General features: G+C 41.3%; 6 protein-coding genes and 1 long non-coding RNA gene across 16 annotated transcripts; 6 read left to right on the top strand and 1 right to left on the bottom strand.

The window, feature by feature from the left end:
• Positions 1-3,673: 3,673 nt before the first annotated feature.
• LOC118214908 (protogenin A-like) lies at positions 3,674-45,718 on the top strand. The gene is made up of 19 exons (XM_035395204.1): positions 3,674-3,777; positions 5,482-5,784; positions 19,396-19,540; positions 19,914-20,047; positions 20,359-20,655; positions 20,975-21,134; positions 21,570-21,817; positions 24,988-25,152; positions 26,537-26,842; positions 29,346-29,534; positions 36,198-36,293; positions 36,580-36,766; positions 37,253-37,380; positions 38,328-38,498; positions 39,577-39,759; positions 40,251-40,374; positions 40,576-40,702; positions 40,988-41,101; positions 41,415-45,718. Exons 1-19 carry the CDS (start codon positions 3,711-3,713, stop codon positions 41,802-41,804), a joined length of 3,534 nt encoding a protein of 1,177 aa, XP_035251095.1. The 5' UTR covers positions 3,674-3,710; the 3' UTR covers positions 41,805-45,718.
• A 2,513-nt stretch (positions 45,719-48,231) lies between these two features.
• On the top strand, positions 48,232-51,563 carry dnaaf4 (dynein axonemal assembly factor 4). The gene is made up of 9 exons (XM_035394863.1): positions 48,232-48,437; positions 48,543-48,690; positions 49,023-49,156; positions 49,280-49,499; positions 49,651-49,787; positions 50,002-50,111; positions 50,212-50,365; positions 50,567-50,672; positions 51,371-51,563. The coding sequence occupies exons 1-9, from the start codon at positions 48,315-48,317 to the stop codon at positions 51,508-51,510; spliced, it is 1,272 nt and encodes a 423-aa protein (XP_035250754.1). The 5' UTR covers positions 48,232-48,314; the 3' UTR covers positions 51,511-51,563.
• Positions 51,523-53,444, bottom strand: LOC118214709 (uncharacterized protein C15orf65). Its single transcript, XM_035394866.1, has 2 exons — positions 53,336-53,444; positions 51,523-52,282 (listed from the first exon to the last, which is right to left on the bottom strand). Exon 2 carries the CDS (start codon positions 52,252-52,254, stop codon positions 51,922-51,924), a length of 333 nt encoding a protein of 110 aa, XP_035250757.1. The 5' UTR covers positions 52,255-52,282; positions 53,336-53,444; the 3' UTR covers positions 51,523-51,921.
• Positions 53,445-53,577: 133 nt separating this feature from the next.
• On the top strand, positions 53,578-66,484 carry LOC118214706 (cell cycle progression protein 1-like). 9 transcript variants are annotated; one of them, XR_004762673.1, is made up of 13 exons: positions 53,578-53,710; positions 54,414-54,484; positions 55,667-55,808; positions 56,875-56,963; positions 57,118-57,286; positions 57,795-57,890; positions 59,161-59,463; positions 60,231-60,242; positions 61,741-61,862; positions 62,513-62,638; positions 62,916-64,279; positions 65,218-65,489; positions 65,521-66,484. XR_004762673.1 is itself a non-coding variant. In XM_035394855.1 (12 exons), the coding sequence occupies exons 2-12, from the start codon at positions 54,425-54,427 to the stop codon at positions 65,405-65,407; spliced, it is 2,670 nt and encodes an 889-aa protein (XP_035250746.1). In that variant the 5' UTR covers positions 53,578-53,710; positions 54,414-54,424; the 3' UTR covers positions 65,408-66,484. The 9 variants fall into 9 exon arrangements, 8 of the variants coding, with proteins under 8 accessions (XP_035250746.1, XP_035250745.1, XP_035250753.1 ...); XM_035394855.1 differs by having other exon boundaries at positions 57,798-57,890; positions 65,218-66,484; XM_035394854.1 differs by having other exon boundaries at positions 65,218-66,484.
• A 1,099-nt stretch (positions 66,485-67,583) lies between these two features.
• On the top strand, positions 67,584-81,901 carry LOC118214708 (ras-related protein Rab-27A). Of its 2 annotated transcripts, none has more exons than XM_035394864.1 (6): positions 67,584-67,823; positions 75,444-75,616; positions 77,236-77,321; positions 77,484-77,587; positions 77,756-77,879; positions 79,574-81,901. In XM_035394864.1, exons 2-6 carry the CDS (start codon positions 75,464-75,466, stop codon positions 79,776-79,778), a joined length of 672 nt encoding a protein of 223 aa, XP_035250755.1. In that variant the 5' UTR covers positions 67,584-67,823; positions 75,444-75,463; the 3' UTR covers positions 79,779-81,901. The 2 variants fall into 2 exon arrangements, with proteins under 2 accessions (XP_035250755.1, XP_035250756.1); XM_035394865.1 differs by lacking the exon at positions 67,584-67,823 and adding an exon at positions 72,365-72,782.
• A 1,305-nt stretch (positions 81,902-83,206) lies between these two features.
• Positions 83,207-87,245, top strand: rsl24d1 (ribosomal L24 domain containing 1). Its single transcript, XM_035394943.1, has 6 exons — positions 83,207-83,604; positions 84,187-84,300; positions 84,396-84,468; positions 84,766-84,829; positions 85,802-85,887; positions 86,867-87,245. The coding sequence occupies exons 1-6, from the start codon at positions 83,524-83,526 to the stop codon at positions 86,935-86,937; spliced, it is 489 nt and encodes a 162-aa protein (XP_035250834.1). The 5' UTR covers positions 83,207-83,523; the 3' UTR covers positions 86,938-87,245.
• Positions 87,246-105,389: 18,144 nt separating this feature from the next.
• Positions 105,390-107,240, top strand: LOC118214963. The gene is made up of 3 exons (XR_004762733.1): positions 105,390-105,460; positions 106,876-106,969; positions 107,168-107,240. It is a non-coding gene; the product is annotated as an uncharacterized LOC118214963 (long non-coding RNA).
• The last annotated feature ends 921 nt before the right edge of the window (positions 107,241-108,161 follow it).

The raw sequence follows: 108,161 nt of genomic DNA, 5'->3' as shown, positions 1-108,161 counted from the left end.
CAATGCTCTATTAACATCTTTTTAAAAAGTCATTACTAATATTTCATTTGTTAATTGTTATAATCAGTGATGCATTATTTTTGTCTTTAAAATAGATCAGTGAACTTTTCCAAGAATTAATTCAAGTGCTGCCTTCTAAAGTGTGTTATTAGAACTTCCCTGATGTAAAGGATCTCATATTTCCACTGTGAATGCACCCTTTTACTTTCATTCAGTGACTTTCACTTTTTAGGTGGGGTGGAGTATGGGAGCAGGACAGCCTAACTCTGTCAGAGATGCTCTGTGTCAAAAAGCTATTGATTGTATCCACCAGGCAACGGCTCCCTCCCTCCTCAACTCTCTCCAAATATCCAACCCCCCACCCAGATTCACACTCTGTGGGGGCAGGGACCGCCCTCTCTTGTGGTTTAGGTCATAGGTCACGCTCAGGGCCAAGCAGTTCTTTGGACACTGCAAGGGTCATTGGGGATGGGCTTCTCTTAGAGCAGGAGACCACTGTCCTTGTCCAATTGGACTACAGCCTTGAGGTGCCGGATCTACTTTCCCCAGGCCCCAGGAATATTCAGAACATGATAATGACTTTTACACTATTGATTAGGGCTTGGAGCTTGACCTCTGTTTGTGTGGACCCCCACCACACACCCTCAAACCCTATATCTTCCACCCCAAAAACCGGTCAGTATTGGCAGCTTGTACGACCAAATCCCAAATAGATGCTATTGGAGCTGCCATTTCCTAAATGGTTAGCATATGTGGTCATCTGGACTGAGATACTATGTAACAGCAGGTTAAGAATGGCAGCTTAAAAAATTAAAATGTGCATACATTCACATTTAATGTAATTTGATATATTATGTCCATGTAGATGTTTTTTCTCAGAATGTATCTCAGATAAATTTTTAAATGATCTTGATTGTAATGGCAGTCATTTAATTCAGTGTACTCATAACCTTTGAAAATTATGTATAGTTCATGGGAGTATGAGCCAAGGTTATCAGTTTCAGTCTGCTCACAGCATAGTCACTGCTTCTCATCCCTCTCAGACACGTCCATCAGAATCACCGCATCTATAACGTTTCAATAGATTTTGTAATCGAAAAGAAGAGGACCATACTGGGGAAAAAGCACAAAAAGTTTGGAAAACCTTATCTGGGGCTGGAGTATTTTCATACAAATTATTATTAAAGCAATATCATGTTCCCAGCCAATAGTTGCCAAGAAGAAGAGCATTCTTTTCATGCTGACAATTCAATGGTGAGACAGGTTAACTGTATGTTGTATGAAGGGTGGGAGAACATTCATATCTGGCTCCTGGTCATGTGTGAATTGACAATTTTACATTTTTTAGTGATATTCATGTGTATCTTTGCATGAAACACATGTTTTGTGAAGCTCAGCACTGGAGCAGGCAGTACAGCTGGGCCTATTGTCCGGTAGTTGAATGAGGATCTGTGGAGGGGAGGGGGGGAAGGGGTCACCCTCCAAAAAGAATTGAGCAGTGGATCAATATCGCCATTTATTTGGCAGCTGTTCTGCTACCATCAATATTTTCTCATAATTACCAAACCCAGTTTTGGAGGTGCTGTCTCACACTCCTGAAGCATTGTGCTTGTGTAAGCAGGGCCTTCTGTTGGCCCAGCAACCATAAATGGCATCCAGTATGTGTCACCCTATCCCTAAACTCAGACTATGCTTTCACTGTGCATATAGACTCTGCAGAAAACCACTTAAGCCAGTCATTTAGAAGTGTCTATTATTTATATTTTTTCAAATTTTTAAAATGTTGTTTCTGTCTCCAGAGTGTTTTAAAATAGACACACAATTACAAGTTTTGAGCTTAAAAAAATTATAATTGAATTGTAATATGTAAGATACATAATTGCAGTTTTTAAATGTGTCCTTGATGTACTGTGCTGCTGTATTGTTGCTGCTTGTCAGGATGAGAGTCAGGTCATTAAAGACGATTAAGCTTTGTAATGAAATGTGCTGTGGCACTGGATTCCCTTTCTCACATCTTCATACGGACTCTTGGATTTGGACCCAAAACCTCATGGGCATGGGATCTATGTTCATCCGAAGTCATTCGGTATAATGAAGGATTTCATCCATTCACCTGTACTATGAATAAGAACGTCTGCAAAATAAATGTAATGTAATGTATGCATTTACCATTTTAAAAAGACACTTTCCCACCTACCCCATCAATTCCTGGTGCCCTTATCATGTGAGATGCTGCACAACTACTTTTCTTAACTATCCATGCCTCATTGAGGCAGTTGAGGCTATTCAAAATACAGCATCAATGTTTTACCCGTGATTTTAACACTGCAAGTTCCCTGTAGATTAAGACCTAAACTATAACCAGTAAACCCACTCTGCTCTCCAGGGTTTTCAGTGTAACTTACTGTCCCACCCAGTGGCACCCCAGGTGCAGAACGGAACAGCACTCTACGTGTTTAAAACATAGCGATCTCATGCACTCTTACATCTTGAAGCTAATAGCCACAATAATTGATCCATAGGCAACACAGTTTCTTTGGCAATAAAATGCCAGAATATTGATCAGTTCCTAGCCAGTTTGAAATGAAAATAATGATTCCCCATGCCTTAATATATGGAGTCACAGGATGACCAAATATAAATGAAAGGAGGAAGTGTGTATGTATACACCCTAACATGTGCCGCTAAAATAAATAGAAATTAAGAACATAAACACTTGAAATTTCTCCATGCTGTCCCACTGTTAATTAATCTTCTAATTTCATTTTAATGGATCCTCTTAAGTTTTGGTGTACCATTTGCATGAATGAAGAATACTAAACACTGCTAGAGAATCAGTGCTGAGGTGTGCTGATTTTCATTTATACAGCCAGATGGGGACATAACTGATAGCTGTTGTAACTGCAGTTGATGGTTGACATTGGAATGAGGTGGAACTATAGTGGTCTTGTGTGTTGGTCAGTTTACCAGATCCCCATCCCATCCCAACATACACAGATATGTGCAATGAATTCATTGTATAGAATTTACATTCATGCAAATTAGTCGCTGTAATATTATCACACAAGATCATTGATTTAAAAATGCAAAAAAAGACATATATTGTTTATGCCATTATTGTATTGTAATCCCTTTACTTGATGTAATAATCATTTAAGGTACATGTTTTATATATTTCTATCTCCAGTTTCTTCTCATTCAGTTGACCACTAAAAGACAATACAATTAATATAACAATGTACCACAGCAGTAACTATAGCGCACGTTGCATTACATTGCAATCATTTAGTAAATGCTAATATCCCAAGCGACTTACAATACACGATTATAGGAGTGACATGTATTTCAAATGTTAATTCTGGTGTTAACTCCGGTGATTTGGAGAGCTGGAGGAAGAAGTCTTCCTTCCTAACATTGATCAGGGTGAAAGCCCGCTTCAGGTGCTGATCCTGGATCGGTTCATCTGGCGCTCTTCTTCAAGGCAATCAGTTTGCCCAGAGAGCCGAAGCGCAATCGGGGTCAGTTTATGGATGAACATCAACGCCCAGCTCAGCCGTGGAACACACATTGGGGGAGGGATTGTCCCTTTACGCCAAGAGAAAAGTAGTCCCTGATGCGGAGTAGAGGCGCTCTCACTTGAAACCTGAATTTGCACTTTGCAACGAGAGGCAGTAGTCACCAGAAATAGCATGCGAGAACAATTTTAATAAATGGCGTATTTTAATAGGAAAAAATATCAGCGTTTGCTGTTTTTTGCAGTATCACTTCAAATTTCAGGTAAGTGTTTTTATTATAGGCTACTTATTTTTTAAAAATAGATTTTGAGCACTTTTTAAAAATGTTACGTTTCTGAGGCGTGCATCCCTGGTCGTCATAATGTGTCCTTAAACTGTGTTTATGTGAAAGTTTCTGAATCGCGGATAACTTTGCAAGTTTCTAACAGAAATGACAGGGTGTGGAATCGCATATTGTGCATTTCGGAAATAAACGTACGATGTGAAATTGAAGTGACAATTTGATTGTGCGCAAGTGGACGCTGGACGTTGTATCATTGCCCAGTGTCATGGGAGGGCACGGTAATGGCCGCGCTGACCACTGCTCAGGACATGTATTGTCCGATCTATGATCGTTCCAAATTATGTGAATGGTAACCTATACATTTATCAGTTTCTACCTGGAAACGCGTGGTCCGCTTTATGGATGTCGTGTTGGAATAAAGCAGCTAAGTTCTGGCAACATTTCTACTACACGTGGATAGGTGAATGTTGTGTTTGCTTGAGAAGCATTAACCAATCTACCCTAAGACGTGATTGCATTTCTTCTCATTTCAATTGGCAGTCTCAATGAAATTTAACAATAGGCCTGCAATATATTTTGGTGCGATTTATGGTTCGTATTCTTTATATATTTTTAAAGTTAAATTAGTCTGAAACCGATTGAATGATAGCTATCTGCACCTACCTAGATATGCATTAATAGTAGGCTATTCTTTTAAAGGATAGTTAATGTTGGCTCTGATATTTCCAAAAAATATAATACGCTAAATGACTAACTGCGTTATGATCACTCTAAATAAGATACAATAAGATGTAATTATTCTTTATATTGCATTTTACGGTTATGCATATTCTTTGTATTGCTTTAACAGTGTGGTATTTTTTTTTTAAATCCATGGAGCCATAGAAAAGCGACTGACAGCACGTGGCTATATAGTGCTGTTTATTTATTTATTTTCCAGTGTCGGGACAGTTTTTGAAATAAACTTCTCAAGGCAGTGAGTTAGGCGATCTGTCGGTTTCGAGGTGGTCAATACAGATAGTCTACATAAGTGGCCTTCAACCCTGGTCCTGGAGAGCTACAGGGTCTGCTGGGTTTCATAGTGACTCTGCACTTCATGAATCAATCAGAGCAGTTTATTACACAGTTAAGTCAACTCACCTGGTGTTTTGGGTCTCAACTGGGTTCTGATTTTAAGGTGAAAACAAAAACCAGCAGACCCTGTAGCTCTCCAGGACCAGGGTTGGAGACCACTGGTCTACATAGTACATACGTGCCTGAGCACTTCGGCAAAGGGTGGATGCGCAGTAACCCACCGGCAATTAATCGAGATAAATAAATGACCGGTCAGTTAATCATGAGTTAGCGTGACCGCTCAGTTAATCGTGCTCTTTATCATCCCAGCGTGCGTCTAAAAACGTGCGAATGCATTCAACCAGAATTAACTGTTGAAATGCCTTTTTGTATGTTTTTTCAAAGTCAGTATGCTACAAATCCATTGCTTTCCATTCCAGTAATGACTATTATATAAGCATTTGACTGTTCAGTTAAGAACATATTTGTGATCTTACACCTGAAAGGGTTAAATAGCACTAAGGCAGGCCACAGTGCTCTTCAGTTATGTAAGTGCCACCCCTCCTTACCACCTCCCTCCTCTCAGCTGCCCCTGGTATGAAACTGACTGCTCCTCTCTCCTCCTGGCAGGTGTGTTATGTTTTAGTGAGTTGTTTTTCATCAAGGAGCCCCATGACGTGACTGTGGTGCGGAAGGACCCGGTTATTTTGGACTGCCAAGCACATGGAGAGGCACCCATTGATGTTAGGTGGCTAAAAAACGGAGTAAGAGTCTCTGAGAATGAACGGGTCTACCTGCTCTCCAATGGCTCCCTGTACATCTCAGAGGTAGAGGGCAGAAAAGGAGACAAATCGGACGAAGGCTTCTACCAGTGCCTCGCGCAGAACAAGTATGGAGCCATTTTGAGCCAGAAAGCTCGTCTAACTATCGCAAGTAAGTATTGCCTCGAAGCCATACCTCACTGCCTGCAGGAATTTTAAAAGCCCCAGAGGAAAATAAGTGTGTTTGTCCAGTGGAAAGACTTCAGTGCATCAGTCCATCAGGTCATCACTGTTGATGTGTATGGTTATGGTGACCTCAGCACTGGTAGCACTAGGTGTTTGATGGGGAATGACGGTATACCACATGCACCAGAGCAAGGGTTTATGTCGGTGAAATTAAATGACCTTGTTTCAAAGGACCCACAGCTGTCTTTCACTTCACTGGCTTTAATTTGACAGTTGCTACACAGGCTTGAAGCTGGTGCATTACAATAGCAACTATGGTGATTTGATATGACATAATATTCTGGCTGTATTAGTCATCATTTTTAGCAAGGCATCATGACAAGCATTCTGTCAGTGAAGGAACTGTCAGGCTACAACCATGGAGACCTCTCATTGTCTCTTTAATATAATCAGATTGAAGCTGAACTGAAGTTTCATTTAATGTCATTTTGACAACAGAGATTAACAGAATGGGAATTTTGGGGAAGCGATAGGCTAGATGACAGACATTTCTGTGCTCCAAAATAAAGGGGGAAAGAGATTTCCAAAACCACTAGCAGGGTGCTGTCATATCCTTTCAGCTTTTGGGACATCTAATCTTGGGGCAGGCTGACTTATCCTTTTCCTTCAGAAGTGTAATGCACAATGTTGCATTTTGGGAATCCTAATTCTCTAATCTGTCTAATAGCCGGGAAGCTGAAGGGGGAGGGCGGGGGCCGGGGGGGTGGGGGGGAGAGAGCGAGATAAACCAATCAAAGCCAGAGATAGAGGCCTAAAACTCAGAAGTTTTTCTTGTGTTCGAAAATGTGTTCATTCATGTGCAAATGAAGAAAGCTGCAGGTTTTAGAGGGTTAAGAGTTGTCCAGGACGCGGGTTACCCTAGCGCTAAAGAGCAGATGACCCCCATTCACTGGCCAGGGCTTTCATGTCATTGCTCCCCCAAAGTACGTGGTCACTAGGAATTGTTCTTCTGGAATGCTTCTTTTTTTGGGGGGGGGGGGGGCGTGTGGGTGAGGGGGCATATACGTGAACAGGCTTTTTTGCTTTCTAAAAGGGAGGAGAAGCTTTGTGAGAGCTGGCCATTAGGAGACCGTCCTCTGCCCGTGTCACCACCCCTCAGGCTATCCTTCCTCCTGGTGCTGACGTGCACAATAGACTTTGGCTGCTTGTCTCTTTCCAGCCTTCCCGTTCAGAGGGGAAACCTGATATTTTAAGCGGAACCTAGTTCTGAAACAGGCAAGCCCTGTGCTATCACACATTATTCTCATCAATAGTTTTGCCTTTTGTGTCAATAAAAAGAGCAACATGCAGAAATGATCGACCAGACCTGAAAAATAGTACTTCTGGCTCTGTTACAGTGATAGCAGATTTTGTTGGCCTTGGACTGCCGTGAATTAATTAAACCCCTTGGACCTTTATGAGAAGAACCCAGTCTAATACTTTGTGAAAATATAAACAAGAGAAAGTTTTTTGGTGTGACCAGCCAGGCATTTGTTTTCCTTCTACAGCCGTTAGGCTATACTTGATATATGCTTGAAGTAGGCCTATGTCCATTGGAAATATTTCAAATACCTCTTGCCTGCTTTTTCCAGAACTGTGTAAAAAACACATGCTGAGTGATCTTTTCAAAAGAAACTTCCTGTCACCTGCACGTTCTTCAGTGTCCATTGAGAGATATCAACAAATAATTAAGATATAGTGTCAGTGTTTTTTCTAGAGAAACTGCTTTGCTGACATCTGTTTATGTACGCAATGTATTTTTTAGATTTACATCTTGCGGAAAGTGAGGCAGATTTAACCCAGTGTGCTGCTGACAGGAAGTTGGTTGTTTATTTCCTTTCCTTGAAAGGTGGAAATTGGATTCTCAAGCAGGGGGCTTGCTGCAGCTCTGCCCACTGGCTGTAGCACAACTGAGCTGAGAGCAGGCCTTGCTGTTAAAGAAAAACAAAAATCTGCTTGCCCCCGTGCAAGTGCCTGACCTCCGACATCCTGTTTCACTGATCATCTCAGTCACTCAGGAGTTACGCTGTCCCTCTGACACAGTTTGCTGTATGAAATTATATTGTGCCCTCTGTATTGAGTTCATCATAGATATCGCTGGTCTTTGGGAGGTTCCTTTTGGGTGTAATAACACTCATGTTCCAGATGCATTCTAATTTGAGCTGAACAATGCACTGGCAAGTAGATGTTGGAAGACAACAGTGGATATAAAGGGGTCTGTGGTCAACAAGTCAGCTCATTTCAAGCCAATCTGGTCTTTCACTTTACTTGTGAACCTAGAAGATTCCAAATTCAATTTCTTTTTCTTAGAAAACAAAATAGTCTACTGCATACGGATTTGCTTTGCTGCTGGTGGTGAGAAAAAGTGCTCTTGGAAGCAATTGGGATAAATATGCTAACAATGCTGTTTGTTTGCAGAGGATACCACACAGCCTTGCAAATGTAGTGGTAGTAGAGCCCAGAGGTTAATGAGGCTTAGGTTACATTGCTGAAGGGGGGGCGCAATGCTTAAAGCTGCAGAAACCATTGCAAAAGAAAAAAAAATCAACTGCATGTTCAGTGTTTGTACTTCAGCACGGCATGTACATTAAATGATTTTTATAGGGCCCTGTGTGTGCTTGTGCGTTTATTAATTGAAGGCAGTGTGCTGTTTTATGTTGTGAACTTAAGAGGTGGTAAAATAAGCCAGTGGAGTTTACAGGCTTGTTTTAAAGGACACTTAGCCCTGATGGACGATCTATCTTAGAGCTCATAAAATTTGCAGGTACCTGAGAAATGCATCATGGTAGAATACAAAGGTAGAAGACATACACATACACACTCTCTCCTAATTAGAACTGTTATGTATTTGAACATATTCTTACCTCTGCACTATTTGAGTCTGAGTTGCCTTGCTTAACTTTAGTGTATGGTCAGCCACTGAAGCAGAATCAGGGTGTACTCCTGTCCCCTACCCCCCCACTACTATTAGGAATTAATGAAAAGCTATTCTCTCTGGCCTCCTTTGTCCAACCCCCTGACCTCCCCTCCTGAAGTAAAGGAGCTCTTTCTGAGAGCACTTGTTTGTCCAGAGATCAGTGGACAGAACAGCTGGGCCTATTCACTTTTGGAAGGGCAGTTATTGTTCTGGGGAAAAGTCACCTCCGAATTTAGTCCATAGCTTTCTGTAAAAGAAAAAACATTGTGAGTGATAATGTACGACTAATGTATGAACTGACCCTGGCATTTTATGTTAAAATTTGAACTTATGTGTCAGAAATGGCTTCAGTAATTTTTTTTTGTTGTAAAGCTAACATAGATCTGTGAGGTAAGGTCAATGTGACCTTTACTGCTGCTAGTGTGAGATAATGTAATTGAAATGCTTCTTTTTAAAGTTTTTTCATTGCATGTTTTAAATGTCACCTGTAGGCCTTCTATTTGCAGTGGAAAGAACAGCCTGCAGTGATTGGTGTGAAAATAATTCACAGTGGCTCAGGGGCCTTTTAATGTTCTGAATAGGCAGATTCATAGTCCAACATGTGGGGGGCCTTTTGCACCCTGGGCTTTGATTCTCTGTCACCTCTGGCCCTCATAGAGACCTGTCTCTGTATCGGTCTGCGTTCATGCTTTCTACACTTCTTTTTTAATGTGGATAATTACTTATGGAAAAAATGTATACACATGGCAGCCATGTGATGAGCAGTTATGCTCACCATCAATTATATTATTTATATATTCTACCCTGTAATGAATATGAACTGTTCATTCAAAGGTTCTGTAAAAAGGAAAAAAGCAACCAGAAGGAATAATCAATATATCTAACAAATTCATTGGTAAGTTTCAGTACTCTTCAGTACATTACATTTTTGGCCTAGAAAAACAAGTAGGCTATTATCCAACAGTGAGGGAGAGTGATCTGGCCTTTAAAAGAAAGGTAGAGAGAATTTATTTCTCCAGCTCCCAGGATGTGTTCTTTGATGACCCAGGGTGGAGAAAGGGGCTTAAACTTGTCCAAAAAGGCAGAATCTTGCCCAAAAAGGGACGATGTAGGTGCAGGTTTTTGTTCAAGCCCAGCATAAATAGAGCATACTCTATTTATCCAGGTCATGATTGAAGACCTGATTAGTTCGTTGAATCGATGTTGTAGTGCTGGGCTAAAACAAACACCTGAACTCACATTGGGCACCCCTGTTCTAAACTGTCATGACGTGTGAAAAACAGAATGAAACATTGCTGTATGCAGAGAGACTCAGCTGTACGGAATTTTAGGTTAACTCTTGGGCAGTGCTTAGACAATTTGCACTGATAATCTGTGATATTGAACTGCTCTAACCTCATGTATTGAACTTGTGGGTTACTGCATACTTAATTGGAGGCCATACTTGCCTGTAAACAATTTTGCCAGGTGAAATGCTTTGCTGATGTTAATTGTGGTCTTTAAATCTATACCCTCGTAGAGAAATGAGCACTTTGTAAATGGTTCCTGACATATTCAATGTGATTCAGCAGCCTGGTGAGTGACTCTGGCTGTGTTTGCTTGGGTGTATTAGGAATATGTAACATCTGTCTCACTGCAGTATAATATGGTTCCTAAACACATGAGGGAAGACCATTGCCTGCTGAAGTGTGTTGAAAGAAAACAAATTGTGCCCCAATATGGAGCATGATCATTTAATTTCCTCTTCCTTTGGATGCAGAAGGCTTCCTGCTTTTCCTGTGCTTCTGCATCCCAGAGGTCAGAAGTTTCTGCAGATTGTAGGTACCGAAGCAGGAGGAGACACTTAAGGGTTCCTGTTCCTTTCAATTCCTGTCAATTTGTTAAGTAACTCTTTTTCTAGTCCGGTGACCCTCTTGATAATCCCCATATTAAATTCCAATAATTAATATTGCATTACACTGTATGTATTCTCATTTGGGACACTGAAGAGATTTGATATATTTCACATTGTGTATTCAAAATTAGTTGGATTTTAGCGCATAACTAGATTAAATCTAAAAGCTGAATGGAAAGTGTGATAACAGTATCAACATTTAGGTTAAAAGTATTCTCATTTATTCTTATATTTTTGTCTCATTTGATTAAAGAACCAAAGAACCTGCACAAATTAGAGACATGAAATAAATAATGAAAGGACTGTCCATTGGAAGCAAAGGGATAATTATGCAGAGACTTCAAAGCTCATGAAGCAAGGAAGAGGTTGGGTGGTGGCTTGCCAGAGACCCCCTCTCTGCCCCACTGCCCTATGGGCTGAAAGGGCAGGGGATTGTGGGTTGAATGGCCGAGCCACTGGTCAACAGGCTGTCATGGAGGTATTATGTGGCCCAAGTCCCAGCAGCCAGCTCTCCACTGATTGATATGTGGAGCTTTTCAACACTTTCAACACCTCCCCCTCTTTCATTTGTCCATCGGTGTCTTCCCTTCCAGGACCTATCATTTATTAAGCTCAAAAGAAAAGCATCACATGGGGGCGGTGAGAGGGAGACAGAGAGCGCAAGTGTGTGTGTGGTGTTGTGTGTGTGTGGGGGGGGGGGGGGGTGTCATCGCACACCGTGAAAAGCCTTGTCTTCCTATCTTAAATTAAAATTAAGGTTGTCTTTTGAGAACCCCCCCCCCCCCCCCTTTCTCATTAAGTCATACGGGGTGAAACCTAAGATATGTCCCCTTTCAATGCACAGAGACAAAGACCAGAAATGGGATAGATTTGTCAACAACCTTCTTCTGTTACCAGATGGAGAGAAGGCCACCAGGGAAGGGCCTGACAAGTGCTATTCGTGTTACATAGTTTGAGATGCCTTGAGTGTGTGCACTCGCTCTGTAAACACAGAATGGACTGATAAACTGCATCAATCCTCTCACCGTGGCTCCAATGTGAAGTGGACTGGATCTTGCTCTGTCTCTCCCTCCCTCCCTCCCTCTCTCCCTTTCTCTTTCCCTCTCAGTTTATGTGGGACGAACCAAACCAGAACTTACTGGTGCTCCATCCTAACATGGTACTGTCTGAAGGAGTGTAATTTTCATCTGTGTTAGCTTGTTTTAGAGTAAATTTGTCCTTTATCACAGCCAGCCAGTTTGCAACTGAAATAGCAGTGAGGTTCAGTTGCCAGGGTTTGCGTGACTGTTGCAGTGGTGACATCGTGGTGAAAGCCAGCTTTTGGTCATTTAGATTTAAGGCTTACAGCGGTCTTGCATTGCTATGAAAGTTGAGAGGAGCCCTTCAACACGGGATCTGAACATTTTGACACCGAGGATGGCTGGAATGTGTTGGGGGCGAGGGTATTTGGTAGTGCTCAGTGGGCCATGGGGTGACCATCTGCAGGTTTGGGTGTCAGTGTCTCCAGTTTGCTGTCCAGCAGATCATCCCAGGCCCAGCTGCCAGGGCCCGGGATTATCAGAGCAGCTTGTCCATCTTGTTTCAATCAGGGCAAAGCAGAAGCCGCGCAAGTCAACAAAAACGCCGCAGCGGTATCTCTCTCCTCTGTCACTTCCTGCTTTTTAGCACCACTGGGAGCAGGAGAGGGGGGTGGTGTAGGGGCGCGGTGGGGGCTGGACCGAATTAGCTGTGCTGAGCAAACAGCCATTGTGCTGCCGCTGGACGCTCCCGTTACTCTTGTGCCCCAAGCTATCACTCCTGCAGTTCCTCTGGAATGCACACCGGTGACTGACTCTGTAAGATCACAACAGGGAAAGGCCACCAAAAAAGTATCTAACTGAACATTTGATCAGTCAGCTGATCAACAGTTGCTTATCTTTTTTTTTTTCCTTTGATTTTTCTTTTTCTTTTTTGGGTTGTTTTGGGTCCCTAACCTTGTATGCCTAAAAAAAAAACTCATTTTAATGCATCCTTCTTCCTGCCTGGCCACTTGGGTTGCTGATGCTTCCTGCCATGACTTATCCCGATGATGGGAATTCCCCCAAAAGTTTCTCTCCTTTCACTATAAAAAAAGTCCTTGGGGAGTTGGTCAAATACAGAGTTTCCCAGAAACCCAGGTTTCTGACGTGACCTGGGGGGTTGGGGAGCTAAGATGGCCCCTGACGTCTCTAAGGGAACCTTTGTCTCTTTTTGACCTGGGCACTGACCCTCAGTATCTGCCCCGCTAGTTCTGTTCTGTTCAATATGCTCTCATGACAAAGGGGGGAAATCAGTGACCAGTGCACTCAACACTTCTTATTTTGGTCTAAATGTATCTGTGTGTGTGTGTGTGTGTGTGTGTGTGTGTGAGAGAGAGAGAGAGAGAGAGAGAGAATGTGTACATGTTATTTAAATTCTATTTTTTCCTTTAAACTTTGTTTTTCAAGTTTTAAGTGTAAACTATAAACATAGTTTATAAACACAGAATTCTCACACCGGAGAAGATTTTTTTGGGTTGAACTATATCAGCCCTGCACGGAGAAATATGATCCTGCCAGCACCAAAGAGCATAGCTTCATCAATACCCTTTAATTGATCTGATCGCTCCCTTTAATTTAGGGAGGGTGCATTTGTTCGGATATTGAATTTACTCTAGTGATGGAACTGGGTGATACATGCATGACTGAAGTGACTGAAGACCCAAATTGGGTGTTGCTGAAGTGAATTATTTACAGAGTTATTGGGGGCATTCATGATGGCTCTTGTTTGATATTTCTTATGGAAAGAGGCAGATAGAAAGAGAAGGACAGCGCTAAGCTTTATGACTGCGGAATCCCCTCTGAGATGTGTGGCTCCTCCCCCTGCGTGATTGATCACCGGTTTGCAGTGCCAGCAGGCAAGCAGCACCGGGGTTAGCTGGCCTCTCCGGACCCTGCCTATCTAAGCAGTGCACTGGCCAGGATTTGTGGAGGGCAGAGGTTAAAGGTCAGGGCAGCAGAGAGGGCAGATGGCCAGATCCTCTTTATGCGTTTGTTGGGAATCTTCTCTTTCTCAGGTCTTTCCTCATTAGGAACTAGCCCAGCTACACAAATAGTACTTCACGGAACCGGACGGCACGGTGTTCTGTCTGTTTTAAATAACGCCACGAAAGTTGACAAAGAGGGTAACTGATATACGAAGTTAAGTGTTAGGATTTTGTAACTAATGCAGAGTGTTGACTGACAATGTAACTGGAGCCCTGAAAGCTTTAAAAGACAACCCATGCTTCATTTTCCTCTGGGGCAATGCGCTGAAAGCTATCTCCAAATTATCACTGATTAAACACTCTCAGTGGTATATCATAGTACACATGGATAGTAGGCTTATCCTCTAGTATAGTTTTCAGTTCAACTGATCTCTCTGGTCACCTGCTCCAACATCTCTTTAATAAGCCTTAAGGTGCTCTGGTCATTCTTAACTTTGTTAAACAGGAGGTCAATTAGGTGTTCAGTGCAGCTTTTGCCAGAGCACTGACCACAGCTCGCTGCTATAGATTTCAGCACGTGGATTAGCCGTTTTGCAGCGACTGACAGAGACTATGTCATCTCTTATCCTTTGACCTTTCCCAGCATTTAGAGACACATCTCTGCCAGGCCCTTGGGCCTTTGAGTTAATTGGATGCCTCCTTGATTTTGTGGTTATGTTGTGCAACAGTAAGGAATGCGCTTTGATGTTGATTGAAAGTTCCACATTCATTCAGTGCAGGAGAGGAGTGCTGCACACACCCGGCCAGCGATTCCTCAGCCCGTGATTCGCTCAGTATGATAAGCTTTGGTGCCTGATTGGTCCCTGTGCTGATCTTTCACAGAATCTGCTCACGGAGGCCTGCTCCAATTTATGTGATTGTGTGCTGTGCCTTACTCCACTACCTCACATCAAAGTGCTGCTGTGGAGGTTGCTCGCTACAGGTTTGGCCCAAGATGCCGGTCAGCCCACAGCTAATTCAGTTAAATAAGCACTGAGAGACAGCTGTAGGCTCTGTGAAAGGGTCCACATTCTTTATAGTGCAAGACATTTTTTTTTTTGGGGAAGGGGGGGTTCACTGTCACAGATCATGAGCTCAGTTAAAAAAGGAGGGGACATTGAATCCAAAATATTGCACTTAAGGAAAAACCCAATTAAAAAAACAATTTAAAAAATCAGTAGTTCAATATAATATGCAGTTATGAAGTTGAATATGAAGTTTATTTTATCATGTAACTGGTGCTTTTGTAAAGCTGTTTGGTTAAAGAAGGGAAGTGACTGTTGGAAATTGAAGCCCCAGGGAAGGTGCTTCAGGAGCGCAGGGAGTCTATCACTCTTAAGAGACTGATTTATAAATACCCGGCACATCCAGCTAAACACTCGCCCTGGGTTCTGTTTCCTAATAGAGCCACCCTCTGTGTTTTCCACACAAGAGAATGTGAAGACTCAGAGTGGCTGTCTAAGCGCTGTGTGCTAACCATGACTCACTGAAATCCTCTCAGGAAGCAGATTTTCTTCTTCCCTGTGCTCTAGCACCTGGCATCTTTAGCTGTGTTAAGGAGGTGTGACACTCCCTGTGCAGTTTTTTAGATTAGATTCTGGTGTGATATCTTTAAATGATTGTTTTTACTTTGAAAAAGCAAATATCACAAGCGACGCAGATGTCAGTTCAAAGTTTTTTTTTTTTTGTTTCCGGCGAAGATGGCTTCAGCAGTTTTGTGAGGCTGTTGGCTTTTCGATAATATTTAGCCCCCACAAAAATCCAAAACCATTATCTATTGAAGATAGCTAAATCAGAAATGCAAAAGTGAAATGTTCTGCAAATCATTTTTCAGAATTACACAACAGTCAACAACAGCTGTATTGAGAAATAAAATAATAGCCAGTAAAAAGCTTGAAGAAAAATGTGTTTAATAGCACTGCAACCAAAAGGCTTTGTGTGGTATTTTTGGGTTTGGTGATCTGATTCAGATTTGGAACTTGACTGTATTCAGAGAATCTGCAATTATCTGTAGTTTTTATCTCTACTCTTTAGAGTGCCTCCCTATTTCATGCACTTTTGTCTTTGCTTTGATGCCAGTTGTGGCAGCTGTATAATCACACAGGCTGTAGGTACGCCTAGAACGGATTTGCTTCAATTGAAATCTGAGCTGACTGTAATCTTCTTTAGGTTCTTCCTGTATTTTCTTTAATTAAGTCCATTTTTATCTTCTGACAAGTAGATTTCCCTGTGTGATATTTCCCATAGGAAGCAAAGGACCAGATTTGCATTTTTGTACTGAATCTGTGTCCAGAGTTATAGCCTAATAGCTGAAAAGGATTTTGTTTGTTTAGCTTTCTATATGCAAGAATTTTTATTCATCTCCACATCATATAGGCTATCTATGTGAATTTCTTTGAACCAAAGAAGCAGAATGATTGATATAGAAAATGCAGGGGACTTTGCTTGTTGATCATGTGGTTGGTTTGTCCGTCAGATGTATTATTTATAATGCTGTTGTGATTTGCTCCTATATGGTGTCTACTCAGAAGTCTGGATTTTTGGCTGCAGTGGTATTGGTCTTGATTTGTGTGTAATCATTAGGTAGACTGTATCAGGGCTCTGACCTGAGCAGATCCCCCCCATCATGGACCTCTTTAAAACATAAAAGCTGATTTACCTACAGGTCTGTTCTAGGAGCAGTATTGCCATTGATTTCTTTTAACAAATTATTGACCTGAGGCTTTCGGGAGAGATGGGGAGGGGAGGGGTGGGGTGTGGTTAGGTAGTGGGCTGTCCAGGAGGAAGAGGAGGAGGAGGAGTGACTTTAATGGTATGGGTGTGACTAATCAATGACAATGTGGGGCTGTTCTTTTTCTGGACTGATTATCACAGTCCAATAATCATCCAAAAATATACAATTCTATTGGTCAGCATTAAAGAGGAAGCCTTGTATTTTGTTAAAATGCACGAGAACACATCTTGTCGATGGATCTGCAGATGGCTGGCTCTGGGAAGAGGAGGAGGAGGAGGAGGAGGAAGAGCAATAGATATTTCACATGTGCTGCAGGCTGCCCGCGGGAGTCGGGCATGAGAACTGTGCAGCACCTCACTTTTACAGGCTTCTCTTTCACTGCAGTGCGGGCATCAGCCGGCGACCAGTCAGAGGCAGGGAAATGCAATCCCGCATCGGTCCATGTTGCTCTTCGTAGCCCCATGGAGGAGTACTCCAGCTGGGCAAATTTGTCAGGCGACTTTTCCAGAAAACTCTAGGGCCGGTGCTCTTAGGATTGGTTAATGACAAAGTGGATTAGGGTACAGATTAAAGGAATTTAAGGCCATCATATAGTTTATCAACTGGGTGGTTGGCTTGTGTTTGAAGTGATTCTGCTTGAATGTTTTATGTGTGAAAGTGCATACGTGTGTGTGTGCATGTGCGTGTGCATGTGCGTGTTTGTTTGGGGCGGAGTTACTTGGGAGATTTACTGACAGCTCTGCAAATGATACACAAAAGGAATGTTTCTCACTCTTCTGTTTACTGGCTGTTTCAAGCTGCCACTTGTGTATAAAACTACAAACTCATTTTGTTTCCTACTGACACACACTCTCACTCTCACTCCCCCCCCCCCCCAGTATTACCTTACATGCTCAAAGAAGATTCATTAGTGATTTTGAAACGCAATCGATGGCTTGCCGTCTTTCAGATAACCACCAGTCCTCTGACTCAATGATCATTTCTCAGGCTATTTTCCCAGGTAGTGAACTCTCTGTGACGAGCCTGAGATGAGGCAACACACAGATCTATAAAACTGTCAGTCTCTTTTTTTGGGTTAAAGAACACTGCACACTGTTAACCTTTTGCATTATTTTAATTCATACATTAATATGCAGTAATGTCACTCGATGAGAGAGAAGTGGATTAAAACCAAATACTGTCCTTAACTGCAGAGGAGTGTCTCTTTTTATGCTTAAGTGCACAGGTTATATTCTAATGCTGTTTGTAGTGTCATCTTACTCCAGATGGAGCTGTACTGGCTTTATGTATGCACATTTGCATTCACTATGCAAAAAGACCCAAAGTGAAAATCACTGCAATAATGATGTACACTACACACAGTCCCCTGATTGCCTCTGCAGTCAATTGTCCATGCAGTTGTGGCAGCACATGTCTTGTGTTTGCACATTACTGTAGTGCATTCTGAGGACTTTTGTAAGCCATCTGTTTGTGTGGACTCACCCCCTGGGGTGAATCTGCAGCAGGAGTACAAATCAACCATTCTTTGCTTTCAATGCACCAATGGATATCAACCAATTAAAACCTAATGCTATTTACACTGTGATTATTAAATCGGTGTTCCAAGTTTCATATTTTGCCAAATGGATGGCCAGGGCCCTTTGAATGGGGGAAAAACACTTTAGCTCTTTTATTTAGCCGAACAAGTCAGTCCATCTAGTTACTTAATATTGCCCAGAACTCAACATAAGACAAACTGACACAAACAGTTTTTTATCTAATCTTATGCTATCTGTTCCTCAAATTAACTGATGTTTTCAGAGAGCAGTCATTTCAGAGTCTTCATCTAAAATGGCTGAAATCGTGACATTCACCCTTAATGAACATACAGAACCACAAACTAACTGATACATGTCACTCCAGTGTACTCTAGATAACTTATCAGAATGATTCTTTGGGATCAGATAATTGGCAAGTGGTGTGACTGATCTGCTGAGTTTAGGATGTTTACCTTTTCTGTCCTAAGAAATGTCCATGTTACGTACATGAATGGCACATAGTCCTGTACTGGTTTGCATCTGAAAAGGGACAGAGAGTACTACTTTTTTTTTTTAGTGGAAAGTACCTACAGAGTACCTACAGCACAACTTCCCTGCTGTCCTACTGATCTATCATATCGCGGACTTAATGTATAAATCCTTGAGATGAGGATGTTTGGTGTTGATACTGATGCAGTTGTGAATTAATTCTTTTTCTGTGTAAAGAAAGCGCTGGGTATTGATCGGTCTCCTCTGGTGGCTCCATGGATTAGCTGATCTCCGTAAGGGCTGCTGATCTCTCTGTTGTTCCTTCACAGAGGAAGGTTTTCGGCAGGGTGCCGTGGCTTCAGACAATAAAACCTTTGGAAAATTAGGGATGGCCTGGGTGCTGTAACTGCCTGTGCTGTAAATAAGACCACAGGCTTGGGGACTGGGTGCTTTATAAAGAGCTTCTGCCATTGTCTCAGTCTTGTTTCCTGATAGAGCAATTGATTTCCACTGCTTTCATGGCACAACTGATAACATGCATTTGTCTGTATCCACTGAGTATGCTGGAGGTAGAGTGAGGTGGGGGGATGGTGGTTATTGTAGTTGCTGAGGCTGGTATTGATTTTCAAGTTACGGTTTTTATTTAATCTTTTTGGCTCTTTATTTAATTTCCATGGATTGGCAGACTGTAACACCTCCAAAAGCCCTGGCAGATTAAGTTAGACTCTTATCCACTAAGCCTGGCATCAAAAGAGTTATTGCACTGCTTTCCTCAAGCACCATTTAATTTTTTTGTGTTCCTCTCAAGTGGAAATAGTCGTCAAGTGTCTCGTTGACCATTATTGCTGTCGGTTTTCTTCTTCTTTGATCACATGCAGTTGTGTGAGGTGAAAATGGCTGGAGCTTATCCCAGTGAGAGGGTGGGTGTGAGTCCTGTCACAGCTCAGGAGTGCAGCTTTCTGAACGCCCTCTTTCTGTGCGCCAGGTATTTCCCCCTTTGTGCTCCAGCCCACATCAGCGGCGGCGACAGAGGGGTCCGTGGCCAGATTCGCCTGCCACATCACGGCGAACCCCCCCGCAATCATCACTTGGGAGTTCAACCGAACCATGCTGCCTCTGGCTACTGAAAGGTACCCACATCCATTCGTCGGGCACATAGCCTTTACAGGACAGTGACGGATATTCTTTGTGATATCAACTTCTGAGTACCTTCGCATTACCAGACATTCATATGTTACCATCTCACCCTATCACAAACATCAGAAAACTGCTGAAAATGAAAAAAAGACACAGGCGCAGACATTTAACTAAGAAGTGGTATAGGTTCTCTTTCTTATTATATGTTCTTTATTAGTTAAGGCAATTAAACACAAGCAAGGTGTACTTCATAATGTGCTGACTCTGAAGTTGACCCCCGGTTCTTGTGTAGCCCTACATATGCCCAAAGCTGTTTCTTTGTGCTGTGCCCTGTGGTCGGTAGTCCTGACTATTTTGCTCCTGTAGAATCACGGTGTTGCCCAATGGAGTGCTGCAGATCCACGGTGTGGAACCGGGGGATGCGGGAAACTACCGCTGCGTCGCCACCAACATCGCCAGCCGCCGCCGGAGTGCCGAGGCCGTGCTCACCGTCAACCCAGGTGCGCGCGAGAAAAATGGTGTCCTCATAGGTGCAATGCAATCTGGGATATGTGAGATACTGTAGAAAGTGACTTTTATCACTGGAGAATGTCAGTTTCTAATGAAGTTGCGTGCGAGAAAAATGGAAACCTCATGGGAGCAATGCAGTCGAGGATATATGAAATAGAAAGTGACTTTTATTACTGTGGAATGTCAGTATCTAATGAGGTGATCATCAGAACAGAGTGCGGTCATTCATGTGATGGTATGTACAGTATAACCAGATGGAAGATGAGTGGGTCCGTGTGATAATTCCGTTTTTTCTCTGCAGCACCGGGCCCCAGGCTTCCACAGAGGCCAAAAATAATCGCCGGGCCCCAGAACGTCACCACGGCCCTACACCAGAGCACCATCCTGGAGTGCATGGCCACCGGGGTCCCCAGGCCGCTGGTGTCCTGGAGCCGGGCGGACCACAAGTCCATCGACGTCTTCAACACCAAGGTGCTGGGGAACGGGAACCTGGTCATCTCGGACGTGAAGCTGCAGCATGCTGGCGTGTACATGTGCCGAGCCACTACACCCGGGACCCGCAACTACACCATCGCCTCGGCAAACCTCACTGTGCTGGGTACTTCCGATACTTTCAATGGATATTTTTGCACCCTCTTACAGATTCATTAACCCTTTGAGGAGTAGGTTATAAAAAAAAATTATTTTTAAACTTTTAAGCCCGTGTTCTAGAGCTCCATTGCTTTCAATTGCCAGTAGTGATGGTTACATCAGCATTAGAATGGTCAGTTAAAAACATTCTAATCATCATATTTGTGGTCTTACACCTTAGAGGTTTAAGGAAAAAACTGAATGAACACATCATCGACATCTACAACTACAACTTTGTAGCAACGTTGTGTCACAGTCTTAACCTGTGCAAATGTGCCTGCCTTTAGCCCCTCCCTCCCTGGTGGAGTGGCCCGAGAGTCTGACCCGTCCGCGGGCGGGAACGGCTCGCTTTGTGTGCCAAGCCGAGGGTGTGCCCTCACCCCACATCACCTGGCTGAAGAACGGGCAGAAGGTGCACTCCAACGGCCGGATCAAGATGTACAGCAGGTATCGGCCGCCAGACTCGCTCTCTCTGTGCTTCAGCCCGCCTCTGGGATAGTCTCAGTTTTGTGCGCTTGTAAACAGTTGATTAAACTAAAGTCTTGGCCTGTATCCTCAGTAACAAATTTGATACATTATCTGTGTGAGGTTTCTTATAATGTGAAACACCTCTTTTCAGTAGCTTCCTGCTCTAAATGTGTTAAAATCACTCTACTGACTGGATGTGAGCAGTGCCACAGTTCGGAAAGAACTGACCAGGCCCTGTGACAATTTTAGAACAAGCTGAATATTTCACATTGCAGACAATGACAATGAATTAAATATTAATTCACCAATTAACTTCCTACACATAGATGTCAACCTGCTTTGCTTTGCAGGTTTGTTTGTAGCCCTTATAGAGCTTAGCTAAATAGAAGTCCACTTTGTGTCTCCTCCCATCAGCAAACTGGTGATCAACCAGATCATCCCAGAGGACGATGCCATCTACCAGTGCCTGGCGGAGAACGAGCAGGGCTCGGTGCTGTCCATGGCGCGGCTGATCGTGGTGATGTCCGAGGACCGCCCCAGCGCTCCGAGGAACATCCGCGCCGAGACCGTGTCCAGCTGCGCCATCCTGCTGGCCTGGGACAGGCCGCTGTACAACTCGGACAAAGTCATCGCCTACTCCGTGCACTACATGAAGGCTGAAGGTGAGGAGGGCCGCGCAGGAGGTCGGGGAAGGAATCAGAGGCTACGATCTGAGCCCTCATCCCTTTAAAGGCATGATCACACACGGGCGCTGGGGTGTGAGGGCCTGAAACAATCCCCAATGTAGACTGTCACTGTGGAACTGTCGCGCGTTGGCTTGTTTGTGTCTCTACGGGCGATGGTAATTACCCGAAGGCAGCCCGTGTGAATGGAATCCACGACTCCTGAAATTTAATAAACGTGGCTTTCAGAATCCCCAGCGCTCTCTCTCTCTCTCTCTCTACCTCCAGTAACCTGAAAAGGAACATGAGATGTTGACCATCTGTTGTTAATAGTTGGTTGCTGGGCAGAGGTCAGCGGAAAAGAATGGCTTTCCCACTGACATAGGAAAAGCCTTCTCTGTGCAAACAGGTCCTGCCTGCCATCCCCTTAAACTGCACTGCAACCTCAGTTCAGTGTAGATTCAGGGCCTCTGAGACACTGGTAATAGTTGAACAAGCCACAAAAAAAAAACGATACACTGTATTTTTGCATGGGCGTAGATCAGGGATCTAATGTTCCGCAGTGTCTGCTGATTTTCAGTGTCTCAGCACTTCAGTGGTTCATTTAAGGCATTGATTGGCTAAACAGTTCACACAGGGCCTAAATTGGCTGCTGATTGAAAGGAAATCACAGAAGTCACTATGGCGCCCTGACTGGGGTCCTGCATCTTTGTAAGTCAGAATTAAACAGATTTTGGATTGCCTTGTGCATTGTGTTCCTTGAGGAACAATTGTTGTCTTCAGTTGTAAAATACTGTAGTTACAAAATGGATGTTTGAGCATGGTGAAATCACAACTGCACTGTAGCTATTTTCTAGTAATTATTACTCAGATGTCTCTGGACGACTCTATGCTTTCTTTTTTAGGAAGAGTCATATTTTTAGAAGGTAATGGCTGCATTTCTTCATCTGTCTCAGTCAGTCTCAACCTGCCTAGCTATTGAAATCTTTAAGAGGGGAATAGCACAAAAACAAATTCATGTGATAAAAAAGTGCTGAAGGAACACCTGCTAAGGAAAAAAAAAACAACTTAACAAAAAATGCTGTTTTCTTTCAGAAAGTGACATCCGTCAGAGATGTCGAGCTTGATTGAGATTTTGTGACACATTGTGCCCAGTCTTATGGAAAAAACAGGCGGCCATTTAGATTTGGATTGACAAGGATTGCTCGTCACATTGTGCTTGTGAGGTCACAAACATTCAGCGTCAGCACTGAATGGAGGCTCTAACGAAAGAGCGGGCTAATTAGAGTGCATGTTGGAGTGCACTAATCCAACACTAGAGATTTTGTGAAGGCATTAGGAGAGCGTGAGCTCGGTTGGATGGCAGCTTTATCTCCTCTGCTGCCTCCTTTCACCCAGGCCTAGTATGAGGCCTGGCGGCCCATTCATTTCCTGAACAAGGCCTTTTTTATTTACCCTCAAGGATCTTGTTTACCAGGTCAGGAATCAGGCCCTGCAATTCAGTAAGCTCAAGCGCTAAGTGAGTCTTTTGTGTGACCTTTTCTAATCTGCGCTAATTAATGCGCTATCTGAGCACATTTGATAATGTGGGAAAGGTGCAAGTGTGGAATTTGGCTTTAGCGGTGTTGATAAAATTGTCTGCTGAAGTGGGAGGAAGGAGTTTGATTAAGTGGACATTTTTATTTTGTGGTTTTTTTTTTGTTGTTTTTTTTTTCTCACCCGGGGTTCCTCACAGAGAGTTTCTCCGAAAAGCACAGGGCCCACGGAAACCCATTGATAGAAACAACAGCTCGGGCAACGTCCCCCTCAAGACTCAATGATTGTGCTTTAATTGGAGTTTACCAGAGGGGAAGAAAATGTTGTAAAAAGGAATATAGAGGGTCAGGACCCTCTTATTGTACATTAAATGAATGCAAATCTTAACACTTTTATGTGACAGGTTCTTTTGACGGAGAACAGAACGCCTTTGACTGTCTTAAACTGTCTGAATCATTGGCTGCCTGAATTCCCTCTACCATACCATGCTTTTAAAATGGGTCTTTATAGTCAACGTGCTAGGTGCTTTTTTTGTCATCTGGTCTGAAAGCCATTTTTGGTAGTATAGTCTTGAGGAAGAGGGCCAGTTTGATGGGGACAAATCTGAATGCTTTCCAGTTCTTGCTCCACATTTGGGATGGCAAAACCAGCAGCCAGGCCCAGAGGTCCTTGTGAGCCATGGTTGTCCACTGAAATCTTGCAGAGGATGAAGGGTTTTGCCTGCCAGAGCGAAGCTCTCCATGGAAGAATGTGGCCGTAACCTGGGTTCCCAGCTCACTTAGCTCTGTATTTTTAGGCCCCATGGTCATCCCCCTGCCCCCCCAACCCCCAGGGTCTCCACACGGGGGGGGGAAACATTTCAGTGGGAATACTGCGGTATCAGGTAGACCTATGATCTGCAGGGGACCTCCTGCTGGGACCCATGGGAACTGAGAGAGGCCCACAGTGGCCAAATGGAGGAGCCAGTCCCTGCCAGCCCACTCTCTTCTCCTGTCATGACAAGGCAGCATAGCCAGAGCGAGAGAGGAGGAAGATTTATGCTCCTACAGTATTTTTTTATTACATTCTTTTGCTGTTGAACAGACAAGCATTGACTGGTCTTGTGCTAAAATAAACCTTCCTTCCTTCCCCTTGCCTCTGTTTTTGGTGAACTGTGTCCATAAACATACGCGAGGAGTCAATGCAAGCATAACCTTTTGGCGGTTATATATACAGCCCAAAGGGTCTGCTGTCATTTACTCCGTAAATCCTTTTGGTCTATTTATACATTCTTTTTGAGGCAAGATGAGCATTCGCAGGGCTCTGTGTATTGATGCAAAGTTGAACTGTTTTTCAGAATTGGAAAAGTAGGGGAGACAGACATGAGAAAAGCCTGAATTCAACAAAATCTTGTTTACAATTGTCTTTAACTAAAAATCTCTAAAAGAGTGTCCACTCTTTTCACTCTGATTCAATTCAGAATGTTTATCTACAATACATATTAACTGAGTATACGAGAGGGCAAAAATCCCTGCATTACGTGGTTGTACTTCTAAAATGGAAGGAGCTGGCTGATTATATGAAACGCTTGAAAACTTGGTTAGATAATGCTCCTCTCTTCTCACTGCTGTTCCTGTTATCCCCCCCCCCTCCAGGGTTAAACAACGAGGAGTATCAAGTTGTTATCGGCAACGACACAACGCGCTACATCATCGATGACCTGGGGCCAGCAAGCAATTACACTTTTTACATTGTGGCCTACATGCCCATGGGAGCCAGCCGCATGTCTGATCATGTGGTCCAGCACACCTTAGAGGATGGTGAGTCAGCTCCGAGTGTGAGTGTGTGAGTGAGTGTGAGCATGAGCGTGCCTCTGTTCACTCTAGGGCAGGGGGGGGGGGGGGGGGGGTGAGAGGATAAGGTGGTGTATAATGCCATTTGCAAGCAGTTCTTCTCGCTCCTATTTCAAAGGTAGGCATTGACACTTCTGGAGCACCAGATGCTTTTATCCTATCCTAGCCTTTCATTACTTAACTGGAGCAGTTATTACCTGGATTTATTACAGGTGGGTCACCCATGTGGTCAAAGTACTGACTGTTTCCCTGTTTGGTACCCAGACAATCTGCAGCTTTGTAGAACCCCTGGATCAAGGTCACTTATCCCTGTGCTCCAAGGCAGTCGTTATGGCGACTGTTTTCCTAACAACCTAATCTTCATTTTATTTCCAGTTTCCATACCACGTTCTGTCAAATGTTTGCTGGTTGATTTTGTCATAAAGGTCATAGGGTGTGCCAAAAAATACTTATGAGAAGAAGTAGGAATCTAAAACAAAAGCCAACATCACGGATGGTTTGAATTGGGGGATGTGCATGTTCAATCCGTTAGGGACAATGTGAAACAACCTGTATTCTGGACTAGATCCTGGTCCTTAAGTGCCAGAGATGTTTCTTATTTTTGCTCCATCGAAACTCATAACATAATTGTATTAATGATCTGGCCTTAGTACAGTTCTCTGCTCCTGTGCTGGACAGTATGCATGCAACACATCCGGAACATCCGTCCCTCTGTAGCATCTCTGCGCTCTGCTTTCCCAGCGCCGTAATGATTTTCTCTCTGGCGTTTGGCGCTTAAGGGATTATGAGTGAGTTAGCGGTGTGTGTGGCCCCGGTTGATTGAGGTCTCGCTTGCCTCTGAGCGATAGCCACTAACCTCTCCCACTGTAGATAACAGTCAAAGCCCTTAGCAGGAGGTCAGAGGTTACAGGGCTCTTCGAATGTGAAAGTTATTAAATAATAACACGTGGCCTGTGTTTCTGAAAGAACAAACTAAGGGTCAGGTTCAGAATATGTCCAAACTCTCTGAACTGGACTTGGTAGGGAGCACCTTATTTGACGGACTTTACGCCTGCTTCTACTACTACTGCTTGCAAAAGGGACATAGACATAGTCATTTAACCTTTCCTCCACGTGGAGCTACTATATTCTCTGTATTTACAGTCAGTTCAGGGATTTAGGTTTGCATAATATGCATGCCTGTCATTACTTTGCATGGCATATCCCTACGAGGAAATGTCCCTACATGAACTCACGTAGGGCTCACTTGTGAAAGAGATTAAATAAAGGTAAAAGTGTTTTTTTAAAGTGTTTGGGCTACCTCATAGCATTGGTGGGTTAGCCTGACGGTAATGTGTCTGTCCTGTCACAGTGCCCCTGCGTGCCCCTGAGCTGAGCCTGACCAGCCGCAGCCCCACCAACATCCACGTGTCCTGGCAACCTCTCCCGGCCAAACTGAGCCGAGGGCACATCTCGGCCTACCGGCTGTCCTACCGCACCAGCACCGACAGCGCCGTCACCGCCCTGGAGCTCCCCGGTGCCAGCTCCCAGCACCTCCTGCAGGACCTGCAGCCTGACACCATCTACCTCCTCCGGATCGCCGCCGCCACCCGTGTGGGCTGGGGGGAGCAGTCCGCCTGGACGTCCCATCGGACGCCCAAATCCTCCAGCGCCAAAGGTACCTGCATATCTCTCAACCACCCATGTCACCACCATGAGTAAATCCTGCTGGTGAATTGTGGGAGTAGTTGTATGTATTGTTTGGGTACTGAAACCCGGTACCACTATGGTACCGGTTCCCATATGACCAGTACCTATCGAACCGAATCAGTGCCGATTTCCGTGCCTCATTTTGGTGCCACATGCCTTCACTAGCTAACCTAACACTCGCTCTGTTGACTGAGTCAGTGACAGCTGGTACTGTTAACAAGCTGGCTAAAGGAACTCGGAACAAGGGTGAAATGGTATAAATTATAAGTATAAAGTATAATTTAAACAATTAAATAAAACAATAGTTTTTTTTGCTTTTTTATTGTTTGCTCGTTAAAGAAGGTTCAGACACTTTTTTAGCACTTGGTATCAGGACAATATAAATGATACCCATCCCTAATAAAGAGAATCTTTTTTTTTTGCCTGAGAGATTTTTCAATGCCTGGGTCAGTCCACCACAGGAGCAGGTTCTGCAAACATGTTGTTTTATTTTTTGTTCTTTGTTTTGATAGAATGAAACATTCCAAATTGCTTCAATTCACTGAATCCTACAGGCCAATAAAATGTGGCACCTTACGTTGTTGAATCACCTAACCACACAAAAAAGTAATAATAAATAAAAATGATTTAAAATGGTCTGTTTTATAAGGTTTAAACCACAGCTGTGGGGAGAGTGGCCCAAGTTGGCCCATGTGAAGAGTTTGTTCTGATAATCTTGTTAAGGCCTTGCGTTTGTTACTCGGTGACCTTTGACCTGAACTGTCACTAACGTCAGAGTGGCCTCGGTCATGGGCCATAAAAAAAGAGACCCGAAGGCCTCCGGGTGGGAGAGAGAATGGGAGCCGCTGACCAGCTGGGGGAGGGGCGGCACCTCTGTCCCCCTCTCTTTTAAATCTTTGTTTTAAAAACTCCAGGTAGGCAACAGAGTAACATACCTGTCCGCACGGAGTCGTTTTAGATAACCAGATACGCCCGTTCCTGGCATGTGGTTTTTCTGGGGGCCTGGAACATGGCTGTGAGCTGACCTGTCATGCTGTTTGGATGGATGGCCTTTTGGGTGGAGGGGGGGTGGAGGTAGGGACTTGTGCTGAGCCTGTTATATCCATCAGATAAAGCTAGGCTAACAACAGGGTGGAGAGCATTCCTCCTAGCAGAGGGACGAGACCAGGAACCGAAATGACTTGTCTCTAGTCCCACTCAGCATTCTTGTATTCTTTAGTGTTTTTTTTCCCTTTTTGCTCTTGGTGTTTGCTTGCAAAATATGTATAATCTGAAGGAAATAATATTTCTAGTTTTAAGCTTTTCTTCATAATCATATTGTAACAATAGATTTTTATCACTTGTGTTTGTCAACAAGTTTCTCCCCCCTCAAAACAAGTGAAAATCAATTGGAAATTTTGGCCTCTTGGGTGAACTGGTCTGAAGGTCAGGTTAGTGTAATGTGACCTGCTGTATGGTCAATGGAAATTGAATTCTTCATTAGTTAAACAGAATGAATCAATTAGCAGGCCTGTGTCTTTGGCCCAGATGTCTTTAAGTGATTCTTTCCTTAACCTCAGATCATTCCTTTTCAAATGGCTTCTGGGTGCTGATTTAGAGCAGTCTCTGGATGCAGACTGTAGATTAACTTCTATTGATTTCCCTCAATGTACAAAAATGAAAGAAAGAATTGAGAACTTTCCAATTTTTAGTCTGTTGGCTGAATAGAATGCAGTCAGTCTGTGTGACAGTCTCCGAACTTTCCACTCGAAGTGTTATTGGACACTTGCGGTGGAAAAAAAGGAGGCTGTGAATTGAATCTGCATAATGGAGGTGAACTGACCCTTTCACTCACAATAGTGTGGCCTGACCATCAGGGTGGGGGTGGGGCTGGGCGAGATACCAGGAGGAAATCCTGCTGTTGTTTGGGGGGGGGGGGGGTCGGGGGGGTTGCTGAGTAATGTCGCCTCATTTAAAGAAACCTCAAGCGTTTGATTATTGATTTTCTCCATTCGTCTCTCACATGAGGAAAATCACAGCTATTCTCTTCATCCTGCACCATCTGAAACGCCATGCAGTCGACCACACCCACTTTTCAATGTCCTGGTCCTCCTCTGCAGAACTGCTCTGAGAAAGGCCGAAATAAAGGCTGTAGTGCGGGTATTGCCCCCACGCCTCCCTGTTCCTCTGTGTTGAGGAGAAGGGTAAATAAACGTGAAACGTACACTCCATTAGAGCAGTCCCAGCTTTTAACCTTTGGTCCCCAGACGTTATCAGCGCTTCTAACTCTCCTGACTGCTCTCTTCATCCAGAACACCCCTTTCTCACCCCCACGCAAGGATCCAAACAGGCTTTATTAGCACGATAGGAGATCTAGTGTTGTTACCAAAGAATTTTGGAAAAGAAAATATAATACCAAACCCCCCCCCCATTCATAAATAAGTGCCAATAAATGTAAATCTTCCCCTCTTCCTCTTCCTGTCTACCTGCAGTGCCTCTGGCCCCTGAGCTGCAGTTGGAGCCGCTGAACTGCACCACCATCGTGGCCCGCTGGCAACCTTCCCCGGGCAACTCTGCCAGCATCCAGGGCTACCGGCTCTTCTACCGAGAGGAGGGGCAGCCGGAGAGCGCCCCCATCCAGCTCCCTGCCCAGCGGGCCCAGCACATCATGGGCGGCCTTGGTGAGTGGCCCGTGTTTGTGTGGCTGTGATGCTACCATGATCCTTTGCAACCAGTTCAGAGGATTTCAAATGTAGGTTGGTTAAATTTTCAGACAAAGTATTTTTAGGAGTAATTTCAAAGAGAGAGAGGGAGAGATCAGACACTTAGTGAATAGATACTGATGGGATCAATAACACTTTTCCAGCTGCCAGATCGTATTCGAAGTTCTGAAAAACTGACATTTGGTTTCTGGGTACAACTTACGGCCTGGAAATAGCACAGGCATTTATCTCTTTCAAGGCATGAGCAATTTTCAGAGATCAATGTCTGTTTTACGAGGGCAGTGCCCCCCCCCCCCATCCTGACCGGTTATTTGTCTTTTTCAAAGAGAAAAAAGGTTGTGGGTTTAGTCAGGACAGTAAGAAAAACTGCCACAGTTGGGGCTATTGGCAGCCAGGCTCAGGAGTGATTCATTGGCACGTCTTTCATGTGTGTTGCATTTGACTATCCCTGGAGGCCCATGTTCTGGGTAAACAGGAGTCGATCATCCCCCCCACACCCCTAGCCTCCTCCTCACTCCCTCCTTGCTCCAACACTGTGACCTTTAGACCACTGTGTGCGTCCCCCATCCCATCTTTTGAAAGAGGGACTAGATAGAATAGGGTTGGGGGCTGGGGGAAGCTGTGCAAGCATGCATTGTTGCCTTCTGAGCAGATTCACTAGCAGTAGTTTCATGCGCGGGTGTGTATGTGTGTGTGCGTGCATGTGTGCATGCGTGTTTGTGCATGTGCGTGCACGCGCATGTGCGTGCGTGTGTGTGTGCATGCGTGTGTGTTTTTGTCGGTGTGGGTGGTGTGGGGGTGGGTGAGGTTAAGGAAATCCCACACCCACACCACTGGAGTGGACAACTGACCATCTGTGGCTGGAGGATGTCAGCCAGGTGGCCAGCAGCTGACATTCGACTCAGGGCTCTGGACACTGACCAGCATGAAGCTGAATTGATCAGGAAGCGTACAGGTTCTGCATTCAGAGCACACTTAGAGACTATTTTTAAGGTTGTTTATTTGTTTGTTTCTCATTTCTCATTGGTTCCTGGTAAAGTGGCTACTGTCTAACAACAGTGATTGTGTGGTATGCCATTAAAGTGTAAAGGGTTCTCAGTTTGCCATAGAGGTTATGCCATTACGTCCTTGTGGGTTAGGATTAGTTCTGAAGTAATCACGTTTTTTCAAATTAGTTTGCAAGCGAAAGAGTCTCTGTTTACTAAGGCTGTCTGAGCAGGTAGTCCAGTGATTCATGTATCCAAGGCCCAAATGTTACATTGCATGCAGAATAGCTTAAATAGTCTCATAATGATTGGTTGCCCTCATTAGGACATTTTTGATGGAATATCTGCTAAAGAAGAAGGATGCTAAAGAGAGAAGGAAGAGGCTGTTATTGTGGAGGAGATTTATGGTGTGTTTTATGACCGCTGTGAGTGGAACAGTCAGGGAAGCTTCAACATCAAAGCCCAGGGTTACCAGTATTGGTTAAGAGACTAAATTTGCAAAAAAACATGCTTAATTTCTTTTTTATGTTATTATTCAAAGTGTGCGTTGTGACGGTCCGGGTGTTGCAGTCTAAACTGTTTCTGCTGGACAGTAAGTGAAGTGCTGAAGAGCGCAGTGTGCGAGTGCTTAGGGCAGAAGCACGTGGTCGGCGGTTCTCACGTGCGGTGACTGCCTGAGTAGGTGTGGGAAATCACTGCTAGAGAGGCCTTTCTCCACCGGCGATCCTGCCCTTCTCTTGCCAATATCGCTGTTTTTGTCTTACCCGTCACCGATCCTAGAACAGCGTGGCAGAAATAAACGGCCGCTGATTTGTCTCCTTTTCAAAATTCTGCCGTTAGATGAGGTTTAAATTTTTAAAAGCCATGATATCGTTACTGTGTTTTTTTTTGCATATGTTAATTTATATCTCCAGGAAATCGGGCTCATAAAGAAGGACTGTTTTAATTTTTAAATGGGTCCAGTTTAGCCACATTTGCTTGTATAGCAATGAGGAGTCTGGCTTGATTTGATGTTGTTGAAGTAAAACGTTGTAAAAAGGCACATTTCCTCATTGATTTTCTGAATAATTAGACTGACATGCATGGCTTATGTCTGTTAATATACCACTCCAATGAGCAAAGCCTTCAAGAAGTCACATGGCAATTTGAGGTCAGACCAGCTGGCACCTTATTTTGCTGTGCAACTGACCTGAACAATGATAATCACATGTCCAGTGCAGAATGGTTAATCCCGGTAGTGAGCCTTAAAAGCCCTTGCTGCTATCATGTATCCCACCCCACCCCCTTGGCCCACTGTAATATGGCCATAACTGAAAGCAATACCATAGAAATGTATTCACTTTCCAGGAATCATTCTTTGTCATTTAATTCCAATAACAGAAATACTTCTGAGAAGTATAGTGCTTATGAAAGTCAAGGAAGCCATTATGAGGCTGAGAAATAAAAAAAAATAATGTATGTATGTTAAATATATGTATAAAAAGTGCTGTTTAAGCGTATTAATATATATATATTTATATGTGTGGGATTAAACCGTGTGCTTAAAGATGCATTGAGACCACCATTGCAATGTATAAGTGACTTAATTTATGAGTGACTCCCAGCTTTCCACTTTAATCCCTTTAGTTAGGCCAACTAAATTCCTTCCCCTCAAAATGTCTTCAGAGTGTTTACTTTCTTTAGTCATCCATTCAAGACAATGGATGTAATTAAAATGTAAATAAGGTTTAATTGTAAATGAGCAGCAACGTGCCAGTGTTCATAATGGTGTGATTAACAAGAACGCTAACTCTTTTAACATTACATTGTTTAATCCTTCCTTGGCTTTGAGATGATTTCAACCTCTTCAGCAAGTGCTCAGTTCAAAGAAGCTTTTTTAAGTTTCTGTTGAACATGTTCAAGGAAAATTCTGGATAAGTGGCCTTTTTCAAATGGCGTTCTACTGGACAGAGGTTTGATCTTTAACCCCATAATGCCCACAGATAGAAAGTGACTGTGCTTAAGTACACGGATTAGACACAGAGGTAAAGCATGTGTTCTCATACTGTCAGTCTTCCAGTGAACAAAATGGCCTTTTTCGTTGAAAGTGCTTCCAGGTCAAATGTTGAAAGTATATAGATTATATAATATAGCGCAGTGGTATGTTTAAGAATAAGGTTTGTATGTGTGTGCGTGTGTGAGAGCGAGCGAGAGGGCATGTGTATGTGTGTGTGAGAGAGAGGGACCCCTCCTCCCTCAGTAATATATTGTGCTGTGTGGGTCAGTGTAGGAGGTGACATTTATGACCTTGGTTCAGCCCCTTCTTGCAGTGGCCTGGGGGCCTTTCACAGGGCTGAACAAAGCAGTAGGGTCCTGCAGAGTCCACACATGGGCCATAAAAGTCAGGTGACCACAAACAGCTCAAGAATTTCACCTCTGAGATACAAACTGGCAACCTCATTTTTATAGTTTGGACAAAGCAAATTGCATTTTGCCTGAAGGTTGCTCTTCTTTTTTTTCTTTTTTATTGTGTGCTGTTATTAGACTAATATTTATTTGCAGCTGTTTTCATTTCATATCTTTAAAATGGCTTATAATTGTCCAGCCGTTACACCAGGAGGATATTTTTCTTAAGTCTTAGTTTGCTGCCACAGTCAAAACTGGTATTTGGTCTTACATCAGTCCCACATCAATCACAGCCTATTATTACAATACAGCTGAAACATCTTTTGTTCTGAAGGGTCTTGTTTGGTTGCATGGGCCTAATACACATCTTGTGATGAGCCTGTATTATGCTTTCGGAATTTGAATTTAACTAATGCAAAAAACACAGTCAAGTGCGTAAACGCGTATTTTAAGATGACATATCAGTTGCAAGGAGGTTTGTGTGTGGATCAGGCACATCCGACTCTTCAGAGAGCCTTATTTTAGCTGTTGCTTTGTTTAACTGAAATGTGTCTTCCTGCGGTCATTAGCCTTATTTGCCATCACCCTTTCAGCAGCGTATTTGGTTCCACTGACCCTCCTTCCCCCCCACCCCCAAAACAGCACCCATCACCCATCCCAAAGCAGGACTTGGCTTGCCAGGATTTCAGGGTCAAAGGTCTGGGCCCAGATGTCACGCCCTCCCCGCTCTCCCAGCCTCTTTCCTGAATAATTACAGCAGGGCCATTGTGCTGTGGAGCTGGACTGAGGGCACGGGGGGCTGTGGGGCCCTGACCGCTACGCCATTCAGCTGGACACTGGGGCAGAACAGAAGCCCCAGGGAGTGTCCAGAGCCGCACTGGCCAAAGACTGAAAAGAGGGCAGTAGGCCTTCAGCCACATTCTCTCTGCAGTGCTATCTGCTCAGGAAAGGTAACTGAGGGGACTCTCAGAGTGTCCTGTCCTAACAAGCCCGGGCCCGTTACCCTTCCTTTTCAAAGGGTGGGATTAACTTCTCCTCCCTTTTATGTTAAACAGCCCAACCCCCCGCCCCATCCATTTTTGGGAAAGTGGTGGCACCTTAAATGAAGTTATTCACCTGGTGTTGGTGTTGTTTTATCGCATTTAATTTTAAGCATTAACCTCGCTGCCCAAGAAAACAGGCTTATTCGAAGTATTAAGTTTGTTTTTGTTTTCTTTTGCCGGCCTTTCATCCTCTGGTAATGTCCTCATCTCTGCTGTGTAAGGCTGAGGGCGAAGCTTGGGGTGAGAAGGCACCGAAGAGAGGGGGAAAAAAAGACCCCCAACTCATATTGCACATCCATGACCTCGGATTCTTTTTGAGTTTTATCTGGGCCTGACCTTCTGGCCTCAGACTGGCTCCATTGAAGCTCCTCAGGCCTCTAATTCCAGAAGCAGAACACCCCCCACCCTCCACCCTCTTCAATGCTTACCTTACCCCTAGGCTTGGCCCCGCCCCCACCACCTCCAACAGTCTTCTCAACCCCAGAGGAGAATCTCCTCCCCATAAAATCATGGTTTTTGGTTAAACTCATGCAAACCCAACTCTTTTCAAATGACTTTACGTGGGAGGCAATTTAAAAATGGAGATTAACAGCCAAACACTAAATCACAGGTTTTTATTGATAAGGTTTATTATACCAGTGAAAATTTCCCAATAAAGGTAATTAATTTGACTGTCATTGTAGGCCTCAATCAATGCAAGGTTCTCCCTCTGGGTGTCTCTGTACAGAACACATGGACATAATCCATAGTCACTTAGGAAGGCATTGATGGTTATGTAGTAAAATGAATGACCTCCTCCTTAACTCCCTCAGAGTAAATAATGGGAACTGTGAGCCTTTTTTTGTGTTCTGTGATAATACTGCTCAAAATGAACCTTTACCCAATAATAGACAAACCTTTGTATTTTAGAGTGACCAGCTTCCGTTTCTGTTGCAGTTGATGTTGCACTGTTCTTGTCTTGAATATGGGCATAAAGAATCTTTATAAGATTTTTAAAAATATTATTTTTAATTTACTGGGAGAATGCCAGTTACTGTTTGCTGGGTCTGTACTGCATATACATGTATTGTCCTCAAGGTCTTTAATATCCCTTAGTTGTATGTCACTTTGCCCTGGGAGAGTCCAGCCATAAACCTCAACTGCACATACAGAAGCTGTTTTGCCTCTGGGGCACAGCCTAGTGGTCGCTTGGATTACTGCTTAAAAATTCTACTTTCGGGTCATCTACTCTTACAATTAATACTGCAGAAGTAGGTTTGTGATATTTGCACTTAGAAAAGGTACTTGGTATATCAGCCTTTTCAACCTTTCTACTGGTAAGCTGATATTATGCACCAATGTCAAAGGCTTAATTAGGAAAAATTTGTACACAAATTAGTCTTTTTTGCCACATCAGGAAGTTTGTCATGTGATGGGAATTTGGCCATTTTGAATGTAAAAGACTAGATTGGTTTATCTGAGTGCTGATTTATTGGTTTAGAAAACTAGTATTTTACCTGAGGAATATCTGAGGTTCCTTTTCTAAGAACCTGCAGTTACCAATCCATTCAAAATAAATATGCACTCCATCCCTCCTTTCCATATAGAAACAGATGGGGTGAATTTGTGTGTGTGTGTGTGGTGACACAGAGTCTAACCAGATAGGCTAATACCCCATCCAGTATACTGTGTATACTCTGCTTATTTTACTCTGGTTGAGCACACGTAGGGGCAGATATTGGATTTGCATACCGTCTGTTGTTCTATTGGTGTGTCTCAGGCCAGTTGACCTCTCCTCCTCTCTAAAGGCCATTGTCCTGTGACCTTACACCCCCCGAAACGGTGGTGACCACTGGTCAGCGGCCAGCCGGTCTGTCGAGGACCCGGACAGGGACCCCTTCTTTTCTGTGTCTTAATGACTGTGTGACATTGATGGATAGGCTGGGGAGCCCAAGCAGGACAGGCAGTGACCAGCGGACAAGGCCTCAGTAACTCAGCATCTGTCGCAGTGTTCCCACAGGCCAGCCCCCACCCCCCGTCCCCAGTCCCCGATCCTCAGTCCCCACGACCCCAAGCAAGACCTCACCTGAATTACAGTTGTAATCCTCAGCTGAACCACAAACAAACTTTGTGTCGATAAGGCAATGCAGGATTACAGGAGAAAATGTATGTGTTGTCTTTGTGAAATGCACTGTGATTGAGTTCTGTTTTTTCATTTACTTTTCAAGACCCAAGAAAGAAGTACCACGTGAAACTCCTAGCCTATGGCTTTGCAGGAGAAGGCTACCAGGCAGACCAGACAGTCAGCACTCCTGGATGTGTTTGTAAGTGTGCTTGTACAGTATAGCTATGTACAGATCCATATTCAAAAGCTATTCTGTTGAGATTTTTTTTCATTGAAATAAAAACTTTGTTTAGATTTGTATTTCTTCACATTGTTTTAAGCCATTATTAAAGGAAAACTATACAATACTGAAACTGTCTGTAATACAGACATTCATTAAAAACATAATGAATGTATATTTCAACATCTGTATGTAGTCATCTGTGTGTCCTGAAGCTTGGGGAAAAAAAAAAAAAAAAAACGATGTTCTATACATTTGCTTCCAGCTGTTCGTGATCGCTTGGTGCCGCCTCCTCCACCCCCGCATCATGTGTATGCCAAGGCCAACAGCTCATCCACAGTGCACCTGCACTGGGGCCGCCCTGCCTTCACCACGGGCCAGACCGTCAACTACACCGTCCGCTGCAACCCCGTGAGCCTGCAGAACGCATCCCTGGTGCTCTACCTGCAGACGTGAGTGTTCTGAGTGCTCACTTTGCTCAGGGCCCGCTTTTAAATTCAGTTCACTTCTGTTTGTGTAGCGCTTTTTACAGAGACACTGTCACCAAGGCATTTACAATGGAAATACAAAAGAAAAAAAATCCAGGCCTGAACTCCCATAACTGATAATAATATAAAAAACTCCCCACTGGGGATAAAAACACTCAAACAGTGGTGACCCACTGCACTAAGGCTGAATCAGAGACCACAGTGGGTACGCTGTGTGTCTGTAAATCCAGTAGAGTTAGAGGTTTCAGAAGCTGTGAATTTGCTTCTGAAAGTTTGTCTCTTTACTTTCTAAATAACATCATGTTTAATATGTGATCTGTTTATGTCTGCAGTCATTCAGGATTTGCGCATTGCTTGAAGGTTCAATAGTGGTGCCCCCACTTGGGATTTGAAGCTATGACATTACGTTTTACATGCCTTGTTTGTTTGTATTTTTGTTTTTTTTTTCAGTTCTGAACAGAGCCTGCTGGTACAGGACTTGGAACCCAACACTAGGTACGAGTTTGCAGTTCGCCTTCATGTGGACCAGCTGTCCAGCCCCTGGAGTCCAGTGGTGTATCAGAGCACGCTTCCCGAAGGTAAGGTTACGTCCCAGTTTTGCTTCCGCCCATGTAATGCATATCCCCGTGTTTATCTCTGCCTCCGTGGTTTTATGTTTGTTTTCGTTTCCCGGTCGTCTGTACTCTGGTCTTATCTCTCCACGTGTTCCTTTACGTGTGTAGGCAATGGGGATCATTGTCAACATGTGTGAATCAAATTGCACACAATCCATCTGACTCTAGCATGACTGGTTTATAAGCATATACCTATAACTATATCTTAATGACTTATTTGCCTATGGCCCTAGAAACGTTTGAAGCTTGCCTATTTTGGTATTTTAAATTAAGTATGATTTAGAAGATCAGTTAAAATCAGTTAAATCCAGGCAAGGTTTTTTAAGTCCTCCATCATGGGCTGAAAATGACTTTCCAGATTACTGACTGAATGGCTCTGGTTGAAGTTCTGAGAAGGTCCATCCAGTTATGCATTTCTCCTTAACACAGGTGGTATATAGTGACTGGAATCCTTTAATTAATGTATGTGCCAGCTACCTTGCATGCACTGTTTAAGTCACATATTCTCAATGGTGACAAAGGCCTTCTAACACAGAAACAAGGGTCTGACTCTGAGCGGTTTACTAAGGGCCGCATGGGCACAAATTAATGGTGCTCTCACTGTACATTGCCTTTTTTCCCCCCCTCTTATAGGTTGGTTATTCAAATTTTCACTGCGTGATTTGCGCAAGGCATATTGGTGGTACGTACCTTACTCAGGTATAGGGGTCTTGTTATGAGGCACAGTCCCTTCTCATTGGTCCATCCTGATCTCCCATGGGTCAGTGAGAAGGAAGTGTGTTACTTGATTCTCCCTAATGTCTGAGATTGTAGTTGTTGCAGGTGTGGAAGCCTGTACCTGGACCAGGGGCACTGCTGTAAATGGAGTTTAACTTAATTTGTCATTGCTGCCTCCCTTCTGTCCCTCCCAGCGCCCAGCCAGGCACCAGGGGGGGTGAAGGTCACCCTGATTGAGGACGACACGGCGCTGGTGTCCTGGAAGCAGCCCGAGGAGCTGAACCTGGCGGTAACGCACTACACCATCCTGTATGCCTCTCGGAAGGCCTGGATCGCCGGGGAGTGGCAGGTGCTGCAGAAGGAAGGTAAGAGGGAGAGCAGGCTCATCAGCACTCCCCTCCCACCCACCCCAGATACCAGAGCCCCTGGCTCCTGCCCCCTCCCCTCTCCATTCTAAAACCCCAAAGGAAATCAATATATCATTTCTCACCATGGAGATGGCTCCTTCAGCCCTTTCTCTTGGTTTTCATTTGCCTTGTTTTAATTCCTGGTTTGCAGTAGATAACAGCCTCCCCTTGTCTTTTCAATTAATAGATGGATTTTAATTCTGGCTGATTCTCTTTGAAACAAAATGTCGCTGTGCAAAAGACTGAAAAGGACTTTAATTTATTACTGTTGAATTGATATCTTTAAAAAGCTGATTATCTAGCATAATTAACCCAAGTGAAATGGTAGATTTAAATGGCTTGATTGGGGTAGAAATCCATTGATATTCATGGACACACAGACTCAACTGCAAAATTTCTTACTGGAGCACAGTTCTGGTATCAGCACACACTGTGCCTGAAAATCCAGGGCAACGTAAGCAAGTTGTTGCAGGCTGCCTATAGTTCCGGAGCCGTGTTTTAGTATAATTGATTGCAGATGAGTTCTGGAAATGTGAGGCATCCACAGTTTACTTGAAACCACTGCCAGGGAGGTCAAAAGGGAGGACGTTTAAAATCCCCCCTGCCTCTGTCCCAACCTCTGCTCACTGTAAATCAGGCCTTCTTCTCTGACAGCAACTGCTGACCCCTGACCCCTCACCCCCTGCTCTTCCCTGGCAACACTGGCCACAAACAGCTCCTCAGATGCTTAAGGCCTTTTCTTCTCTGCATGTCGTAAAACCCCAGATTTCTGGTTTCTGTGGCTCGGTGGAGCCTTGGGAGACAAGAACAAAAAGATGGGTGAAAAACATTGCACAATATGACTGTTGAGGCATATTGAGTATTCTTAACTTGACAGGGAGATGCGTGCATCTGAAAGATAAGTAAATTATCATAACAGGTTAAAGTGTTTGTGGGTACTACTGGGTGTTTTGTTGGTTGGTGGGTGGAGAATGAGGTGGGGGAGAGGGGACAGATTTGCAGTAGTCAGGACTCTGACCACTCTCTCTGTTCTCAGGCTCTGTCACCATGGCACTGCTGGAGAACCTGCTGCCTGGGAGCATCTACCTGGTGAAGATCTCCGCGTCCAATCAGGTGGGAGATGGGCCCTTCTCCAAAGCAGTGGAACTGGCTGTGGTTCCCGGAGGTTCCCAATCCGGTCACTATCCCAGGCGTTCCGGTGGCTCGGCGGAAGCTAAAGGTCAGTGAAGGACGTTGAGTGGGTCAGTCCTGTGTGCAGTGCTGCTTGTAGTACAGCCAATGTGCCAGGCCCTCACTGGCTAGAGAGGTAAAACAATCCTTCGGCTTCCATTTGCTCTGTGTGGCCTGTGTGGTGTTTAATAGTCAGTAGCTTATGGATTTGCAGATGATTTACTAATGGTGCTCCTTGCAGAAGGTGTGAGTGACAAAACTTTTCAGTCAAGATGGCTGATTGCAAATTGGGGGGGGGGGGGGTGATAATTTCCCAAAAGCAGTATTGGCTAGGTCTTGCCATAATAGCTGTCCTTATTCTTTTATCAAGTCTATTCCTTTTTTTAATGAAAATTAAAATTCAGTAGCTTGACCTCTTTCCCTGGTTCATCACAAACTTACTTATAAATTGGTTAATCCAAAAAGGGGTGGTTTTTTCATTGTGGCATAGCAGGAGTGTCTCAAGTGGTTCCCCTGTAACCATGGTTACATATTTTACAGCATTCTCTGATGGCTTCTACCACATGGACCAGAAATCGATGACGGGTATCATAGTCGGAGTGTGCATCGCCCTGGCTTGCATCCTCCTTTGTGTCTTGATCCTTGTCCACAGAGGCAAAGCCAGGTATCGTTACTATTGCTGTGCAAACATTACATGTCCGTGGATACATTTTTATGGCATACTGGTATGCCTTTAAGGACATTTCAAGCTGTCCTTGATATTTAGCATTTGTTCTATTATTTGTTCATTCATTCAGTTATCTCTCGCCATGTTGCTGACCTGTTTTTTGCTATTTCCTTCTACTCCTCTTTGAAATGATTACAGGAAATCCTCTGCGACAAAAGCCACCAGGCAGGGGGACAATCAGGCCGTTCCCCTGTCCAGTGGGAATCAGGCAGAGAACGCAGAAGCCCTGATGCCAATGATTGGAAACCACTTCCTTGATACGAAGGTAAGGTTTCTGGCAAGGTTTTCCACTGTCTGGATCTGAGCACAGACCCCACCACTGATGCCAGTGTCCAGCGCAAATGGATCAGGCTGCAATGCTCAGCCTCTCGTAGTTTAATGCCACAGGCTGCATTACACTGCCTGTTAGCCACTCATGTTTTTTATGTAAATCACCCTGGATAGTTAATAGTAAATTAAAACATTGTATCCAGCCAACTAACCATTTTCAAACCACACGTGTGTCCTTGGTAATGCAAAGAGGGTAATGGCAATGCATTTTGTTTTTCAGGGAGGGACAAATTTGATCATTAGTCACACCGGGCCAGTAATCCCCAGTAGTCCAAAGAGGAAGAAGTGGTGGTTCTTCAGTAAGGAGGAAAAGAAGGACCCCAGGAGAGGCCAGGTAAGAGTCAGGGACTGTGATAGAGAGACAGCTGGTCTGGAACGGGAGTAGAGACCCACAGACTTTACAAACCCAGTGGTAGGATACAATAGAAAGCAGAGAAAAATGAGTAGAAACAGACGGGGGTTATTGTGGACAGAAATATTGTTTGTGATTCTGTGTGTGTGTGCTTTCTTTTATTTATTTTATTGTAAAAGCCCAGACAAATCTGGAATAATGTGTAAAATATCTCAGTAAGCTTTCTTGATTTGTTGATCCTGGTCAGTTCTACCATTATAATATGTTCCTTCCTTTTGGATTTCCTCCCCTACAGGCTCAGAAGAGGGGCCATAGTCCATGCTCGTACCAGCGGGGAACAACAGCCCTGGGGTACAATGAACCGTTGCCTTCTTCTCCAAACCAGACTACCTCCTTGAAAGTTCTGTTTGGGGACACCGAGGGCTCGCAGAACAGCGAGGGCAGCCATGAGACGGGCGACTCAGGGCGCTTCTCGCACGATGAGACCGAGATGACCAACCTTTCCTCTGGGCGTAACAGCCGGCCCCCTTCCCTTGGGGCGGAGGACAGCGGGGGGTCGAACGACGGCCCTAGCCCTGAGGAGGAGCGGCCACACTTAGTCGTGGAGATGGGCGACTCCATGGAAACGCCCGGTCTTCATCAGAGTCAGGCCCCAGACCCATCCCAACCAGCACTTCCTCTCTAGCAGTGAGTCCAGTACTCCCTACCCACACCCCCCCCCCCTCCAGCAAGCCAAAAAAGAGGAAGGATTTCTGGAAAAATTGGGGTGCTGGCCCCTGTATTTTTTTCCCAGGAATTTTCCTTTTATGAATGTGTTCCTTTTATTTCGCTATTCTTTTATTTGTATGTGTGTGTTTGTTGAAAAGAAATCTCACCCACCATGAATGTTTCAAAGATCGTCAGAAATGTATAATATTTCGGTTGCATCTCTGATGTTATTTAAGAGTATATCACTGGAGCGACGGGAAAGTTTTACCCTCTGTTCGCTTTTTATCTACCTCAGTTTACCTCATGGGAAACTCCAACTATATATTTGATAACTACTTATATCCAAGTTATGTGATGAAGCCCTGCATTTGCATAACGGTTGATACTTCCTGATAGCAATAATTTGTGAATGTTAATTAGTAATAGTTTTATGTTTGTCTGTTTTTTTTGTTCTGAAGTAAGAGATTGTAAGGGTACAGTTTTGCTTAATTATTAGAGGCTTTTTTATTTTTCATCACAGGTGAAATGAGTGGTGCATCAGCTCTTGAAAAATACGTTGTTAGCTGAACCATTCTAAGAATATTCAAACAAATGAATACAATAGCATTCAGTTTTAAGTCCCCCCCCTTTAAGAGGTTGCATTTTGACTCAATTTCTTTCTAAGTATGACTTCAGGACCAGTCTAAATTAACAGAAAGCCTCAACAAATAGCTGTTGATTCCATATTCCTATAAATAACTTTTCATATAATTTCATATTGTTGCTTTTATATTCCTCAGAGAAAAATGTATTATCAAAAGTTAAAATCTTTAAGAAAGCTTAGACTGATAAATTCTTATCATAGAGCAGTTCAGTTACAAATAATCACTGCTTTGACTTGCACTGTTTAATGCACTGACATGCTATTCAATGTATGCACCTCAGGAAGATTAAGGCATACCATAGATTTAACAAGACAATGCAGTAATTTCTTGTGTAATAGCTAGATTTTTTAACGTAGTACTTTCCTTCAGAGCTACCTCAGTTCTATCATGCTGTTTGAAGTTATTTCTGTTCAAAAGACTGCATCCTTTGGGAAACCCAAGCAAGTATTATGAATGTTCATTTCCATTCATGTTTTTATGTATTTTAATGTTTCGCTGCCCTTACAATCTCTGTCACGCTACCTCATTTTAAGTGTTATTTTGTAGTGTTATTATTTTCCTAAACTCAGGGAACAAGGTTTAGTACATTTGAAAAACCATGTATTATGTATTGTCACATGGTTGACTGACAGGGTATCTTAGTAGAGCTGAACCGCGTATTGTAGAATGTAGTTTCTGTAGCTCAGTAAACGTGTCTCTAGAATTTTGTACTGGTAATGGGTCATGGGTTGAATTGCTTATGTGACTTGACCCACCAGAGATTAAGTCGTCTTCACTTCGTAGAAAAATAATTTTAAGTTGGTATGATTAGTCTCATTTATGGCAGGTTTTCATTTCAAGGTTATGTACTAGTTTTTCATTTCGTAGAGTAAGAACTAACCAAAAACTTGCCAGTGCTGACATGTTCAGTGTGGCAAACCTTAAAAGCTTTATAAATGGCCTTAGTGTGGAAAGGGAGATATCAGATAGAAGGTAAGGCTCCAATACCAAAGTGTGATTCTTCATTGTGTGATCCTTGACACATGGAGATGTGGGACATGTAGAATGTCTGTTGAAAACCAAAAAAATGAATAAATGAGAGTAATGATAGAGAGGTATGATAATTATACACCAAAAAAAATCTTTTACTTCCAAAGATATATATATTTTTCTTGGCTTATATGTACTACTGAGTACACATTCTAGTCATTTTTGCTTTTTGAAGTAGTCAATGCTTTATTCTTGCGTAGAGTTTAGCACTTGTCTTTGGAATTAGTGGTCATGTTTCAGTTTTCAGATCACTGCAAATATGCAATGGTGACAGATGCTATTATCCAAAGAGTTGTTTGCTTTCTCAATTATGTTCATTTTTATCTCTTAGCTGATCCATGGGGGAAGAATGAGGATCCCTCATGCCAGACCAAAGATCAATTAATATATCAGATGGATCAGTTGAGATGCTGCTTTTAGAATTTTGAGACGCCTTGCACACTTCTGTGCCCCCGTTATGTGACCAAATGAGTTGAGATGCGGGTAACCTCTAAGACAGAGCTCCCATGATGTTGAGCGCTTTGTCAGTGTATTTAATAGACTAATTTTAGAATTCCATGCGCATTAACCAAATAGTCCAGTAATTTGTTTCCTTTAAGAACTCGGCTGTCACATATGGATGAATTTGCTGTTGTAGGAGAAAATTGTATTTATGTATATATATTATATCTCATCCAGCATTGTGAAGTCGTTTTTGAAATCAAAGGATTCTGATAAGTGTTCTGGATAACCCTTTGCGCGAAGAGCAAAACAATCAGTTTTACTTTCTTTTGAAAAAGCAAACAATGTAAACCAAAGATTTTTAGGTCACCATTGCATATTGGCTTGTTAGATCTGCATAGGATACTATCGTTGCATGATATTTTGCCATTTTCTAATGTTTAAATGCTTTTCCCACCATTTTAATGTTTCACAATTCCTAATGAGTATATGGGTGTCTCTAAAACCACAAACCAAGATGAGTGGAATACCGTGAGTGCTTTTAAATCTTCATTCTCATTTTTATTTGTGAATAAAGACAAAGACAGAATGATTTTTATATAACTATTTTCACTGAAGGAGAAATACTTTGTCTGTTATATTAATTTCTGGGGTACAACGTGTACACCACAGTACTGAGAAAAGTACTGGCTGAATTTTGGTTTTACCTAGAGATGCCTAAAAATGTGTTAATGTTTGATAAGAATGTGAATATATCTTTGAAAATGTTGTAGATGAGCATTAATCTGGAAAATGTCCAAACTTTTTTGTTATGTTTTTTGCAATTGTACTGATATGTGTTCAATTGAAATCCAACACTATTTGCAACAAGAAAGCTGGTATGAGTTTAATGAATTGAAAAATTTCATTTCATTGTTTTTAAGTAACGCATGCACTTCAACTCAAATATTCTTTTTGTCATAGCATTTTCAGCAAATGTATGTCCTGGGCACTTTCACTCTTCAAATGTTCCAAAGAATTACAATCAGTCTTTTTCATGATTTTAAATATTGAGGAGACACAAGGAGGATGTGTCCAAGACAGCCATTTGCTGATTTGTATTCTGCTAAAATCAATGATTTTGTTGACTTTTATGTCTCGATATTTACAAATGGACTGTTGTATTCACTGTAATCAAAGCCATTTTTCCAGCTTTTCACAGAGAAACAATGGATTCAGAACTACTGAATGCTCACGCTAAAGGTGGCTAGCGTTACATGGGCGGCAGAGACAAGAACAATAAAAATATAATCCTACAAGTTCCAACAACAGCCTTATTTTATTTTAAAATATTATTTCTTAACTGTGTTCTTTTGTGGACATGTGAAACTAAAGGGATGAAGCAGAGGACTCCGTCTCCTGTGAAATGAGTGATTTTGAGGCACATATTCTTCCACTTCCATCCTGTGTAAAGGCTATGCTGGCTTGTTCTCCAGTGGTTCTGGAGCTGTGGGTTATATGCAGTTCAACTCAGGGGAGCCCCCAGCTCCTCTACCACTGCTTGAATCAAAGCATGCTACTGGCCTTGAATTTTGAATGTACCCCTTTTTTTTTATTTTGCGCATTTATGTCCTGTTTTTTTCTTTTTATATCCAGTTTTTTACTTTTTTTTTTTTTTTACAATGTATTTGCCTGGTATTTAGGCAAGCTGTTGTCTCTGCAATAATGTTCATGCCAAAAAAAATGCTATGAAAGGCCAAAAATAATGTGAATTCTTCAAAATGGTCATAATTATTGATTGCACAGTTTAAATAAAACTTTTCATAAAAATTGCAATATTTGCTTCCATGTTTTTATTCTGAAGGATTCCTGGCTTGTAAATTTTCTGTCCTACTATTTTAATGTTTACCCCAAATTCCTCCTGCAATGGACAAATTCTTTGGATATCGGTTCTTAATATTACAGGTTGCCCTAAATGGACAGTTACTTATGATTTTGAAAATCATGATTTTGTGTAGGGGGCCTTAATTGTAGGCTTAATTTTATGAATTTACATATGCATCATTTTGTTGAGTGACTGTACTTCGTAAATGATGTCTCCAAAGGGGGACCGCCTATTAAAAGCAGTTAAACCTCAGTAAGGTTTCAGGTCTTGATACTGCCCAACAGTTACAGCATATTATGCCCTAAGAATATATAAGGTAAGCTACCATAGCTACTCTTCAATTTAATAAAACATGGTTTATAGGAACAAATTTTGGGGGAAAAGACACTGGATAATTTCCAGTAGGCCAGTTACGACCAATCAACCATCTCTTCCTCATTTCAACATATAATCTTGTAGATATGGGACTGTGCATTTTAATTCATTGATGAAACATTTTGTATAAAATAATGCAGTATTGAAAAGTCACCTGTGCAGTATGAGGATTAAGCTATAAGTCCTTCCAGCATGAACATAGAATGGCTAGGAACTCGAAGGACTGTAATTCCATGTTTGATTGGAATGCTTAAAACCTAACTCTTCCAGTCACTCCTATCCCATCCCTTGAGAGCGGATTTCATGCCATCATAAAGATGTGGCATTTGAAGGCCTGATGGTAGGACTAAAGTGGTAAATTGATATAGCTCATATAGTTGCTTATGGTTATTTATGTTTTCCTTAAGGTCATTTTAAACTCCATGTATTGTGCTCTTATATAAGACTGGTTTCATGCTTGACATAAAATGTAAATAATTTCTACTGACAATATAAGCAACATTTGTGTCAAAGAATTTGATTTTAAAAGATTCATAAGGCAAAAACAGGCTTAGCTCTTGTTTTATCGCATAACATTGAACATAGATTTTATGATAATGACTATTGTAAATGGCTGTGCATATGTGATATACAGAGAGAGTCCGAACACCTCCTTAATTCTTCAAGCAATCAGCATTATTTATTACTGTCTGTGCAGAAGTCTACATTGATTTTATTTACAAACACATTAGACTTAACTGAGGCTGGACATGTGGGCCTTGTCTTCATAGTATTTCTTTTTGATACTATGAATAGTATCTGTTTCCCTATTGTCTGTTGCTTAATTCAACTGGAGTAAAGAGCGAACAAATGTTATTCACACTTTAAAATGGTACTGTGTGTAAAACGAGTTAGTCCAGCCAATTAAATAATTTATGCAAGCTATAAATTCCCATAACCTTGTATTTTGCATCCACCGGGCCTCTAAGATCAATTAACTGGGTGTTACCCAGGAGATGAGACATTCAGGTCCTGGAAAGTGTCAGAGAGGGACTCTGTCAGAGCTCACAGAGGCCTACGGTATTGATCACAGATATCCTTCCCTCACATACATAAACATGATTAAGATCTGCTACTGACTGATAACAGGTCCAGAGATGTACCCTGCACAGGTCTAGCCCAGTCACATCAACATACATGCCGACCAAATTTGTATTTTTCTTTTCACTCAAGTTGTTTAAGTGTACAGTTGTCTTGTAAATGCTCAATCTTAAGATTGATTCTATGTTTTTTACATTTTGGCACAGACTCTCCCCGAGAAATCCATTGTGACGGGCCAGTCTGAAAAGAATATTTATTAAACGTATTGTTGCAGTAGGGTGCCTTTCAGCGGGGTCATTAACAGACTATAGTAATTTTACTTATCAGGAGAAAGTAATTGCTGTTTCTTGGAATAACTGTTAACACCAGATGTCTTTTACACACTTTATAAATGTTAAATGAAAAGTAGTGGTATAACACTGGTATAAATAGTCATTAATTGTAAACACAACATATAACAAATTTTTGCCCAGGTGTAATGCTACTCAATGCTTGGTGTAATTTACTTCTGGGTACAGATGAAACTGAAGTTATGTGATCCCCCTGCTTTGTGTTTGTCTGTCTATGAGAAGGTTTACTAAACATGTGGATGAATTTTGATTAGATGAAAAAGTACTTTGAATGCATACATTTGGTTGTCGAAAAAAAAAATATTGTTGGGATGATGATTATTGGTGTATTAAAATAATGGATGTAAGTTTTTATGCTTTCCTGTTTTAGCTGAGAATTTCACGGCCGTCCTGTACTCTGACATGCTAGACTGGTTCAATGAAATCACTGCGTTCATACTTAAATTTTGCAGTTGTGAGAACTTCTTTGCTGAACTCTTGTGACTGGAGGGTCGAGAATAATTCACCAAATGAGAAAATACACGTAGACACAAAGGAGTAGCTCATCTTGCTAAATTGCACGATCTTTGATCGTCAGTTTGCTCATTCCACCCCCAGCAACCGCCAGAGCGTGCCTAGCAACCTTATTGAGTCCCACATTCTGCCATTTTCTTTCATCTTTAGCTAACGTATCTAGGCTAGGCTATCCAAATAAGTTGGAGAAAATGCCTGTAATAGTCCAAGATTACTCGTGGACGCAATCGGAAACTATGATTAATATAAGTGTACCCTTGAAAGGAATGAAACCTGGAAAAGTGGACATATTTGCCACAGATGAATATCTTAAGGTAACGTTAACAATCCCAAACACACTTGCCAGATGCTTCGCGGTTGTAGTAATGTTGACTTAACTTGTGCAGCGTGGATTTCAGCAATTACTCTACCTGTTACAGGTCAGTTTCCCACCATTTTTATTTGAAGTCTTCCTTTTCAAACCAATTGATGATGACAAAAGCGTCGCAAAAATCGGAAACGGTGTGGTCATTTTCAGTTTGCACAAGAAGAATGAGGGAGTATGGGAACAGCTTTCGTTGAAAAACGGTACAGTCCCTCTCTGTTTTTCAAGAAAGACTCGGCTTGTCATTTTGTAGCAATGCTGCTAACATAATTAACTGAGGTTTGTTCATAAACAGTCAAACAGCTTCTACCATCCACATTGTTTCGAGTTTTGATGTTGTGGAACATCCGGCTTTATCATACCTATGGTGTTGTGTGTGTGTGTTTAACTGTTAAAGGTGAAGAACAAGCGCTGTGTTTTTAAAACTCATTACAATACATTCTGTTAAGATGATGGTTTGTTACTCTGACGTGAACAACGTGGGTACATGATGATTAAGTTTTGTACTGTTGTCTGCCATCTGCGCTGATATCAGATGACAAGGATAAGTTGAAAGAGATCAGAGAGAGAGCAGTGCTTAAAGCCCAGGAAAAGTCAGAAGCTGACCTAAAAGCCAAAGCCACAAGAAAACAAGAAGAAAAGAAATATGCTCTGGAGAGTATGATGAAGGTGAGGGATCTCTGTTTTTTCATTATTTGAAAGGTTTGTGTGTGCGTGCATGTGTTTTTGCAAAGTACATTGATGACGCTGAATATGTTTATGATTGAATAATATGCGTTTTACCTTTTTCAGCTGGAAGATGAAGAGAGGGCAAGAATTAAGAGGATTAAGGAAGAGGAGCGCGAGAAAGTGACAGTGGAGATGGAGGCTTGGAAAATTAAACAGAAACAAGAGGTAGAAAAAGAGACGGCACAACGGATGCAAATGATCATGGATGAAGAACACAAGCAGACGAAGTCAGATGCAACATCTGTATCCAGGTCTGCAGAACACAAAGCCAAGGTCAAACAAGGTAATTAAAATATATTTTAAAAACTCTTCAAAGAAACAAAAACAAAACAAAACTCCATGTACTTTTTCATTATTAGAGGAATTACTGGACGACAACTTAGTTGTCTACATGCAGCTGCTATGATACAGTTTGCCTCTCTCTTTATAAACAGGTTGCCAAAACAAGTCCATTAAGCCAAAACAGGTGACTTTGCCAGCTCCAAGATGCTCTGGCAATATTAAAGTAAAGTTCACTCCACGAGTGTTTCCCACAGCACTGCGAGAATCCAGGGTAGCCGAAGAAGAGGAGGTTAGCACACTGTCCTGTTCTTATGACATGAACATTATGATTTCCTTTTATTCCAAAGGAGGAAGATTTTCATGAGTACACAATGATAATTAGCATGCAGTCATAATGAACCTGAATCCAAAAGTCATGTACTTACACTATTATATTAAATGATCGATTCGATGTTTGCCTGTAACAACTGCTCGATTGTGCACGCTTGGTTCTTTCTAAACAGTGGCTTAAAAAGCAGGCTGAGGCCAGGAGAGCTAGCAGTACGGATGCACCAGAGTTCAGTGACCTGAAGGAAGAGGAAAGGAACCCTGACTGGCTGAAGGAGAAGGGAAAGTATGAGATCTGCTTTACAGAAAGTGTGACTCTAAAATAGTGGTGCACATCGTCAGAACTGGTGGCTATTCATGCATATGCCTCCTTGTTTTTCTTTTAGCAAACTGTTTGCAACTGGTAACTATCTGGCCGCTGTCAGTGCCTATAATCTGGCCATACAGCTCAACAGAAACATTCCTGCCCTGTACTCCAACCGTGCTGCCTGTCATCTCAAATTGAGAAATCTACATAAAGCCGTAGAAGACTCCTCTAAGGTAAGCGTTACGGTTTAGTTGACCCAATGTTATTCACAAATGTAGTGGTTTAATAAGACTTAACAAAGAGATATACTTTGTATAGTTATATTTTTGTTAAATTTGCCATTTAATAGTGTGGTTGACTACTGTATAGTTAAATATCTACATTTGAAAGCACATTTACTTCCAGCATGGACACACTTTTATTTCCTTTCCCAGGCGCTTACACTACTGATGCCAGCAGTTCCTGATAATGCAGCGGCCAGACTGAAAGCTCACCTGAGACGAGGCACTGCCTTCTGTGAGCTGGAACTTTACGCTGAAGGTCTGTATGCCATGCATAAACAAAGGGCTCTCAGCCTAAATGACACACTGTGTAAGGGACTGAGCTCTGCTTTTGAGTTACCAAAATGTATTTTTTAAATCACTTAACTCTTGTCTGTGAAATAGCTGTTTGCTTCATTTACCCCAGTGGCCAGTAGGAGAGTGTTTTTGAACTGCATGTAGCATGTTATAATCCCAGGGTAACTCGTTCAGAAAAAAATGGATACACTCAATTACTTACTTCATTCATGTCTTTATTTTTTTTCTTACTAAACAACAGGTTTCAGGTCTACATGTGTCAGATATTGTATCATAAAAAATCACTATCCTCCCTTTTATACTCAACCAGACATGATGAGGGCAAGTGAAGGAAATTGCTTCAAAATGTAAATGTGATCATATTCTCATACAAACATGTATGATTTAACAGTCCATATTTTTTGCAGTTGAGGTTTGAACTAACCATTGTTGTGTGCTGTGCATTTATGAGTGATCAACTTCAGTTCACAGGCATGATGCCTGCTTAACATCTTCATCTTGTCCTATATTACAGCATCCTCTCCTGGAGAAAGGAGGTTACTACTCCTATACAGATTGTGTCTTCTGTAGTTCCACAGAATACAGTTTTGTATGTAGTTCACAGTAGAACAAGTTAGCTAGTTTTGGTTTGCTTCTCAAAATTTCACCATACTTCAACAGGTCTTCAGGATTACCAGTCAGCTCTGAAGATTGACCCTCACAATGAAGCCGTTCAAGCAGATGCAGAAAAGATCAGGCAAATCATTCAGGGAAGCCTGGCTGGTCCCTCTGATTTCCAAGAGGAGCATGTCAGGCATTGAACTGAACCATTATTTGCATTAACTAATTAAAAGTACTTTATTGTGACTGTAAACACTTACAGGATTCTGCTACTTATTTCTTCTGATTACTTGACATTTGATCATTTTTGTTCTAAAGACATTGTACAAAATGCATACACATTTCAGTTGTTCCTAAGGCCATTAAAAATTATGCAACCCTTTCTGTATCAGCATATACCATCAGTTACTATGACATGGTTCATTTGGACTAGATGAAGAGTCCTTTTCAGGAGAAATTCCACAGCACATTATCATTTTTACACAATGTGGATAGCACACAAAAATGTCACGTGCCACATCTAAAGCAAAGGCAAGATTCACAAACCAGCAGTTAAAATGGAAAACAAGGGTGCAAAGTATACGTAATTTTACTCAAGGCAGTTAAATTACTCATAGAGTATTACGCAGATTAGGACAGTCATACACTCTGCTTCTATCCACACTTGTATTGAATGAGTTATTCCGGTACATCCCACACTTGTTGAGGTGGTCTGAGAATTGCATTGACACTGGGTGGTAGGTGCAAGGCGAAGATTCATATGTGGGTGGGAGCAAGCCGTAGACGCTGGATGTCGTTTTGTAGAGGATGTTCTGAGGTTTGCTGTCTGCAGATGGTGCAGATGCAGAATCAGATTGCATCACGCATGAAAACACAGGGTTACCAGGGTTTGTGCACACGGGTGGATCACTGTAATTGGATCCCGGCTGAACTTCTTTCGACATCGCCCTGATGTCTCCTTTGGCTTTCACCCTAAGAACAAATAAGAGCAATTATGGGTGAGCAGGAGAATCATTTTTTACTGATATTCGGTTGGCTTGCTGTTATTTCAGTCATAATTGCTAGCAGCTACCAATCACAGTCTTGTCCATACTGCAGCAAAAGGACTAACCAAAATAGCATCAATTCATTTGCAAAAGTTTTTGATTCATTGAGTTTTTCTGGTATGGAAAATGAAGAACTAATGTAATTTTAAAGCATACTTTAAACCAACAGTGTTCCCTTTCAACTGAGTTTTCTAGAAATCTGCAAATAACAGGAAAAACAAGTGCAAAGCATGCAAGGGTTTATAATTCCATAATACCAATGCATTTGATTACACCACTTGGCCTGTTCGGGGCTCTAGGAAACTTAAAAAGCCCAGCCCAGATCAGACTAAAAATAAACCACAGAATAACAATTGTGAATAGGAAATTGCTATGGCTATATTCCACAATTTAAATGTGTGTAAATGCATGTATGGGGATATCACCAGTGGGCCAGAACCCTGTGGCAGACCTTACATTTCACAAACAACTTAGCCCAAAGCCCAACTTTGGTGTGCAATGTTTGGTGTATCCACAATGTCCATCCGGGACAGGATTATTTTTATCATAACGTTTAAAGGACTGTATTATGTTGTTGGGCGACCAAAAACAAAACGTCTTTCTCAATTCTCAGATAAAAGATAGCAGGTCTAAACAACTCATTCAAGTGCTAAGAAATGTTCGCGACTAAGCCAATACATGTTGCTAAGAAAAGTTTTATTGGGATGGCAGGTACGCCAAGTTACGTGGGCATGTAGGCCGATAACTGTACCAAACCGTCCTTTTTTCAATTATCGTACGCAACTTTGGTGACAAGTTGTTTTTTTTAATGATTTGCGTAAAAATAACCATATGGCCTAACAACAGTTAACCAAGCTCAATAGATTTGTTATTTATAATAATTATTATATATATTATTCCTTCAAGCTTGAACACAGAGACAGCTTCAGATATGTAGCGGCCCAGATAGATAAATTTCTAAAATATAGCGTTAGCGTACCTTAATTGCCGAAGATGCGAGGGTTAAGACCAGGTTAAGACAGAAGGCAATCGAAATGTAATAGGGAACATTTTGTTATGGTTACTCGACGTTAGCAACCGAATCTGAAAACGATTAGATCATGGGTAATGACGTTCAGCAGTGGTAACTTCATACAACATAGCGAGCTGGCCATTGTAAGAAAAAACTTCAATTCCCAGCTAAGGCTATGGTTATTTCCATTAGCTGATGCCATTGGTCGCAACGACACTGTCGTTGTTTGTTGACGATGATGACGTATGAGGGCGCAGTTGGGACTGAAAACAAGAGTGGTGCTGCGTAATTTCGCTGTTCATTCTTCGTTTTTGCGTAACGCTGGATACAGACAACCGTAAGGTAAGCATTAGCTCTATATTACCGTTTTTATGATAGATTTGGATGCATTAGCAGATTATAATAGTTAGGCAAAGGCAGCTGGCAAATTGGCTAGCTTACTGCATTTAATTTTCTGGCTAGAGCTAGCTTGCTAACTCTTGTAATGGGCAAATCGCTAGCATTAGCTAGCTTGTTAGCAAAGTAGCGAGATAGTTACGCCTCTGCGGCAGCTTTGCATCATCCATCAGATAGCTAGCTAGGATGCGTATCTCCAGGTAAATTTACAGCAACAGTTCAAAACCAGATTTGAATGTTGAAATGGCATGCTTATGCGATGGCTAATTAAATATTCTGAGTTGGCAGCCAGTTTGGTAAATTGCAAGCTAAAACTACGTAACGTTACAGTAGTTGGATGGTACTACTAACACAACTTGTGTGTAGACTGCAGTTTCACATTAACAGTGTCTGCATCGAACAACCTGTATGTTTTTGCGTAGACCAGAATGAGCGTTAAATCACCCAGATTTATTCTAAGCTACTGGTTCTTCGCCTTTTGCACCGGGAAGTGTGAAATAACGTTATGGTTAGTGCTGACACATATATGCGTATACATACGCAAGTAGATGTTCGGAAGCCCACATTTAATAGAGAACGATAATTATTGTCCTGCTTTGTTTATTTTGATATTCTTGCTGTACTGTAGTGGTGTGTTATGTGTTAACAGGTGGTGGAAATATGTCAGAGAGTTCAAGTGACACCGAGTCTTCTTGCGGATGGACCATCATAAGTAATGAGGTACTGTGTCCCAACCAATAAATCCCAAACTACTTTATCCACATACAGTACAAATCTTGCTGCTCGCTGAAACATACACTGCTTTCAAATAAGCAAAAGCATTATATAACCTTCAGCTGCTGTTATGTAGCAGTTAAGGGGATGTGTGCAAATGACATGTAAATTGCTTGCGTTTTGCTTTTGCAGTCAGACATTTCTGTCTTTTTATTGGCTACATAGCTAACGAGCTGTTTGGTAACAGCACACTACTAAATAGAACTACAAGTTAGCAATTTTCTATTTAGCAGACGCTCTTATCCAGAGCGACTTACAAAGTAGTAGAGCAGTAGGAGTGAACATTCAACTCTCGCAGGGTCAATGATTAACCTTCAAGTGGCAAGAAAACAATATAGTTCATTGACAGTAAGTACTGTGTTGCATTCCCTTGCAGTTTATTACTTCAATTTAGCAAACACTCTTATTCATACCTACTAACAATGTAGAATGTACACTGCAAAACAAAAATGAACAAACAAACCCATACAATATATATTTTTGGGGGATGATATGGGACCCTGAGCAAGGATCCAAACTATAAACTTTACAGCAATTTAATGGCATATATGCTTTTTAAATAGCTGGATGTTTCTTAATGTGAGATCAAAACTGTCACTATCTGTACATCGGTTTGTCATTCACCTTTCTATAGTTGAGTTTAAGTTTGGTGTGTGATAATGTACCAGACATGACACTTTATTGGCGTAAACATGTTGCCTACATTTTATTTTGCTGTTTCTGATTTTTTTTTGTTGCCTCTTTGGTATATTGAATGCCGTTTCAGGTTCTTGAAAAATCTATGAAGGGGAATGCTTTTTCCTTGGGATGTACAGAGGTAGTTTTGACACAAGAGTAGATAATTATAATGAAATTGACGGCTTCCTACCATTTGAAATGGGATTAACTGTCAAAGACATAGTCATCAGTATTTGTGTGGCGTATGTGTGGTGATACTTGTAATTGTACATAATTGTGCTGCCTTTGCTGGGGCGTGTCTGTGAAGTTTAGGTGTGTGCAGGACTAGTATGACGAGTGAATGTTGTGGCTGGGTGAGCATTAGACATGTTCTCTCCTGGAATGCTTAATCTTGGAGGCCTGCGCACTGAGTGCAGTGTGAAAACGGCAGGTGTGTGTTGTGATTCCTAGGGCTCAGACATTGAAACCCTGGGGCCAGAGCATGGAGCGGACAGCAAGCCTCAGCGTTCTGAGAGTCTGGATGGGGAGGAGACACAGGAGGAGGAGGAGGAGGTACAGGAGGAGGTGCAACAGGAGCCATCTGTGCTTCAGGGTAGGTGTCCACGACAGCGGAATTTCTTACTGTAGACTGTTGCTTTTTGCTTTAGATTTATGTTCTTACATTGACCTCGCATTTCCACTGTAATTGCAGAAGGTGCTCTCGGAGTTTACTACATTTATGTTCAGTTAAATATAGTATAGAAGATTTCCCCTTTTTTCTTTTTTTTTCCTCCTTTAGGGAAATGTAAGGTTTGATTTATTGTAGCCCTGCTGGTGTGCAGTGTCACAGCGCATTAAGCTTTCTTGACTCAACCTACCTATCTAGCTCTATATGTACAGGCATAATAAAAGAAGAAATGAGAATGAAACTTTTTGTTAAATGAGTTCATTTTTGCATAATCATATTATGAAATAGCACGAGGTGCAATGCACATTTTATATATGACCAAGGTTATGCAACCTTTCATCTATCCTTCCCCCTTCTGGTCCCAGCAAGATCGGTTATGTGGGAGATTATTATTATTATTATTATTATTATTATTATTATTTGCATACCCATGTATCACACATTCCAGAAACATATGTAGGTGTGCCAGTATGTGTGTATGTATCTACATAAATATGCACATATCCGCACACTTACATACATACACAAATACAGTTATTTGTTCCAATAATTGACATATATCACCTGTGCCTGATGCAGCTATTCTGCATTTGTCCATCTACTTTACATTCTGAGTGCTCACAAGTCCTTTGTTACTTAGGTACCCCACGGGACAGACAGAAACATTTATTATGCATTAGGTGTTTCTGTCTAAAATGTATAAAGTCAAAGTAGTTTGGGGTCCAACTAAACTACTTTGACTTTATACATGATTATCCTATTCCTTTTGGGCGATATCTCCTTCTGTTCTATTGGCTGGGGACACGAATGCCTGTGGAAAAGACAGTGTTCCACAGCAGCATGCTCAAAAGATGATGTGTGGATCGTGAATTTGAACCGAAGTCTTTTGACCTATACGCTCAATCTATTCAATATTGGTGCAATTTTGTGTACATGGTTATTCAAAGTGAACTGGTGGGTTAAAAAGCTATTCTATGTCAATATGTTTCAGCTGAGCAACACAGTGAATCATGGATTGAGTCATCTCTTGACAATACTCTAAAAGAGGAAACGCATGAACAGCCAGAAGGTGTTTCTGAGGTAAAAATGAAATAAATGCATAAAAATTGCAAATGCTCAATATGTGACAGACTGATTCATCCTTTATGTTTTAAAGCTCTATGATCTTAAAAAAAGAATTGCTACATGAAAGTTCACCTGTGGTATGTGCACTGTGTGACTGTTTCTATCTTAGGCCGTGGTTGGGCATGTGACACTGTGTTCCTCGAGCGAGCACTCGGATATCATGACTCTAGAACCATTGATGGTGGCAGAGCCAGAGGCATCATGGGAGGAGCAACAGGACCTCTACTTGGGCACCTCCTCCAGTAGCCAGTACACATTCAGCACCTTGGAGACGACTCGTAAGTCTTGCCTACTCGTGCTACAGCACTTAAAAACACGCTCTCCCTCCCTATTGACATACATGTCACCAAAAAGCATACATGTGACCCTGAGCAAAGTGGGACCACAAGGCATTGTTTAAAATGAACAAATAAATAGATAGACAGACAGACAGACCTGTGATGGATTGGCGACCTGTCCAGGGTGTATTCCTAGCTCTCGCCCAATGCATGCCAGAATAGGCTCCAGCCCCCCTGCGACCCTGATCACGAATACGCGGTTTAAATAATGGATAGGTTGGTGGATGTATGGATGGATGGATAGATAGATAGATAGATAGATAGATAAATAAATAAATAAATGTGTTATATAAATATAAAATCAGTATGAAGTGCTTTGATAATAGTTACATTTGGAAAAAAGTTTTATCAGTGTGCATCAGGGTAGGAAAATGATCATGTGAGGAAATGGGCAGAAGAGAAGAATCGACAAAAAGAAAGCTTGTTTTTGCTTGTTTTCATTTGAAAGCAGGCTTGTTCGTGGGCCATTGGAAGCTTCCAGAAAGTCTCTGGGACTTGGGCAGTCGTCTGAAAGGGCATCTGTCTGGCAGCTGCTCGGTCTCAGGTGGTCTGTTCTGAGCTCGAGTAAACTTGATAGTGTGCTTGACTTGCTCAACCTGGCCCAAGGCTGCAGGGTCTCAGATAAGCTGCTGTCAGGACTAATTCTGTGTGCCGTTGTAAACATGTTCCACCATGTAGAAAGGCCTGGTGGTTTTGCAACCCTGCTAGCAAACATTTTGGTTTCGGACCTAACATTTGCGTTTCAGCATGTTTTTTTTGGCTTTGTGTGCTGTGGAGCCATAGAGATTTTGTTGCATACTTGGTTCATGACACCTGGAATTGTTCTGTCTGTTGAAACTTTTTGAATGTAATTATGGTTATTATTGTGTTGCTCTTTTAAAAGGCGATGGACACATTCTTGAATTTGATAGTCAGTAACTGTATACAGTGTGTGCAATGTATGATCCTTTAAAATGAATGTCATACATATGGCAGATTGGACAGAGAGGTTCACCTTGGCCAATAAAGTGTAACCTGAGGGCACAAGCCCTTGTTGTGCTTTCAAAATAAACTAACCTAACCTTTCCTCTGGCACAACACTGGTGTTGCCCATTCCTATTTTAGGCTTTGAGTCACTGCTTTTACCAGGCTATTTCCTAATAGCAAACCTGACACTAATGGCATCTTTCGCAAGTGTCTTGATGCCTTGCCCGACCGATTTCTTTATCAGCTTTTGTTATCAGTAAAGTGGAAACGTGTGTTTTGTTGTTTGCTGAATCATATTTTGGATCAAATAGAATCAAACTCTACTTTTTCTACTTTCTACTTTAATTGCATTTCTGTGGCTTGACTTTGGAGCCAGTTGCTGTACACTGCTCCAAAGCTCAGAGAGACTGTGTTGCTGGATATCAGAGCTCACTGGAGTGTGTGTGGACAGAAACAAGCCAGACGCGTGGGCTGTTAAAAATAGCATGTCTTTTATCGTAGTAACGGCTATAATGGCTCCATTTGGCACTTCATCTTGATCTGCCAGACAAAGCAACCTTGGAGCAGTCTGTTTATAAATAATCACAGTTATAACAGAATAAAGAGGCTATCTTTACAGCTGCAGCATATGTTTCTAACACTGACCTGCCCTGTGAATGGTGCATATGGACTGCATGTGCATATGCCTGTTAGTTATGACCCTGCCGTCTTGTCTTTGTTGTAGCTCATTTCCTGTTCTGTTGTGTATGTGTGTGAATACATGCACCTGTGTGTATGTTTGTGTGTGCATGTGTATGCGCGCTTGTGTGCATGTATGTGTATGTGTGTGTGTGTGTCCTTTTCCTCAGCCTCACTGCCTGTGGAGCCCTCAGGGAGAGACTCCAGCAGCAGCAGTGGGGAAGAGGAGGTGCGGGAGCCCAGCCCGGCACTGCGGAGGCGCAGGGTGAGGAAGAGCACAGCCTCCACGTCTGAGACGGAGGAGGCTAAGAGTCTTGGGCCTGGCCAAGAGGGACCGACCATGCAGCAGGAGCAGGAGGTGCAGGAGGTGCAGCGGGCACCTCCTCCTCCAGGACACGGCAGTGGAACTCTTAACAAGTGCATCCTGGTGGCCCTGGTGATCGCCATCAGCATGGGCTTCGGTCACTTCTACGGTGAGTGTCTTTGGGACATCTGGTACATCTTGAGTTATTCCCGCAGTTTATCCTCTTTTGCTTATTCATGTATATTCTAAGGGTGTCAACCTCAAGTCCAACCTTGAGTGTCTTTGTGGTTTCCTTCTGAGAGTATTTCTGTTATTTGTGTTCTGGGCCAAATAAAAGGCAGTTTGCCAATTAGCTTTTTGTATAGTTTCTATGTTCTATGTTCACCATGTGGTGCAGTGGTCATTGCCCAGCCCTGCATCACAGTATGTTCATGCGTGTATGTAGTCAGGCGCACAGAGAGGTGTTTTTATGTCAATAATTAATTTGTTCTTCCACTGACTAATTCAGATGGCTGTATCTGGCAGTAGATGCTGTGTATTTACCTGTAGGCTTGCTTTGAGGTACCAATATGGACCATGGCACGTACAGTAGCATTCCAGTCTCCTGAGGGGTTGACATTCATTTTTTTGGTCAAACAAGGTTCTTTCAGTCTCAGGAAGGACACACAAAGCATATGCGCATCACCGTTAAAAATATCGAATCAAAGGCACTGTCACATGGAAGAATAGTCCCTTCCACGAGTCAAAAAAATGTCAATTAAACCGTGATGGGGACTGGGGGTTCAGATAACTTGTTTTTCATTTTTAGCAGCTGTGACTATCAGCACAGCTTGTTTTGAGAATTGTCTGATTGTCTGCACAGCTTACATGGTTAATGTTTAGAGGTTTTGATTTTCTGCCCAGTTGATTTGTCTTTGTTCTGATCTTCCTTGCCAGGAAAATTTGAAGGTATGAAGTAATGCATGGATAGATAAGTCAGATATGACTTATCTATCAAATATAATCAAATATCCTATAATATAATTTTAATAGATTAGTTGTGACTGAAGCTTTACACATAACACAAGTTCATGTTTTGTGTAATTGCAATTGTGTGTTTTTCTAAAGTGTGTCACCACAACTGTGTGAAACTCACTTAATGATTAACAGACAAAGCCCCTCACTATGTACATTAGCTATATGAAGGATGCATTCATATCTCATAGGATGACAGTTTGGTTCTCATATTTAACATCCCAATTCTTGTTGGACTAATACTGTGCACCTAGTTATTCTGGTTGTTTTAATGGCATAGGGCTGTATAAGTCTCTACAGCTGATGGCAAATAAAAATAAACTGTGCTGACATTGAAATGTTTGAAAAATTAGCTATTTTTAATATTTCAGTCACTACCCTGTCATCCTCTCTTTTAAGTGGACTAAATTCTGTACTATTGCATGGTGGTGTTTTGCCAAGTTCTATCTGTAGCATGAAAGTGCACAGTTGTTTTTTCCAGTTTTTTTTTATTTTTTGGGACGCCCATTCATATCCATTGTCAGTACTCATTGCTACATCTTCTGTTATCGATTCAGTAGAGCGCAGACAAGCATGTGCTCTCCTCTGAAGCATGTGATGTCAGCTGCGGCTTCTTGTTACACTGCAGTCAACAAGTCACGCTTACAGATATGTGACAGTGGAAGAAACTTAACGTGCAGCTCAACAGGTCAACTGTGAGCACCCGATTGACCAGTGGGGGTCGCTGATGAGCACTGAGGGGTGGTCATCCTGGTTGACTGAAACCCTCCCATCCCTGGGCCACACTAGAGCAACTGTGCATCGCCCAGTGGGTCTGCTGACGCAATGTAGACTCAATGCCATACTGTGGGGTCCATCCATGCACTTGGAACAGTACTTTAACAGCATGAGCCACCCTGCAGCTCCTGCCTTTGAAATTTCACCAAATTGTTCAGTTTACATTAATATATATATTTTTCACTCTTAACAATTAAACCTACATGATCTTAATGAAGAGGTCTTGCATGTGGGTGAGACTGTATAATTTTTGTTGAGGGTTGAATAGAAAGAAAGTTTCCGTTTCTAATCCTCCCTGTGTGAACAGAGAATGGCTAAAAAGCATTATGAACAGCACTGCCACACTGGCAAAGTGAAAGTGCTCTCTGGTCAGCTCTCAAAACAACAGGAATGAAAACCTGCATGCTGTGCTCCCATTTTACCCTTGTGTTTGGTGCATGATGTTTATTCATGTGTTAGGCTTGAAATTGATCTTCATTCCTGATGTTGTGAGGAACTTCACAGTTGTTGTGTGCCATTTAATCCGGTTTGGCACTGAAGGCACCGCAACTATTTGAGCACAAGCACAATTTTAGCACATTTTCCTCAGTAATCTGCCTCCATTGGCCCAAAGGCATTGTTTCAGCTCCAGTGCTGATTTACTTCATCTTTGCAGGTACGGTCCAAACCCAGGAGAGGCAGAAGATGGCGGATAAAATGCGCGGGATCGAGCCGAGCGATGCGGCTGCAGACCTGCAGAAGTGTCGCAGGGAGAGAGACGTCATCGCGCAGAGCAAGGTCGGCCCCTCTGCGCTCCCCTGTCCCGTCCAAGTCAGGCTCACGGCAGCAAGCCCAAAATCAATCCTGCCGAATGACCGAGCTGTGCTCGCCACATCCCACAGACCTTCTGATTCTCCGTAACTCCTGATTAGCTAACACCAAAGATCTGTTATGCTTATCCTGTCATATTTCAGTCCTATGTGTTATCATTTCAGAATCATTTTTTATAGCACTGTTCTTTTTTCTCAATGATTTTCTCTGTTATGTGGTTATCTTACTGTGCTTCAGTCTGTTAGATACTCACATACTGTAGTATCATCAGTTGCTTTGCAGTTTGTACTGTCTTCATTGGTGAACTTTGTTACAGCTGTAACTGCCTCCCAACATTCCCTACATGCACTCTCACATCGTAAGAAGGTGGAGCTGTTTTTATTTATATTTAGATATCGGTGGTTGTGAGAAAAGCTGTTCATTTTTTAAACCAGACTTTTCACATTAAAGAAATTCAGCAGAGATTCAATAGCATGGAACCAATATTATTATAATGAAATTAATTGGTCAGAAGTTTACATCAAAACCTTCTTTGATGACTAAAACCATTGTAGTTATTTTTTTTGATCTTTGATCTTAATGTGCTCACCTCAGCTACGCTGTTTCTGCACATCTAGGAAGTGGTTCAGCACCTGAGAGAAGACCTAGAGGAAAAGCAGGCCATGGTGCTCTCCCTCACTCAGATTATGGATAAGATAACTAAAGAGAACCATCAGCTCAGGTTGAAACAGTCTCAGCAACAGGTAACTCCCATCCACATTTTGAAGAGTGAAATACTCACCAGTACAGTCCAGAGAACAGAAACATGTATATAGTTACTACCCTGATGCTGCGACAGAATTCACCATCCGTGTTCTTGTTTGGCTCATATTGTCATGTCGCAACAAAAGCTTGTGCCATTTTCGTCATAATACTTTGAATCTATGGTAAGTACTGTGTAAATATGAAGATTAACAAATTAGAGCCGTTTCCATTCCGCATACACTTTGACGAGTAGCTTTTATTTTCCTTTGAAACCAGGCCCAGAAAAAAGAGCTCACTGAGAGACTAAAGCAGAGCGCGCAGGAGAAGAATGATATGGAGTTCCATCACAGACACTTGGCCACAGAGAACCAGCAGCTGATGAGCTCACTGGAGCACGAGGAGCAGTCACTGTCCGCCCTGCAGGAGGAGCTGCTGGGCCTCCGCACCCAGATCCGGGACCTGGAGGAGAGGGGCGCGGGGGCTGATTCCGTCTTGTCGGAGAACCAGAAGCTGAAGGAGCACCTGGAGGAGGAGAAGCAGCGCATCCGGCTGTTCCTCAGCCAGAAGGAGGCGCTGGTGGCAGAAGCGCAGACGTTGCGGCAGGAGCTGGACCGGGAGCGGAAGGCAACAGACCAACTGAAGGAGGAGCTGGAGCAGCTGAGCGGCCAGAGCACGGCGGAGTCTGACCCGGAGACAGAGGAGCTGCGGGCCAGGCTGGCCGAGCTGGAGAAAAAGCTGAGCTTTGAGCAGCAGCGCTCTGACCTGTGGGAGAGGCTGTACGTGGAGACCAAGGAGGACCGGGCAAAGGGAGACCAGCAGCCCAGAGCCAAGAAGCCCCGGGATGGCATCATCGGAAAGGTAAAGGACACCTTCGATGCCGTCAAGAACTCCACCAAGGAGTTTGTTCACCACCACAAGGAGCAGATCAAGAAGGCCAAGGAGGCTGTGAAGGAGAACCTCAGGAAGTTCTCAGACTCTGTGAAGTCCACCTTCCGCCACTTTAAGAATTCTGCCTCGCGTGTGTTTGAAAAGGCCCGTAAGCCTCAAGACAGGAAATTCCACGAGAGGAAAGCAGGACTCCACGGGCGCCAGCAGGACCCTTCAAGGGAGCACAAGCAGGAGAAGGACTCTGGCAGTTCTTCTTGGCAGGCTCGGCCCCACAAACCCCTGCATCAGCACCCACGCAAATCTACGGCTGATACCTTTCAGGCTGACCGTAACACCAGAAAGCCAGGGCCTACAGCCCAGAAGGACTCTGACTCAGCTCGTCACGGGAGGAGGCCTAAGGGGTGCTCTGGCGTATTTGACTGCGCCTATCAGGAATCCATGAGCCTGTTTAACAAGGCCCTGGAGCCCATCCGAGCAGACGAGTTCAACCAGCTGATCCACAGCTACCTCCAGCAGGAGGTAGACCACTTCCACCACTGGGGGGAGCTGGAGAGCTTCATCAACAGCTTCTTCCACAATGGTGTCTTCATCCATGATCAGATGCTGTTCACAGACTTTGTCAGTGGTGTGGAGGACTACCTGGAAGACATGGATGAATATCAGCGCTACAACGATGATGTATTTGAAGATCTTGATGATTATGTCTACAAGCACTTCTTTGGAGATAGCTATTCAAAACAGTTTGGGCCTAGGTGAGTTTTTCCCTCATCGGCAACCGGTCTTTCGGTAAGCGTTAACCATCCTGGATGCCGTGATTTACAACTTGTGCATGAGATAAATCTTTCCTTGGAACGAATGCTGTTGAAAGCATGGTGTGTACCACGTTTTGTGGTAGCTAACAGTAGAGATGGACAAAAGTATATCTACAGTAGGGATGGGCTGTTAGTTTGCTTGCTGGTAAATGTAATACCGTGTTTTCTCTATGATTCTAGGGAACAGCACTAAGTGTGTCAGTTGGCTGCACCTGCACACTGGGCCAGGTTATGTTCACATGTGCCTAGAAGTGGTGAATGGAGCATCTTAAAATTCTGTGGGATATATGAGCAACCATTTGTGGTTTTAAGTCAATTGAAATGAGACCAGAGAAGGCAACACAAAAATAATTTATTTTTTAACTATTCAGACTTAGTCTGGGCCCAGTCTGCGGACCTAGAAGTCCTCCCCTAAAACTTTTTGCCCAAGACTCTTTGGGTTTGAGCCCGCCTCCAGTTTTGGGGCAGGCATTGAACAGGCACTGTGTCAATTTGTTTTTAATATCAGAAAAACAAAATAAGCAAGGAATTAGCATCACAAAAAATAGGCTACATTGATAGGGTTAGATAACACCTATGAAAATGATTCCCATTTTACTTTTTTCTGCATGGAGATTGTCCATCACACCTCACACAGACTTAATGAGCCAATGTGCTCATGAACAGAACGAGGTGAGAATTCACAGCCTTGGCTTCAACTGCAGGATGTGAAGATCGCTGCGGATTTCAATTTTTTTCTCATTTTTTTTTGTTTTGCATGCAAACAAGACGTTTCAGCACAGATTATGAAGACGTGGAAGAGGCTTAGGCTATAAGCGTTTGCACAATGCATAGATGCTGTTTCTTTTTTCTTTTTTTTTGTTGTTGCAAATTTACAGTAGACCCATTGCAAAGCCAACCACAAAAAGGAAGCAGGACAGGCCGTCCCGGCACCACTGGCAGCAGCACCGGGCTCATCCTCGCCCCCAAAAAGAGAGGAAGTGGAGCAAGCCGGGACGTTCTACTGGCAGACATATGGCAGATGTCAAAATCGAGCTTGGCCCCTTGCCTTTTGATCCGAAATATTAACAGTATCCTAGTCAAACCATTTGTTTTGATGATTGCTTAATCTGAAGTGGAATTTTTTTTTTTGCTGTAGTTCATCTGATGGATTTGACAGAAAAATTCTTAAAATTATTATTATTTTTTTTACTTTGCACAGTGTTTACTTTTAAAGTTAAGTTTTTAAAAAATTCAACTCACGGCTGGCTAAATGGTTTGTTGCATTCTTGTGTGGTGCTGCAAATCATTTCTGTCCTGGATCGGCAGCTGTGATGTTGCTCTGTCTTTAACTTCATGAGTCATGTGGCCACAAACACACTGAAATATGTTGCAGTATTGTTTCCTGTAAATTTTTGCCATTGCAATAAGTCTGTTCTGTTTCTTGGGGAGTGGTTGTGAATTGCATTGTACCAAAAGCTTTATTGCAGATATTGCTAAGGTTAGTTATCTTTAGATCTTCTTTTCTCCAGGGTTTTGTCAATAGTGTAATTCACTGTCATCTCTTGTCAAATTTGAAGGTTATACAAGAGTTGTAGTATAACTGAACATCTCCTTTATACCATATAAATTAATCTGGATATTAGCAATTCCCAAACACTGGTACGGTGTTGATATTTGGCATAACAATAAGTGCAGTATAACTACACAACAGATTTAATCCTATATCTGAAAAGCAATTATATTACGTGGCACATTACCACAGATTTCTGGCAAAGGACCAAAATACTTGTCTAATTTAATTATTTTCTGGGAGATTTGATGTGCTGAGTTGATTTTCTCTTAGATTAAAATTGTGATTTATTAACCTATATTTTCCCTATAATAAATAAGTCACTTATTTCGAATTCCTGCATGTACAGTACTTGGACCATCATAGTCCATCCAAATGCATTGTGTGGATTTGTCTTTTTGCTGCTATTTTTGGAAATTAAACGTGTGCATTTGCAATATAGAAAAAGATAATTTGCTAAAAAGCCCAATAACATTCCAGTGAATTGTAGTTTCTTTTTCTTGTGCTGATGAAACATTTTTGTTTTCCTTACAGTTATGATGATAAAGGTCAGTTCACAGTAGCTGTCTAGTAATAAAAAGGAAAAAAGTTTGGCTTTGTTGTTCTTTTCCTTGAAATTGAGCATAAATGGAAAATTACTGGAGAACAGGCAATGTAGTCTTGGTGGTGTTCCAGTCTTATGAGCAATTCAGAACAACGTTAGCAACATATACCTGGAATCTTCAGGAAACAGATGTTCCGCTGACACATTTCACTGGACAATTTAGGAACATAATCCATAAATGTCCAACATGCCAACCTGTGAAGAACTAGAGGTGGGTGGCAGGCAGAATGGCTGGTGATTATGAGTTATTGTTAAGGCATATATGGAGACCATGAATTTGTGAGTGAGTGCTGACTATCATCCAGAACAATCCCTGATTCTTGTACCAAATGTAAAGTAAGAAATTATTTGTAAAATATTTTTGCTGGTCATACTAATTCAGGATGATAACTAAGGCCAGAGAACAGTATTTCACACTCGCACAGGCATTCATAAATGTGGCAAAACGGCAATGTTGTGGAAAGTGCCTTCGGACTTCAAGTTGTACAGTCCAAACCCAACAGATCAACGAGAGTTGGGTGAGATGGACTCAGGCGTCCTAGTGAATTACAATAATGTCACACTGCAATAAACTGTATTCTCTTTTTACAGCACTAGATGGCATTGTATAAATGCATTACTTGCCCAAGTCATTTTAATGGGTGATTTCGCCTGCCATTTAAACTTTGTTCTTGGGAATATTGTCAGTTCAAAAAATCGACACCCTTTTTAAATTAATGACTTTGATTTTATAATTTACCCTGTATCGTCGCAGGATTTTTTTTCTTGCAGAATGTATTAAAAGAACAACGGCATCTTCCACATTCCCTTTGCTATGTAGCTATTTATACATAATAATTGTACTTTATAATTGAATAAAGTTGTGAGTTGAGTGCGCATCGGATTCCCACAAATCTACATGGATAATTGCAAGCGCAAGTGATCATATGTCTCAAAGAACTATATTCACTAATCGAACATAAGAATGTGGCTTTATGTTTGCCTTCGTCTTCCAAATGCGAATAAACACCTGTAACTGTAACAGCTGGAGGACCACGCAGCACGCAGCTAGGGCGGTGCTTCAGTTTCCTGAACTCCTACGGAGGTCTCTACATCCTGGGTTAGTATACTGAAGGAGGGGCTCTCCAGTAAAACGGGAAGTAATTTTTTATTGGCGAAAAATATACAATAATTATACACGACATTAAAACTCCGACTTCAAAGGCACAGTCAGTTGAACTGTGACTGCGCGGCGAAACAAAGTAGCAAGTAAGCTCATTATTTTACTTCGCCTTTTCTACGCAAACCTATTGCGCAGTGACGTATTGGGGAACAACCTTACAAGACCGGTAAGTTGGATTTTGGACAATACTTGCATGTATTTAGTTTTTTGGTTATTTTTGGGAATAATTAACTTTATTGTTTTCCGGATTACGCTATTTGAATTTGTGAATTTGGTAAACTACCCTTAATTTCAACTGCAAAGTGAAATCAATTATGTCTTGCTTAGTTAATGCGACTGATGTCTCAGTTTACGTGTTAACATTATTGTTATTTTTTCTTCTTCTACATATCTCGCTTGTCGAGATTATTATATGTGATGCCTAATTTAGTTCATGAAATACCACCAACAGGATCAATAACGTTAATCTCATCACGATTTGCGGTAGCTACTGCTATCGGCTACAAGTGCAACATATGGTATGCGTCATTATGAAGTGTGGGATCTTGACGCTACGAGGAAGCTGTCATTTTTGTTAACATTACCACTCTGAACGTTGTTATTCACTTTAGCGTTGCATAAAATATAAAGTTTGTAAGTTACACGATGAAGGTGTTTGTTCTTTATGGCATCCACCTGGTCCTACAACCAACCACGTGGATCCTCCAGCATAGGTGGAAAATCTAGGTTCAGTAAGCATAAATCCTCCCCAGTATTTTGTTCCAGTCGCCTAGATATGCTTAGTAGTTCAATGTATAGGTACTGTGCATTAACCGGACTTTTAATGATACTGGGGACATGTTAATATTGATGGAGAATCCCTTTAATGTGGTTACTTTCTCAGGATTCCTCACAACCTCCTGAACCATCCAATACTGATATATGCAATACTGATTTGATGCCAAATAAATAAATACATTTTAAAAAATGCAGAGAGCGAGCACAATTTCTGCTTGGGTTTAAGCATCAAGCATTAGCTAGCTGAGAATAGTGATTTCTGATTGTTGTGTCGATGAGACTCCAGTTAAATTATTTTTGCAAGTACTGCCAGTATGAAATCTCGAAGACCTTCCTCAGACCAGTGTGTGTTTAAAATGAGGAAGAGGCAGTCAAAAGCTTTTATCAGATTTGCAGGTTTCCTTTACTTGTAGCATAGGGCAGTGTCTCTGAACCCTGGTCCTGGGGACCGACTATGCATGGTCATTTTTGTACCAACAATAGTAACAAGCTCTGTTTTATAATTTTTGTTTTATAAGCTGCCAGTTGATTTTAGATTAGACACAAATTGTTCTTTATTTGACTTTTTACATCTGGGCAAATTGCCCTCTTAAAGTCACATTATGTCAGAAATAGCTATGTGTGCCCTGAAAAATAAATGCCCCATATTCACATCCCAGGATTTCAATCGGTCAGACCAACTTATGCTTTTGTTTACTGTGCTGTACGTAATATATGGCAAATAATTCCTCCTGGATGAGCTTCCGTTTTTCATTGATTCAATTACAAAATGTCAGGTGAAATCATTTGGGTCCCATTTGCTCAGAATATGGAAACCTGAAACCATATGTGTAAAATGAATGTTTCTTGACAACAAATGACAATGAGCCTAACCACCATTGTGTTAAAATAAGCTAAACCACACAATTGTGGTATAACACTTTTTCAATGACCTTAACTGAGCAAGAGCATACGCAGTGGGTCCTGAGGACCAGGGCTGAGAAACACTGACATAGGCCATATTAAGATGAGTGATCTGACCTCATGTGAACTGCTTTCAGTCACTCTTTTTCTTGTGTGTTCTTGAATCATTTAAATTGACCAGATAAGATGATATAAATAATAGATAAAAATGAAGTTATATAAAACTATCCAGACTCCTAGATAATGTAGTAAGAATGCTCCATGAAATTGTCCATAATGTAGGCTGCAGTATAATCTTAGGTTGCATGCAGTATACACAAGTATCAGTTAAACCAACCCAATTAGCTATGATTTTGCTGCTTTAATGGGTTATACACTTTCTTAACACAATTATCAAACATTAAAAACTATGATTAATAACTTTTTTTAACTTCCATGACCCAGCTATACTCTATGTTCCACAAAATCTCCTTCCTTGAACTTCAGTTGGTGTTTTGGGAGACATGGATATTTTACAACTTTGCTTTGTATAATATCTGTGATCACATGAGAAACAGCTGATGGGTATTAGATGATGAGAGCATGCTGAGCTTATTGGCACAAATCCTGCTTTTTCACAGATGTCAGTTTTGCTGTTTGCATTTCCTTCACAGGGCCCACTGTACATCAGTACAATATCTACCCAGATTTTTAGACGTGTGTTATGGTTCTTTTACCAAAGCAAATTTGACATTGAATTCAGGACATTGTTCGCTCTAGATATTAAATTCTTATACTGACTTCAACCATAATTTCAGTATTCATTATTTACACTTTTAAGTGTTTCCATTTGCTACTACATGTATCATAGCTGGTGTACAGTTGTTATCTGACATTAACATTTTTGGTAGTGTGTCATGAAAATATGGTACACTGAACTTTGCATTTTTAAGACTACTAGAAATTTTCAAACTATTAAAATAATCAGTTGCAGAACTTCCAATCTCATAAAGTATGCAATTGTCTACCAATATAAGGACATACATTTCCCTGTATTTCTCAGAACTGTTTGCTTAAATATTTTTTAGCATAAATTGAACATGATTCGTAGTGTTTCCCGTCCAAATTGTTAAAAAATACTTCACTGACCTGATTTCAGCTTAGAAAATACTGATGCATTACTTAGCATGTCTTGATGCTTCATAAAGAGTAAGTGGGCAGTGTATGGTCATACTGTTTCCTATGTTCATCTGAGGTTAACAGAAACTAGCATCCCAAATGAATATATCTCTTGTGTAGGTAGTAATATTTACAGCTGGACGTTTTGATTCTGACTAGTTTAACAGTTTCAAGATTGTACAGGTACTGTTTTTTCTGCACTTTTGCACTGTTAGTGTTGCCTTAAATAATCAAATATGGTAATGAACAGATTATTGAATTATTGAATTAATCAGATAATCTTGGTGTTTTGAAGCCACATTGCAGCTAGTTGAAAAAAAGTTGAAAAACCATAATTAAATAGAATCGATATTTGAGTAATCCATAAATGTGTGTATATATATATATGTGTGTGTGTGTGTGTGTGTGTGTGTGTGCGTGGTGCCTGAGCAGCCCCACCCTTCCACTGAGCAGTGTGGCTTGTTTAAGTTCCTGCCATTTCCATATCCGCCTTCTCCTTAGCAGAGCTCTCCTTTTGTGTTGGATCGCTGCCTAGGGTGGGTACTTCAGTTCCGCCTTTGTAAGAATGTGTGACAAGAGGCCGTGTTCTCCAGGCTTCCCTGCCGCTTTGCCTACTGCAGCTTTGCCTAGCTTAAAATGCCCGCTGCTGGGACACAAACGGCTTTGGTTTTGGGATGGTGTCTTTATGGTGATTTATTAGACTGGTAATTAAATGGCAAAGTACAGATTTTGAGGAAAAGAAGAGAAATTAGAGTTTACTTGTTATTAGAAGTGCATCTTACTCTTCTGATTTGGCCCTGGTTAAAATCCTTCACTGAAGGTGATAGTGGATTAGGCATTATCTTGAGTTGGGGAACCCTCTTCCTCCAGATTCTGTCTTGCAGTCTATTGTCTCTGAGAACTGTACAAAGATATTGAAATTGCTGTTGCGATGAGTGCATCAAGTAAAAACATTTAGATACTATAGAAATATAACCATACATGGACTAATTTGCAGAGACGTGGATTTAATCTTGGCAAAAGATATGCTGGTGGATCCCATTGGAAACAAAGACCCTGAATTAGATGTCAACCTCAATTTACCAAATACAGCTATTTTCATTAAATTATTTAAAATAATATTTCTTGGTTAAAACAGAGGGAACAAAACTGGGGGGAGAAGGAGGGGGACTTGTTCTTTGGAAAAATGAGGAAAGAGGTGAGGTGATTCTCTTCTTTTGAAACAGCTATGCGGGATTGAATCATTTTCAAATGAAAGATTAGCAGGCCTTGAGAGGGTAAAATGCCAACACCCCTCCTAGCTCTCATCTTGTGGGCAGTTATGAGAGCTGGTAATCAGATTTCGTGCAGAGCTCTGGGCCGTATGAGCTTTCTGGGAGGAGTAGAAATTCCTGTGGCTGATCCAGTGCCATTTAGTGTCTGTTTTAGGAGGTCCTCAATGTTTCCTTGCCCTTTTCAGGCTCCATGCTGAATATGTTTTTTTGTTCAGTTTTTAGGGGTTACTTTAACAGCTAACCTTCCATAAACGTCTGATGTTGTTTTGCTGTGTCTGTAGAAAACCGACATCACAGATGTGGCTAAGATTAGCTATTGATATAATCTCTGAAACCCAATTTTGGTTTTATTTGAAGCTGAAGAACGGGTAATTTTATTGGTAAACAGTGTGATACATTATCTGTTGTGTCTATCTTTAAGTGATGCAGCAGAAATTCTGTTTCTGAAGACACTGATGCTTCACTGATAATAATAATCTGACAAAAGGCAAATAACATATCTAGTTGTTGCTTGTTCCTGACTTGCAACACAAATGGGCGGAATATTATTGCAAAACTTTGAGAAAGGGAAGATGACTGCTTACTTACACTGAACTTACAGTTCATGTTCATGCAGAGCTAGGTAATAAGTTCTTTTTTTTTGTTTGCTTCTTGGATAATCAAGCGTTACTAGAGTGCCTGCACACAAGGCACTATAGATAGACACTGCTCGCAGCCTGTTCCGGGTCTCAGTAGTCAGAGTGAATTTCCATAAGTTTTGAGTAAGCGTACAGCTTCCAAGCCAAAGTGCTGGTGCATTTTGTGTATTCTCTGTGGTGGCTTGAGCTCCTCACATTGTGAAGCTTAGTGTGATTTTGTGGTCTACAGAAACGTTTTTTCCCCCATTTTTTTTTTTTTTGGGTTAGCGTAGTAGGTAGGGAACTGGGATTGCAACTCCAAGGCTGTTGGTTTGATTTCCTGGTGCGACACTTCTGTTGTTCCCTTGAGCAAGGTTCTTAACCTGAATTGCTTCGGTGAGTTTCCAGCTTTACAAATTGAATGTGTGTTAAAGAATGAGAGTGTGACGTTGCAACTGATAAAGGACATCTGCTAAAATGGCAAAAATATATGTAAATTAATTCCATCTATTTCAGCTCAGAATTTGCTTCTCAGCCAACACAATAGATTGTTTTTATTAAAGCCATGTATAGACCGGAAAGCCTCAAGTAATCATAATATATTCCTTGGGCAGTATTGGAGAGAGAGATTAAACAGAGTTCTGTCTCCCCCAGAACTTTTCCACTCTTGTGGTGTTGTTTCATAATTTCCCCCCTCTAACATGCAGTGCTATTGAATGAGCCCCTCCCCGGACAGTCCTGTAGTGGTTCCGCGGTGTGAGCACCGTGTGACTGAGGCCAGCGGCCTGCCGTTGTGTTCCCAGCAGCGTGGGTTTGTCTTTGAATGTGTACGTCTAAGTAAACACTATGTGGTTCTTCTGCAGCCCTGTCTGCACGGCATTGGTTAATGTTGGCCAGCTATTGGCCCGTGTGATCAGAGCAGGCCACGTTTCCTTTCTGGGGCAGGAGATAACAGCTGGCTTCAGACTTGACTGCATAGAAAAACACAGGAGCACTTTTGGGGACTTCTCCACGAAGCACTTTAATATTCCGAGCCCCTCACAGCAAACCAGCTGTCCTTTCTTCAAGAGTTTTAGCGGTGAAAACAAACAGGAGATGCCTTTTTAGCCCCAGGCTTGCTGTCTAGGCCTCCCATTTGGCTGCAGATCTTGCTTTGACAATGTAACAAGCCAGAAGTGCACAAGATAAGGTTCTGCAGAATCCATTCTGCTTTCACATCAGTTCTCACTGTTAATCATGGGATAAGACCGAAGCCCCCCACCCCCCACCCTCCACACTTAGCCTGTTCAAAGAAACAGCAGAAAGGAGCATTTCACTGGACTTCTGTCTAGTTGTTATTGTGTGTTCATGTTCATTCAGTAGCACTGGTGTGGAAAATACCCTGTATCCAGACATAGGCTTATGAGGTCACGTCTTAAATGTGTATATTAACCCTTTGAACAGTAGTTTAAAAAAAAAAAAAGATTTTTTAGTAGATTTTTTCAAAATTATAAGTTAGTGCTTTAGAACTCAATTACTAGTAGTGATTGTTGCATCATCTTTAGAATGTGCAGTTAACTTTGTAATCACGCATTTATTGTCTTACAAGGGTTACCACCTGCCTTACAATGTCCCAACAGCTTGGGTGAAAGGGGTGAGTGTGAAATCTGTTGAGTGTGATGTGTGATGTTCCAGTGTGCAAACAGGAAGGCCTTACGCCTCTCTCTGTGGAAGGCCAATAGTCCTGTAAAGGGCTGGGGTGTAGGTGCTGCTGTTTATCACAAAACTTGGTTCTCCTCCAGAAATTAATCTCCTTATGCTCTGGACTTAAGTGCTGATGAGAGTGAAGGAATGTGGCACATGGTGCAGTCATATGATGGTCTCCATGCTTCGCTGTGGGAATCCAAGCCAGTTTCCCTGAATGCCATTTGATAAATATCCATGTTTTATTTGTTTGGCTAAACTCAGCTCTCCCTACTGACACCATGTACACACACATACACACATATGCACAGTACAGCCCTCAGAGTTCACTTACACTGCATTGCATCATTAATTTGCTTGGAAGCCAGATATGCTAGTGCAGGGGGATTCACTCTTGAGGCATACATTGTCAGTTCTTGAAGTTGGAGATTTAATAGAGCAATATAGTTTAAGTAACATGCCAAAGATAACAAGAACAGTGACAGTAACAACAGTAACATAAAATGTTCTCTGCCAGTGTTGACTGTGCTTTCATTCGTAACATTTAAAGGTGTGCCATATTTACGCACCCACCCATCACACACTTGTGAAAGAATTATTAGATATTTTTTCTGTCTAAAATAATTCTTAATTTGCAAGAGCTAATTCCAGATTATAAAATGGAAAGCCTTGCTTGGTGATAACAGGAAGTGTCTGCCAATGGGGTCAGGTCTAATCAGCTAAGTTCGTTAGTAGTGGTAAGTTAAAATAGGGTTGGGGTTTGAGTGTGTCCCTCCCCCACTTTTCTCATGATGATGACAACTTCAGGCCTTTAAGATACTGTCAGAATGAACAGAATTTTTTTGCACTTCCTGTGGCAAAGTATTACCACACAGAAAGGGATATTATGACCATGATTTACTAGCTGTAGGGGCATCTACACAATCACCACCCCCTCTCTTTCAGACACGCACACATTCTTAGATCTTTCTGCTCAGATGAGAGCTCAAGATTCTACACGCAAATGACTGTGGCCTTTCTGAATTAGCTGGAAGTTCCGCAATGAATAATTGTGTTCGGTGGGCTGTCTTGCTGCAGGAAAAATCTTACCTGATGGGGAAATCTTACTCATTGCTGTAACTGAAAATATTGAGCTGGCTGTTATGGATTCTTACCAGTTGCTCTGGTGCAGTAATTGTAAAAGATAATATGAAACACACATTTCTGTTCTTTGCCTTCTCACATGTCCAGTACCCTATCCCTTTATTAGTGTGGCTGTGATCAGTGTGAGACACTTGAAGCTATGTTACGTTCATGCGATGTACCGAGATGCTCTTTACCCATTTCTCCATAGGTGGTCATTTATGGATGTGGTATTGTTTGTTTGGCTTGCAGGTCTGAAATAGTCGCTCACTATGTCTGATGGGGACTATGATTACCTCATCAAGTTCCTTGCCCTTGGTGACTCTGGAGTGGGAAAGACCAGTTTTCTCTACCAGTATACAGATGGCAAGTTCAACTCCAAGTTCATCACGACAGTGGGCATAGACTTCAGAGAAAAAAGACTGGTGAGTTGATCCAAGGGGAGGGTTCTTGTTTCATACAATGTTTTTGGTCAAATCAAACCTACTTCCCATGCGGGTCAGGACAGCAGAATTGTTGGCATAAATCTTCAGATGCAGACTTGAGACCCAACTCTTCAGTCTGTGACCTGGTTCCCCTCTCACCTCACCCCATACACTCCTAAAATTGGTACCGCTTCAGATTTTGGTGTTTGTATGGTTTTATGTTTTACTTCTTTGGGTTAGTTACAGATGTAGTTTATATGTATTTGTATTTTGGTTCTTGATTAGCATAGTTAGTGATGCTGTTTCATCTGTAGTTGCTGGTCTGGTACTGTTCCTTATATTAATGAAGTGAATGCACTAATGTTTCTCCTACATTGTGAGTCACTGTGTGCTAAATGAATTTAATGTAATATAAAATCAGTGAAATGCTCATTTTTTGATGTCAAAAGCCCAACATAATGTTAAATGTACTTGAAGAGCTTGGAAAACATGACCCACATATAGATACCTGTTTTCTGTAAGGCTTTTTCTGTAGAAGGGAAACTTGTTATTATTTAAATCTTAGTACTTATTCAAGACCACAGTGTTGAGCAAGAGCAGAAAAGTGCCAGTTTTGTGTTAGCCCAGTTAGTGTTTTATGTTTTTCTCAACCTCCTATAATCCTGTTGTTTATGCCAGCACTCGGTTAATTCAGTGTATTCTCCTGCTGTTTACCATAATGTCCATTCAATGTGCAGAGGTCAGAAAGGAAATAGCAGGAGTTAAAATCACCTCCCATTCCATTCCATTATACTGATAAGAATCTTAGTGTGTGGGGCTAAATATGGAAACTAGTTTAAAGGGAAAAAGCAGTCAAACAGAGGTGAATACACATCATTGTTTATTTAATACCAGGTAACTATGCTTTAAAATACTCAAATCTGGGAAAGGGAGTTTCAATTTCTCTGTTGTGTTTTAATATTTATATCAGGATTAGGCTAAGTTCCACTTTGATTTTGTCAGTTAAGGAAATATATTGAAATTCATTCAGCTGAAATTTCACCATTGACCACTATATGCAAGCACTTCCTTATTTATTCATGCAATTAATGCAAGTATTGAACTTAAGGATGTGTTATTTCTACAGCACCCGGTATGGTGTGGGTTTCATCACTGAGCTCCCAATAGTCAGGGTACCCTGTAGCAAAGTGTTGCTGGAAAAGCTCAGATATGCTCTGCAGCCCTGGCTGCACAGGTGAAATATTAACAAACATCTCCGCGCTCCCGGTGAAAGGAGTCTGTGGAATCAGTGGGACTCCTTGTGCTGCGAAACATGACTAATACGTTGTTGAGTTTAGATCACTCCCAAAAAATAAACACTGAACTCAACATGCCTAAATGTAGGCGTTGTTTATGTATGTTTGGTCACCCGTGCCATCGTGGCGAATGATGATGGAATCATTGCAGTCCAACCTTTGCCTAAAGTTGACTCTGGGTTCATAGGAATGGACAAATCTACCAGTCTAGAGACCCTTCCACATAAGGTCATCTCAGTCAACCCACCAGCTGTCTGGTGTTTTTTTCTGCTTTGCTTTTTTCAGTGATTATGTCTTTAAGTTTGTCCCGCCCATGCTTTGCAGGTTTACAAATCCAATGGGCCGGACGGAACCTCAGGCAGGGGACAGAGGATTCACCTTCAGCTGTGGGACACCGCGGGACAAGAGAGGTGAGGAACACAGGAAACTAAATTAGTCAACATTCATCCTTCTAATACTGGTCAGTCTGGATTTTTTGTGTGTTGTTATTAACTGAAAATCTTAATAGTATTTGTACCCTTTCAACATCATTTTTGGTGCCTAAGCTGGATATTTTGTTTCTGTGGTGTCAGGTTTCGGAGTTTGACGACAGCTTTCTTCCGAGACGCCATGGGTTTCCTCCTCCTGTTTGATCTTACGAATGAACAGAGCTTCCTCAACGTCCGAAACTGGATGAGTGAGTCCCCATTTATTTGGATTATTTGCCCCCTGTCCAGCTGCTGTCTAATGATTTCATGCCCAAGTAACTAAAAGGAAATCTCTGCTGGAGACTATAATGTTAGATCCCCAAATATTCAGCAGTTTTGATTTTTGAATCCTTTTCACTCCTCCTCATCTCCTGCAGGCCAGTTACAGATGCATGCCTATTGTGAGAATCCAGACATAGTGCTCTGTGGGAACAAGTGTGACCTGGATGATCAGAGGGCAGTGAAGGAGGAGGAAGCCAAAGATCTGGCGGAGAAGTACGGGTATGTATGGAGCTCCACATTTCTGCCTCCGTCCACAGATCCTGGATCAGTTTACACACCCTTTAATCCTAGCCTGAACCACCCTTCCGTGCTGATCTGAGTTCGCTGCTTAGAGGCGGATTCTGGCCCATACTTGGCAAAGGGGCAGGAGGTGTGTTTGCTCAGGGACGAGGCAGGCAAACTTCACTTCTGTAAAGTGTGCTCACCTGTCACCTCTAGAAAAGCAAATATTTTCCAATCCATGTAGTGTGTCCTGTTGTTGAGCATTAGTCACTGACTACTGGAAATGTTAAAGGGTTAGAATAGTTCGGTTAATGCTTGGGACAAAGACATTTTTTCCTTGATTTGGCTCTACTCCACAATTTTAAATTTGTAATCAAACATTTCACCTGTGGTTAAAGTGCACATTGTCAGATTTTATTTCAGGGTATTTTTTGTACAGTTTGGTTTCACCATTGAGAAATTGCAGCACTTTTTGAACATAGTTCTGTCATTTCAGGGCATCATAATGTTGGGGACATATTAATGTTATGTAAATGAAAGTAGTAATGTTTAGTACTTTGTTGCATATCCCTTTCATGCAATAATTGCTTGAAGTCTGTGACCCATAGACATCACCAAGTGCTGAGTGTCTTCTCTGGTGATGTTCTACCGGGCCTGTACTACAGCCATCTTGTTTACTTTATGCCCCTGCTTGTTTTTTGGGGGCTAATTGAGTGAAGTTTTGTCTTCATTATAAGAACCACATGTTCATTTGGATTCAGTTCAGGTGAATGACTTGGCCAGTCAAGAATTTTACAGTTTTTGTCATTGAAAAACTTCTGCAGTCGGATAAAGTGCCATCCAATGAGTTTGGAGGCATTTGTTTGAACTTGAGCAGATATCTGTATCTTCTGGGATGGCTCTTGATACTGAAATGTTTTTAAAGCTGCTTTTATGCTGAAAATGATACTTGTATTGAGTGGCCCTGTCTTGGAGTTAGTCATCTTTCAGATCTGACTACATTTTCATAAACTTGAAGACAAAGCTAAGGTCCCACCTGTCAATGGCCTGCAGTGTAGATACTGGAACTTAAAACTAAAACAAATTAAATATTTGGTAAATTAAGTGCATCTGAATCTGTGGGTCTGGTACAAATGTGACTACTCATTTGTGTGAATATTGTGGCATATTTACAAACCTAAATACATGAAGATTTTGGTGTAGGTGCATATTATCCTCAATTCAGAAGTAAAAGTCAAAAGAACAGTATCACTTGAATGAATTAACCTAATAGAAATTCTGGAAGATACTTTGCTTAAAGTGATTAGCATTAGCAGCACATGAAATTTGATTTTCATCTGGTATTTTCTGAATCCCTCTTTTCAGAGAATTATTTTTTTTATTCCCGAGGGAAATGTATCCTGAAAAAACTAAAGCGTCTTCTTTTTACAGAAAGTGTCTTATTGTCTTAGCAGTGCATTTGAAAGGGTAAACCTACAATATCTGAAGGTGTTGGGCATAGTTTATGGAAATAGTGCCCAATAGACGGGTGCATGCTATAATTTGCTCTAAAGTGCTGTAACACTGAAACATTCTTTAGCAAACGAGTAATCACCTAAACTTGACCATCACAGAAGACAAAGGTCACTCACTATTGCAAGTGGAAATAAAAAGTTAATTATGTAATCGGGTCATTTTAAATCTTGTGACAGAATCCCATACTTTGAGACGAGTGCAGCGGATGGGCTCAACGTGAGCCAGGCTGTGGAGGTCCTGCTGGACCTCATCATGAAGAGGATGGAACGTTGCGTGGACAAGTCCTGGATGCCAGACAGCGCACTGCGGTCCAATGGGCACAGTGCCAACGAGAGAATCACTGAGCAGGAGAGCCCAGAGAAGGGCAAGTGCAGCTGTTAATGAGGAAGCCATCGGACTGTTTCTTTACAACAAGTTCCACCTGTTGCCTCACCTTTAAAATCTTGGACAAACTGTTTACCGAATGTGGTACTGCATGATTAATCTCCAGCCAGAGCAGGTTTTTTTGTTTTTGCAGAGAACATATTTTCACCTTTACACTGCTGCCTGACAACTGACTGCTACCACAGTTTATATTAATGCAGCAGGAAGAAACTTTTTGTAGAATCACAAGGGTGAACTGTAATTGGTTACTTTTAGTAATTCTGTCAGTCAAGTTTGGAGTACGTGGTATTTATACTCCGGGTATGGAGTTGAAGTGCCTTTAACAACAGCAATCAGTTAAAAAGAAAAACAACTGAATGCACATATTAGAAAACAAAGAAATGTGTTACTGTCCTCTGAATTTCAGAAAAGCCATTCAGTGCCATCATAGTGTTGTGTTCATTGTGCACACTTTTACCATTTCAGTAGGAAACCACATTTGTCCTCATTTTTACAATACTTGGTTTATTGTGGTTTTCAAGTGGCTGGACACACGCTGTATGTGATAGATTAGACGGTCAAATACACTTCTTAATAATTCCATGTAAAACATAGTGCCAAAATAATTCAGCAGTGGTTATGTCAGCTACTGTACATCTTATTCTTTAGATTTCAGACATAGACAAGACATCATTGGTGTCTTTTCAGAGGTTATTGTAACTTGGGGCTCTTTGGTGTGGTGAAATCCATGTTTCAGGGGTGATCATTTGGTTTTTGTTTCCGATATGTTTTTGTGTCTTGTTCTTTAATTAATCCCAGTACCAGTCCATGGAAAGCTATGGACACGATTTTACTATTACCATCAAACGTACTAGTTTGTTTCTAACACTGCATTAATGCCAAAACACTCTGTTGATGTCATATCTATTAAGTGAGGCCTTGTTTGTTGTTTATGCGTATTGTGTTGCACACTTAAAAGCAAGTTCATTCCCTTCTGAACTACAGCTTGCTTCAATCTTTCTAAAATACAGTATCTAATTCTAAACTTCTGCTCTCTTGGAAAACCATCATGGCTACAATGATGAGAAATTTTGTAATATTCATGGGTTTATGATTTGATATTTAGTCAGGTATATGACTATAATCATGTCATTCGTGTATAATGATCTTTATAGCACATCACAGATTTTGATGCGGTTGCTGCAGTCTATAATATAACTGCCATCTGTGTGATTAACACTGGTTTTTTACAGAAAATAGGATCATGTAGCTCAATTATAAAAGACATGGTAAGTGATCACAGATCACCTGTGTATTAATATTTGTGCAGCCACAATACCTGATTACTTACCCCCCTTTGGTGCCATGCCCACCACTAATGATTGTAATTATCAAGTTAAGATAATAAGCAGATCACACAATTCAACCAGAGAGTAGCAGTCTTTCATCTCATCAAATCCGACCATGTTTAAAGACTTTTTTTACACATTTATTATTTGTTGTAATGCAGTAAGCCAAGTTGATGAAAACTGTTGAGTTTGCTTTTTAATATTCTAATCATCTATATCACTGTTTCAACACTAGGTGAGGGAGTTTAATGTTAAATACACATGTGGACACTTATAGCATTGTCAAATGGTGAGTAAGAGACCAATAGTTGCTTTTCGGTTTCTTTTTCTGTCACATTTATTCAATAATAAATGCATATATATTTATTTGAAACCCCCTCCCCCCATGGTGTTAAGAATGTAAAAAGTGATTTTTATACATTATGAAACAAATGCCTTTCACATTGTAAGGATGTGCTATTCTGTAGTCCTAAGTGCTACACATCAATATACTCCACAAGGACTTAGAATGCAAAAAAAAAAAAAGTTGTGCTGTGCTTTTACAGGAGTGGAGTGAATGTTGAATGTTAAGTGATTGAACCTCATCATTGTGTCACAATTATATTTTTGCAATAAACACGTGTCACTGAACAAAATATAATTTTCCATTTCCCATTCCCATATTTAATTTCCCATTGGTATTTGGATGCCTGAGACCAATGCCTTTCTGGAAACGGCTTTTGTGGTCGACTCTCCTTAATGCCGAGTATATAACAAAGGTAAATAAACTCTTGGGACTTGAGCCCACAAACATCCAGTGTGTGAGCTTGGCTGACACTGCCCAGTGAGTGTAACTGGACTGACACATTTAGATAATTTCAAAGATAAGCTTTTGATTTAGTGGGCACGTCAAAGCCTTACTTGTTTTGTACATATTATTCACATTTGTATCACCAAGTTGTAGAACAAGAACGTTACAGGTACAACCTGTAAGTTGAGTTTCCATAGAAACATTCATGTTTGCTGCTTGTTTATTAATTGAATGTAAATGTGCTTGTGAAAAATTTTATTACTAGAAATTAACGAATGTACAGTATAGTAATGGTGTTCTTGTGTGCAATAACATAACAATTGTACGTACTGAAAAATTTCCAGGCCTACACTGTTTTACATTGTTGAACACATGCTGAATTTGCCTGATTACTGTAAAGCATAGCAATGGAAAACAGTGTAATTATAAACAATGGATCTATTTTAATTTGATTTACGTCGATGTGTATAGCTTAAGCAAGGGTAAGGAGAATACGATTAAAAAGACTGCACACAGCCTGGTACTTTTCATTGTGCAAACAAAATAGTTTACTGTAGTAATCTCATGGCTGCTATTTTGAGCATTGTATGATTGTGTATTACATTGTAGTGAGTTTAACAACATTTCAGTAGCTAAGTCCATCAGAATTTGGTCCTCAAATTAAATTAGCTAAATTTAGACTTGTTGTTCAGGTGAAATTTATTCGAAGGCTTGTTTCATATGAACAATATATCACGCGGCCAGTGAACTTTTCATTTAGTGTATAATATAGCCTTGCCTATACTATCAAAGGATCCATAGATCAATTTCTTATTTATACTCTATATGATTTCATTTTTACTATATCCATAAAACGTTTACACGTTATATTACATTACTTAGAAAAAAATAAATAATAGCAGCTTCTTATATTCAGATACAAAATTGGAGAAGAGTCAAGGTATCTGTAGAATGTGACGTTACAATCAAACTGATTTTAAACGTTCTCATTAAAACTAATCCATAGCGTTCATAAACGGGTTTTTATTGCAGAAAAGCATCTACAAAAGCATGTCAGGAGAAGAATATATACATTTAAACAATTAAACAGTGCAAAATGGCGAACAATAAGACTGATACGAGTAAAAAGGCAGAGACGAATGGAGCACAACAGTCTACTTTAAAATAACAGTGAGACATTAATCTATATGTTTTCATGATTTGTTGGCTTTTTTGTAGGCGAGAAATGTTGAAAGTACGTTTACTGACCCCACAAATATTCACCAGGGGGCAGTATGGGCAGCTCTTAACCACCGTTCTGGGCCTCTAACTAGGGTGGTCATATAGACATGCTCTTTGGCTCATTATTTATACAGACGAAATAAAATTAAAAAGCTTTCAATCGCTTGAATAATTTCCTGATAAATGTATATAACACTGGGGAAATTCGTGTTATAGAAACCGGAACTTTCAAAGTAAATCAGGCAGCTATCAGCAACTGAGTAATCGCTTTAGTATCGTACAGTTTCCTCTGGATCTTTTCACCGGAAACTCGATGTCGCAACTTCCTTCTTTTAAAACGTGCGTTTGTGTGTGGAAGGGCGAAGCTACAGTTGTACGTGATTAGTAACTCAAAATATAAAATATGCGCATTGAGAAGTGTTATTTCTGCTCCGGACCGGTATATCCCGGACATGGGATGATGTTTGTACGGAACGACTGCAAGGTAAGAGTCCTTATTCATATAATTGCAAATATGGTAACATAATGGAACGCGGTAGTAGCTTGCTTAGTTATAGCTAGTTAGCTAGCTCACTTCAGGCGTCTACAGCAGCCATGTTTACAACGATTATTGTTATTATACAGGGGTTTTCATACATTGCGTTGGAAGCGCTTTCCAGAAAAGATGGAAACAAAAACAAGGTTTCAGTTAGTTAAGTTAGAACACGTACGAATGTGTCATTTTTACGGTTTGGCAAGTTCTTATTAAATACCGATATTTACCTGACTAGCCACGTGTTACATAAATTGGGTGGACAGTTAGCATGTGTAGCCAACTACAACTGTACTGCTCTGCACCATAGTCAGCGTATGTAGCCAGTCGACTGGTGAATTGTTGGAAATCTACGGTACAGGTAGCATGCTGTATGGCTCAGCTAAAGCGCTATTACATCATTAACTTAAAGAAGACAGATTTCCAACAATGAACTAGTGTAGTTAAAACCGCTAAGTCACCACAAACCCAGTCACCATAAACCCGTTAATGTTAGCTCGTGTTAAACCAGCAGCGTCTCTGGTCTTTTTAAAGGTGTTCCGGTTCTGCAAATCAAAATGTCACAAAAACTTCAAGAAGAAGCGTAACCCAAGGAAGACCAGGTGGACTAAAGCTTTCAGAAAGGCCGCCGGCAAGGAGTTGACAGTAGTGAGTATGAGTAATTAAATCCCAACACTCATGACGCTCCGGTCCTGATGATTTTTAAAATTGTATGACGTTGAACAATTCCTTTCTTTTCGCAGGATAACTCTCTTGAGTTTGAGAAGCGCAGAAATATTCCACTGAAATACCAGAGGCTGTTGTGGAACAAGACGGGTAATCGAATCATCTATTTTTCATGTCAAAATGAGACTACCATAACCAGTAGTTGCTTTAGTTTTGGGTCCACATAGCTGTTATGTTGGACCGCTTGCATCCCATTTCATTGTGTGTTGAAGCACTTGATGTTAATAAGGTTATATATAGTTGTACTTTATGCGCACGTTTTTACACGATAGTCATATCAATAGGCGCTGATGGAATCCCAAATGTATCTAGCTGGCAATCGATTGCAATTAATCTAAGGAGCATTCTGTAAAAATATGTTTTTGTTTTGACATTGGTCCAATTCAGTGGAAGCAATGAAGAAGGTGGAAGAAATTAAACAGAAGCGACAGGCCCGGTTTATCATGAACAGGTGAGGATTGACTGTTTTTGACTGGACATACAGATGGTAGCAATATGCCGCTAGACCAAAACTGAAAATGTTTTATCTGCTGTTTTTGTTCATTCAGTGCAACTAATCCTGATTTGCATAGAGTTGGTGCCTTTAAAAATGAAAGTGTTGTGAAATCATAAACTGTATATTTACAAGTATTGGTGTAAATAAAGGATATTGAGGTGTGGGTATACATAATAAAGGGTATTGAGGTATCACCTTATTAAATACCTTATTAAAATACTTTTAACCGCTATTAATGTGTTCTTGGTTGAAGAAATTGGCTAATTTTGCATATTGTATAATGTTGACATACTAGTATATGTAATGTCGTGGATCCGAACCATCTGGTGTGGGTATTCAGAGCTTGACAATGCTCCCATTTTAGGATCATTTCCTCTTGAAAAATGATGTACTCGTAAATTATTTTTTCCATGTAGCATGCATCTACCAATTGGGATATATTGGTGTATTCCTAAATTTTTCAACGTAGGAGCACGTGCTTCTTGGAAAAAAATGTAGTGTAGAGCCCTGGCATTAATGCAGTTTTATGGTTAAACTGTATTATTTACATTGGGTGTTTTGAGCATGTTGTGCTTCTGTATTTTAGGGCACCTTTAACATTTAAACTAATACTTTTAACACTGTAAAAGCAGAAAACAAATAACTTATTGTTCACTGCTGGGACTTAAACTATTTGACCAGCGTACTACACCTTTACAATGTGTAATACCATTTCTTGTTGTATGGAGATGGCTGTGCTCCGCTTTGTAATACAAAGTCACAGTGTCCTTGGATCATAAAAAAGCCTTTTAAATGGGGAAAGCAGATGGCGTAGGGTCGTCCTACATGCAGGCTGTCCCTTATTTATCATGTTGGGAGGAGGAAGCATTAGTGATGCACGTGTCGGGCCTTGATTCTGATGCACTGCCTTGCCTCCTGCTCTCAAAGACTGAAGAAGGGCAAACAGTTGGAGAAGGAAGAGGCGATCAACGAAGTGAAGAAGAACATTCACCTAATCAAAGCCCCACACGCAGGTGAGTCTCCTGTCTTTGCTTTCAATCTGTCCCAGACCGCACCCTCCCCTTTCCAAGAGGGATAACTAAACTGTCATTTTTCCTGTCCTCTGTCCCATTTTCTCAGTGTGAGAATGTATATGTAGAAGAGTGTTTTTGAATCCTGACCGTCTCTGTTGTCACTTCTGCATGTGAAGTTGTAGATCGCAATTATACACCACTGAAGCAGCTTTTGGCTGTTAGTAATTAATGTCATTTAGAATATCAATAACTTATTGGTTGTTTGTTCTGCTGCTTGTGTGCATAATTTGTATTTGTAGGAGTTAAACCCTATTGATACAGCCGAGTCTAGTTAAACTGAACCGCAAATTTGAGCTTTTTGGCTAGTTAGCCACAATGACACATGGTTTGGGTGAAGAAATCTCATCTCAAATTTGTGCTTTCAAGCATGAGAAATTCACACTGGATGTTTTCCTAACAAACACTTTAATGGCCCTGTCAAATTGACCAAGTGTACTATTGGAATGAGTTCATTGCAAGGCAAGGCTTGTGGGAATATGCAAAGAGTATTTCTATCCCATTGGCTTTTCATTAAGCATGTGTTCTTGTTGCTAATTCTTTTCCGAAAACCTTGGTTTTTATCAAAGGATATGCACATTTGTGAATGTCCTCTGATTAAAAAAGCAAGGTTAAGCAAGCACTATTAATCACTGTGAAGCAGTGACAGGGCAGAAATAATTTAAGGGATGGGAAATTTATTTGGGAGAAAAAAAATTGTTTGCTTGTTTTAAGTAAGGGAGTTTGTGACCTCAAATGAAATTTCCATTGGTCTACCTAAATGGAGAATTAAGTCATTGTTGCCATTTCACTGTGCACCAGCAGGTGGGGCCATATTTCTTGTTTTTGTAGGGGTGTGGTCATGGATTAGAAAAGGAAAAAATAAATGCAAAGAGCCATTATAAGATGTGAGCCTATTACTAACAAGCCTGTTTGCACGCAGGAAAAGCCAAGAAGCTGGAAGAGAAGATGGTGGAAAAATTACAGGAAGACATAGAAATGGGTGACGATTAGCTGCTTTCTGTGGCTCAGCAGTCAGTTGAAATATGGTCATCTGAAGAAAAAAAAAAAAACCATTCAGCTCTTTAAAGACTTGAAAAACAGAAACTGTTTCCCCTGTCAGTGAGAGTTCTAAAGGACGCAGAGGTAAAAAGGACTCATCCCAATCTGGTGATCCACTGAAAATCAGTGGAAGTTGCATCAGTTTCCAGATGTGCTATTTTTAAGCATAAACAGTTGTTTGTGCTATGAACCCTCATCCGTGCACAACAGTGGTAAATTTTGGGTTGCGCATAATAAAAATCTTTATCTGTGTAAACAAATATGTGTATGTATCTATCATTTCACAGAATAGAGTGTTAGAGTTTGTAGTCCTAAAACACAGACGTGAGTTCATATTTTTGAGCCATGGGTTCCCTTGGCAGATTTCCAATGCTTTTTTTCAATAGGGATTTTGTTTTCTACAGAAAATAATGTCTATGGTTAGCATATACCTAAGAGTTTCATGTTTTGTTCTACGAGTTAAATTTCACCATTTAATATCTCAGCTGTGAATTTCAAAACTGTTTTGTTCTTTAAAAAAGTAAGTTGCTTTTAAATTGCTCTATTGAAACTACAACCTAACGGTTGCTTTTTGGCTGCCGCCACTGAATTTCCACACTAGTACGTGACAACCGTTAGATTCAATATTGCAACTTGTTAGCAACTTACTTTTTAAAAGCACATAACTGCTTTGAAATTCACGGTTGAGATATTTTTTTTATAATATATTCTTGTAGAACAAAGCGTGAAACTGTCTTAGGCTTACATTAACCACAAACCTTATTTTCTGCAGAAAACCAAACCCCTATGGGGGACAAAAAGCATTGGAAATATGCTGTGGGAACCCATGGCAGAAGAAACTTCCAAGTTGGCCTTCAAAAAAGACATCACTTTAAGACTGTCTTGGGGATTTTGTGTGTAAATCTTTTAGCTGTTCAGTTGCTTTAATGGCAGGTTTTGTAATTCATAATCATTTGATTCTTAAGCATGATTTTATGAAGTTTTGTTTACTTGCAATGTTGAATATGTAGTTCATCTCAAAGGGCCTCAGGGTGACATTAGTACTTTTAGAGAAAACTGACTTGTTCAGATCCATTACCTGAGAGATGTGGAATTGCGCCCATTAACAATTTGTAGTAAATTTGTATTTCACATTGGTTTTATGGGGTTTTTATGAGGGTATCTGCTACAATCCCCATTGATGGTATACAGAGCATTGAAAGGCTTGTACAGGTGGAGGAAGGAACATCTTATGACTTGGGTGTCTGTAGAGTTGATTAGTGGATCATGAAAGGGGAATTTTACCCATAATGCATTTTAAGTGTTTTCTCTAGGCCTTGTGTGGTATGATTGCAATTGTACATATACATTTTTACCGGGACGGTACAGTAGTGCAGTGGGTAGCACCATAGATACGAGTGTGTGAGTGAATGGAGAGTTAATGTGTATGCCGTATAATATTGGCAACCTGTCCAGGGTGTATTCCTGCCTCTCAACCAATGCACACTGGGATAGGAACCCAGAACCCCCACGACCCTGACAGATGGTAATTTTTACAGATATTTTACAAATGAAAATAAAGTATTTTTATGCAACTTCCTGGAACTACCATCTCCCGTAGTGCATTTCTTTGTTGCAACAATTAAAAAAGTTGTGCATCACTTGGGAAGAGAACTGGGGAACAGAATGTATCTGGGGTTGCCTAGGACCAGTTTAAAAACCCTTGAAAGTTGTTTCACCCTGGAATGGTGTGATAGAGACATGGATAGTTAAGTATTTCACTATCCTTAAAAATTAAGGGAAACGTTCCCAGATAAAAGAACCATTTACAGTGTGCAAGTTCGTCCTTTTTTTTTTCTGGCTCACAAGCTTGAAGTTTTTGATGGGTCGTTGCTTTTACTGTCAGTTCATATATTTAACTTTTATTGCTTTAGGGACATGGCACAAACCAGCCTGTGGGAACTAACCTCCCTCTGCGTGTTTCCTATGAGCTTCAGTTTCCCACCTCGGGAGGTGATGTCAGCGGTAGTGATTTGGGAGCACTGCTCGATTCCACCAGCTTCATCAGCCAATGAACTCTGTACATTGTGTTTACTGAACATTTGCAGCTGTTGTGTTGTGCTGGAGTAATTTTGCATGAGGAACAGTGTTGCAGTCTTAACTGGGCTAATGCTTGTGTGCTTTAGTGCTTTCTGTGAGGTGTAAATCCAAGAGGTATTTAGATCACAGGCTTTGTAAATTGCTGCTGCAGTACTGAAACCTGAAATTATCAGCACATTCAGGAGTGCTAGACCCAGCCTATGACCAGAGCCACAAACAAAAAAATAGAGATGAAAATATGCCATTAATTTGCATTAATCCACTGGATTGCTTGGATACAAATTGAGTGGTTTGGGTGCCTTTGGCCTCAGTGGTGCAGTGAAATGCATGGCTCAAGCATCGCTATGCACTTGCACCAGATCGTTGGGGACTGTAGAGCCAACGCGCCGGTCACAGTCGTGATTTCCTCGCCCAGGTTCAATCAAGTGGTGAGCAGTGTGTTTCGGAAGGGAAGATTGCATTCCACGTGAAGTCAATACAACCATTCTGAAGGCAGCCCTCCAGCGCAGAGTCTATTAGGAGAACAGGATTGGTGGAGCGGCTCTCGTAGTGGCGGCTTCCAGGCGTTGAGTAGCGGACGATGTGTGAATCAGAAGAAAGTTGCCTGTGCACTGATTCGCTGTAGGCCGGGCTAAATGGAGTAATTCGATCCTCCGCTGTACTGTATGCTTTATCGATTGAACGCCGGTCGATATTTCCCCGTGGGCAGCACTGTCATGGAAAGCGTGCTTTTGCATTATTAATAGCGAGGAAAACGAATAGGAATGGCACCGTTCCCCAGTCTCGCCAGGGGCTTCTGACACAGCGCGCCGTGGGTGATTTGTTGATTGAAAATAATCTTTTAAAATACGATTTAACCGCTACCTCGTAAATGGGCAATTGTTGAGTTAAATTAGAAATGCAATCTGCTCTCTGCCTCCAGTCTTCTTTATTGACTTTTATCTCATGACAGTCGATAAGTATGATAACGGAGAACAGATTAAGGTTATCTACGTGCAGTCCTGTATTAGGACACGATTAAAAATAAGTATTGTACTTCAGTGTTTGTGGTTTTCAGCTGCGTGACGGCAAAGTGTTTTAGTGTGGGCTGGCCCTGTGTCCACTTCAGGTTTCAGTGTCTTTTGAAGCCTTCCTGTAAACCCTGATAGACTATTCAAATCCATATCTATGACCATCTGCATCTCCCTGCTTATTCTGTTGTCCCAATTAGCGTTTTTAATTAGTAAGTTTGACCTGTGAATGGTAACCTCCACAGATTCTGTTTGTCCTTTATTTTGTGTGGATAGTAAGGAAATAACTTTTTCTGGAGCTCTTGTATTTCAGTGTGCTACAGGTACCTGTACGTGCAAGTGAATGGGTTCATAACTGACCGTAAAACAAGCAGTGACATTTGATCATCCTGGTCCTCTGATTATTTCCTTTACATGTTCCACATTTACAATTCTAGCCATGTGGGACATATTCCATGTGTTAGTTGAATTCAACAGGACAATCACGTAGTAGTGTTTGAATTAAGATTTTGCAGCCAGTCTGTCTGCTCCTTGTCTCCCCCCCCCCCCCCCCCCTTCCCAAAATGAAAGCTTAGAAATTCATAGAATTCATTCACATCAGCTGCTGGAAAATGTCTTCATCTTTAAAGGTCTCTGCCTCTACAAAACCGATAAGGTGGGTTTCCCAGAATAGAGCCTGCCAGCTTGCTATAAGTCCCCATTGATGTGTGCTATCAGAGCTTGATTTTTCTTACAAGGCTGTAGCACATAGCCTCTTGGTTCTAGTGGGGGAATTGGGCTTGTGTGTAATAATGGGTGACCCCGTTCTAGCTTATAGCTTTGACGAGGGAAGTATCGGAAACCCACTTGAAGGGACTTTAGTGCTAAGTGGAACTATGCTGTACTTAATGCCCACTCAGTCTGGACTCCCAGGTGCTTGTTCCCTTAGTTGGAGGTTTAAGGTGATGTGGTCTGAATAAAAACAGTCTTGTATCCACTGCCGAAACTGTTGTAATGTGCTGTTTTCATTTTTGTCCTCCCACGCAAGGTCAAGCCTTTGCATATGCCTTGTTCAAAGAAAAATGAGGTACCTTTTGACAAATTTCCTATCTTGTGATGAACGTTTAAACCTTCCTATCTCTCTAAATGTAGTTATTGCTTTAGGAATGCTTTTTCATCGAAACATGCTTTGATTCTGAAGCGTTTATCTATAAAGCACATTTTTGTGATGAATGTAGCCTACTGTTCACAGCGAGGCACCGTGAATTGTCCCTGGTAATCAACTGTCCTGTATTATAAGTATGATTATAACAGTTTGTTTCTCCAGCAGAAATAATGGTTAATCAACAACAAGTGATTTCATCTTGGAAAAGCAAAGCAGCCTCTCTGTCAAATAACAGCTCTCATGTCATATACACCACTATTTAGCCTTTGCAGAAAAACAATTTTGTAAAATTGGCATGCATGTCTTTTAGTGAGTAACTACACTGTGATGGCAAAATCTCTACTGCACATATAAAGTGCATTGCTTTAGAGGAGCAGATGCACGTACTTTCTCATTTGATGTAAGGTTGATTTCCAAATTTACCTTTGATTTGGTCTGTTTAGGACTTGGATAATGAAGCCTTGTTTTACAGTGTATTTTTGTAAATTATTTTAAATAAAATAAAAATATTTTTGGGTTTACAGAATTTCACTTTTTCACTAAGCCATCAGTTTTATCTTTGTGAAATATTTGAAGCTTGAGTAATTGGTTATGGTGATCTGGCTGCAAATATAGTTAAATATTCCAAATTTTGAGGAAGAGGACCAGTTTGCATTAACTACCATACCTAAACTAAAACAACCAAAGCATTTGGATGGAATGTAGCATGTGCATTTCCATTGGTGGAAACTTATGCAAAATACTAATGTCAGTTATCAATTTTGTGTATGGACCCTGACCAATGAATAGCAAATGCCACTGACTCAGACTGCTACCTGGACTCAATGTCTGGCCCTAAAACTAGAAAGAAAGGGAAAATCTAATTCAGTTTTGCTATTTTAACAGGCCTTATCTATCCCTATAATACTGAATAGGAACTGGTTGACTGCGATATGGTGGCTCTGGTCACTAGTACAGGATTGTGTTGTGGGCAGGATGACATTTGGTCCTCAAACGTGAGTCTTACTGTCCTGGCTGGCATGTACCACAGTGGCTATAGAAGGGGTGCAGTAGGTATGTCGCTATGAGTGACCTCTTTGTTCAAGTGAACAGAAAGCACAGCAGTCGCTAGAGGACAGGATCCGGGACTCCTGCTACAGAACTTTCTCATCATCCCTGTTTCCCTCGTGTGAACTGTGGTCATGTGAACGAGTGATTAACGGGGGAAACATCTCTGCCTGGGAGAATCCATTAAGTGAAGGAGTGGGGTTCTTAGCACTGTAAGGCTTCAGAGGTCTCTGTGGGGCACAGTGTAATGCAGTATAGAGCAGCATCGTTCCCTTGAGGGAACTGTACTGTGGTTAGTGCTTGAATTTGTCACCGGTCGGCTGTCTCTCTGTGTGCTGGAAAGTCAATGAGAAAGGGAACGTCTTCTCGGAAGTGCATTTCCATAGTGTCGGCCCATTGGTTAACGCAACGTTAGGGCGCAGTCCTCAGTCTCTCGGGCCTTCTGCAGAAACCAGACGGGAGTCTGATTGTAGCGCGTGGATTCAAATCGTTCCCCGCAGGCTCTTGACTGCAGCAGAAATGGAACAGCATAAAAAGGGGGGGAAACGCCCCCCCGGTCAGCGGCTCTCCCAGTGAGGGAGGGAGAGAGCGAGCGAGCACGTGCTGTTCAGGCTGATGAATTGTCAGAAGCAGCGGGTCTAGCAGCGCTACAGCGGAGCTGATGCCAGGCTCTTATTAGCGTGATTCCCAGTCAGGGCTGATGAGGCCTCGTTAGCTGCGGCCGTGTGCAGGTCAAACGCAGGGAGCTGACAGCATGTTAAAGACCAGGCTGATCTTCCTCCGCTCCCGGCTTCCCAAACGTGCCGTACAGCAGTTTTTCTGAGAAACACGACGTGATCGTGATTTTTATTTCAGGTCCCTGACTCTTGATGACGTGTTTTCTATTGAATTCTGTCTTGCTGAATCAGGTGGAGGTATCACCTGCTGCTGCAAGTTCCTTTTCAGGGTGCCATTAGATACCACCTTATTCATATTTGTATTGGGGCGTAGTGGGTGAGAAACTGGACCAGAAGGTCACCAGAATACTGTGAAGACTGTTAAAATTGTTCCCTTGAGTAAGGTATTGGTTCCTCCTATTTGGCTTCCTCCTGAGATTTCTTCCCACTATAGCTTTTTCTCACCACTGTTTTTGGGGTTCAGGGGTTCATTTTGTAGTATCTAAAGAGTGTCCTTGTATTAGGCTCATATGTAAAATGTTTCCTGTGTGTCTTTGTAGATAAGGTCTTCTACTGAGGTACATTGTAAAGCAGCTCTTTAGGGTCCAGAAGGAGACATCCAATGTAGAGTCAAATCCAACATCACATGAATAGTTTGTTCAACATAATGTAGGGTAACGACAGGTCTTGTGATCCAAATTGTTAACTATTCCCCTTTGTGCTTTCTAAAATGTACACCATAAGTGCTTTATAATTGTAAGGAATTTGACATGCTATTAGGCATAGCTATTAGCTTAAGTTAATAGTGTAGGGGTGGCAGTGTAGTATAATGGTTAAGGAACTGGCCCTTGAGCAAGGTAATTAGCATTGCTTCAGTATATATTCAGCTGTATAAATGGATACTATGTTAAATGCATAAAGATATGATGCCTGTAATGTAATGTGCATGCAGTCTTAATGAAACCTGAGATGTAATTAGTCCAGGAATCTATCTGAGTGCAAAACAGTCATGCTAGTCGACAAAAACGTCAGCATAATCTGCAGCCTAAGAGAGAATGAAGGTAATTTCCACCATTATGCTGGGGACACAGCAATTAATAATCTGTGTGTATTTCTACCTTACATGACAATGGTCAGGCTTAAATTAACCAGCCAGATGTCTGCATTAATGCTAGTCAGCATTTATTTTTCACATTAAATTCATATTCGGGATCCTGAGTACAAAGGGAGCCCATGATACCAGGGAGGAGGGACAAACTGAAAAAATCTTGGGACCAGAACTCATAACTAATCCTTCCCTTATCTGTTAAATCCAAACACTGGCCAGTTTCCAAAAGTTACAAGGTTTTGTTTGATTCAAAAGCGTTACTTAAAAAGATCAGTATTGGATCAGATCGGAAATGTGACTAACACAACCCTATATCTCTTTATATTTTGGTACCATTCTACCAAAGTACAATGGCAATGCTTTGTATAAAGTATAACATGGTGTAATACTTAATACTAGTAATTATGTTTAAAGTATGAAATGGTATTTTAAGAACAACAATGCATTTTATTTGATTTGCAGCCTTTCTGAACACCCAAGGTCACCTTACACTTGGGCACAAAGTGTTTTGTATTTTTCATTATGGAAATTAACAGCACAAAAAATGCCCAAAATTTTACGTCAGAAGGATGAGTTTAAGATGATACAGTGATTTTAAGGTTGAAAAAGCCCTGTTTTTTATATGCATGCAGGAACACTATAAAATAGTACTGACTGAGCCACTTAAGCCTGTCCAACACAAAAGGCCATCCAATCTGAATAGGCTTAAGGCAGGTGCTGAGCATGAATACGTTTACTGTTTCTTTGAGAACTTTTTGAATGAATTGTGTTTCGTGCAAAATCTCCTGTCCCTATTGTGAACTGTACTGTACTTTAAACTTTTTCACATGTTGTTTGAACAAGACATTTCACTCCCTTCCATTATTACGGACTAAATTTAGGTTTAGTTACGCAACTTACATCTTTAAGAAGTGCTACTGTTCATCCAGACAGATCCACTTGTGACACTGGCAAAGACATTATTAAGTACTTTTGATGTAAATATTCTGCTAAACTCATGCTGGTGTTCTCTAGGGAAAAAACCTCTCACAATAATTAATCACAACCGCCTGTGCCTTTCAGCAACTGTTCTTGCGCTGAAGCATTAGAATGTAAGTATTGAGCATGCATTATCATTAATATGAGCAAAAGGGAATTGAAGTATCACAACTGGAGCTATTTATTCTTGACAGTCCCAAAATGCACTTAATGGAACCATTCATCCTGAATCCATTAATTTTGCTTCCGTATGTCCAGTTGATGTGTATATTTATACACATGAGATGTAAGTCTGGCAACCTGGTTGATTTTCTCCAGACTCTTCTGCTTCCTTGACCAGCCAGTGGAGGGCAGTATGTTCCCTGTCAATGAGAGTCGCGGTCCCTGGGCACCAATGAGAAATGTCGTGCATATTACAACTGCAAAATAACCACTCTGGCAGTGACAAATCGAAAATGTGTCATTCTTGCTTCAAATGGGCAAACTTCACTTTTCTCTCTAGGCTACATTTGCTCAGAAATATTATAATTTGAATTCATTAACCAAAATTGAGAATTTAAATAAAAAATGTTGCTGTCATTCTAAAAAGTTTTCACTTCACTGATCCTTTAATGGACAACCTAAAAAAACATTAAAATCCATGCCTCCAAGGGTCGCCAACACTAATTAGACCAACATTTTCCTCTGAAGGAGCTGTGAACAGGAGAGCCAGGTAAGAAAACGGTGACAGCAGAAATCGTACAGGTGCACACACAGAGAAAATGATTTTAATGGCTGCACTGAATGCTATATCACTGCATGGTGATATGTTGCTGGCAGATTTTTTATAAAATGACATTACGTAAAACAATACATTTTGCTGAAACAAATATGTTTGCGTCATAATTCTTCTAGTGGACGCAGCATTGACTCTGCAGTTAATTCACAGGAAATCTACAGATGTAATTTGTGCCCCTTGCAGACTGATAAATGTGTTGCTGAATTTGCTATTAACATCCATGCTGTGAAGGGGGCGTTGAGTCTGAGGCTATTTTTCTCTGCTCTCGCAGACGTGATCACCAGTGAAAATTGTGTTCATAGTGGTTCATCTGAATGCTTTATACTTTGCTGTTTTATCATGCTCAGCTTTGTAAATATGAAGATGAGTCAAGGCAGTCATTGAAAGGCTTATTGTCAGAACAGTCAATACAGATAAAGGCCAGTGCATATGTAGAGGATCAGGTGTGAAGAATTGTTCTGTTCTCAGTCTTCAGACCCCCCCCCCCCATTATTCCCCTCCCCCCCACCTTTTCTTTAGAAGTTTGTGCAGTGTGAGCTGACATTTTGACATTTTCAGCAAAGTGGTGGATTTGTGTTTAACATCCATACTGTCAGAGTGGCGTAATGTTTACCCTGAGAAAAAATGTGAGCAGTTGGCATGGGGGGGGGGGGGGAGGGTAATGAGTAGGGGATTGCAGTGATGACAGATCTTCTGAAGGGGAACCAAAGGGCGAACGTGATTACACAGCAGAGGCATGTGCGCTGATTATGAAGGGAGCCCAGCGTTGATGGGAAGGAAGTGGCGGACTAAACGAGAGCCTCGGCGATGAGGAGATAATGCTCACATCAGTCCACACTAACGTGTGGTCAAGCCCCGCCTACAGTGCTCCACGACTAGTTAATCAGAGTGGCCACCTATGCTCCTACCTCCCTTTCTAGCATGTAAAATGGAGCCACACACCCGGTACGTCGATGTATGTATCTATATTTATTTTATTTGGCTCTGTGTCTATATGTATTTTTGTATTCAAACAATTCACGTGTTAAAGTGCACATTCTAAGCTTTAATTTAAGGGTATTTTTATACACTTTGGTTTCCCCATGCAGAAATTACAGCACTTTTTATACCCTTTTTACACCAGTTCAGAGCACCATAATGTTTCCTTTGCATGCAATGACTGTGACCCATAAACTTCAGCAGGTGCTGAGTATCTTCTCTGGTGATCCTCTGCCAGGCCTACAGCAGTATGTGTGGGATCATTGTTTTGCTGTAGGGTGAAGTGCCGTCCAATGAGTTTGGAGGCATTTGCTTGAAGTTGAGCAGATAAGATGGTTCTGTATCCTTTAGAATTAATTCTGCTCCACACTTTGCTCTTGCAGTCTCTCTGATACAAGTATATCCTGGTCTCATCTCTCCGCAAGAGCTATTTGCTGAACTCTGAAGGCTCTTTAAGGTACTTCTTAGCAAACTGTAACCTTGCCATCCTGGTTTTGTGGCTAACTAGTGGTTAGCATCTTTCAGTGTGGCCTCTGTAGTTCTGTGGATGAAGTCTTGGACAATATGAACAATAGTCACTGACACAGCCGTGCCTACAAACATGTGAACTGTTTGATTAACAAATCTGAAATTATGGAGTAATGAACCAAATGAAGGAGGAAAATAAGAGTTGTCCTAAACATTATGGAGCTCACTAATACATTGACCTATTGTTAGCTTTCTGTGTGTCGTTGCTAACCAATGATGAAGCAGTCAATTAATTGTCCAATTACTTTTGGTCCCCTAAAATGCGGGAACGACATACTGTATTAAAAAGGCTGTAATTCCTGCACAAACCACCCAAAATACATATAAATACCCTTAAATTAAATATGACAAGCTGGCACTTTATATTCCTTATATTCATTGTTTCATTTCAAATCCAATTTGCTGGAGTATAGAGCAAAAAAAAAAAAGAAGGAGTTCCCCTGTCCGAATACCTACGGACTATATATATAGTCCAGAGTCTATTTGTGTACCAGATCAGCGGCTGTACTGTAGAGGCACAGCAGAGACACATCACTAAGTGAAAGAGTGACTTTTGGGAATCGCTGCTGTCAGACTGACACAACCCATGCATTACAATGACCCAGCCATTCCTTCTGGGAAAAGGGTACTGTTCTTTTTATTTATTTATTTTATTTGGGTCAAGATGCTTTTTAATGCAGTTTTCTTGTAAACTCACAGACTCTTGTTGTGGTGCAGGTGGAAATAGCTAAAATACTTCAGCTAATACTTATAAAGATTTACTGATACACATCTTCTGTAATGGCCCAAGTTCAGTGAAACTGTTATCCCCGTCGTTTATTTATGACAAAGATGCAATCTAATTTTCCTGTAGCACCAAACTCCTTTGTACTTGTCAGTGTGCGAAGGCCATCTTCTCCAGGGGGTGGCATATGCATAGTGAAAAGTCACTCAAGACTAACTGAAAGTGACTTTACAGCTCCCTCCACAGGCCCTTGCAGAGGGCCTCTTGTCCTCTTCAGAGCCGTCTTCAAGGTTTACTCCTGCGGCCTCCTGCTGTTAACAATGACACCCCACAAGATGCGGCTGTCTGTGTTCCTGGTCCTGAATAATTACTGCTGAGGCTTCAAGCCTACTGGGCTCCCGCTGGCTTTGGGGACAGCCTTCCTTCGACTCCATGCTCCAAAGCTCTCATTAGGGAAAGTTGTTTCTATTCTTTTGAATACAGATTGCCTTTCTGATGAGCTATGGGACCTCTTTCAAAAATCTTAAATTATAGAGCAGACACCCCAATCCATATATTATGTATTTATCCATAGCTCAGGAATGACCTCATAGATATTGCATCTGACTGCATACATATTGCATCTGCATTTCTTGCAGTGAAAAACATTCCAACTCAATGATTTTTATTTTTATGGAGTGTACAAAAAACAGTGTAAAAAAAGTTTAATGAATTAAAAAAAACATTATAGAACATAATAAGCACTATTCACTTACCATGTCCTGAATGTGGAAAATGGAAAATTTTTTTTTTTTTAAAACCACATAGGGACGTCAACTTAACAATTTAAGGCTTTGCATTCAGTTAGCAGGGATTGCAGATAAATTGGTATTTGTGGGAATTCCAGGGAGTCACAGCCCCTCACAAAGAGTAAGGGCAGCCTCCCCAGTGAGTGTTTGCATAATGAAATGTAGATGTGCTTTCTCTGCATGGCACGTCTAAGCTCCTGGATGTGACGGGTGGGCTGTCAGATTTCCTAAAGTGAATGGATACATTGCGGCTTAGCATTATCCCTTCACACCAAAAAAAATAATACAAAATAAAATTGTCCACGTGCCAGAAGAGAATGAAACCAGGTCAGCATGTCTCAGTACACCATTAACAACTCAAACTAAATCAGGGAAAACTTTCAGACTGTCTTGCCAGAATATATATTTCGCTGTATTTTATAACAGGCTGCTATTGTGTTGAGGGTGGCTTGTTATATGAAATGGTTTGGTGCATCAGTGCATTTTTGTGCAGTTTTTCTTGGATGGATCACAAATACGATAATTTTAATCACTTTTTTCTGTTTTAATTTGTATTACTGGGATTATTGTATTACTACTTATTCTTGGTTTAATTCACCACTAAGATTTTCTTAAATCAATAAATGCAATTTATTCTTTTATCTATGATTATAATAACCTGAGTGCATAGTGTGCACATAATTGTGGGTAAAATTTTAATATTCATTGAGAAGCTCGGGGCATCATGGCTGTATGTGGAGTCTTTCACCGTACACGTGTCTAAAGAGTGAATTCCGAAATGTTGGGAAGGGAGGTCACACAGGAGTGGTAACCACTCACCTCTCCATTGGTGTGATTTCAAAACAAAGGGATGCTATTGAGAAACACTGGAGAAATAGGATGAGACAGCACCTCCACTGTTTACAGCACTTCATACTTCATACCTTTTTCCTGTATTGGAGGGAGCCGAATTTGATTGTCTGCGCCATAAAGATTTGAGGATGATCTGAAAATGTGCAATAGATTTTAGAAGCAGAAAGTATGACTCAGATTTACTGGTTGGGTGAAGCTGATCTAAACATTTCATGGGTTGATTTACCGTAAACAGCCTGACCCCATGTTGGGGAATATAAAGCTATATCTGACACAGGTAATAGGGAATTAACACAGAGCCACGGTCACTCATTAAATAGCTGGTGTCAGCCTCTCAATGTATGCTGTTTACATAGCTTTTCATTTCATTTCGCCTTTGCTGTTTGTTCAGTTTGCACAGTGCGGCTGACTGGTTTTCATAGCACTATTAAGTGTACTTCACTGAGTTATTCCCTTTTGATTCCTGTGTTTGATACTGAGAGATGACAGAGGGTGAACTAGAAGAGGCATGGCCTCAGCTGTTCCATCAACAAAATCAATATCTTACATCTTCAATGGACACTAGTTTATCACAATATTCTTGCTTTTTCGACAAATACTGCTCCTGGTGCTTTTGCTAATACCACCGATGTAGCCACCACAGCTGCAAATGCTGCTGCTACTACTGCACATATTACACTGCTGTTGCCTGGGCTCCACTGACATACCTCAGCTCAATGCATGCAGTTCTGTGTTACCCAATATGGCAACTTGCTTTGAGGTTGATGGAGTCTGACCTTTATACCTGTAGACTTTGACCTTTCAGGTGGTGCCCATGAGTGCCTCTCTTGCATTTGTTTGTCAGTGTCAGTGAAGGACGTCCTGATGCTTGTGGCTTTATTATTCCTGCGTTGCAGAGGCTGCAGTGAGTGATGCTGATTATATGCAGAGTTTGTTCACAGGGGGAGGGTAAAATGGTTGCCTATTTTCTTGTGTGATTGATGATGTGTCAACATGACTCTGCTACCTACCTGGGAATAAGAGTTTTTGGCTATGGTATTAAACACACCTATCTCAGCCTGCCTTGTCTGGGCTCCAAACTCATCTATTGTAAACTCATCTATAGAACTGGCCAAAATTCTGCCAGGACACAATTCTTTATGTGGAAATGCTGGTTTTTCTCAGATATAGTACAAATAGCTTACTTTGGTCTTGGATTTTTAATTTTTCTTCATGTTCTTTGTGTGGATAATGAAGGATTGAAACTAAAAGCAGTCATCCATGTAAGACTACAGCTGAATTAATGATGTTCAACTGCCACAGTAATAATAGTTTTGCTCGTTTAGGCTCAAGGTTAAAGAAGAGTGGCAGCATTAGGCAGGGCATCTCCAGCCATCTCCACGTGTTGATAATCAAACCGAAAACATTCGTAAGAAGCTGAAAACACGTCACGTCAGCCTGCAAATACACGCAGACGCAGGGCTGTTCCATGCACTGTATGTACCAATTGTTTTCTGAAGAGTATATTTTAAATAACAAGGTATATTCTAATAATATTAATAATATATAAGATTTTACAGCCCTTTCACTTGCGGGGGCTTCAGCTGCTTCTGCCTGGCTACACTGTGACAGTCAGGCTATTAGTCATAACTGCTGAACCACAATGACCTCTCGCTTATGATTTGCCCTGTCATGAAAAACTGACCTTGCAGACCATATGAGCAGTATCATATTGGGTTCCACGGGCCGAATGGAGAGCTGGTGTAGTGTGACGAATTATCCCCAGATTTTCATCCCTTTCATGGTCAGTGTAAGCATTACATAAAAAATCAGAGAAATGCAGGAAACAGACATGCTAGTATGAATGGCAAATATGTTTCTGTTATGCACAAAGACATGGAACTGGGGTGGGAGAACAAAGCATGCTGTGTGACATCACAATACCCATCTCTCACTCCCCACTGCTCATATCGCAGCTACTTCTCACCTGTGAAAGATGGAGAGGGCATATGCTTTCAGACACACCAGCCATGAGTCTCTCTCCCATGCAGGCCAGTGTATTGATTCCTCAGAACTCTGTCTTTGAAAAGCAATTCTTAAACTCAGTTAAAACCTCACTGGATAGGATGCTGTGAAGGTTTTATGAAAAATAATCTGATCTGAAATGTGTTTGGATTGAAGAAGGCTTTATGTGAACAGTTGAAGCACTAATGCAGGATGATTCAATGAGAAAATAAGAGATAAAATAAAGTCATAATAAATGCGAAGGTGGAGTCAGTTTGCCGGGGCTGAATGTAAAGAGGAAAACCCTGGTCGGGGAAGAGGACTCACCTCATCTCTATTAACAAACACACATTCCATGGCTAATGTTTTAGCTATTTACAGGGTAATATATGGGATACTAGACAATTTATATGGCTTCAAGGCCTCTTATATTTGTACTTTTCTGCACAGAGGCTTTCTGCTGATTGATGTGCATTTGAATGAGGAAAAGTTTGTGTGGAAACTCGTATGGAATCACTGTTATAGAGCGTGTCAGCTGCTGTCGGTGGGACAAAGCCTGTGTGCCACTGCTCTGTGATTAAGTCACCCCTCAGAGTGTCAGAGAAGGCTTGTCAGGAATGTGACGGCCTCTAGACATTCTCCATGTTTTTCTTCTTCCATGTTGGGAGGAGACCCTGCTTAAAATAAATTATTGAGAAAGTGGCAAGATAAGATGAGTAGGACGAGTGGACAGGTAGTATGGGGTTACGTTCGATTTCCGTTTTTTGGAATTCTACCAATATCCAGCCAGTGCTTCTAATGTGAGGCATGGGCCAGGGCATTGCCGGGCTCAGTGCCAGGAAATTTCCAGGCAAGGTTCTTGTAATTTGACTGACATTGCACACCATATGTTTAAGAAATGAGAGAGAGGTTTGTGATGAAGATTCAGTTGTCAGCTCAGGGTCAGTGTGTCCAGCATGGCCTAGGGGAGTGACTGTGGCTAATGGTCCTCTGGTTGGGGTGGTAGTTAATGCAAACGTAGAAATATAACAGAACCAATATATAATTACCAGAGAGGATGCCCCCATTTTGTAACAGCAGCAAGTTCCTTTTAGGCTGTATAAATATCAGTGCTGGAGTGCAGATCATTAATCCCCATTAAGCTGGGAAACGGCAAGAGCAGGGCATGCTGAGAAGCAGCATTATTACCATACCAACTCATATTACCATACAGTTTATATATTTTTTTAATTCCTTGTCCTTTCCATCCTGATAGACTTCCCTGATACTTTCCTGCAGTAGTTACCATGGAAAATAAAAATGTTCTGGTGCTTTTGTACAACCTGGAAAAATGTTCGTATCTATTTTTCCAGTTTAATCTTTGTATTTGTGTTTGCTTGAGGTATAAAGTAGGCCACAGGATTACGAGAGAGGGAGAGCTTATATCTGTCTATGATAAAATTGGATAAAATAGTAGACTGTCATTTTATGTATTCATAAATATTCAATGAGCATCATCAATATTTCAGAAATGATAATCTATCTGATCTAATTTAAATATTTAATGCTGTGATTAAGATTTATTTATTTTTTTGCATGATATATTGTCCTTGGACACGCCTTTCTTTCCTCTTTTTTAAAATCGTTCAAACTGCAGGCCAGTTACTTTAATAAACAATAAATAATAGCAAGATACCACGTGTACCATGTGTATCCTCGCTGAAAAGTGCAGACAAGAACATATTTTAAATCCTTTTTGTGTTTGGAAAATTGTGATGAAACCATAATTAAAAATTACAGTGATTCAATTTAATCATAATATGCTATCGTAACAAATCTAAGCTAGCTAGTACTGACATTTTTTTTGATTCTGAATCTAAATTATTAGATTCATGGTTGCTGAGTATAATAATGGTTTTGAATCTGATTAAATGAAAATAATATAGGGACTTTATATCCTGGCAGATGGATTCCATCATAGCAGTGATAAAGACGATGGCATATGAGCTAGACAGCCATTATCATCAAACCACCACAAGCAAGTGAAACAATAGTTTTAGTTAGACTAAGGTAGCCTGTCAGCCAATGGGAGAGGACATTCTATGCCCTCATAAATGAGTGACATGGATGTGAGTGCCACTCAATTATTCATGAAATGGCTGCTGACTCAACTGAAAGCGGTAGTGCTTCTCCCTCAATGGCCATCTTCATGATTTCGAGTTTCGGCACATTTATTCCTATGTTGAGGGGATTATTTTTCAATTTATCCTCTTCTGAAACCAAGACTCAGACCTAATGTGTTTTCTGACAAAACTTGATGCAGGTTTTCATTTCAACCCTAATTTAGCACACCTGATTCTATGAATTAGCTGCTAAACAAGATATCTAGGTGCTGAATGAGATGTGCCTTGTTTGTGTTGGAGTGAAAAAAGTGTTTGTGTGCGAGAGAGAGAGAAAAAAGCAGCTGCTGGGTAGGAATGTACCAATACAAATTTAATCCCCTCAGTTCCCCGCAACAATCTAAAAGACTCGTATCACAGACCGCTAAACAGCAGTCTTACCAATGACAAACTTTGTTTGCATTATTTATTATCAGGGTAGTACTTGCTCAGGGTTAAGACTATGTCCGTCGTGAGATGATATTCAAGCCCACAACCTTACCATTACAAGTCATTATTTTCATAATTACAACCATTATCAAGTTCATAAAAGCTAAACCAGAGTGGCTTTGCTTCCAATGCAATTGAGGAAGTAGAATTGTGCATTAAACAGTTCCTTTATGCTAAATATTTTAGTAGCTCTTGTCAACAGAGACTTAATAACCAAATAACAATCAAGTCACTGGGTATTAAGACTTTGCTAAATATTAATTTAAAGTAATAAATTCTTGGACTCAATTTCCTTCATTTATTTCCCTGTGGTTGTTAAGCAAACATGATTTCCCATCCATTGGAATGAAAATAATTGCATATTTGAACTTGCTTTTTTCACTTTTTGAACATAAGAGTAGAGTCTTACGTATTTTGTAGATTTTCATCATAAATGTAATCAAACACATTTTTGTTGAGTTAGTTGATTGATTGTTAAATAAACATGACTTCCTATTCATTTGAATGAAAATTATGTATTCAATAGCTTTTATTTTTTTTCACTTAAGACTACTCTTGTATATCTTGCTGATTTTCCACTGAAACCCATTTTTCATCATAAATTAGTGTTACAAGTGTTACAATTATAGTAAGGTTAGAGTAAGGGTTAAAGTTAGGGCCACAGTTATGATCACAGTTTTTGCAAAGCTTAGCATAAGGGTTACAATTAGCATTCGCGTTATGACTAGTGCCAGAGATAATGTTAGTGTTCTGATAAGGTAATGATACGGGTTAGAGTTTTTATTAGGGTTAAGGTTAACACTGCAGTTATGGTTCTGGTTGAGGAGTATGCATCTTACCACACACATTATTTAACAGGATTCAGTTTGGACAACATTGTCACCAGCCATAAAGCTGGACTGGTAACAGTTTTTTTGTGGTGTGTACAAGAATGTTTATTTATCTTTGAGAAAAGCACACAAGGCCACAGGTGGGGAAAAAAGCAAAAACCATGCATTTCTGATCTCCTCATAGGATTCTGGTTCCAAATTATGAATTAAAACAACAAAGAAAACAAAGCACAAACCAAATCAAAAGAACAATTTTCAGCCACAAATTGGATTTTTGAGATACATTTCTTCCTCTCTCTCCTTCACTTTAGCTCCTGTGTGGTTTCTGTTTTTCAGTCACAGTCAACATCTGTGAAAAGAGGCACACATTTAAGACCTTGAGCTGATTAAGAAATGCAATCCAGGTGGGTGGCTACCTAACAAGCAGGTGGGGTCCCAGATTTCCCTCTCTCAGGCTGAGCTCTGAACACAAACATATTTTCTGTTACCTTTTCCCTCACATTTAAACATTTTTTCTCACTCACCCATCTCTTTTCCTGGTCCTATGAATGACATAAAGTGTTCATCAAATATCACCTAGTTATCTAATTGCCATTTTCTAGTTTCAGGTTTTCTGTCCTGATAAGTGTGCGTGTGTGTGTGTTTGCCCTTGAGGAAACTACTCAGATCAGATGAACAGATGTTACTTGAATGCTTGTCTTTTGTCATCCACCACATGTGGTATATTGCTCCTGTAATTCTTAGTATTGAATCCACAGCCTTTCAGTAATGCGGTAATATCATATACATACTGGTTGATCATGGCTTTGTATTATAATGCTCCTGCGTGCCCACACCTACAACATTCCAAAATCCTTTCTCTTTCACATCAATGGATGGCACAGACGAAGTCTCTGTGGGCAGCGTGACCCAGTTTCTCTCTTTGTTCTCCTGCAGCTCTCTGTGCGCTCGCGTCACCCCGAACCCCGTCTTCATCAACACGCAATTTATTCTTTTAACAGCGGTGCAGCTGGAATTAGACACTGACTCCTGCAGGGTCATAAAATCAGCAGCGATAACAGAAGAGCATCCTCCTACCCAAAAATGTCAGACATGATGTAATTGTAGAGTCATTGTTGTAACAATGAGAAGTCCAAAAATAAGGAATATATTATATGTATACCAAAATATAATATACGAATGTGTACATTGCCACAGTCAGGTAGTAATTTTATGATCTCACTTTACACTAAGGGCCATTAATATCTGTGCAATCACGTTGTAACTACAAAGGAAATTACAAATGAGTAATTACTGATTACTGTGTATATGTTCATTGTTACATAGTGTTTAAAAATGTAATTTATGGCTATATTTCAAGAAGTCGTCTTCAGCTATGTTTTGAAACACAACTTTAACAATTGCAAGTGCTATGTAAAATGTTTATGTACACAGTAGTTCCACCATACATACCTCTTCAGTTACAGTGTAAATACACAGTTATTGGCACCAATTCACATAAACTTGTGGAGTACATACTAATTTCAAGAATGTTGTATCAGCATACATATTGAGGCATAAACCCTCCGATACGTTGAATGATGCAATCGGCAATTGCGCATCGCCCTGTAGAGCTACTGACCACAGTCAGCATTGGCATGGTCCAGATTTTGGGCTCATCCGTGCACCACAGCGTGGTGCCTTAACCGAATGATACACCCAGCGGCCCGCTTAAACCTTTTTTAATCTAACATTCTTAAATCTGGGAGATTGCAAAGGTATGGAGTGATAGCCCACACTGTGAGCTTTGTGAGACCTGCTGTGCATTAAATATTTACAGATACTGAAGGTCACTTGAAGAGAGAGCCCGGCACTGAGTACTACAACGCTCCGGGACATGCCCTTACATGTCCACCTGAGGAAAGGATTTGGAGGTAATGAAAAAGTGGTAGCCATGTTGTATTTATTGTAATAGAGAACACTTATCTCACGATGACCAGCACTGAGCTTCATTTGGACTCCAGTCAGGAGATCCAGTGTATACTAGTCAGGCCTAATTTGCTCGTGAGAGGCTAAACAAATTAACACTTGTGTCAACACTTGTGGCTGAGAGCATGTTTGTGATTGTGCAGGTGGATTGACAATGCAAAAATGGACAAACTTCCAAGACCCATCGGACTCAGACAGACAGGTGGCTTGCAAGGGTGAGCAAACAACTCTAGGTTTCTGAAGCAGACCTAGATCTATCATTGTATTTCAAGAAATATTTATGTCAGAAGGTAATTCACAGGTTTAAAGTTTCCTGATTACACCAACGATTAATTCAGCAATGGAAAACAATCAACCAATAATTGTTTTAATTGGCAGTCCTATTATATTTAGGTCTAAATAAATAAAAGTGAGAATTTTGTTATTCTGCCATGTTCCCTCTGAAACAAACTTATAAATGTATAACAGCCTAACAATCATATTTTATCTTCATTAGTGTAAACTAGTGCTTCACCCAGGAAGCAAAACGAGCATTTAAATGGCAAAACCAAACTATGTGCTCGCATATGTTAGCACTACAGTCAAAACAGGCATGTCCCTGCCCTCATCTGTGTAAGGGCAACGACCTCAGAGATCACAGTGGCTGCACCTATAGGGGAAACTTCTGTCAGTTCCTCCTGTAATTCATTGAAAGTCCAAATGTGTTCAAGAGGCCATTTTAGCACTGTGCTAACAAGCCATGCTGCGATAATTCAACCCTATTATATGATAATTCAAGCAATGCAACTTCATGAGCACAGTAGGGAAATAATGAGCCTTTTCCCAGAAGTCTTGCTGGAGGACCCTGAGAAGAAGTGTCTGGTTGTGATTGCAGTGATTGCAAATCTGCTGAAATAAGGGCTGCAAGATGTACCATATTGCCCCCCTCCCCTGCCCCACCTTTGTCTGAAGGTACTTTGATACCCCACACAGAAAAAGCCCTTTCTGTTCACCATGTGTCTACACATGAAAGCTTTTAGTTTTGTCTGAGGTGACCTCTCACATTTCACATTGAATGCGGAGAGAACTGTCTTGGTAGTGCGACTACTGAATCATGGAAGGCCATGGGTAACCACTTGGAGCCACTAAAGACTAGCT

Source organism: Anguilla anguilla, chromosome 16 (genome assembly GCF_013347855.1).
Source record: "Anguilla anguilla isolate fAngAng1 chromosome 16, fAngAng1.pri, whole genome shotgun sequence".
NCBI classification, from domain to species: Eukaryota; Metazoa; Chordata; class Actinopteri; order Anguilliformes; family Anguillidae; genus Anguilla; species Anguilla anguilla.
The sequence above is the reverse complement of the archived record's forward strand: the minus strand, read 5'-3'. Positions and strand labels throughout refer to the sequence as shown.

Excerpts from the sequence above, each read along its gene's own strand:
- LOC118214908 (XM_035395204.1), top strand. The coding sequence starts at position 3,711 with ATGGCGTATTTTAATAGGAAAAAATATCAGCGTTTGCTGTTTTTTGCA. Across the intron at positions 5,785-19,395 it reads AGCTCGTCTAACTATCGCAA|GTATTTCCCCCTTTGTGCTC; the intron begins GTAAGTATTGCC and ends TCTGTGCGCCAG. Across the intron at positions 25,153-26,536 it reads CCAGCACACCTTAGAGGATG|TGCCCCTGCGTGCCCCTGAG; the intron begins GTGAGTCAGCTC and ends GTCCTGTCACAG.
- dnaaf4 (XM_035394863.1), top strand. The coding sequence starts at position 48,315 with ATGCCTGTAATAGTCCAAGATTACTCGTGGACGCAATCGGAAACTATG. Across the intron at positions 48,691-49,022 it reads ACAGCTTTCGTTGAAAAACG|ATGACAAGGATAAGTTGAAA; the intron begins GTACAGTCCCTC and ends CGCTGATATCAG. Across the intron at positions 50,673-51,370 it reads GCTGGAACTTTACGCTGAAG|GTCTTCAGGATTACCAGTCA; the intron begins GTCTGTATGCCA and ends ATACTTCAACAG.
- LOC118214709 (XM_035394866.1), bottom strand. The coding sequence starts at position 52,254 with ATGTCGAAAGAAGTTCAGCCGGGATCCAATTACAGTGATCCACCCGTG.
- LOC118214706 (XM_035394854.1), top strand. The coding sequence starts at position 54,425 with ATGTCAGAGAGTTCAAGTGACACCGAGTCTTCTTGCGGATGGACCATC. Across the intron at positions 56,964-57,117 it reads AGCCAGAAGGTGTTTCTGAG|GCCGTGGTTGGGCATGTGAC; the intron begins GTAAAAATGAAA and ends TTTCTATCTTAG. Across the intron at positions 61,863-62,512 it reads ACGTCATCGCGCAGAGCAAG|GAAGTGGTTCAGCACCTGAG; the intron begins GTCGGCCCCTCT and ends CTGCACATCTAG.
- LOC118214708 (XM_035394864.1), top strand. The coding sequence starts at position 75,464 with ATGTCTGATGGGGACTATGATTACCTCATCAAGTTCCTTGCCCTTGGT. Across the intron at positions 77,322-77,483 it reads GACACCGCGGGACAAGAGAG|GTTTCGGAGTTTGACGACAG; the intron begins GTGAGGAACACA and ends CTGTGGTGTCAG. Across the intron at positions 77,880-79,573 it reads GATCTGGCGGAGAAGTACGG|AATCCCATACTTTGAGACGA; the intron begins GTATGTATGGAG and ends ATCTTGTGACAG.
- rsl24d1 (XM_035394943.1), top strand. The coding sequence starts at position 83,524 with ATGCGCATTGAGAAGTGTTATTTCTGCTCCGGACCGGTATATCCCGGA. Across the intron at positions 83,605-84,186 it reads TTGTACGGAACGACTGCAAG|GTGTTCCGGTTCTGCAAATC; the intron begins GTAAGAGTCCTT and ends GTCTTTTTAAAG. Across the intron at positions 84,301-84,395 it reads CCGGCAAGGAGTTGACAGTA|GATAACTCTCTTGAGTTTGA; the intron begins GTGAGTATGAGT and ends TTCTTTTCGCAG.